This window comes from Uloborus diversus, unplaced genomic scaffold (assembly GCF_026930045.1).
Source record: "Uloborus diversus isolate 005 unplaced genomic scaffold, Udiv.v.3.1 scaffold_18, whole genome shotgun sequence".
Taxonomy (NCBI): Eukaryota; Metazoa; Arthropoda; class Arachnida; order Araneae; family Uloboridae; genus Uloborus; species Uloborus diversus.
The window spans coordinates 903899-1048077 of record NW_026558329.1 but is presented as its reverse complement, the minus strand read 5'-3'; the positions used below and the strand labels follow the sequence as shown (position 1 = coordinate 1048077).

At 34.0% G+C, this 144179-nt stretch overlaps 2 protein-coding genes across 3 annotated transcripts in view; one reads left to right on the top strand and one right to left on the bottom strand.

The window, feature by feature from the left end:
* The window catches only part of LOC129233135 (serine/threonine-protein kinase 26-like), a 62143-nt gene extending 52962 nt beyond the window's left edge, over positions 1 to 9181 (top strand). The window contains exons 8-10 of the mRNA XM_054867197.1: positions 1898 to 2116; positions 7557 to 7711; positions 9166 to 9181. Coding sequence (XP_054723172.1) covers positions 1898 to 2116; positions 7557 to 7711; positions 9166 to 9181 — 390 coding nt within the window. The remainder of the gene's footprint in view (positions 1 to 1897; positions 2117 to 7556; positions 7712 to 9165) is intronic.
* A 17041-nt stretch (positions 9182 to 26222) lies between these two features.
* Positions 26223 to 112119, bottom strand: LOC129233123 (ATP-citrate synthase-like). Of its 2 annotated transcripts, none has more exons than XM_054867184.1 (18): positions 111991 to 112119; positions 100223 to 100400; positions 82057 to 82179; positions 80115 to 80177; positions 79185 to 79283; positions 74247 to 74338; positions 68651 to 68730; positions 65796 to 66337; positions 64157 to 64410; positions 59366 to 59639; positions 58319 to 58490; positions 49635 to 49842; positions 48279 to 48651; positions 45207 to 45554; positions 42063 to 42206; positions 38614 to 38727; positions 27768 to 27927; positions 26223 to 27154 (listed from the first exon to the last, which is right to left on the bottom strand). In XM_054867184.1, exons 2-18 carry the CDS (start codon positions 100373 to 100375, stop codon positions 27051 to 27053), a joined length of 3303 nt encoding a protein of 1100 aa, XP_054723159.1. In that variant the 5' UTR covers positions 100376 to 100400; positions 111991 to 112119; the 3' UTR covers positions 26223 to 27050. The 2 variants fall into 2 exon arrangements, with proteins under 2 accessions (XP_054723159.1, XP_054723158.1); XM_054867183.1 differs by lacking the exon at positions 111991 to 112119 and adding an exon at positions 111769 to 111924.
* Between the last annotated feature and the right edge of the window lie 32060 nt (positions 112120 to 144179).

The following is a 144179-nucleotide window of genomic DNA, read 5'->3' as shown; positions in this document are numbered from 1 at the left end:
ATCCAACCCCCATTTGTCGGAAAATCTCCGGCTTATCCGGATCAAATGTGAACAGGTTTAAAAAAATAGGCTTGGTTGCCCCCCCCCCCCCCCCAGGTTGTTTAATGATTTTACCTTGAGATTTTCCAAAGCTATTCGGAGAAGTTAATGCTTTCAACCAAATCGACAACGCCAACTAAACAACATCACAAATTGCCTTTTCGATTACTGTTGCCAGCCTTTGCTTTATTTTCCCGTCTTTTAAGAGTTTGTACGTTTTTGTATGGCAACAGTGGATATGTTTTGTTAGAACAGCTAAGTTTTGATTTGAAATGTTTTAAGCAGTGTTTTATAAGAAATATTAAAAAATAAAAGTATATGAATGGACAAAGTGGTGTACGCTTAATGTCGTATCTAACAATTACAGCATTTTTGATTGTGACCTATATTTTCATTTTCCCAACAGTTATTTTTTAATTATTTTTTTAAAATTCCGGATTTTTCAAACAAGGCGTGGTCTTGATGACGTCATAAATGACGCATTTTTGCGCATCTTTCTACCACGTTCCACATTATGATAATCAACAAGCGAATCAAATACTGCGCTCTACGCTTGCCATCAAACCTTATCGTTGCCAATGCACGTGAGTAAAGATGCGAATTAAATATTTTGCTCTGTGAATGGCAACACTAATAATGCATTTCATCGTTTATGATGTCATCGGCAAGATTTGTAAAAAATGAAAGCGCAAAATTAAGTAAGTAAAGTAATTTTTTAAAAGTATTAAACTTAAATAAATTATTTAAAAAAATGGTCAGATTCTATGTTTTTAAGCATGCTTTTTCAGAAAAAAATACTTTTAAAATTTTGGAAACGACCCTATTCACCACTATCTCCATTTTACGTCGCGCGAAACAAATCCTTTTACGGTATGCAAACACGCGCGTATTTTATTTATTCTTAATTTTTAATCATTGGCAAAATTAGGTTTCATTTGGTAAATTGATATTTCCCCCCCCCCCTCCCAAAAATATTTTCGAGACGCCCCTTTTTGCACCACTTACTATTATTCAGAAATTAATACGCAATGGAATTCTGCGTAACCGAGAACGAACCTCAAAGGTTCGTTCTAACGGAGTTCCTTGAACGAACTCCTCTAACGGAATTCTAACGTTCGTTCGTTGTGACGGAAAATTCGTTGTAAGCAACGTAATGGAAATCAAATCGAGACGGAAACATTTATTTCGTTATAACGGATATTTCGTTGTATCGACGTTCGCTGTAACGGAATTCCTTGAACGAACTCCTCTAACGGAATTCTAACGTTCGTTCGTTGTGACGGAAAATTCGTTGTAAGCAACGTAATGGAAATCAAATCGAGACGCAAACATTTATTTCGTTATAACGGATATTTCGTTGTATCGACGTTCGCTGTAACGGAATTCCTTGAACGAACTCCTCTAACGGAATTCTAACGTTCGTTCTTTGTGACGGAAAATTCGTTGTAACCAACGTAAGGGAAATGAAATCGAGACGGAAACATTTATTTCGTTATAACGGATATTTCGTTGTATCGACGTTCGCAGTAACGGAATTCCTTGAACGAACTCCTCTAACGGAATTCTAACGTTCGTTCGTTGTGACGGAAAATTCGTTGTAACCAACGTAAGGGAAATGAAATCGAGACGGAAACATTTATTTCGTTATAACGGATATTTCGTTGTATCGACGTTCGCAGTAACGGAATTCCTTGAACGAACTCCTCTAACGGAATTCTAACGTTCGTTCGTTGTGACGCAAAATTCGTTGCAACCAACGTGAGGGAAATGAAATCGAGACGGAAACATTTATTTCGTTATAACGGATATTTCGTTGTATCGACGTTCGCTGTAACGGAATTCCTCTCTATGTGTGTAGCCCCGTCCCGGCAGCGTGCCCGTCTCCCTGTCGAACCGCGTCCCGTGGCACAACGGCAGCCCCGACGACCAGCACTGGATCATCCTCTCGAACAGCGACTTCGTGGAGCCCGACAACCGCCTGCTGCGGCAGAACTACGACGGCCCGCCGTCCCCGGACGGCCCGCCGCCGCCGCGGGCCTCCGGATCCTTCGCCCTCATCTCCAGGCTCATCAACGAGGTGAGGCCATGTTAGATACTGATTTTGTACGTGATTGTTATTCTTGTGTATTTATGTGCTGTAATCTTGCTGCATTTGGTAATTAGTTTTCGCACAAAATTGACTATTAAAGCACAATGGATCAGGGTAGCGCTTCGTACTTCCACGCCTCGGATCCGGGTTCGATTCTCGTGACTGCGGGTTCAATCAATTATAGAGTTTTTCGCAGACGATTCACTCTTCATCCCTTCAGTGCACTCCTCGGGAACTCCATAGAGCCCTCTGCCACGAATACTGAAATGGGCATCGTCGACCCTTGGCCTAATGGCTGATGCGCCACCGAGTTTAGTGAGTTTAATCTTGATGCACGTATGCTGACTTTCACCCTTTGGCATTGTGTCTACAGGATTGGCGAGAATTTAAAGAGATATAGTCCAACCACGGATTGTATGGAATTTTCAAACGTCCAGATAAGACGAATCTATCTGAATGAGGGGGAAAAGTAAAATATTTGAAGCCGGTATTCCGCGCATTTGAATGAGACTCTGCTTCTGCAAAAGCTTTGCATCGCTAAACATAGATTTGTCCATTTCCGGCTGTAAAACGGATGTTTGTCTTTCCATACAATCCGTGGTCAGACAGTATCACCCAGTTGGCATCATTTTTGGGGACTCATTGGCGAGAAATCGTTTATTGTGATTACATCTCGGATCAAAAATATAAAGTATAATATTTCAAACAGATAAATTGAACCTAATAGATAGTGTAACGGATTCGGTGCGACTTCAATTTTCTTGAAATGAAAACACAGTTCTTGATAAAAACACAGGAAATTTATTTACACTATGTACAGGAAAGATCGTCAACAACTGCTAAATTATTCATCAGCAATTAAGCAATTATCACAAAACACCGTAAACTCAACGTTTACACACGTATTTACTTCCAAATACGAAAACAACACAGCGAAATGCCTCGCAATAAACAGAGCAAAAACGCTCTCAGTTCGAAATCTCAATCGAAACTCACTTTTTATCCAGTGTAACGGTTTATATACACACCGAAAAGAAATCTCTCAAATATTCCACACGCTTCTGGAAAATAGTAGACCGTTATCAAATTTTATCAATGAACAAAAAGGAAATAGGGGGATCGTATACTTTAGAAATATGAAAAGGGGTTGTATATTCATTACGGGAAACTATTTACAGGTTACGTTCCTACAATAATTACTATTTACAGAATTTGTAACATTAGCTTCCGCAAAGGTGCCCCCCCCCCCCATACCACGAAGACTTTCCCCAAAAAGAGGAAAATGCCGCTTAAACACCCCCCCCCCCCTAAAAATTTCAATGGCGCAGTCTTCTACATGCCCCCCCCCCCCCGCAGGTCGGCACCCCTGGCTCCAGTAACTTCTAGAATGTACTGGACACTTGTAGATGAATCTTTTGACGGCATACAAATAGTAACAATAACAATAAGTAACAATAGTAACTGTGGGTAAGTTGACACTCGGCTGTGAGTGAGAAAGCTTGTTTTTAGCTGTGCTGCTCCGAAGCAGGGGTGGCAAAAACCCGGGGTTTTTTTTTTTAAAAAGCTCATGGACCCAGGGTTTTTTTGGGGTTTTTTTTTAAATAAAACCCCAAAAAACCCAACTAAAGTTGGGTTTTGAAAAATCTATTGTTCGTTTTTAATTACTATTTTTTTTTTTTTTTTTTTTTTTTTTTTTGTATTTTGTTTTATTGTATTTCATTTTGTTATGCAAAACTACTGTAGAACCTCAAGTAGTTTAAATCCCTTTTTACTGAATTCCAGCTTCATCCAGACATTTCTTTGATTTTTATGTTGCCCGTTGTTCTATTTCTGTGTACAGAGGAAGAAATATTAAACTTTTTCGTAAGATAATGAAAATACTGTACCTGTTCTGTTTTCTGTCGACCGTTTGTAAAATCTGTTTATTTCTAAAAAATATACCTTGTGTTTATTCGAGATTTGTGACGTGTTGGTTAGCAGAAAATAATTCACATGAAAGCCTTTTAGCTAGAGTAGTTTCCTCTGTACAATCTACAAATATTCAGAAAATCACACATGACAGGACTTGGTCAAGATGATTTGATTTATTTATTGACCAGTTAAAGAAAAAAGTTAAATACATTTATTTAAAATCTTTGAAGTATTTTTTTTATGCCGTTAAGAGTTAAGAAATACTATTAAAGTTCAAAATTCATTTTTTATGTCCATTGTCTGTGGTGAAGAACAAATAAAAAATAAGTTTAAATTGTGAAAGTATTTTAATTAATTAATTTTTTTTAAAACTTCTCAGAAAATTTTAAAAAAACCCAAAAGTGGGCTAAATAATGGGTTTTTTCAAAAAAAACCCATTGGGTCCAACCCATTTGGGTCCAATTCGGCCAACCCTGCTCCGAAGCGCTGTGACAGTGTTGCCAGATTGGGGGGAAATTTCCCCATTTTGGGGAAATCTGGGGCTCTCTGGGGAAATTTTGGGGAAATGAGTTTTGAGGGGAATTCTCTGGGGAAAAAATTTTTCCTTGGGGAAAACCTGGGGGGAAAAAAAGCCTCCGGGGGAAAAAAAATTTCCGTGTTTAGATTCGCGTCAAGAAGTAGTAGTTACATTGTACAGGGGTAATTGTGTTCCGGTATTTTACCGAACTTCCGGTATTTTCGGACGTATTTCCGGTATTTTTATGTCCGAAAATAACAGAATTATGTTGTTTTTTCTTTGTTATGCTTTTATCTCCCTACCTCCGCAATTTTTTTTATTATATAATTCTCATTAAACATACTTGCAAGAGTCTTAAGATGGACACCTATATAACTTAAGATGGACAAATGTCAAGATAATTTGTATATAACACCAGCTCAAAAGTAACTTTGTAACCCATTAAAAATTTAATCAAAAATCCGCGGAATAGGGTGGCACGACCACCGCGGATAAGCGAAATCCGCGGATAATCCGAACAATAGGTAAAAAACAATACTACTGTATGCAACAGCTAAAAATATGAATAAAACTCAAACATACATTTAAGTTATTGCTAAAAACATTGCTAAATTGCATCTACTAACATTGAATGTAAAATAATATACGCATTTAAGGCTAAAAACAAACAGTAACACAAAAGTTTAAAAATTATTTAATGACCGTTAAAAAAATTAATGAAACAAATTGTGAAAAGACCCGCGGATTAGCCGAGCCGCGGATAATCCGACCGCTGATAATCGGGAGTTTACTGTATATACAAAAATCATAGTTTAAATATACATACAGAAGCAGAGTAGTAAATGCAAGTAGAAAAAAAACATATTTGGCTATTTCTTATCTCTCGGTCAGGCGCTTGTATTTATGACTAGTGGCACCCCCACGGCTTTGTCTGTAGTAGAAAATTAAAAGGTCTTTTGGATCCCCTGTATATTTACAAATAATGCATGATGAATTTCTCGCCAATTGGCTTGCCCACGTTACGATTCTACGTTATGGTAGCTTGGTAATTTACTCGTCCATCTTATGATAATTTTGCTCGGGAAATTCTTAAAATTGGAATAGAAAAAGAACAAAATCGAATTTTCGAAACATCGCTTCGTGGTGCACACCCCCATGCTACGAACTAACTTTGTGCCAAATTTCATGAAAATCGGCCGAACGGTCTAGGCGTCACATAGATCCTGACAGACAGAGATATATCCCAGACAGAGAGACTTTCAGCTTTATTATTAGTGAAGATAAAGAAAGATAAAGATAAAGAAGACAGAAAAAAAAAGCGAAAATGGGAAGAAAAAAAAAGTTGGGGAATTTTATAAGAAAATTTGGTTGTTTAGGGGAAATTTTTTTTTTTTTTTCAAGAGACAAAAATGTTAGAGGAAGTCGATTCATTTTATGAAAATACTAGTGATACCCGCACGGCTTTGCCCGTAATAGTAAAATCAAAAGATCTTTTGGTTCGCCTGTATATTTACAAATAATGTATGGTGAATTTTCTCGCCAGTTGGCTTGTACCCATGTTACGGTTCCACGTTGTGATAATACCGTAATTTACTCGTCCATCTTATGATATTTTTTTTTCTTAAAATTGGAATAGAAAAAGAACCACATGGAATTTTCGAAACATCGCTTCGAGGTGCACACCCCCATGCTACATACTAACTTTGTGCCAAATTTCATGAAAATCGGCCGGACGGTTTAGGCGCTATGCGCGTCACAGATATCCTACAGACATCCAGACATCCTCCGGACAGAGAGACTTTCAGCTTTATTATTAGTAATAAAGATTAGTGGAAAAATAATTTTTGAATTTGGGGAATTTTGATAGAAAATACGGCTTTTTGGGGAAAAGTTGGAAGGGAATTAGGGAAATCTGGATTTGACCATCTGGCAACACTGCGCTGTGATTTTGTTATCGTATTCGTGTTTACGGTGTTGTGTGTGACTCGCTTGTGTGATTAGGAGCTGTTATCGACTTTATTTTTTCTAAAACATGTATGAACCTCAGCGTCCAACTCTCGATAATTCGAAGTCCCAAGGTATTGGTGGAAATTGGCTGTGATTTCACAAGAACCGAGTCTTTATTTGAAGAATCCCTGGAGTAAATAAGATGGACTCGAAACAATACTTGAACCACGGCAATCGAATTGAAACATTTTCAGTGTTGACGGCGCATCTGGAATGATGTGGCGAATTTTTAAATCCAATTGCATCTGCCTCTGTAAAATTCGCCCGTTTTTGATTGCTGTGAGATTCTACTGATCGGACGTCACTCAATTTGTGTTAGTCATTATTTTTAACCCTACTTATGTTTTGTAATTTTTTTTTTTTTTTTTTGCTCTCGCCCACTTGTAAATATTAATCCTGCAATCTGAATATTGGTTTGAGCCACTCTTAAAAACTGGAATTGATTTGTACTAGAGCTTTTGGGCCGTGGTAGCCCGATCGGTAGAGTGTCGGATTCGGGGCCGGAGGGTCCTGGGTTCGAACCTCGATGGTCGAAGACCCACCTTCGTCATTAAAGGGGACTGGGCGACGTTAAATAGGCTCGTGGTCTCCATGTCCTCCAAGTGAAACGATACCTCTGGGGGTAGCCATTAGCTCCTGGACTAGTTCTAAATGCTCATTAACTGTTCGATCCGGTGATGGTGCTGCCATCTATCGGTATATAAAATAATGGAGGCAAGGCACTTAGTATGCAGTCCTCGACATAAATACAGTTGTAGTCAGTTGTGACTCTGAATAGGAATAGGTACTAGAGCTTTTTCATTTTTTCTAAAACATTTACAAACCCCACCGTGCTGCACTCTCAATAACTCGAGAAACCCTCGCGTTATGGGAGAATGTATAGGGACCTTCTTTTATAATGAGTGACACCATGTTTAGCTTTGACATATCTTTACAGCTAATTTTCATTACTATTTGTAGCCTTCGCGCTGACATCGAAATGTATCGTTTCAGCTGCAGCAGGGGGATGAGGTGCGGGAGGCGTTCGCCTTGGCCGAGGCCTCGAGTCCCGGGTTCTCCGACTCCTTCGTCAAGGAGGTGCTGAGGAGGCTCGTGCCTAGCCTCAACGGACAGAGGCGCATGCACACCATCATGGACAGGCTCAGGGGGTAAAGTCTCTCTTTCCTTTATAATCTCGAATAGTTATATTTTGTTAGTTGGGAGATCCACTTGTTTTTGTGTTTATTAACTTCACTTACTGGGTTTCTGCACGTTTTGTGATTGATATCGAAAGAATCCTTCAGAAATGCCATAAAGTTTATCCCAGTTGTTTGCTGGATAATGACATATAGATCATTCTATGTCGGATCATACAGGATTTTCCCAAAATGGCACCCACCGTTTCGGATTTAATTCAAATTTTTCTGTGCTCGTAGACTTTAGTAAGGTATAAATGAGAGTTCTGAGACAGCAGGCGCAGTGTGCAGTTAGAGGGCGTGTCCCCTGTGCCTGCCACACCCCTACCTCTCAACCCTACTCTGCTGGCGGGGGGAGAGGGACACGCCCACTCACTCACCGCAACTCTTGTCGTCACAGACCTCTCATTTATACGCTACTATCCAGGGCCGGATTTAGGGGAGAGCGGGCGGGGCCCCCATAACAAAGGGGCCCCCACAATAAAATTTTTACAAAATATCCTAAGTTTCACGGGTCAGCAAATCAAATTTTACGTTTTTTCTCCCAGACATTTTTTTTTTTTTTGTATTTCTAAAAAGAATGCTTGCACAAAAATAATATTATCGATATATCAGAAAGGGTGGGGGGCCTCCACACTTCCAAATCCGGCCCTGCTACTATCATTTTGATGTTGATCATGATACTATAAATTGAGTTTGGTCGACAAGTAATGAGCTATGACAAGTTAGTTGACTTACTTGCCGCTATTTTTGAATGATATATAGAAGATACGCAAGTAAAATAAAAAAATTTCTAATAAAGGGGTTTTTTTTTTTTTTCAGAATTAAGGTCCTTTTTTTAGAACAGCTCCCTTTTTTCAGAATTAAGGTCCTTTTTTCAGAAATAAGGTCCCTTTTTTTAGAATGTAATTCCTTTTTTCAGAATTAAGGTCCTTTTTTAAAACAGCTTCCTTTTTTCAGAAATAAGGTCCTTTTTTCAGAAATAAGGTCCCTTTTTCAGAAATATGGTCTCTTTTTCAGAAATAAGGTCCCTTTTTTCAGAAATAAGGTCTTTTTTTTTCAGAATTAAGGTCCCTTTTTTAGAACAGCTCCCTTTTTTCAGAAATAAGGTCCTTTTTTCAGAATTAAGGTCCCTTTTTTTAGAATGTAAGTCCTTTTTTCAGAAATAAAGTCCCTTTTTTTAGAATGTAAGTCTTTTTTTTCAGAATTTAGGTCCCTTTCTTAAAACAGCTCCTTTTTTTTCAGAAATAAGGGCCCTTTTTTTAGAATGTAAGTCCCTTTTTTTTTCAGAATTAAGGGCCTTTTTTGGAATATATGTCCTTTTTTTCCAGAATTAAGGTCCCTTTTCACCCTAGAGACAAACTAAAAATCTGTTTGGCTTACTGATATGTATTTTTTTTTCTTAAAGTCATCGCTTTATTTTGCAGGACCACTTTGACATGAACATTCAAGTGCCAACGCTACTTAACCCACATATCTGCCTTGTCCCCAGAGGAGGTTGAAGACCATTATTTGTTATGGATGTTGTTTTATTTCAGATTTTATTTACCCGACACGCGTGGCCGTTGTATGTTTTCACTGAGATATTTATACATTTCTTGTTGCTCTCTTGTACAGATCTCATATTTTTTAAGTTCCCTTTTATGCGCCGTGGTAGAATATGGCTTTTATATTTTTGCGAATTTAGCAGAAGCCTTCCAGATTTTAATCCGATCTTCCGCCCTTCCTATTTTGCAGAAGTTTTCCGCATTTGAATCCTATTCCGCATTCTAGTTCTATCTTCTGCCCTTCCGCATTTTAACCCATCTTTCGCCATTGTTATTTTGCAGAAGCTTTCTACATTTTTAATCCTATCTTCCGCAAGGTATAAAAATCTCTAGGCAGTTTTTTTTTTTTTTAATTTTTTTTATGTTTTAACATTTTTTTTTTCTTTTTTTTTTTTTTTTTTTTTTTAGAAAGGAAGGTGGGCAGCAACGCACACGGTTTGTTGCTTCACTTGCATTTGAAGCATATTGTTATTGTTAAACTGGAAAAAATGTCAATTTATGCCAAATTTACTAAAAATTGGATAATTTTAAGTGAATGTTTTGACTTAGTCGTGAGAAAAATCCATGACAGTTTGCAAAAGTTGAATTTTAAGTGCTTAGCAATCATACACTTAGTTCCTTATTGCACGATATTGCTTGATAATTTGTTTCCCGTTAGGTACGTCATTTAGTTTGAATATTTGTTTACTTTTTTTTGGCAAAAAATCGAATAATGCTGGCAAAAGCTATCCTTGTCTTATAGTTGTTCAATGTCGCCAACATTACAATTGTTAGCTTATAATATTAATAAATCGCCAATGTTAAAAAATGCGCCAATTGGCGTAGCTATAACGGAAACGTACCTGATAATATTGCATCTTTTCTGTGCGTTCAAAACAGTTCTGAAGAAAGGTTCAATCAACGTTGTCTCAGAACCTGAATGTGTGCAAACAAGTACCAAAACAAACGGTTTGGTGTATGACTCAGAATTTTTTTTTCTAGGAAGTCTTATCGGCGAAAAAGTCCCTTTTTTTTGGGGGGGGGGGGAACTCGGGGAAATAATAAGGAATTTAGAAGGCGTCGAAATTCAAAGGAAACAGCAGACCTCCACATTACCCAGTTACCTCTATCGACACAGTTGAAAACCTTTTTTTTTAGTTCGCCTAACAAAAAAAAAAAAAAAAAAAAATCCCATGACGTCGCAACTGTAATCAAATATACAGGTTGTCCGAAAAGTCCTTGACACATTTAAAAGATTCATAGAAAATCAACAAATTGTCGTATGAAATTGCGGTTTGCACCATAATACTTCACAGGTTCAAGAGTTTTTATGACATCGAAAAAAAAAAAGAAAAAAATTGAAAAGGGAAAAAAAGAAGAAGAAAAAAAGACATTTCGCAGCCAGGGTATCTATGCTTGTGATTCTTCGTTTAGTAATTTTCATTCCTTTTTGCGTTTTCCCCATGTCAACAAAAACGATTTAAAAGTTATTTTTAAATCGTTTTTGTGGAAAAAATTTTCATGGGAAAACGCAAAAAAGGAATGAAAATTACTGAACGAAGAATTACAAGCATAGATTACCCTGGCTGCGAAATGTCTTTTTTCTTCTTCTTCTTTTCCCCTTTCAATTTTTTCTTTTTTTCAGTGTCATAAAAACTCTTGAACCTGTGAAGTATTATGTAACCGCAAATTCATACGACAATTTGTTGGTTTACTATGAATTTTTTTAAATGTGTCAAGGACTTTTCGGACACCCTGTGTATCAAATTATTTTGAACAGTAATTTTTTTTTTAAATCATAGCAATTTGAAATCAGAACTTAAATGATAATCACCCCTGTACTTTAATGAAATACTAATTAGCATCAGCGAATGGTCGAGTTAATTTATACCAAAGATGTATTTATGTGCATGTATATATGAATCTCATTTAATGTAGTCATACTGAAACTTGTATATTTAACGTTGTATAATTTTATATTACTGAAACTTGTATATTTAAGTGACACTGTGACTGTGTTTGTGACATACTAGTCATCGATGACCAAATAAGCCCATGTTTTCACCGATACAAAATGGCACTTATTCATAACGATTATTTTTAGGCATTATATGATCAAATTATTTTACAAATAATTTTGATGAAAGAAAACTTTGCCTAAGGAATTTCAAAATTATAATTTTTTCTCTGCACGGGAAAATTGAATATTTAATTCAATAAGATAAATAAATACCTTTGTGCTGAACAGTAAAGTAAAACAAAACAACGTTAGAAGAAGCACAAATTTGTAAATTACAGCAGACACGTGTTTCGGCGTTACAGGGAACGCCTTTTTCAATGCAAAAAATAATGAGCTTATGGATGAAAAGACATCCGACAAAAGCCAAGAGCAGATAAGCATGCAGCTTAAAAGATAAAAACAGCGGATTAGCCAAACACCAATGACAAAGTTATAAACCGATCAGGAACCAATAGGAATGCAAGCAAAGGCCAAGAGCTTTCTCTTAGGTACGAACCCAGAAAGAAAGAATTCAATTGGACAAAGATTAAGCCGAAGCTTAAACAAAAAGAAAATGTACAAATTTGTGCTTCTTCTAACGTTATTTTGTCTTACTTTATTTAATTCAATGTCAACATCGGGTAATTTTTAAATAAAATATATATTAATCATTAGTAACTGATATTAATGACATATAAGTCACGTGTCCTAGTTATAACGTGATGGATTTAAAGGGGATATATTTCGATAATTGGGAATTTGGCGATCTTTCTTCATTGGCGTCAATTTTTGGCTCCAGCGCAAGAGGTATTTTTCTTTGCAAATAAAAACTAAGAGATCGTAAACAACTATTCACATAGGATTACTATAAATCAGCAGGGTTACCAAAATTAAATTATTTACGCCAAAAATGAGAAGACTGCTCCAGATTGCCAGTTATCGATTTAAAACCCCTTCTGTATTAAATTTTTATGACGAAATTTTTATTTTATTCCTTGCTTTCAACGGGTATATGCAAAAAGAAATTATGGAATAGACTATATAATATAGTGGTTGTATAAAGAAAGCTGTTTATAATGTGTGTTGTTGGTTGTTTACATAGTTTATATTTGCTGTTGTATGCTTTTTGTTTATTTTGCACAATGTTTGTTGACTGCTTATTTTTTACAAGTTTACCTGTATAGTATATGCGGTTCTTTCTCTTTCGTTTCATAAATTTCAAATTAATTTCATCACTTTTAACTTCTACAAAACGATGAAAAAAAAAGTTTTTTTTTTTTTTTTAAATTTGAAATTGACTAAATGCAAATAATAAGAGCAATGCAAATAATAATGACTAATAATAAGAGTAGACCGAGCTTTCCCAGACTTGCTGATGAAAAAATGGGTTCATGAATACATCATGTGACTGGTGGGAGGCTTGGCGAAAACTTTGGCAGCATGGTTGCTAGATGGGAACATTATCTATAGTTTGGCACTCGACATGTATTTTAAGATGTAATGTGTTTTCATTATAATTTTTTTCCAGGTGCAGAGATTTAACTGTTTTTCTTTTAGTTATGCATTATTTTGACATCAGTAATTAGATTTTTAATCACAGTTTTCAGTCACTTTTATTTCATGTGGAACTGCTACGTCAGCGTTGACGTGAACGTCATGGCGTAAGCGTTTCGCGTTAAGCAAAAATGTACTCATCGGTATTTTAAATTGAAATTGTAGGTAAAAATCTTACCGTTTGCCGATTCTTTTTGGGCGCTTGCATCTTTAATTGCTTTAGAGAGTTATTGAAATTGACTAAAGAAAATGCACAGTACTATCTAAACGAAAAACTCACTCTATTAACAAAATATTTACAACTTAGAATAACAAATTTACAAATCGGACTCCATAAAAGATCATTCTTCCGTGTTCCATCAATTCTGTTTATTTTATTTCACGCGGGCGTTGATCGACGCCCGCTGTCGCTAGGATATCCACCAGTCACATGGTTTGGTTTATGAGCAGCAAAAGGGTTGCCATAGCTCGGTCTACTCTTATTATTAGTCTATGACTAAATACAATTCTTTACTAATGCATGAAAGATAGTTAATGCATGTTTAAAACAGTTTATTTGGCAAAGCCAAAACTTAAATTTCTGCTCACCAGAAAAGCCAACTCTGTTTCTTCCTAATGTCATATTTTTCTTCGTACCAGAGACTATTTCATCCTTTCCCTTCTAAATTCCATATTTCTGTTAAGGGTCACAGTAATTTTCAAACTTTTTTTTTAATTTAAGTAAATTTTATATTTCTTTGAAACCATAACATGCATACCTATTTCATAATCATTAATTTAATTTCAAAATTTAAAAATATTTTTTTTTCAAAATTCAAAAAATTGAGGAAAATTTCAATTTTTTAAAGTCCTTAAGGTTTTTTTATTTATTTTTGCACTAATTTAAAAAAGTTTTTTGCTGAACGATCACTATAATCATCTCTAAAAATCTGCGCATTCATTTGCTTATGAGTTTATTAGAAAAGTTTCTGTGATTAATTATGTAAAAAATCCAAGTTTTTTTTTTTAAATTGTTTTTTTAAAGGTTTAACGTGCTCTAAACATTTGAGTCATTTATAAAATGCTTATCCAATGCACCGTTTTGTCAAATAGGTTATCCCAATTGCAAAAAGTATTACTTTAAAGCTGTATCTTGAATAGAAAAAAAATCCTCAGGGATTCTAATGACATGAAAACACAAAAAAACCATCATCGAGAAAAAGCAATTTAAAGTGTTTCTTTTGCATAAGAACACATAGGGAGCATAGCCTAAAACCACTCCTAACTTTTTAAATATTTGAACTAAAGCAATGAAGCTTATACCCTGTGTTCAGAATGGTTTTTAGTTTTGAAAGAAGCAAAAAAAATTTTTTTTGATCGTTTCATCATTTTTGAGGTACTCTAACCCCTTAAAAATCAGAGACCCTATTGTGAGTACACAGTCAAAAATAATAAGGATCTATTCGCGAACTCTGATCGCAAAAACTGTTAGAAGCCGTGCACCCTAGTTCTATGTGGCTTTTCGTAGCAATCGCTTATGTGATATTTAAATCTATATATAGAGTGTTGTATAGTTGTATATTTAAAGTATTATATAGAATGTCCCCTTTGTTTTTCCCCTCGAGATGTTTATATTTCAATGAGCTTATATCTCTATTTTTCAAGATCGGCAGATTTATTTTTGTTATTCTGAGTGATGCTGTCGGTGACGTCAACCCCGCATATTCGAGAAATGGCGAACGAAACTCAGATTTAGGATTAAAAAATGAAGCATTATCCCTTTCATAATAAGTGAAGGTAAATACACTAAGCTCTTACTATTAGTGTGCTTATTGTGTGGTTAGTGGCGTTTTCGTGGAGTTAGAAAATCCAATCATCCCGATTTTGTGAATTAAAGGGAAGAAAATCTGAAGCTGCCATTTGGTGAAATTTCTTTTTTTAACTGTCATAAGATGAAATTTTTTTGCTTGCAATGAGAATTTTTTCTTTTAATTCCTGTCTTCCTATTCCCTTTTTTTGTAGTGCTATCAGAATTTTTTGTCTCTGCCAATAAAAAAAAAATCAAACTACAGTCAAATCTCGATTACTCGAAGCTTATAACTCGAATATTCCTTTATCTCGAAGTGTTCATCGGGTCCCAAGTTTTTGTGACTGTAGTGGAAATTTGCCATAGCTCGAACGTTTTAGCCGGTCCCATGTGACTTCGAGTTACCGAGAGTTGACTTTATATACATATAGATATGTACTATATACTTTCCAAACGAATATGAAACGATAAAGCACAATGGTTCTTGCCAGGAAACCACACGAATGGTGTAATAATGAAAGAAATAGATATCAATCTATATATATTATATATACACTTACCAAACGAAAATGAAACGATAAAGCACAATGGTTCTTGCCGGGCCTGATTACCGCACAGGCCTACTAGGCCTGGGGCCCCCTCTTCCTAAGGGGCCCCAAAGAATTATGCATAGCATTACAACCATTCAAAAAATACAAACATTTTTTAAATAATGGCCTTCGGGGGGGCTTCCAAATTATTGTGGGCCTTAGGCCTCACTTTGTTAATCGGGCCTTGCTTACCAGAGAACCACACAAAAGGTGTAATCATGAAGAAATTTGAAATAGATAAAGATTTAGTAAACTATTGAACATGGATATTTTCGGACATGAAAATACCGGAAATACGTCCGAAAATACCGGAAATTCGGTAAAATACCGGAACACAATCACCCCTGAACATGGATTGTATGATTGCACTACCGCCGTGGACACAATCGTATTATTTCTAGGGCCCTATATCCCCATTCGAGTGACGGAGCACAAAAATAAAGTACATTCATATTTTCTTACAACTCAACACTCCTATCGGCTTCGAAAGGAAGTCTCGTTCCAAAAATGTTCCAAGCATCAGTATTATTCCATTTTCGAAAAAATGCTTCCAATGTTCGTTCTTGTTAGACTACGAGATGTTCGAATTGATTATTCTTATGAATGTGATGTATGATGTTGTAAAATAAAGTTTCTTTTATCAGAGAATCTGCTTGTGTTTTCAGTGCTCACTACCACTTAGGAACAAACCACATATCAACCCCCCCCCCCCCACATTATATCGTTCGTTTGGAGAAGAGTGCTTCAATACGGAACTTTTCTTTTTTTTTTCGCTTAAAGGCCTTCAAATGACGTTACTGTCTGACCATCGATTACATGGAAAGGTTAATATCCGGTTTATAGGCGGAAATGGACGTATCTATTAGTTTATAGGGGTGTTAGTTGATTTGCTACAGATGTGCACTTTTGCCTCTCTATTATTTAGCCTTAGTTTCGTAAAAATGAAAATTTGCTCACAATAACATTTTTTTAATCTAAAGTATATTCGATGTATATTCTCACGGCAAAAATGAATTGATTTATTTATTCACAATAAAGTTTTTGAGCTTACCATTTTGCTTTTACGTTCCTGAACGAAATGAAAATATTTTCTTTTCTTTTTGTTGTTTCCATGGTAACTGTTTTTATTTTTCTCTTATTTTATTTTAGAGAATGCAATAAATGAATAAGGCACTAGTGACATTACAAAACGCGTGCATCGAAATCCCATCGTTATTTTCCCTTCTCCCCTGCTATATTCATCCACATGGAATCGTCTTTACTTGGCAGATTGCCAGATTACATACAATCCGTGGTCAAACAATATCTTCTACGGAAAATACTGAGTTTTTGTTTGAATATCAACCACTAGAGGGCATATTAAACTTACCTTTCTTAATGCAGATTGCCTGAAGAGTTCAACTTCAATTGCTTCTCCTGTAAAACTTCATTTCTTCTTATTGTGGAACTCTTTTTCTGAATGAGCGATACACAGTTTGCATAAGAAAAGTTAAAATAAAATCTAATTTAAGTGGATTTCCTTTATTTTTCTTTAATAATACCTCGAGCTGTTCATCAAATTTTAAAGAATTTTGTGAATAGAAAACAACAGGGTTTTGGAGAATCACCAGGCCCGGATCTACATACCCGAAGACCCCCCCGCAGTGTGGGGGGCAGAGCCTGATTACTGACTAGGCCACCTAGCCCGTGGCCTACGGAGCCCAATATTTAGGGGCCCCAAAATGGCTGAAATTACTTTCGTCTATGACTAAAATTGTTTCAGCCAATGGCTAAAGAAATCAAGTTTGAATGTAGGGGACCCAAAAAATTATCTGGCCTAGGGCCTCTTAATATCTTAATCGGGCCCTGGTGGGGTACGTCTTTAAGGGGGCCAACGGCTCTAGAAATGAAAAAAAATATCATTAAGTCTTATTAACCTTGCAAATATACACTGCTGGCCTCTGGGAAAGGGCCCTACAGATATTGTTGCTGGAGGTGGGGGGGAATGTATAGATCTGGGCCCGAGAATCACACAAAGAATCCAGGCCTGATTACCAAATAGGCCAACTAGGACATGGCCTAGGGCCCCCCAAATGGCTATTTTTTTTTTTTTTTCAAAAACCAATTGCTAAAACGTTTTGCCAATGGCTAAATTGCAATGGTTGACTACAGAGGGGCCCTGAAAAAGCATATGGTCTAGGGCCCCTCGATACCTTTATCGGGCCCTCCAAAGATCAAAAGTTTATCTCATCTAACTTTTAAATGCTATAATAGCACAAAATAGAGCTGAGCTGAGAATGGTTTCCAGATTGCGATAGAGATTAATATTTGAAAGAGATTTTTTTTTTGAATAGACTTAATATTTTATTGAATGCTTAGTGTAAAAAGCATTTACGCCTACATCTTTTAAACTAGCTATAAATTCGGCATTTCTCAAATCTTGATGCCGTGGGGGCCCGTGCCCATAGTTTAATTTGGTTGGTGTTCATGGTCGGGTGCATTTTTTTTAAAGGATAAAAAAAATACAAATGGACAGAAAGAAGTTATGGGGATAACTCAAAATGGAAGTGACATTTTTTAAAAAAAAAGGTAGGGGGGGGAGGACCAGATTTTTAAAAAAAATAAGACATTTAGGGACTTGAAACTAAGAAAAGGGGACTTTTAAGGGAGAATTGGGAGCCCAGGAGTGCATGTGTGTAAAACTGAACAATGCACAAAATCAAGAACAGAAGCTTCGCGAAATGTACACCATTTATTGCTCCATCAAAATGTATGGTACAGGGCACAGTCATGATATGTATGGGTAGCTCTACACACAGAGCTTGCCGGAAATCTCGAGGGGCAGTGCTCCACCAAGGAATGCTCAGTTTGAGGGATTTCTTGAATTAAGTCTCCATATGACCCCCGAATACGGAAATTAAAATGACTGCTGCTTTTCTGTAATTTAAAAAAAAAATTAAGATTTTTTTTTTTAAGTTTTTTTTTTTAAATACCAGTTAAAATTAACATTCCCTGCAGCAGGTAAAGATTTAGAAAGTCGGGAGAAAAATTGGGGACCTTGAACCTCAATTCCAGGAATTCCCTTTAAAAAAAGAAATGAAACAAACATGTTTCAAAAATGACCGGACTCACGATTTTCATACTCATGCATGAAAAGGTTTTGCTCTTGACATGGGCGCCCATATAGGAGGGCAAAGGGGGCTCAACCCCCCCCCCCCCTTTTAAATTAGAACTTCCTTGCTTTTAGTCCTTTTTTCCTTTGCAAAAATGTAAAAACATTTCTTCTCCAGCCATTAATGAATAAGTTATTAAAAATATCAAATATTAACAACTCCAATCTGTCCTGAAATCGGTTTCTATGGGGAAAATATCCTGCTAAACCACGAGCGAAACATCAGAGCCCCCCCCCCCCCTAAAAATTTTGCATATGGGCGCCCTTGGCTCTTGCCGTCGCAATCGTTTTTCTGTAGGGATTTTTTCTGAAATTCTAATTGCTGAATAATCCCCATTTTAAGGTAGTTCGTTGTTCTCCTGAAAATTCAGGAGACATTTACTCATAGACGCCTATATGGAGGGGCAAATACATATTTATAAATGAAAACTTCCTTGCTTTTGGTACTTTTTTCTTTGCAAAAATGTAAAAACATTTCTTCTCCAGTCATCAATGAATAAGTTATTAAAAATGTCAAATTTTAAGAACTCTAAACTGTACTTGAAGCGGTTTCCATGGGGAAAATATTTGAGCCCCCTCCCCTTAAAATTGGCGCCCATGCATTTATTTCTTTAGAGAGTTTGGGGAGAATGCATCGGAATTCGGAAGTCTCCCGAATCAAAAAGGATTGTTAGCGGCTACACAAATGAAGATGAACTATCAGATGACTAGTGGCGCCATCTCTTGGTAGTAAAGCCAATTAATTTTTGATCTGTTTCAGTGACCATACCTTTTTCACTATACCATCTTACAAGGATGTACGTTTGAAACATTTCCTACGTTTAGATGAATCAACGTTTGATATCATATACTAGCAAGCAGGACTCGATGTTATATGCCACAATTTTGGGGCTATTAAGCAAAAATAACAAAAACAAATCCCCAAAGCGATCAAATCACACACATCCAGGGCCTGATTACCGCACAGGCCAGCTAGGCCTGGGCCCCCACATTCCTTAGGGGCCTCAAATTTTTTAAAAACTTATGTATAGCATCCAAAAACCATGTATTTTTGTGAAAATAATAAAAATTCCTCTTTTAAATAAATGTTAAACATTATTTTGCTTTGACTTAAAGTGATAGGAAAGAGAGGGGGGGGGGGGCCTCCAAAGCATTGTGGGCCTTGGGCCTCACTTTTAGTTAGTTGGGCCCTGCACACATCCTTCGATACCGAGCAACACTGGTAAAGTACGGCCCCACGAGTTCTCCGTTAAATGCATCGACATATTCTAACTAATAACTACACATCCATTAAGAAAGTTCAAATAAGTTGCCGCAAGCATCGACGAAAATCTATCGAGTCCACATAGCGTGGGTGACCTATGAACCAAAATACCTTTCGAGCCGTCAAAACTTTTCGAAATCTTCATCCACCAATGCATTTGTAGAAACTGTGAAGAGATCGTAGTGGTAGGAGTCTCTGAACTTGTCTCAATTGAAGCATTTATTTCAAAAACCAATCAAACGACACTCTAAAATTTCGAAAAAGCATTTTTACCTTGGTATAAAATTTTTTCTAAACTAAAAGGAATACTTACATATTTTGATATATTTCTTGCAATAAACAATGTTGTAATCATCATCGAATAATTCAACATGGTAATTAGAGACGTACCGAATAGCACTTTGGCCAAGTACCAAGTACAAATACTTTTTCTAAATTTTAGAGGCCTTTCACTACTCGGCCGAGTACTGAGTTCAAATTATGTTTTAAGAAGAATTAAATAGTATAGAATATATATATATATATATATATATATATATATATATATATATATAATAGAACTATTCTAATAAGTTCAAAATTCACACACCTGATGAATTTCGAACTTATTAGAATAGTAGTATGGACCTCCATGTCAATATAATAGTTTTTAAAACAAAATTCCAGCTGAAATTTAACTACGCATTACGTAAACGATTTTGTTTGTGTCAAAAATTTTATAAAAAGGTAATTTTCAAAATTAAAAATAAACAAATAAATAATAAGTACGATTAATCAAGTTGGAATTAAAACAAATTATATCAATCTGTTTTAGTTCTAGTCAGGGGTGTGCATAGAAATTTTGGGGCCCATCGCAAATGACTTTTCCGGGGCCCCCCTCCATATTGTTTACCTCTATATTTCATGCCTAGTTAAAAAAAATATTGGGATGCCTACAGGCTTAGGCCAACAGGTGTACCTTTCTCAACCCCCCTCCTCCCCTGTTCAGGCCTCTGGTTCTAGTCCGACAAACATAATATAAAAATTTCATATTTTTTTTAATAAATAAGTTTTAATAAATAAGTTTTTATTAAAACTTCCATTTTTTATAAAAACTCCTTTTTTAATAAATAAGTTTTATTAACTTTGCGGACATTGAAAAGATTTACTCCATTGACGCATAACAAACTTCATTACTCTCAAAATTTAAATTTGACTTGTAAATTTAAATTGTAAATGATTGCAGTATATTATAGGGTTGCAATCCTTTACATTAATTCTAAAATCTGCCTTAACAATATTCCATTTTTCACAACTACTCGGTATTGGCCGAGTGTCTGATCAAAATTTGGCCGAGTACTGAGTAGTTATCGAGTACTCGGTACGTCTCTAATGGTAATATTAATGTTTTCCTAAAATTACAGGGGTGATTGTGAGTTCATCAAAAAATACCTGAAAGTTTTAAAGCGAGCACGGGGGGGGGGTAATCTTTGGCCCCTATTACTTAAGTGCACCTATGCCATAGTATTAAATAGTTCTGAGTCAAAATAGTGTGTGTACATTTGATTAAATTTTTAATCGGTTACAAAGTTACTTTTGAGCTGGTGTTATACAAATTATCTTGACATTTCTTTGTCCATCTTAAGGGATAGGTGTCCATCTTAAGGCTCTTGCAGGTATATTTGATGAGTATTATATAATTTTTTAAAAATTGCGGAGGTAGGGAGATAAAAGCATAACAAAAAAAAAAACACAATTCCGATATTTTCGGACATGAAAATACCGGAAATACGTCCGAAAATACCGGAAATATCGGTAAAATACCGGAACACAATCAACCCTGACATTAGTAACTTTGTCGCTTGGCTAGTTTTTGAAATAAACGATTCGATTCATCGTTGTACGAATTCGTTACAACATTCCATTATGGGGTGTTTCTAAAATAATGGTGGGGTATACTTTTGAGAGTAAGAATGGATAGGCAGCTTGCGGGGGGGGGTGGCACTGCCAGGGCCTGATTAAGATATCAAGGGGCCCTAGGCCAAATACTTTTTTGGGGCCCCCTGTATTCAAACTTTATAACTTTATCCATTGGCTGAAACAATTTTAACCATTGACTAAAGTTAATTTCAGCCATTTAGGGGCCCCTAAATATCGGGAGCCTTAGGCCTGGGCCTAGTTGGCCTATTCAGTAATCAGGCCCTGAGCACTGCCCCGACTTTCCAGAGTTAAAAATTCATAATTGATTGAACAATGATTTTTTACGATTTATTTTACAAAAGTAAAATTTAAAAACTCCAAATGAATGAACTTTTCCCATTTTATTTCATAAGAATGGAATTGTAAAATGGAAGGGGAAAGTCTATGGTATATTCCACATTTTTAGAAGTTATCACATCATTAATATAACAAGAAGTTCCATCTAGAGCTAGACGAGCCTACTTTCCCGTATACCCATACTACTTTCTAGTACCTGATCAATATTCTCGCCGAGATCTTTCAAACAAAAAAAGTTTGTTCGAATCGGACTATTCATTCAAAAGTTATTGGGGGGGGGGGACAGCCAGACAGACATTTTCCCCCATCTCAATACCCTACTTTCCAATTTTTAATATTTATTTCATTATTTTATTTATTTTTTGAATTTTTTTTGTTTTTCGCGATATTTTTAAGATGCATTAAGCCTTTTTTTCATGCTTTCTTCTTTTTCTGACTTTTACTGGGAAAGTAGGCTAAAAACCAGTTATATAGCCCAATTTTACAGAAAAAAAAAAGTTTCAAGGGCCACGCCCCCTAACCTCTACATTTCTTTTGACCCCCCTCCCCCACCTCTTTTTTTTTTTAATGCACCAGCTGCAAAAACGATAAAAAACTAAATTGTTTTTACACACTTAAATCATTCAATCGAGCTATTGCACTTCTTTGACAAAAATCTGCAACAATTGTTTACGATCGACTGTTTTACAGCTCGAGGTTATTATTTTGAAGGAATTTTAATAGTTTGGGAGTCATCAGAGATTAAGGTAGCAATATCGCACGATGATCGACTAAATATTAATTTAAAACCAAAATCACAAAACCACCAACTAAATCTAAAATGTTTTTAGCAAACAAAGGTTTTGCTACAGTATAATAGCTGAAATAACACAGTATTACTAATAAAAATACAAACAACTAACTTCTTCAACCATATCTTTAAAAAAATTAAAATTAAAAAAAAAAAAAGCTACTAACACCTTTTGCAGCAACTAATATGATAAACTCACAACAAACTTCATTTATGGGTCTGCCTTTTGTACTATACTTATTTTTCTTAGACCAAAATTAGGGATTTTTGTGTCATTTTAGGGATTTCAAGGAGTTAAGTCTGAAAATAGACAAGGGGGTGTGCACACATGTTGTCACACTTTGAGGGGGATATGTGACATTGAAGTGTGACATGCTTTTGTTTTTTGAACATTTTTTATGAAATAAAGTATCACATGTGACAAAGGGATTTAAAAAGTTGGAAAAAGTGACAATTTTTGTGAACAGCCTCAAAGTCTTCCACCAAAAGCAAAAGACTCAACAAATACATAAACACTGTCAAATGTGATTGATTAAAAAAAAATTGAAGTTATTTTTTTTTAATTAAAACTGCAAAAAATGCTTTTAATTTTCATCTCTAAAGATTAAAATTAAAAGCATTCTTAAGAAAAAAAAAATCATTTTTTTTAAATCGCCAAATTTATTATTATTAGGAACTGCTTTTTTTTTTTTTTTTGTTAATTTTTGTTGCTTGATAAATGATTTTAAACAGCTTAATAGCTTTTTATGGGGTTATTTTTAAACTAAAATTTAAGTTAATATTTTTTTTAATTAAAACCGCAAAAAATGCTTTAAATTTTCATCTCTAAAGATTAAAATTAAAAGCATTCTTAAGAAAAAAAAATTTTATCACCAGATTTATTATTAAGAACTTTTTTTTTTTTTTTTGCTTAATTTTTATTACTTGATAAATGATTTTAAACAGCTTAATAGCTTTTTATGAGGCTATTTTAAAACTAAAATTTTAATGGAAATAAAACAACATTTAATTCACCTCGTAATGAAATTTTAAACGGTCATTGAATGTATCATTGAAATATGGCACTTGCCTGTCAAAAAGTAGGTTTACATTTTTTATAATATTCTTGATAGCAATCTATAAACATCGGCTTCTCTGGTTTTCTATTTTCCTTATTTCCTTAAACAGTAGACAGTATAAAACATGCTGAATAAAAAGACAAAGTTATTTTTTCACAAGCATGGGTTTTTGTGCGAAATTCATGTGTTTTTATTTTTAATTCAAAAAAAAAAAAAACACATCGAAGCAGACTTTCAAATCCGTAGATTAAAATTCACGGAATTCCGCAAATTAGCAGAAAAATCACTTTTATGCATACTTCTAGTGTTGCCAAAATTCACTGCAGAATATTGGTTAACTACAGGGGTGCGCACAGGAGGGGGGGGATTATGGCGCAAATTTTGTGGAGTGGGGATTTTTTTTAATTTTCTTATTTAATTTTTTTAATTTATTTATTTTCATTTTTTTAAATTTATTTACTGATTTATATTTAATTTAAACTACTTAGTTTATTTTATCCTGTTTATATTTTATTTCATTAAAAAAATAATTTGTGCGTGTGTGCATGTCATTGGTATAGCATAGAACGTTTCTAATAATAAATAATAATAATTAAAGGAAGTAAATAATAAAAAAAGGCTTAATAAATAAAATAAAAAGGGGAAAGAGGCTTAAGAAAAAAATTTGGGGGGGGGGGGGATTTGCACCATTGAACTTGGGGGGGGGGATGAGCACCCCTGGCCAACTATCACACACGAGATACTTTTAAGCTACAGATGAAACAAAATCCTTTGAGATTTTCTTCATCCATCAACCAAAAAAAAAAATATATTGTCATTGGTGAAATTTCTCCAGAAATGAGCAGCATGGTAAAATATGTCATATCATTTAATCAGAAAATTATGCACAATACAAAAACCTACAAAAATACCAACAAAAGTAAACAAAAAAAAATGCATAACACTGGAATGTAAGCATCGAACAGTCGACTGTTTTGCGACAAGACACATGTCGTAGACTCGATTCATCGTGGTACAAATTCATCAACAGAATGACGTACAATTTCGTACAAAAAACCGTAGACTCCTTGCCACGCATCAATTCATCCTGGTACACTGCCAATAGCATCAAGGGAATACACCAAAAATATAGATGCCGAGAGTTGATTTTTCGCCATACAAATATAAAGATTTTTCACCTATAATTTACAATTTTGCTTCGATTAGATCAAAGCTAAGTAGATCTGGCTGGTAATCTGGGACTCTTGAGCCATCTGCCAAACTCTGCAGATGGATTGTAATTTTAGCTGCGTTAACCTATTGAGTTAAGTTTAGTCCTGTTGGATTGTAAGTTACTTGTTAGTCTTATTGGATTGTAAGTTTAGTCTTGTTAACCTATGGAGTCAAGTTTGTTGGATTGTAAGTTTGTTGTTACTCCTATTGGATTGTACATTTAGTCCTTTTGAGTTATGTTTCAGTCCTGTTAACCATTTGAGTTATGTTTCAGTCCTGTTAACCTATTGAGTTAAGTTTAGTCCTGTTGGATCGTAAGTTTCTTGTTAGTCCTATTGGATTGTAAGTTTAGTCTTGTTAACCTATGGAGTCAAGTTTTGTCCTGTTGGATTATAAGTTTGTTATTACTCCTACTGGATTGTTCATTTAGTCCTGTTAACCTATTGAGTTTTGTTTTAGTCCTGTTACCCTATTAAGTTTTGTTTTAGTCCTGTTAATCCATCGAGTTTTGTTTTAGTCCTGTTAATCTATTGAGTTTTGTTTTAGTCCTATTAACCTATTGAGTTTTGTTTTAGTTTTGTTAACCTAATGAGTAGGTTTTGTTTAGTCCTGTTGGATTGTGAGTTTGCTGTTAGTCCTATTGGATTGTAGTCCTTATTGAAGTCCTTTAACCTTTTGAGTTTTGTTTTACTCCTGTTAGCCTTTTGAGTTTTGTTTTAGTCCTGTTAACCTATCGAGCTTTGCTTTAATCCTGTTAACCTATTGAGTTTTGCTTTAGTCCTGTTAATCTATTGAGTTTTGTTTTAGATTTGTAAACCTACTGAGTAGGTTTTGTTTAGTCCTGTTGGATTGTGAGTTTGTTGTTAGTCCTACTGGATTGTAAATTAATTCCTGTTAATCTATTCAGTTTTGTTTTAGTCCTGTTAACCTATCGAGTTTTGTTTTAGTCCTGTTAACCTATCGAGTTTTGTTTTAGTCCTGCTAACCTATCTAGTTTTGTTTTAGTCCTGTTAACCTATCAAGTTTTGTTTTAGTCCTGTTAACCTATCGAGTTTTGTTTTAGTCCTGTTAACCTATCGAGTTTTGTTTTAGTCCTGTTAACCTATCGAGTTTTGTTTTAGTCCTGTTAACCTATCGAGTTTTGTTTTAGTCCTGCTAACCTATCTAGTTTTGTTTTAGTCCTGTTAACCTATCAAGTTTTGTTTTAGTCCTGTTAACCTATCGAGTTTTGTTTTAGTCCTGTTAACCTATCGAGTTTTGTTTTAGTCCTGTTAACCTATCGAGTTTTGTTTTAGTCCTGTTAACCTATCGAGTTTTGCTTTAGTCCTGTTAACCTATTGAGTTTTGCTTTAGTCCTGTTAACCTATTGAATTTTGTTAACCTATTGAGTAGGTTTTGTTTAGTTGTGGTTCCCAGAAATCACAGGTGATTTTGACGTTAGTATATTGTTACGATACAGCATCTTGTTAGTGGGTTAGTACGTATTTTGACAAATTTAAATGAACAAACCAGAGCTACAATGCAAAAAAGCAACAGTGGAAATTTTAAGAATAATACATGGATTCAAAATACATTCTGATGATTTGCTGGCAGTCATCCTATTCGATCACATCAACACATTAACAAAGACAAACTGTTTAAGTGGGTCCCCAAAACTACGTGGGCCCTTTAGAAAATAAAAAATAAATGAAAGAATAGCAAAAGAACCATTTATAAATATGAAATGAATATTTAAAAAAAAAACCACCTTTAATCAATCCATTGAAAACATTAACAAAAATAGATCATCGATAAAAGAAACAAAAAACCGGTTTTAGTGGATGTTTTCAACGGCTAATATCTCTCTCTCGAAAAATAGCGGATGAAATACAAACAGCGTTTACAACCTTTGCAAAATACACTATGTACACTCTAACAGTGGGGGGTACGAGGACCACAGCGTACCACCCTTCGTTCGTTAAATAAATAAGTATTAATCGCATCGGGAAATAAATATTTCAATTTGTCCATCAGAAACACAGAAAATGGCCCCCGAGCGTGAGAAGCAACGAAAATCTCGCTCTCCCCCTGACCAGAGGAGAGTCTCTTCGGTAGGGGGGCGGTGGTTTCGCTTCGAAACCACTTCCTCAGGCCTCTTCATCCAGCAGTGCCTCTGGGAGTATGTAGGAGATATCGTCCCAGGGATGACGATAGAGCCCTTGCTTCAGTCGACGTTGGTCCAAGTAGTGGCCTGTGGGGATATGTATTTAGATAAGTATAGCGCAGATGATGTACAACAAAAAGTCATGAAAATAAGCATGCATATAAAGTAGCGTATCTGCTAAGAGGTGGGGAAAGGTGGGGAAAAGTGAGACTGACCGATAAAAGTGATATAAAAGGATATAAAAGTGATATAAAAGGAAAAAACTGTCTGTACGTTGTTAACACAAAATTTTATTTTTGCCACTTTGGCAAAGCCTTTTACCAACATCTTTTAATGCTTTTACTTTTATATAAAAGGAAAAAAACTGTCTAAGTTGTTAACACAAAATTTATTTTTGCCACTTTGGCAAAGCCTTTTACCAACATCTTTTAATGCTTTTACTTTTATATAAAAGGGAAAAAACTGTCCGTAAGTTGTTAACACAAAATCTATTTTTGCCACTTTGGCAAAACCTTTTACCAACATCTTTTAATGCTTTTACTTTTATATGAAAGGAAAAAAACTGTCTGTAAGTTAACACAAAATCTATTTTTGCCGGGCGGTAAAAACCGTGGTGTTTTTTTCCGTGGTTTTTTCCGCCCCCGGCAAAAACTTGCCGACCGTGGGGTAAGGTGGGGTAAAGAGAGAAGAGGCGACTGACCGATGAATCCCACGGTCCTCCCCAGCACGAAGAGTCCATTGAGAGCCCCGATCTCGATGTATTCTTGAGCCTCTTCGGGCGTGAAAAGGCCCGAGCATCTCAAGAGGTCCACCACACAAGCACCAATCAGGCCGTCCACGTTCAGGATCAGGTTCGGCTTCTACAGAGACAGATCGTTACAAACAAGTGACGAGGAGAAAGAAAAAAAATTTCTAAAATACAATAAACGTATTTTATTCATTCATTTTTATTTGCTACTAGCCGCCTGCGGCGACCAGCTGGTCCGCCTTTTTACGCCATTCGCCTTTTTGCGCCAGAGTTGCCGCCTTCGGCGGCTGCTTAGACAATTTAGCGACGGTATTAATCAATGTTTGTCTCTTTTTTCTCAATATTATCATTCGCCTTTTCACACCGATGTTGCCGCCTTCGGCGGCTGCTTAAACAAATTTCGTGGCGGTATCGATCAATCTATATCTATGTATATCATTAGTAGTTTGAATAAAATATTTTCTAGATCTAGCTCCAGTTCCGTCGTTTGGAATATTTTTAAAGGAGGGGGTACGACGTACTCTTCATGCAAATTTTGTCGAAAAATAACAAAAAGCACTTCCACTTTTATGTGAAAGCATTGTTTTTTCAAAGTCATGGTGTGTGTGGGGAGGGGGGCACTGACACCCCGTTGAAATTCCTTAAATGACGGACATGCCTCTTTCTTGCTGTCCATCTGCTATATCGAACTCTATATTTGTCTATCTATCAATCTATACGATCTGCGCATATCTACCTCCTGACAGTACAATCTTTTTTTATTTATATAAGTATTAATTCGAAAACAAAAACATTTTTTGTCCACTCAACCTCTATCTATCTCTGTAGCTACCTAACCTAACCGCCAATTCGTAACAGAAACGAAGATCATGCAAGAAATCGCGGACTTTATTTATTTAATCAAAATAGCCCTCAAAAATAAAAGCTCTTTGTTCCCCGTAGTGTTCAAAAAGTAGCGCTTGCAAAAAAAAAAAGAAAGGTGAAGAGAAGGTAAACGATTTCAGTTGGATCACGTGATGAGGTAAACTCGGAACTCAGCCGGCAAGCGAACAGCGCGCGTTGTGTTCTGCCATTAAAAAAACTGTAAAAAAAAAACTATTGCGTATTTTTCAAAGCTTTTTTCTTCTGAAGAGGGCGGAATGTTTTTACTATTACCAACTAAAATTTTAGAATTGAGGGTTCAATATTTGTCGCAGGATGGGTTTCGAAAAAAACTAAACCCAGAAAAAAATGTAAAATAAAGGTTTTTTCAAAAATCAATAAAAAATACAAAAATTGCTCTATCTTCAAAATTTTTTCAATCATCATATTTAAAACTAAATTTCCTACATTATAGTACAAAAAATATTTGTGCGGTGCGATTGGTTCGGGGTCTGTGAGGTAAAAAGTACTAAAAAGTGCAAAAAAACGCATAAAACATTAAATAACTTTTTTTCTAATAAAAATATCAAAAATCGAAGCCCGAGGTGCACTTTTTCAGCAAAAACTGCACCTGTATACCAAATTTCATCTTTCTAGGCCTTACCGTTTTCCTGGGATGCGCGCCACAAACACACACACACACACACACACAAACATCTTATTTTATTATATGTATAGATTATACTTATAACTTTAAGCAAAAGTATAATTTTTACATAATGGTTTTTATAGTTTATTTAATTATAAACAATTTTTTTTTACAATTCATTTTTATTTAATATTACTCAATATTTTAAATAAAAGTATGATTTTTTTTTTCAATGGATTTACAGTTTATTTAATTATAAATTAATTTTCCTTCATTTCATAATCCATTTTTATTTAATATTACTGAAAATTTTAAATAAAAGTATAAATTTATCGAATGGTTTTTAATTTATTTAATTATAAACCATTTTTCTTTATTTTACAATTCATTTTTATTTAATATTACTTATAATTTTAAATAAAAGTATAAATTTTATTTTGTTTTTATAATTTATTTAATTATAAATTAATTATTCTTTATTTTACAATTCATTTTTATTTAATGTTACTGAATATTTTAAACAAAAGTACAATTTTTATTCAATGGGTTTTATAGTATAATTATAAATTCACTTTTCTTTTATTTACAATTCATTTTTATTTAATGTTACTGAAAATTTTAAATAAAAGTATAATTTTTATTTGATTGTTTTAATAACTTATTTAATTATAAATTTTCTTTATTTTATAAATAATTTTATCTAATTGTTTTTATAATTTATTTCATAATAAATTTTCTTTATTTTATCAATAATTTTATTTAATGGTTTTTATAGTTTATTTAATTAAACAAATTTTTTTTACAATTTATTTTTATTTAATATTACTGAATATTTTAAATAAAAGTATGATTTTTATTCAATGGTTTTTATAATTTATTTAATTATAAACCATTTTTCTTTAGTTTACAATTCATTTTTTATTTAATATTACTCATAATTTTAAATAAAAGTATAATTTTCATTTAATTGTTTTTATATAGTTCATTTAATTATAAATTTTCTTTATTTTACAATTTATTTTTAGTTAATATTACTGAATATTTTAAATGAAAGTATATTTTTTATTTTATAGTTTTCATAATTTATTTAATTATAAATTTTTCTTGATTTCAAAATTCATTTTTATTTAATATTACTGATTTAATATTACTTTTTATTCAATATTACTAATTATACATTTTTATTAATATTATAATTTATTTAATTATAAATTTTCTTCATTTTATAAATAATTTTATTTAATTGTTGTATAATTTATTTAATTATATATTTTCTTCATTTTATAAATAATTTTATTTAATATTACTGAGTATTTTAAATAAAAGTATAATTTTTATTTTATAGTTTTCATAATTTATTTAAATATAAATTAATTTTCCTTTATTTCATAATCCATTTTTATTTAATATTACTGAAAATTTTAAATAAAAGCATAATTTTTATCTAATGGTTTTTATAATTTATTTAACCATTTTTCTTTATTCTACAATTCATTTTTTATTTAATATTACTGAATATTTTAAACAAAAGTATAATTTTCCATTTAATTGTTTTTATATAGTTTATTTAATTATAAATTTTCTTTATTTTACAATTCATTTGTAGTCAATGTTACTGAATATTTTAAATAAAAGTATAATTTTTATTTTGTTTTTATAATTTATTTAATTTATAAATTAATTTTTCTTTTATTTACAATTCATTTTTATTTAATGTTACTGAATATTTTAAATAAAAGTATGATTTTTATTTAATATTTTTTGTAACACTTAATTATAAATTTTCTTTATTTTATAAATAATTTTATCTAATTGTTTTTATAATTTATTTCATAATAAATTTTCTATATTTTATCAATAATTTTATTTAATGGTTTTTATAGTTTATTTAATTAAACAATTTTTCTTTTTTTACAATTCATTTTTATTTAATATTACTGAATATTTTAAATAAAAGTATGATTTTTATTTAATTGTTTTTATAACTTACTTAATTATAAATTTTCTTTATTTTATAAATAATTTTATTTAATGGTTTTTATAGTTTATTTAATTAAACAATTTTTCTTTTTTTACAATTCATTTTTATTTAATATTACTTAATATTTTAAAGAAAAGTATAATTTTTATTCAATTGTTTTTATATAGTTTATTTAATTATAAATTAATTTATCTTTATTTTATATTTCATTTAATGTTACTGAATATTTTAAATAAAAGTATGATTTTTATTTAATATTTTTTGTAACTTACTTAATTATAAATTTTCTTTATTTTATAAATAATTTTATCTAATTGTTTTTATAATTTATTTCATAATAAATTTTCTATAATTTATCAATAATTTTATTTAATGGTTTTTATAGTTTATTTAATTAAACAATTGATCTTTTTTTACAATTCATTTTTATTTAATATTACTGAATATTTTAAATAAAAGTATGATTTTTATTTAATTGTTTTTATAACTTACTTAATTATAAATTTTCTTTATTTTATAAATAATTTTATTTAATGGTTTTTATAGTTTATTTAATTAAACAATTTTTCTTTTTTTACAATTCATTTTTATTTAATATTACTTAATATTTTAAAGAAAAGTATAATTTTTATTCAATTGTTTTTATATAGTTTATTTAATTATAAATTAATTTATCTTTATTTTATATTTCATTTAATGTTACTGAATATTTTAAATAAAAGTATAATTTTTATTCAATGGTTTTTATAGTTTATTTAATTATAAATTAATTTTTCTTTTATTTACAATTCATTTTCATTTAATGTTACTGAATATTTTAAATAAAAGTATAATTTTTATTCAAAGGTTTTATAGTTTATTTAATTATAAATTAATTTTTCTTTATTTTAAAATTCATTTTTATTTAATATTACTGAAAATTTTAAATAAAAGTATAATTTTTATCGAATGGTTTTTATAATTTATTTAATTATGAACAATTTTTCTTTATTTTACAATTCATTCTTATTTAATATTACTGAATATTTTAAATAAAAGCATAATTTTTATTGAATGATTTTTGTAGTTTATTTAATTATACATTTTCTTCATTTTATAAATAATTTTATTTAATATTACTGAATATTTTAAATAAAAGTATAATTTTTATTTTGTTTTCATAATTTATTTAATTATAGATTAATTTTCCTTTATTCCATAATCCATTTTTATTTAATATTACTGAAAATTTTAAATACAAGTATGATTTTTATCCAGTGGTTATTATAATTTATTTAATTATAAACCATTTTTCTTTCTTTTACAATTCATTTTTTATTTAATATTACTCATAATTTTAAACACAAGTACAATTTTCATTTAATTGTTTTTATATAGTTCATTTAATTATAAATTTTCTTTATTTTACAATTCATTTTTAGTCAATGTTACTGAATATTTTAAATAAAAGTATAATTTTTATTTTATAGTTTTCATAATTTATTTAATTATAAATTTTTCTTGATTTCAAAATTCATTTTTATTTAATATTACTGATTTAATATTACTTTTTATTTAATATTACTAATTATACATTTTTATTAATATTATAATTTATTTAATTATATAATTTATTTAATTATAAATTTTCTTCATTTTATAAATAATTTTATTTAATATTACTGAAAATTTTAAATAAAAGTATAATTTTTGTTGAATGGTTTTTATAGTTTATATAATTATAAATTAATTGTTCAATAATTATAAATTAATCATATAATTATAAATTATATAGTTCATATAATTATAAATTAATTGGCCATCCACGTTCAGCATCAGGTTGGGCTTCTACACACAGAGAGAGACATTATTAGAAACAAGTTACGAGGAGAAAGAAAAAAAATCTAAAATAATAAAATTATTTTTTTTCATAAATTCATTTTTATTTGCTATTATACTTATTTTTTATAGTTTATTTAATTATAAACAATTTTTCTATTTTTACAATTTATTTTTATTTAATATTACTGAATATTTTAAACAAAAGTATAATTTTTATTCGATGGTTTTTATAGTTTAATTAATTATAAATTAATTTTTCTTTTATTTACAATTCATTTTTATTTAATGTTACTGAATATTTTAAATAAAAGTATAATTTTTATTTAATGGTTATTATAATTCATTTAATTATAAACCATTTTTCTTTATTTTACAATTCATTTTTTATTTAATATTACTTATAATTTTAAAAAAAAGTATAATTTAGGTAAAACACACAACAGAAATGTGATTTAATACATACTTGCCAACCTTCGAAGAAAAACAGGAGATTCTACTAGAGGTATATATAGGTGATTCACCAGCAAAATATTTCACAACATAATTATGAAACTTTTAAATAACAAATACTAAATTTAAAATAAAATGGGGGATTTTTCGCAGGTCTAAGCAAATTGGTAGCAGTAAGAAAAATTTAAAAAATACTGCGAAGGAAATACCAAACATTGAGTGAATTTGCTTAAAGCTTCATACAGTCCATAGTATCTACCAAAAAAATCGCTACAATAATTTAAGTACTAATATCCAAAAAAAAAAAAGCCATATTTTATGAAAATAAAATATAAAATAAGTAGATATAGGGTAGCACGTGTTGAAACAATTTCAAACTTTGAAAATAATCGAAATATTTTCAAGATGCAAAAAGATGGAAATTTGCTGCCATTTTCAGCAAAGCACGTGTTTTGTTGAGCATGCAGTGTGGAAAGCTTCCAAAAAATTAATTTTTACTCAATGAATTATGAATTAGAAAAATTCTTATTCCCTGACATTAGCAGACTAGAAAGGGGCGCCATCTATTGAGAAGGAAGTGAAATTTTTTGACGATTGACTGAACAAATAGCAAACACAGGAGAAAATCATAGAAAACAGAAAATCGGGAGATGGAAACAGAAAACGGGAGTCTCCCGTTAAAAACAGCAGAGTTGGCAAGTATGCAGGACATAAAAGGACACGAAAATTATTTTGCCCTACATGCGTGGGGGCATGTAAAAATTCCGATCGGGCATGAATCTTTTACCTTTACCTGCCTGGCTGGGAGGAGTGTAATTATTATAATTTTTTAATTAAGTATTAGTAATTTTAATGACTTATTCAGGGTTCCCATTTTTCAGCAGATTAAAAAAAGGGCCTTTATACAGTGAAACCTGTGTAAAACAATACTGTTTATAACAATAAACCTGACTAGAATGATACTTTCTTTGGTCCCAGAAAAATGTCAGCATAAATAACCAAACAGTCTACAGCACAACCTCGATATCTCGAATCTCTCGGGACGGAATTTTTTTTCGAGATATCGAGTTATCAAGGTTTTTAAAAAATTACACTAGTGACACTCACATTTACACACACGTACGCTATATGCATTTAAATATGTACTATGGGACCACTTCGAATTATGATCAATAAAGTAGTCTTCAATATTTCACTAGATTTGAAATTTTCTGACTGTCGAAAGTGCACAGGATGAGATTTTGAAATGACCAACAATTTCACAGCTTGGTTTTTTCACCTAAAAACTTTAAAATTCTAATTTTATCTTCAACCAGTAACCTCCCATTCAAAAAGTTCTCAGCAGCCATTTTGTAGGAGTTAAAAAAGCTGAATGATGAAAATGAGGAATCCATTTTCCGTTTTCGCTCGAAAACTGACAGACGAAAAATCAAACCCCTTACCTCAAAACATGTTTGAGAGAAATGCACAAAGATGCTAAACTCTGGGGAAAACATGGCAACCCCTTTATACCAACACTCCCCTATTATCTTGCCCCAATCCCCTATTCACAAAATTTCCAAGAAAAGGGATGAAAACGTTAAGCAATTGTCCCTGGAACTGGTTTTACCACAAAAATTGCCAAAGCAAAATGACAATTGAAACTTCCTTCTCTGCAAAAATTTCGATATATCAAGGGTTTCGGAAAATAAATTTCGAGATGACTATGGAAAATACATAGGGTTTTTTTATAGAAAATGCTGGGGAAAATTTTTGTTTCGAGACATCAAGGGTTTCGAGATAAGGAGGTTCGAGATATCAAGGATCGACTGTATAACGATAACGTGTCTGTAACAAATTTTTTTTTTGGTCCCAACAGTATCGTTGCAAACAGTTTTACTGTATGGCCTTTTTAAGGCACATTTTTAACTACAAAGGACCACTTCATGCAAGTGTCACAACAAGAAACTTTACAAAGTGGAAAGAGTTTCGCTTATAAACACATACATAGAAACATACAGGTAAACAGTCGAACCTCGCTATAAGGTCACTCTTTGAAACTTTATGAAAGTCACCCGTGTCCTTATAACCAAATCATATATATATTTAACAATGACACACTTGTCAACCTTCGAAGAAAAAGAAACAGGAGATTCTACTAAAGGTATATAGGTGATTCACCATTGACATATCTTCACAACAGAATTATTAAATTACGCTTTTAAATAACATCAATACTAAATTCACAGTGAAATGGGGTTTTTTCGCAAATGTAAGCTAATTGGTAGTAGCAAGAAAAATATACTGCAAAGGAATAAACCAAATAAGGTGAGAATTTGCTTAAAGTTTCGTACATTCCCTCGTCGCTACCAAAAAAGTAGCTATTAAAATTTAATTACTAAACTCTGGAAAATCCGGAGAAAAAAAATCAATATATAATGAAAATAAAATATAAAATAAGTAGTTGTAGGGTAGCACATGCTAAAACAACTTCAAACTTTGAAAATAATTGAAATATTTTCAAGATGCAAAAGGATTGAAATCTGCTGCCATTTTCGGCAAAGCACGTGCTCTGTTGAACATGAAATGTGGAATGCTTCCGAAAAATTATTTTTTACCAAATGAGTTATTAATAGGAAAAATTCTTATTCTCTGATATTGGTAGACTAGGTAAGTGCGCCATCTATTGAGAAGAAAGGGAAACTATTTGATGATTGACTGAAAAAACTGCAAAAACGGGAGAAAATCGTAAAAAACGGGAAATCGGGAGATGGAAGCAAAAAACGGGAGTCTCCCGTTAAAAACAGTAGAGTTGGCAAGTATGCAATGAGCATGTACAGGGTGTCCAGCAAAGGACTCCTTGGTTTCAAAATTAAATATCTCGGAAACAAAGGACGATATTGGAACAAAATAAACGATATGTTTACTGTGAAACCCATAAAAATCATGTACAGGAACTTGGAAATTAGTTCTAAAAAGTGCCAACAGGTGGCGCTGCACAATGTGATTGCAATAAAAGTCACCATAAATAGTGCTGCGAAGAGGTTACTGTTTGACAGCGGATTGTATGTAATTTGGCAATCTGCCAAGTAAAGACGATTCCATCCGAATGAATCTAGCAGGGGAGATGGGAAAATAACGATAGGATTTCGATGCACGCGTTTTATAATGTCACTGGTGCCTCATTCATTTATTGCATTCTCAGAAATAAAATAAGGGGGAACAAAAATAGTTACCATGGAAACAACAAATAGAAAATGAAATGTTTTCATCTCGTTCAGAAACGTAAAAGCAAAATGGTAAGCTCAAAACTTTGTTGTGAATAGATAAAACAATTAACTTTTGCCGTAAGAATATGGATCGAATGTACTTTAGATTTAAAAAAATGTTGCTGAGAGCCAATTTTCATTTTTACAAAACTAAGGCTCAATAATAGAGAGGCACACATAGACTAATTATAAGAGTAGACCGAGCTATGGCAACCCTTTTGCTGCTCATAAACCAAACCATGTGACTGGTGGATATCCTAGCAACAGCGTCCGCGAGAAATAAAATAAATAGAATTGATGGAACACGGAAGAATGATTTCTTATGGAGTCCGATTCCTAAATTTGTTATTCTAAGTTGTAAATATTTTGTTAATAGAGTGAGTTTTTCGTTTAGATAGTATTGTGCGTTTTCTTCATTCAATTTCAATAACTCTCTAAGCAAATAAAGATGCAAGCGCCCAAAAGGAATCGGCAAACGGTAAGATTTTTACCTACAATTTCAATTTAAGATTCCGATTAGTACATTTTTGCGTTAACGCAAAACGTTTACGCCATTACTTTTACGCCAACACTGACATAGCAGTTCCAAATGAAATAAAAGTTACCGAAAACTGATCAAAAACTATTACTAATGTCAAAATAATGCATAACTAAAAGAAAAACAGTTCAATCTCTGCACCTGGAAGTTTTTTTAAATGAAAACACATTGTCTTAAAATACATGTCGAGTGCCAAACTATGGATAATGCTGCCATCTAGCAACCATGCTGCCAAAGTCTTCGCCAAGCCCTTCCACTAGTCACATGATACATCTATGAACCAATTTTCTTTATCAGCAAGAATGAGAAAGCTCGGTCTACTCTTATTATTAGTCTATGGAGGCACATGTGAAACAAACCAATTAACACCCCTATAAACTAATAGATACGTCCATTTCCGCCCATAAACCGGATATTAGCCTTTCCATGCAATAGATGGTCAGACAGTAGTTGTTTCAGCAGTAGTTTTTGTCTCTCAGGTATGCTTACATATACACTACAAATTATAATCCAACCTCTTCGCAGCACTATTTATGGCGACTTTTATTGCAATTACAGCGTGCAGCGCCACCTGTTGGCACTTCATAAAACTAATTTCCAAGATGATTTTTATGGGTTTCATACCGTTTATTTTATTCCAATATCGTCCTTTGTTTCCGAGATATTTAATTTTGAAACCAGGGAGTCCTTTGCCGGACACCCTGTATATAAATAGCAAAATTATTTGTTAAATTTACTAAGTTCCGTATTATCAGTCTGTTGGGTTGTAGCTTTTCAGCAAATATCTTAGCCGTCTTCAAAAGGTCAAAGGGTTTGTCAAATCCTAAAAAATAGGGCCTTTGATCCATTTTTAGGGCTTTTGACAACTAAATATGGCTTTTCGAGGGGCCCCTAGAAACACTTGAAAATAGGGCCTTTATAGGGGCTTTTGAGGGCCTGTGGAAAACCTATTGTGTTATTTATTTAAACTTTTTTTTTTATGTTTTACGTTGAAATAATTTTTGATTCAGATATAAAGCCGTTGAATTAGTTTTTTGTCGGATTAATGCTATACTGGAAATTCAAATATTTTTATTAAGTTATACAATAAAAAACTGAACACATAAAAATTTTATTCAGGCAAGTACTTTTTAGGCAAACTTGTCCGGTAGGGCAATGTAACATTTTTAATATTATTCTAGCCTTGGGACATAATATTAAATGTTATATTGGTTCTAAAAATATGATTCATGGCGTTAGAAGTGGCGTACCTTGGATGTGGTGATTTTCTCCACTTGCAGGGCATAGTCCAGAACTGGCGTTGCGGGAAAGTGTTCCTTGGCGTATTCTTTCAGGATCTGGACCCTCTGGTCCGGGTTGTTGATCTGGAGAAAAAAAATACACCAATCAGAGGCAAGACATGCTCAAAACAAGATCATTGAAGATATATGCTTAAAAAAAAATCAAAACTGTCGTCAAGTTTCGAAAAGTCTTCTTGTTCATCTACCATTACCTAGGCATGGCCCCACTTAATTCTAATCGTGTCCATCTTCGATATTTTTTCCTGATATGGTGAACTTTGCTCACAAGGTGTGAACTGACCAGCCTGCAATTCTGGTGGAGATTGCTATACCGTCCATCTACCTGTGAGGAGTCGCTATGGAACATCGACAGGACTTTTGATACCTGTATGGACTTATTGTAAGATCTTTTTTAATTTTTCTTCGGAGGACCAAATTATTGTATTGTAATCATTTTTTATATATGTTAAATAAATGTTTTTCAGTGTAAAGAATGATTCATGTTTTATTTTCTTCGGGCAGACCCTCTCCCTCAAATTTTCAGTTGGAAATGAGTTGCCTAATTTTCAGCTTAGCTGTAGGCTATTAACCTCAAATTACATCCAACAAATAGGCAGTGAGAATCGCTGAAACTCATGGCAACAAAGAGGGCGCTATTGGGAACACGTTTCCATTACATTGAAGCAGATATTTTCGCTTACGCTTTGGTCGTAAAATAATTAACGCTTTGGTTTAGCTCTTTAAATATACAGTAAAACCTCGTTAACTCAAGGGACCAAACATTTTTGACCACTTATGCGGAGTGACCACTTATGTGGAGTGGGAAATTAAGGAAAGCCTTACAAATATTCATGAATAGCAGTAGAATTCTGCGAGAAAAACAATAACTTATGTAATCAATGTCTATAAATTAATGGAAATTTTAAAAAGAGGGAAAATACTAATGATAGTTACTTTGTTTTGTTTTCTCTTACTTGTACATTACTTAATAACAACTTATTTTAATGTAGTCCCTGTACATTAATAAAATCCTTCAACGTCGACTGATGAAGTTGTTGCTTAGGGTAAAGAACTATATCTTCTAACATACATCAAGCTTTACATTCTGTGTTGTAGTTCCTTGTAAACGGATGTTATATACTGACCAACTTTCTCCAGGTATTAGATTTTGTCTGTCTTTCTGGAAGGAGTTAGATTCATATTCTCGGCACTTGGCAGAGTCACGGCAAGAAGTATGCTTTGAATGAATATAACCGAGGATCGAGATTTCAAGGGAAAATGACTATCAAACAGCCTTTTAACTAAGTCCGACACTATTTTCTGAGATCCGATAAGGAAAAGGAATTTTAGAAAACAATTTTTGAGTGACTAGTTAAGCGGGTAGAATTAAATTTGGTGACCAGTAAAGGAGGGTCATTGTACATTACTGTGAATGAGACCTTGTCGGGACCAGAGAAAAACGACGACTTAAGCAGAGTGACCGCTTAACCGGTCGACTACTTATTGAGGTTTCACTGTATACAGCTAGGTGACACAACAACTTAAGAACAAAGAATCAATAATTTTATTCATCGACACTACAATCTTTTTTTTTTGTAGTCGCCACGTAAACAAAATTGTGTTGCCAATCCTACATAAGAATGTATCATCCCTGTACGGAGAGTAAAAATGGAGAGGAAACGTAGAGAACGCTACAACATTGCCGTCGATTGGTGGATTCGGAGAAGGCGTTCAGCGCCTCTTGTGGTCAAAATATCCGACGTCCAATCAAAAATGACCCAACTTTGAAGCATTGACATTGGTTTGTGGATGCATGAGCTGCATCGGTTTAACACAGAAAAGTCATAAATTGTCAGAGAATGTTAAGCGTCAGCGCCATCTAGTGGGGCCATGTTCAAATGGATAAGTGGCAAAGACTTGACCTCGCATCAAATCCCTACGACGAGAACTCAAAACGTGTTCAAAGATGATGACCGAGACTATTTAAAGTTAAGATATAAAGAAATAAAGTTTCGAAAACGAGCAATAAACACCATCGACATATCTTCACAACAGAATTATTATATTATGCTTTTAAATAATATGAATACTAAATTTAAAGTGAAATGGGGATTTTTGACAGATGTAAGCAAATTGGTAGCAGCAAGAAAAATATACTGCAAAGGAAAAATCTAATAATAAGTAGTGAACTTGCTTAAAGTTTCATACATTCCCCAGTCTCTACCAGAAAAGTATAGCTACAAAAATTTAATTACTAAAATCCGAAAAAAAAAATCAATATATAATGAAAATAATATATATAATAAGTAGGTATAGGGTAGCACATTTTAAAACAACTTCGAACTTTCAAAATAATTGAAATAATTTCAAGATGCAAAAGGATTGAAATCTGCTGCCATTTTTAGCAAAGCACATGCTTTGTTGAACATGCAATGTGGAAAGCTTCCGAAAAATTTATTTTTACTAAATGAGTTATTAATTGGACAAATTCTTATTCTCTGACATTGGTATACTAGAACGGGACGCCATCTAGTGAGAAGAAAATGAAACTTTTTGATGATTGACTGAAAAAACGGGAGAAAATGGTAAAAAAAAGGGAAATCGGGAGATGGAAGCAAGAAGCGGGAGTCTCCCGTTAAAAACAGTAGAGTTGGCGATTATGCATAACTGAAGCTCAAAAATTTAATGCTTTAAGAATACTGCAAGCTAAAATTTCAGCTTTCATAAGCTGAAAAAAAGAATTCTGCAGTTTGAAGGGTTTTCAATTCAAAACTCCGGAGCATCTTTTAAAGAATAACTTTTCTGCTTTGTTATAATTATGATGTCTAATATAACATGCAAAAAGCAAAAATGTGCATTATTTGATAATTCATATAATAAACTTGTAATTATGGGACACACATGTCTTGCTGGTAGTTAAAGAGTTAAAAATGTTATGAGTCATTTTATGCACGCTAAGTGATCTAAAAGCAAAACTTTAAAGTGCTTTTTCTCAGTATAATTTTTCATTTTTTGATAAGAAATATACTTTCAAAAATGACCTTGAATCTTTTCACAAAAGAATGATTAAATACCGCAGGGAAAAGAAAGAAAAATGATAAGTCTCTATTAAGTGTAAATTAAATTTTTTTTTAAATCTTGCAAAAATTTTTTTTAAATAAAACATTGGGACGATTTAAACAAAAATGAAATCAGCGGAAAAAGTCATTTATGTAGTGAGGCCTCTAAGATCATTAAAGAGAACAAAATAACACCTTGCAGCAGTTTTTGTTTTTTAAAGAAAAAAAAACAGACTTTTCAAATTGGTGTCCTTTTCTGTGACCAACATACCGGAAAGTGTAAAAATCATTCGCTTCTTTTTAATTTTCAAGCAATTAACTCAAAATCTTTTCATGTTAACAGAAATGAGTAAAACTCACGGACTTGACCCTGTGTCCGATGCCCATGATGAGCTGCCCTTTGCGGCGCATGGAATTGACGAATTCCATGGGCAGCATCCCAGAGTCGTAGGCCTCGGAGAACATCCTAGCTGCTGCATCCAGGGCACCTCCAAACCTGTCCCCCTGGAATGAAAATAAGATGGTAACTATCGTATCTTTCAGTTTGAATTCCGTGCATAATCGGCATTGCAATTATTTAACCCAAACAGTAAATAAATAAATGAATACTAAAAAAATATGCTTGTATTTATGCTCAATGTGCTTTGTTTTCTGAAATGTTGAAAAAATAAAAGGAAATATTTTTAATCGAAAGCGGATGCTAAAAGATTGTTGCACGAAGAAAAAAAAGTCCAGTATTACACCTCACACTTTAGCGTTAAAGAAACGCACAAGACAAAACTTAAAATGTATATTTTTTAAGATTACACATTTTTAAAAATTCAAAAATATAAACATACATAACATATTTATAATAAACTTATAACAAAAAATATGCTTGTATTTATGCTCAATATGCTTTGTTTTCTGAAATGTTGAAAAAATAAAGGGAAATATTTCAAATCGAAAGCGGATGCTAAAAGATTGTTGCACAAAGACAAAAATGCCAGTATTACACGTCACACTTTAGCGTTAAAGAAACGCACAAGACAAAAATTAAAACGTATAGTTTTTAAGATTACACATTTCAAAAATTCAAAAATACGTAACACATTTATAATAAACTTATAACAAAAAATATACAAAACATACAAATACTATGTAATCCATACTATTTTTTTTTATGACGGAAATATACAACTAACTTTTAAACCTATTGGAAGAATTAGCCAGAAGCTTTCTTTGTTCAAAAAACCAAAAATGATCCAAACTATTCCAATCATCATTCAACCGTTAATTTTGAAAACAGTTCAATGAATTTTTACGACAAAAATAGACCCGTTACCTCCCCCCCCCATAAATTGTGAGATAGTAAACAGAAATTTGTTTCTCTTTTATTTAAGAGATATGCATTTATACAAATGTGTGCTTCATATATATATTTACACCAGGGATAAGAGTGGTCAGATCGCAAAAAAGAGGAAATCCAAAAAAATTTCATAAAAGGGATGATATCCAAAAAGAATTTCCTGAAAGCCATGATATTCAAAAACTCAACAAAAAATGGCTAATTTACCAGTTTTAAAGGTAATACATATTTAATTAAGTATGAGTAATAATTTTGTACAATTTGCTGCATTGTACCATTTCTTTGCAAGAGTGTTGATTCCTAAATAAATCTAAATTTTGAAAAAGAGGCAACAATTTCTAACCCGAGTCCTTGAACAAAGGGTTGCAGGAGCCAGAGTTCAATCTTGGCTGCATCACACAATCATATTTTTTAGAGAAAAATACATTTTTTTTCCATTAAAAACATTTTAGTTTATAGTGTTAAACGAGTGAGAACATAAATTTTAAAATTAGATCTGTTTGTAAAGTAAAAATTTACAGCAGAGAAAAAAAAAATCTAAAATTTCTTTATGTGGTAGAACATACTTTTCATAGAAAGAATTGAAAATAAATATGTATATAAATGATTGGTTATCTTTTTCCTTGCAATGGAACCCAAAATTTGTTTTTGAAAGCTTCCTAATACAGTTTTGGAACAAAAAAAAAAAAACTTGCAGCTGCCTCATTTAATCATGAAATTTCAAAACTTTTAACAGTTTGTAAAGCCTAAACCATTTGAGATTAACCAGAGCAACTTTAGCACTTCTTCTAAAATAAATTAAAGAAATAAAAATATTATTGAAATGATGAATAAAATAAGCAGATATAAGGTAGCACATAATAAAAAAACACCCAACATTAAAAATAATTGAAATACTTTCAGGATGCAAAAAGATTGAAATCTCAAATCACGTATTTGACATCGTTGGCATGATTTCAAAACGTACGTTTTTGGCAAAAGCCGGAAAAATCATCCCTGCACTTAGCGTTAAAGAAACGCATAAAAATAAGACAAAAATTAAAATGTATATTTTCTTAGAAAACAAATTTTAAACATTTAAAAATATAAACACACACAACATATATATGTGTTACATGTTGTGTGTGTTTATATTTTATAAATAATAATACATTATATTATAAACTAATAATAAAAGTATATTATATTATAAACATACAAATAGTATGCAGTCCTTTTTTTTTTGTGTGTGTGTGTGTTCTAACAGAAATATACAACTAACTTTTAAACCTATTGGTATAATTAGCAAGCAACTTTCTTTGTTCAAATCGCCGAAAAACGATCCAAATTATTCCAATCATTCCTCAACAGTAATTGAAAACAGTTCAATGAATTTTTCTGACAAAAATTGGCTCCCCCCCCCCATCCCGCATAAATCGTGAGATAACAAACAGAAAATTGTGTCTCTTATTTAAGAGATTTGCATTTATATAAACTTATATAAATGTGTGTTTCATATATCTACAAACACATTTTAAATGAAAATATTAAAATTTTTGCAAAAATATTTCCAATATACTAATTCTGTCCTGTGTATATACAACAGTTTTAGTGAGAAAAGCAGGAAATGATACTTCGATGTACAGGAAAATTAGATTACCTTACAGCTAGCATTACCAACTTTAATGTTTTCATGTGATATACGGGACATAAATAGTTTTTTACCAGTGCTTTTTTTTAACAAAAAAAAAGCACTGGAATGTAACTTTCTGAACACATTTTGTACCACAAATATTAAAATTTTCAACCGAGCAAAAATAAACAACCTCCAAAAAAAAAAAACAAAATAAATGGTAATTCAAAAATCATTTTTTTGCCAAGTTTGTCGCCAACTTGGCTATGCATCCTCAAGTTGGCAAGAAAGATTTGGTGATTCATCATCTTATTGGAACATTGACAAGATTTGCTAATCATAACACCACTTGCGTCTACATCAAAACAAACACCAATTTCCCCAAAAAATGTGTGAAAGACCCATTTTGGAGCATTTAAAAGGGAAGTGCGCAACTAGACCCTACTCTGAGTCTACGTACCAAATTTCAACCCACTACGCCAAACCTACTCCCGGTGGAAAAAAAACTTAGCGACTACAATGTGCAAAGAGAGGAGCGACTCACGATGGTGAGGAGCCCCGAGACCAGGGAGGAGACCAGGTCCTTGCCGGCGCGGGCGCAGACGATGGTGTTGTGGGCCCCCGAGACGGCGGGCCCGTGGTCGGCGGTGACCACCAGGACGCGCTCCAGGAAGTGGGCGGCGTAGGGCGGCAGGCGGCGCTGGAACCAGAGCAGGCCGAGGACGCCCCCGATGCCCAGGTCCTCGCGGATGACGGAGGAGATGGGGGTCCCGGCGTAGAGGGGCTCCTGCCCCCGCTCGTCGCAGATGGAGGTCAGGAAGGAGGCCGGCTTGCGGATCAGGCCCAGCTCCCGCGCCCAGCTGTAGTCCATGGGCACGGCCGGAGGGGGAACCTGCGCGGGGGAGAGAACGATACTATAGACGGGAGTGAAAGTTGATATAAAGGTGTGTCCCAAACATAGTATTTAAGAAAAGTAAAAGGGCACTTGACACTAGCACAATACAGCACTTGATACTTAAAAAATTAAGTACCTGGACGACCGAGAGTCGCTCGGCTTTAAAAGAATCAATTTTTGTTAACAACCTGTGTTTTTTTAAGGCTTAATACTTTTCTAAATATACTTGAAAAGCTTCACGTTAACAAAATATTAAGCACTCGACCTTCTTATAACACTTAAGTATCAAACAAAGAAGATTTTGAATGTAATTAAATCAACATTTTGTTTTAAACTATCTGTTACATTTGTTTAGGCTATAAAATTTTCTTGTCGGTAATTAAATTTTCTTGACCTTAGTTTTGCTATGGTGAAATCGGTTTTTAACCGAATACTTAATTTCATACTATGATGCGTTTCACGATTTTATCCCAATCGAGATTTTCTTTTTGAATAAGTACTTTTAGTTTTTACGCCAGAAAATGCTACATACAGCATGATATCCATCCAAACTGATGATCCACAAACCATTCCAACAAATGATAACTGTCTTAACAAAACATAAACAATCTCAAGACATACGCTTCTTCGAAATAAAATTTAGATGCGTGATTTTAAAAAAAACATAAAACTATTTGATGTGTAAAAAAGAATATAAGTAAATAAAATAAGAAGGTCAAGCAATAGTTTCACTTAAAAAAGAAAAAAGCCTTACATCGACTTACATAATGCTTTTGAATTTGTTTTTAGTCAAGTGTGATGGAAATGAGCCAAAGTGGCTAATATCAGTCAAGCCTGGCAACCCTAAGCAAGTATAAAATTTTAAAGTGAGAAGAGACAAATTTTCATCGTTATAGTAGCAAATCGTCTGCCTGATGCGTCAACTCAGTTTACTTCAAGGCTTAACTAAATTTGACTTTATATTAAAAAACTGTTTCTTGTAAAAAAAATCGCGTTTTTACAGAAAAACACTGATGTAGATGAACTTAGAATGCTAAATTCCAATTAAATTCAAAATTTCACCGAAATCGTTAAAGCTGTTTCCGAGATAAGAAATATATACATACCCACAAGAATTGCTCGTTCAAAGATATAAGATAATAAATAAATAATAAAAGAAATAAATTTCCCACAAAATGTGTTCAAAAGTGAGAATACTAACACACACAATGAAGAATTTAGATGATATTTTAAAAAATAAAATAAGATATTTCACTTAATTTTAGAACAATTTATTTCTTACCATTAGGTAATAAGTAGTAGTTGTCTCTGAAATATGATTTTTTTTTATAAATTGCACTTTTAAAAATACCTCTATTACCCACTCTAACTCACGAGCCAGGGCCCATGGTCCAAGAACTGCTGTTGTAGTGTACTCAATTATGAAAATTTTAAGTTCATAATGAAAAACACTAAGAAGTCTAATCATTAAACATCTGAAAATCACTATATTGTAGTCAACAAAATAATGAGACATAACAAACTAAAACAAGAAGTATAAAACTAAGAAGTCTAAAGACCAAGATATCTTAAGGCAGAAAAAATCAATAGACTGTAGTCAACTAAGTCTTTAGATCTCTAAATCTAGAAATTGAAGGTTACGATGGCCAATCGGTAGCCGTTTAAAGGTCACTAGACTTACACAATAGGATATACTCAACTAAATCAATTGACATCTAAAACAAAGACACCCAGTGAAAAGACATCTAAACTTTAGACTTAAGTCAATAGGGTATAAGTCAACGAAGTCACTATAGTAGGGGGAAACATGAATTGCCAGCATTGTGAAGGTAATGCAGATCCTGATCATGCTATTAAAACCTGGCAGGTTATGTTTTGCTTCAACCATTGACGGCCCAAATCAAGATCACTACAGTTGGAGCAAACCTAACCTGGCAGCTTTGTAATATCATGAGGTGAAATTCTGCAGCCTTCACAATGCTGCCAGGTTCATTTGCCCTGACTATAGCCGTCTTAAGCGAAGGTATCTAAAACATTGATATCCAGTGACTAAACTAAGCCACTATACTGCTGTCACCAGCCATGTAAAACTAAGCCACCTAGTCAGTAGGAATCTAAAAAATTCACAAGACTTACTTAATATATTCAACTAAGTCACCAGATGTCTAAAACTAAGCCATCTAGTCAGTAGGCTTCTAAAACTGAGCCATCTAGTCAGTAGACATCTAAAAGCCACTTACACAGACTACATAGACTATTGGCAATTAAGTCACTAGATGAGCCCTGGCTTAGGGCGGTAACTTACTACAAAATATAGTCAACTAAGTTACCTGATGTCTAAAACTAACCCATCTAGTCAGTAGACATCTAAAAGCCACTAGACTTACATAGACTATTGGCAACTAAGTCACTAGATGTCCATAACTATGTTGTCCAGTCTGGAGGCATCTAAAAGTCACTGAGTAGATTATAGTCTTCTAAGTTACCTGATGTCTAAAACTAACACATCTAGTCAATAGACATCTAAACTGAGTCATCTAGTCAATAGACATCTAAAAGCCACTAGACATACATAATACACTATAAGCAGCCAAGTCAATGGCTGTCTAAAACTAAGTTGTAAAGTCTGTAGGCATCTAAAATCCAGACATACTAAATAGACTAAAGTCAAATAAGCCACCAGACATCTAAAACTAGGCCGTCTAGCCAGCAGCCACTCACCTCCGGCTGGGGCACGACCTCACCCCGCTCCACCAGGTCCTCGAAGACGCCCCGCATGGTCTTGCCCAGGTTGTCGAAGGTGTCGGGGACGTAGGCGCCGGCCCCGGCCAGGGCGGCGTTCTTGGCCCGGGCCGTCTCCCGCTCGCTCTGGGCGCAGGCGCCGGCGTGCCCGAACTGCACCTCGGTGGAGAGCATGCCGGCGCAGGTGCCGATGCACCAGGCCACCAGGGGCTTGGTGATGCGGCCGTCCCGCAGGGCGGCGCACACGTCGTACTCCTCCGTGCCTCCCACCTCGCCCAGGAGCACCATCATCTTGACGTCCGGCTCCGACTGGTAGCGCAGCAGGTGGTCCAGGAACGTGGTGCCGGGGTACCTGCCGGAGTTTTAATAACATGGATGGGCGATCATGATCGGTGGTTGGTAAATATTTTTTTTTGAAATACCCAAAAAAAATGGATTTTTTGTTAAAAATATATTAAAGGTAAATGGATCATAAATTTTAATCTATATATGAAACAATTAGTAAAATTAATTAATACATATAGTGCATGCATAGTTTATTATATTTATTTAAAATAATTTTTAAAAATTGAATCTAAGAAACTTTATTTGCAATGTGATAGTTAGACCAACATGAGCAATACTTTTAATGATTTTTGAAATATCACAACTGTCGCCGAATTTAGTTTTGGTTCACTGCATTTCCTACCACGGGGCAAACTTCAATATTAGCAATATAAAAATGACATGTATTAATCCTATTAATGTTATTCATTTATTACTAAAAATAACGAAAAAGTAATTTTCCATATTTTTTGCTACGTTAACATTAATTTAATATTCCTTTTTATTTCATGCTCATAAAATTATTAATTACGTAACAATTTTAAGATTAAGCACAATTAAAATAAAAAGTAGGTCCAAAAAAATAAAATGCCCCATTGCTGTGCACTGATGATCACTAGATGTCTACAGATCACTAGCCTTGATCTGATCAATAGACTATACTAGTCAACCAAGTTACCAAAGGTCCAAAACAGTGTCTGGGTCACTTTTAACGTCTAAAACTCAGTAAACTTGGTCATTAGACTTTAACAGTCAACTAAGTCACCAGACATCTAAAACAGAGAGACCGGTCACTATTTTTCTAAAACTCTCCAGACAAGGTCAATAGATTTCGATAGTCGACTAAGTCACTAAATGTCAAAAGCTAGATTTATATTACGTATATTATGTACATGATTATTTGGTTCAAAACAGAAGTTTTAAAAACATGTATAAATAAAGTCTCGTATAACACGATTTCAGTATTGCACAGCACAAATCAACCGTGTTATACGATGGACACCTGCGTACCTGTCTCCCCCGATGGCCACCCCCTCGTATACTCCGTCCGTGTTGCGGGACACGATGTTGTTGAGCTCGTTGGACATGCCGCCCGAGCGGCTGACGTACGCCACGCTCCCCGGGCGGTGCAGCCGGGAAGCCAGGATGTTGTCCATCATGCCGCCCGTATTGCCGATCTTGAAGCAGCCCGGCTTGATGCCGCCCACCGTGGCCGGACCTGGAACGGAGAAATAACAGACTCTTACGCTCACTCTTGTCTCTATGGAAACTGAATTTGCGCTCATCACCGACCACCGTCGGCGATTCTCCGGCTCACCAATTTCTGTCTGCCGGTTTGGTCCACCTATTCACTAGCCTGCAGCCGACTAAATTGCTAGATGTCTAAAACTAAGCCATCTAGTCACTAGACATCTAAATGACCAAGTTCAGAGATATTTAGACGTCTAGTGACGGGATGGCCTAGTTTTAGACATCTAGCAACTCAGTCAACTCTCGTCTAGTAACCGGCCCGACCGAACTGGCAACCAAAACTGGTGAGCTGACGAAATACCGACGGCAACTCATGGTCTGTCACTGGATGTAAAAACTAAGCCATCTAGTCACTAGACAACGAAAAGTCACTAGACAAAGCCATCTAGTGACTGGATAACAAAAAGTCACTAAACTTAACCATCTAGTCACTAGACTGCATTCAACTAACTACCAAACGACACAACCTTGAGGGTCATGGATTTGGACAAAATCCTAGATATAGGTCAATTCCCACTAGGTATGAGCAAAGGTAAAGCAGTTTGACTGCATAGGCCCTAGTTCAGCTAAAACGGGGGTCCACAGATCATAATTTGGACCCAGAATTGCAAAAGAATTTTTTTAGAATTGCTATTTTTATCCTTTTTTCTGCTCTTGTACTGCAGTAAGAGCCATTTGCATGCACTTACCTTTGAATAAATCAGGGCTCCCAACACATTTTAGCTCCAGAAAAGGGTAAAAGAGGACCATTTTTTATCAAAAAGGGGACCAAAGAGGACCAGTTAGAATTAAAAAGAGGACCTTGGGAGGACCACTCATAATTAAACAAAGGGAAGAACCTAAAGGCAAATTAGTTGCCAGCTGCTAAATTCGTGAAGATAATTTGTTAATTAACTATAATAATGAGAGATACAATTCTTTTATCACCTGTGAAACTGATCTTTTTATCCATTGAATAATATTATTTACACAAATATTTGGATTGGGGGGGGGGGGGGCACTTAGTTCAGCACTTAAGGCAGCCTCTTTAGAACTAAATAGGCATAATGATACATTTTGACTTGAACCCGGGACGCTGGTAGTCTCACTGAAGGATAGATGAAGCTGTGCTTCATTTTTTTTTTTTTTTGCTTAAAATTACTTTTGTGTTTTTCCGTCTTGTAATGCTTCTTAACAGCGTTAGCATACACCAAACAAAAAAAAACGTTATTCTCTTGTTGTTTTCCCTAGTCTCTAATTTTGTTCCCATCTAACTATTTGAAGAGAAATTTGCAGTTCCTCATGACTCACACTGAAACCAAAAAAATATTGTTTTGATTTTAAACAAAGCTACAACTGAGTTTATAGTAAAATTTTTTATACTTGAGTTTTAAATTTTATCTCTTATCACAGGGTTCATACCATTTAGGAAGAAAAAAATTTAAGCACTTTTCAAGAGTAAAAAAATATTTTTCAAGGTACTACCCTAAATTCGTACTATAAATATTACATGCAGATTTCATTTAATGCTAACACATAAATAACAGAAAGTAATATAAAAAGTATAAGAAAACAAACTGCTTTTTCTACAACAGACACTTTGATAAAAGATTTACTGTATTGAAAGTTTTCCTAAAAATGTCTGAAATGCTTAATCACAAAGAGAAGCATATCACATGAGGTTTAGTTTTGCAATTTTCATATTGAAAGTATATTTTCAAGAATCATAAAACATATATTTAAAAAAAAAAAAAACATCCATGATTGCAAGGCTATGAGTGCTTTGAACTTTTATGGGGGGGGGGAACCAATTCCCCTCTTTAGCAGGCATCATGACAATGAAATGATGTACGTAAATTCAACTTTATAAAATTTTATAATTCAATTTCGTTTTAAATACAAACACTAAGTTAAAATGTTATGCACTCAATTGTTTACATTTAATATCCCCCCCCCCTCATAAAATCAGCAATAACCGAGAATAAGCTAATGATAATTAATATTAAGTTTGCAAAACTAAAAATTTGAACTTAAAAAAAATTATTAATTTTTTAGTTATTTAAATAAAAAATTAAAACGAGTTAATCTAATGTAACATGTCAAAGCAACTTCAAATTGCCAAAAAATATAAAAATATTTATTAGATGCAAAACGGTTGAAAGCTCAAATAAGCAAATTTTCACAAACCAAGTTCAATTTTGGCATATCTCACATAAAATAAACTTATTTATTTTGTACTAAATTAAACATAAAACATGCTAATCTGAGGTAGCATTTGGGAAAATAACATTCGATTGGGCAAAATATTTTAATATTTTCATGATGCAAAAAGATTGAAATTTCGAAAACTAAAACTTATTTTCCGCGAAGTCCGAGTAAGTTCAATGTTGCCATGGTTTCAAAATAATTACTTCGTTAATTATTGAAATTAAACGAAAAATAAGCTAATCTAAAGTAGTATATGTCAAAATAACTTTCTACTGTCGAAAACATCAAAATATTTACAAGATGCAAAAGGATTGAAATTTCAAACGCGAGAAGCAGTTTTCCGCGAAGTCTGATTAAGTTCAATGTTGCAATGGTTTCCAAAATAATTACTTCGTTAATTATTGAAATTAAACGAAAAATAAGCTAATCTAAAGCAGTATATGTCAAAATAACTTCCTGCTGTAAAAAACATCAAAATATTTACAAGATGCAAAAGGATTGAAATTTAAAACGCGAGAAGCAGTTTTCCGCGAAGTCCGAGCAACGTTTAATGTTATCATGGTTTCCAAACTAATTCCTTCGTTAATTATTGAAATTAAAAGAAAAATAAGCTAATCTAAAGTAGTATATGTCAAAATAACTTCCTACTGTCGAAAACATCAAAAGATTTACAAGATGCAAAAGGATTGAATTTTCAAACGCGAGAAGCAGTTTTCCGCGAAGTCCGAGTAAGTTCAATGATGTCATGGTTTCCAAACTAATTCCTTCGTTCATTATTGAAATTAATCGAAAAATAAGCTAATCTAAGGTAGCACGTGTCAAAATAACTTCCGATTGTAAAAAACATCAAAATATACAAGATGCAAAAGGATTGAAACCTCAAACACGAAAGCAATTTTTCGCGATACTGTATATCGAACCTATGTTCAGAAAATCGCACTCATGAAATATTTTTAAAGGAATTACAAGCAATCAAAAGTATGCTTTAGATTGCTTGTAATGATTTTTGAAAGAATTCAAGCAATACAATTTTCATACTTTTTTAAGGCGTTTAAGCACTTGGAAAATAAACTCTTTTTTTTTTCAGGAACTTTTCAAGGTTTTTCAAGGGCGTAAAATTTACGAACATATGCGCCTGTAAAAAAATGGCGCATGCGCGACGAAATTACTTCCGAATTCATTTGCAAAAGGGGTGGTTCATAGCAGCGTTATACAGTCAACGCGCGACAACTCTAAGACCCAAGGGACCGGCTAAAACTTTCCGAGGTATGGGAAGTTTCCACAACAGTCTCAAGAGCTTGGGATCCAATGAAAACTTTGAGATAAAGGAATATTCGAGTTATCAAGATCCGAAAGTTCATTCGTTATTGGAAAGGCGAGGCTGAAATTCCGAGAAATATCGGTACACCCTGCTCCGCGATTCGACGTCATAACTCCTCCCCCAAACCTCTTTTTTATGGATTTCCATGCTGCAGCGGTTGAAGGTATCTTTTAACGTAATGGAAAATTTTTAAAATCTGGTTTTGAAGTAAAAACTATATAAAAGCGGACTAATCGGACCAAAATGTTAAAAAGCGGTCTAAAGCGGACTTAACCCTAAAAAACGGACTTTGGCGGGAAAAGCGGACCATTTGGGAGCCCTGTAAATTAGGTTGAATTTTTAACGTGGATTTTTAATAAGTGGTTCTCAAATTTGAATTGGACACGACTTTTCATTTCAACAACTTAAATATCAAAATAACAATTACAGGGTATTTATTGTTTGCAAATGAAATTAATTATTTTTGTTTCACATTAATTCTCTGCTAGTAAAATGTATTTATCGTTTGCTAATGAAAGCTTTTACTTTAACTGGATATATCGTCTGCTATCAAAGATATTCCACAATCATGAGCAAAAAATGGGAGAGGAGAAAAACTATAATTTATTGCACATGGCACATGAAAACAAAAACACAAGATCTTTTCGACTTTTCAGCCAACTTAAATAACTCCTATAAATACATAGGTGTTCTCCCTTCCACTCATCGTACTGACAAAAGATGCCAAATGTGTTGAGACATCAAACATAGTTTTAAAGTCTGAAGTTCCAGTTGAAATGCCATTGCATTTCTGGGGCAAAACTAGCAACTTTGAACCCTCGTTGCAGCCAAACTAGGGCCTATTCAGTCAGGACAACACTGTGCAGCAGAAAAGTCCCACGACTAGTCAACCATGCCACAAATCAAGGTAGCATTCAGCACGTCTTCCAGTCCATACAGGGGGGCAACATGACGATGACTCACCCATGATAGTGACTAGTTCGGTCCACCTGGTTACTAGACGAGAGTTGACTAAACTATATGTTTAAAACGAAGCCACCCAGTCACTGGAGGTCTAAAATACAAAGTCTGGTGATATTTATACTCTTTGTGACTGGGGCTTAGTTTTAGACATCTAGGCGTTTAGTCAACTCTCGTCTAGTAACCTGCCAGACCGAACCAGCAATCGATACTGGTGAGCCGGAGAATTGACGATGGCGGTTCGCTGTCTGTCATTATTGGATGTTAAAAACTAAACCATTTAGTTACTACACCGTCTCCAGCTGCTCTTGTAGGCCGAGTGGATTCTCACTCACTCATACTCAAGAAGAACCAAATTCGTCACCGACTTTGAGCCGCTGTCGGCAATTCTCCAGCTCACCGATATTGGTCTGCCGGTTCAGTCCACCTCGTCACTGGCCTATAGTTGACTGAATTGCTAGATGCCAAACTATGCCATCCAGTCACTAGATTTCTAAATGACTTAAGTCCAGTTATATTTAGACATCTAGTGACTAGATGTGGCTTAGTTTTAGACTCCTAGCAATTCAGTCAACTCTTGTCTAGTACCAGCTGAACCGGCAACTGAAACGGGCGAGCCAGATAATTACTGACGGCGGCTCGTAGTCCGCCACTGGATGTGAAAACTAAGCCATCTAGTCACTAGATAACAAAAAGTCACTGGACAAAGCCATCTAGTGACTGAATAACAAAAAGTCACTGGACTAAGCCATGTAGTCACTAGACTGCAGTCAACTAAGATGATTAGGACGAAGCCGTCACACGACTACAGTCGACCGTACCACCAATCAGGGTAGCGTTCGGCACGTCTTGTGATCCCGACGGTGCGGGGGCCACCGTGAGGGCGACTCACCTATGATGGTGACTCCCTTCTGTGCGGCCATCTTGTTCATCTTGCGGGTCATGTTCTCGGGTATCCCCTCGGCGATGATGGCGATCACCCGGATCTGGGGACACTGCATCATCTCCAGGTTGCTCTTGTAGGCGAAAGACAAAATACATTCTTACATTCACTCTTATCTCTATGGACACCGAATTTGCACTCTTCACCGACCATGAGCCATTGGCAATTCCACGTCTCGCCAGTTTCGGTTGCCGGTTTGATCCGGCCGGTTACTAGACGAGAGTTGAATAAATTGCTAGATGTCTAAAACTAAGCCATCTAGTCACTAGACGTCCAGATGAAGTCCAGTGATGTTCAGATGTCTGGTGACTGGATGGCTTAGTTTCAGACACCAAGTAATTCAGTCAACTCTTGTCTAGTAACCGGCCGGACCGAACCGTCAACCGAAACTGGCGAGAGTCGGAGAATTATTGAAGGTGGCTCATGGTTCGTCACTGGATGTTAATCTAAGCCATCTAGTCACTAGATAACAAAAAGTCACTGTACTAAGCCATCAAGTGACTAGATAACAAAAAGTCACTGGACTAAGCCATCAAGTGACTAGATAACAAAAAGTCACTGGACTAAGCCATCTAGTGACTAGATAACAAAAATTCACTGGACTAAGCCATCTAATCACTCAATTGCAGAAAACTAAGATGCCTAGGACAAAGCTGTGTAGTACAAAAGTCACATGACTACGGTAAACCGTGCCACAATTCATGGTATCGTTCGGCACGTCCTCCAGCCTCTTCAGTTCGGGGGGGGGGGGCAGAAACAAGACTCTCCTATGATGGTGACTCCCTTGTGTGCAGCCATCTTGTTCATATTCTCGGGTATCCCCTCCGGGATGATAATGATAACCCGGATCTGGAGGTACTGCATTGTCTCCAGCGTGCTCTTATAGGCCGAGCCGATGCTCACTCCCTCATCCTCGGGAGGACCTGAATTTGTCAGCGATCGTGAGCCGCCAACGGCAATTCTCCAGCTCACCGATTTTACTCTGCCGGTTTGGTCCACTTAGTCACTGGACTATGGTTGACTGAATTACTAGATGTCTGAAACTAAGCCATCCAGTCACTAGATGTCTAAATGAGTAAGCCCAACGATATTCAGAGGTCTAGTGACCGGATACCTTAGTTTTAGACACCTAGCAATTCAGTCAACTCTTGTCTAGTATCAGCTAGACTGGCAACTGAAACTGGTGAACCAGATAATTACCGACGGCGGCTCGTAGTCTGCCACTGGATGTGAAAAATAAGCCACCTAGTCACTAGATAACAAAAAGTCACTGGACAAAGTGACTGAATAACAAAAAGTGACTAGACTAAGCCATCTAGTCACTAGACTGCAGTCAACTAATAAGATGGTTAGGACGAAGCTGTCACATGACTACAATCGACCGTGCCACCAATCAGGGTAGGTCTGGGGATACTGCATCATTTCCAGGGTGCTCTTGTAGGCGAAAGACAATACATTCTTACATTCACTCTTATCTCACCGAATTTGCACTCTTCACTGACCATGAGCCACCATTGGCAATTCCACGTCTCACCAGTTTTGGTTGCCGGTTCGATCCGGCCTGTTACTAGACAAGAGTTGACTAAATTGCTAGATGTCTAAAACTAAGCCATCCAGTCACTAGACGTCCAGATGAAGTCCAGTGATGATCAGATGTATACTGAATGGATGGCTTAGTTTCAGACACCTAGCAATGCAGTCAACTCTTGTCTAGTAACCGGCCGGACCGAACCATCAACTGAAACTCGCGACAGTCGGAGAATTACTGAAGGTGGCTCATGGTTCGTCACTGGATGTTAAAAACTAAACCACACTAGATAACAAAAAGTCACTGTACTAAGCAATCAAGTGACTAGATAACAAAAAGTCACTGGACTAAGCCATCAAGTGACTAGATAACAAAAAGTCACTGGACTAAGCCATCTAGTGACTAGATAACAAAAAACCACTGGACTAAGCCATCTAGTGAATAGATAACAAAAAGTCACTGGACTAAGCCATCTAGTGAATAGATAACAAAAAGTAACTGGACTAAGCCATCAAGTGACTAGATAACAAAAAGTCACTGGACTAAGCCATCTAGTGACTAGATAACAAAAAACCACTGGACTAAGCCATCTAGTGAATAGATAACAAAAAGTCACTGGACTAAGCCATCTAGTGAATAGATAACAAAAAGTAACTGGACTAAGCCATCTAATCACTCAATTGCAGAAAACTAAGATGACTAGGACAAAGCTGTGTAGTACAAAAGTCACATGACTACGGTAAACCGTGCCACAATTCATGGTATCGTTCGGCACGTCCTCCGGCCTCTTCAGTTCGGGGGGGGGGGGGGGGCAGAAACAAGACTCTCCTATGATGGTGACTCCCTTGTGTGCAGCCATCTTGTTCATATTCTCGGGTATCCCCTCCGGGATGATAATGATAACCCGGATCTGGAGGTACTGCATTGTCTCCAGCGTGCTCTTATAGGCCGAGCCGATGCTCACTCCCTCATCCTCGGGAGGACCTGAATTTGTCAGCGATCGTGAGCCGCCAACGGCAATTCTCCAGCTCACCGATTTTACTCTGCCGGTTTGGTCCACTTAGTCACTGGACTATGGTTGACTGAATTACTAGATGTCTGAAACTAAGCCATCCAGTCACTAGATGTCTAAATGAGTAAGCCCAACGATATTCAGAGGTCTAGTGACCGGATACCTTAGTTTTAGACACCTAGCAATTCAGTCAACTCTCCTCTAGTAACCGGCCAGACCGAACCGCAACCAAAACTGGCGAGCTGGAGAATTAGCGACGGGAGCTTGTGGTCCGTCACTGGTTGTAAAAACTAAGCCATCTAGTGACTAGATGACAAAAAGTAACTGGACTAAGCCATCTAGTCACTCAACTGCAGTCAACTAAGATGATTAGGACAAAGCTGTGCAACACTAAAGTCACACGACTACGGTCGACCGTGCCACGAATCACGGTAGCATTTGGCACGTCTTCCGGTCCCTACAGTTTGAAAGAGACTCAGTGAGGGCGACTCACCTATGATGGTGACTCCCTTCTGTGCGGCCATCTTGTTCATCTTGCGCGTCATGTTCTCGGGTATCCCCTCGGCGATGATGGCGATCACCCGGATCTGGGGGTACTGCATCGTCTCCAGGGTGCTCTCGTAGGCCGAGCGGAGGGAGGCGAAGCTGATCATCACGTCTGCGTCCTGGAAGGAGCGGATTTTCAGGAAAAGGGAGTCTAGTATCTCCTCTTAGATAACTGAACTTCATACTATTAACATTTTACTGTTTTTTTTATTAATAATATTGCTAATATAGCTGTTATTAATGCTGTTAATATTATTAATACTATTATTAATGTTACAATTAAATGTTTTCCAATCTTAGTATTAATATTATAAGCATTTCTATTGCCAATATTTATCATTAATCACTACTATTAATATTATGAAGATAATATTAATATATTATCCCCCCCCCACTACAGTGGCTGCCCCTTATAGGAATGATGTGTGTGCTAAACAGTTTTGATTCCATAAAGAGGCTGAATTCAACAAAGCGGCTGATGTTCTGTTTTTGACAATTTGATTCATTAAAGCAGCTGGTTCAATTAAGCAGTGATTTAATTAAACGCCGTCCACTGTATTATTATATCATTGCTAAAATTATTGATATTATATTATTGCTATTATCAGTTTTATTAATGTTACTAGTATTCCAATTATTAACATTATTAACACATATATTAATCTATATGTTTATGAAATTATCAATAACATTTTTCCTGTTATTAACATTTTCACAATTAATTTTATTCTGCTATTGCTACTATTAATATCACTAAAGTTCCAATTCTTAACATTATTAATTATTATTAATACAAATAACTATTATTAATATTTTAAAAATTTATTTTATTCCATTATTGCTTTTATTAAAATTATTGTTATTGGTATTACTGACGCCCCAGTTAATACCATAATCAACATTAAGAACCATTAATATTACTAATATCAACACCACAAATAACGTTAAATTACTTGACATTCCATCTCCTATTTCTCAATGAGTGGACACGTACCTTGTGCCTGCGCATGGCGTCGGCCATGTTCTTGTAGACGGGGATGAGGATCTCCTTGTGCCCCCAGTAGAACTTCTGCTTGTGGTCCCCGGTGAAGGGGTACACCATGGCGGCCACCGAGCACTGGTCGCGGGAGCACACGTAGTCAAAGTCCAGCATGCCCTGGACAGCCCGGTTCTGCATGCCCCACACGATGGCACGCGTGCCCCGGTGGAAGAGGGGGCGCCTCGCCCCGCCCTCGGGGTCGAAGGAGGCGGAGTCCACGCTCGAGCTCCTGCGGGGGAGAAGAATCGAGTGAGCGATTTAAGACATGAGTGGTGGTCACTAAAGATCGGCCACTATGCTTAGTCAACTAGATATCCAACATTGAAGTCAACAACCTTGAACATTGGAGAAAATTTAACTTAGTCACTAGACATAAAACCAAGATTAGTCACTGGACATCTAAAACTATGACATCTTAGAGCCATTGGACTCAATTCATAGACTGTAGTCAACTAGGTCACTAGATGTCCCAAACTAAGATGTCTAGTCACTATGCTTAGTCATATGATTATAAGTCAATAGACATTCAAAACTTTGACATGTAGTCGATAGAGATCCAAAAGTCACCTAACTTGAACAGTGGAGAAAATTTAAATTAGTCACTAGACATCTAAAACCATGATGTCTAGTGACTTAGACATCTAAAACTATGACATCTTACAGCCATCGGACTCAATTCATAGACTGTAGTCAACTAAGTCACTAGATGTTCCAAACTAAGTTGTCTAGTCACTAAACTAAGAGTCCACGCTCGAGCTCATGATCGGAAAAAGCCACGGATCATGAAAAGGAACAAGTAATTAAAAACACAAGAGGTAGTGACTAAAGATGGGTCACTACTTGTCAATGAAGTCACTAGATATCAAAACCTAGGCCAGTCAATTGAAATTGAAAAGTCACCAAACTTGAGCAATGGAGAAAATTTTACTTAGTCACTAGACATCTAAAACCACGACATGTAGTAGATAAAAATCCGAAAGTCACCAAACTTGAACAGCGGAGAATATTTAACTTAGTCACTACACACCTAAAACCAAGACATCTAGTCACTAGACATCTAAAACCACGAAATCTTAGAGCCACTGGACTCGATTCATGGACTATAGTCAACTAAGTCACAAGATGTATCAAACTTCTGCTTATGGTCCCCGGTGAAATGGTGGACCATGGCGGCCACCGAGCACTGGTCACGGGAGCACACGTAGTCAAAGTACAGCATGCCCTGGACGGCACAGTTCTGCATGCCCCACACGATGGCCCGCGTGCCCCGTGGAAGAGGGGACGCCTCGCCCCGCCCTCAGGGGTCGAAGGAGGCGGAGTCCTCGCTCGAGCTCCTGGTGGGGAGAAGACATGAGTGGTGGTCACTGAAGACTGGTCACTATGCTTAGTCATATGATTATAAGTCAATAAACATTCAAAACTGACATGTAGTCGATAGAGATCCAAAAGTCACCAAAGTTAAACAGTGGAGAAAATTTAAGTTAGTCACTGGACATCTAAAACCATGATATCTAGTGACTAGACATCTAAAACTATGACATCTTACAGCTATTGGACTCAATTCATAGACTGTATTCAATTAAGTCACTAGATGTCTCAAACTAAGATGTCTAGTCACTAAACTAAGAGTCCATGCTCGAGTTCATGATCGGAAGAAGCCGTGAGTCACGAACAAAACCAACCAATTAAAAACATAACAGTAGTCACTAAAGATTGTTTACTATGCTTAGTCATATGATTAGAAGTCAGTTAAGTCAATAGACATTCAAAACTGACATGTGATCGATAAAGATCCAAAAGTCACCTAACTTGAACAATGTAGAAAATTTAACTTAGTCACTAGACATATAAAACCAAGACATCTAGTCACTAGACATCTAAAGCCATGACATCTTAGAGCCACTGGACTATTCATAGGCTATGATCAACTAGTCACTAGACATTCCAAACTAAGATGTCTAGTCACTAAACTAAATCACTAAACAACAGTCAACTAAGTCATTAGACGTCTAAAACTATACTCTCAAGACAGTACAAAAAGTACAAAATATGATAATTATAACCAACCAATTTAAAGAAAAAACGTACTGGCGGTAGTCAATAACAATGGTCACTATGCAGATCACAAAAAAGTAACAACTATCTTGCCAATTTAAAGAAATAACATACTGGACGTGGTCAATAAGAATGGTCACTGTGCTTAGTGTAAAGATAAGTCAATGAAGTCAATAGATATCCAAAACTATGACACATAGTCTATGGAAATCCAAAAGTCACCTAATGTGTACAATGGAAAAAATTTAACTCAGTCACTAGACATCTAAAACCGAGACATAGTCACTAGACGTCTTAGAGCCACTGGACTCGATTCATAGACTAGATGTCTCAAACTAAGATGTCTAGTTACTAAACTAAATCTCTCGACTGCAGTCAACTATATCACTGGGAGTCCAAAACTAAACTCTCAAGTCAGCAGACATATATAAGTCAACACTTAGTCAGTAGGTCACTTAGTCACAATGTCTAAAACTTAGTCTATTGGCCTTAAGTTTTAGACATTGAGTAAGTTAACTATAATCAATGTCCAAAACTTATATGACATGCAGTTGAAAGAGATCCAAAAGTCACCTAACGTGAACAATGGAAAAAATTTAACTTAAGTCACTAGGTATCTAAAACAGAGACATCTAGTCAGTAGATGTCTTGGAGCCACTGTACTCAATTCGTAGACTGGATGTCTCAAAAAACTAAGATGCCTGGTCACTAAACTAAATCGCTCGACTGCAGTCAACTAAGTCACTGGGCGTCCAAAACTAAACTCGCAAATCACTAGACATATGGATGCCTCAATTGCCAAATGAACTCCACTTTTCTTATTTAAAAAAAACCTCATTTCTGCTTCAACATTGCTTTATGCATTGGTTCTGTCCATTTCTGTCGATGTTATGGCAAAAATTTTAACACGAGGGCCCATTTACACCTATGGATAACACCATCTTCTTCATAACTACTTTCTCTACTTTTTTGTATTATGGAGTTAATCGACTTAACAAGTGAGGCATCCATATATACTGCCGTGTGCAGGTAAAGGGCAGTAACTGCAAATTTCTCATTTTTCATTTTTTTGCATTTTTGTCATCTATTGTACATTATCTTTATTGTACAAGCTCACTTATTTCGTTTCCGCTGAAAAAAAGGCGCGAAAAAGACGTCTACTTCCAGCATTTCCCTATCGTTAGTATGGAATCCAAAACGAGTTTTCAAATATCTCGAAAACTCATTTCTGCAGATACTGCCGTTTACCTGCACACGGCAGTATAAGTCACAACACTTAGTCAATCATACTCAATGTCACAAACTTAAGACTAATAGACTTTCATCTTGGGGTCGAAGGAGGCAGAGCTCCTGTTCAAGCTCAAGATCGGCAAACCACGTTATTAACCAATTTAAGACACGAAGATTAACAAAGATGATCAATTAAAAATGTTCCAGAGTATTAAATCACGAAAACTTATTTAAAATGTATTGATGAATAGTTTTTAAAAGTAGTTCAGTCACTAACCCTCGAATAGCCAATAGTGAACTAGCTCAATAGACATCTAAAACTAAAATGTCTAGTCACTACAGACTCATTGCTAAGCTTAATCAAGAGCCTAAACCAAGTCACTAGATGTCTAAAACTAAAGAGGTCTGGTCACTAGACACTCATTTTCACTAAATACAGTTTAAGGCCGGTTGTAACTATTTTTTTCATACATAAACATTTTTTTTTCCCTGCCCTAAGTGAAAGACACTACGTCCTACCAAATAAACTTGTGAAGTTTTTTTCCCCTGTTAAATCTATGTCTATAGACAAACCTAATCCTGGTAGTGTTGTAATACTGTGACCAGGATCTGCATAGGCTTCACAATGCTGCCAGGTTATGGTTTGTCTCAACTATGGATGACAAAGTAGAGCAGCTAACTAAATGCAGCTACTAATTAGCGCAGCCAGATATACTTTCTGGAGAGGTTTTTTTTTATGAAAAGTACCTCCTTTAAAAGGTTTCTTGATCAAAAATACCTTTACAAGAGGGTTTTTTGATCAAAAATACCTTATAAGGGTTATTTTTGACCAAAAATACCTTATAAGGGTTATTTTTGATCAAAAATAGCTCTTCTGAAGCGTTATTTTTGATGAAAAATACCTCCTTTAAAAGGTTTCTTGATGAAAAATACCTCCTGGTGGGGGTTTTTGATCAAAAATACCTTTACAAGAGGGTTTTTGATCAAAAATACCTTATAAGGGTTATTTTTGACCAAAAATACCTTATAAGAGTTATTTTTGATCAAAAACATCTCTTCTGAAGGGTTATTTTTGATGAAAAATACCTCCTGGTGGGGGTTTTTAATCAAAAATACCTTTACAAGAGGGTTTATTGATCAAAAAACCTTATAAGGGTTATTTTTGATCAAAAATACCTTCCTTCTGAAGGGTTATTTTTGATCAAAACAACCCTTCATATGCATAAACTACAGTATTAGAATTTGCATTTACGTAAAAACCAGTGGCTCTGGGGGGTGTTTCACCCCCAATCCCCCCCCCCCTTGTTGCGCCACTGAGTAGAACAATACTTTTTCATAATATTTCTAACAATTTAATGACCTCAACGGGTTAATGAGCAACAGTACCTCAAGAACAAAACAAGCAAGTTCAAGATTAACCAATGGTGCAATAATATTTCACCAAACAGAAAGCGGACTCACCTGGAGCGGTCTGCGAAGGAGGACAGGCCGTTGCCGGAGTCGGTGCGCGGCAGTTTGCTGGGCGGCGCGGACTGCACCATGCCGCCCGGGAGCAGGAAGTTGGCGGTGGTGGGGGGCGCCGGCTCGGGGGCCTCGGGCAGCCGCTCCTTGCCCATGGCCATGGCCACGATGGCCGTCATGTGCGTCTCCGGACCGAACACGTGGATGGGCACGCCCAGGGTGCCGCCCACCTCCCTCATGACGCGCAGGCCCTCCTGGGGGGAGAGAGAACGAGGACAATGGATGACATAAAGATGAATAGCAATAATAATACTGCCGTGGGCAGGTAAAGGACAGTAACTGCAGAAATGAGTTTGAGATATTTGAAGAAACTTGTTTGGATTCTATACTAACAACAGGGAAATGTTGGAATATGACTTTCTCACATCTTTTTTTTTCTGCAGAAACTGAATTTGCAATCTTGTACAATAAAGCTAATGTACAAACGCTGACAAAAATGCAATAAAATGAAAAATTTGCTGTTACTGCCCTTTACCTGTCCACGGTTGCTATGGAATCTGAAAATGTCTGGTCAAAACTAGTTCATCGAGCAAAATGGGGAAATAAAAACTTGATGTGCATGCTTCCCTCATTCTAATGAGACTGCTTTCATTTAGAGGCTAACTCACATCTTCAAAATCTGGAATCCCCGAAAACAAATAGATGCTTTCACTTCCACCTGCAAATGTATATTAGCCTTTCCATCTCAATGGCAGTCAGACAGTAAGTCACTAGATATATAAAATGTAAGACATCTAGTCACTACAGCCTAGTCTATGACTTAGCCAAGTATAATGAACAAACTAGTCACAAAAGTTACTAGACGTCTTAATCTCAAAACATCTAATACTAAGATGTCCAAGAACGAAGAAGTCGAGTCACTAGAATCTAAAAGTGACCTTATTTAGACTGTGGACTATAGGCTACAAAATCGCTAAACTTCTAAGACTAGATATGTAAAAATAAAACAAAGATGTCAAGTTTCTAGATATGAGTCGATAGCCTTACTCGAAAGACAACAATTAACTAAGTCACTAGATGCCAAAGCGGAAAAAAACCCACAAATAAATAAAAATAAGGGGAAGTAAAGAATGTTGAATTAATAGCATGGGGATTGAATATATATTTTTAACATTTTATCCAAAAAAAAAAGACTTCTCTTAGCCACTTAGACCTTAAAAAATAAAAAATGGAAAAGTTAAAACAATAAATGATGACTCATCTAATGCTTTCTAAATTAAATTAGCATAAAATTCAAGATGCATGGTAAAAAACATTAAATAATTTTTGATTCAATGATTGATACTTTAATGCTTACTTAAACAAAACAAAAAATTGAAAAAAAAAAAATTTTTTTAATTATTTGTTATTATATTTTTATTAATTTATTTATTCATAGTAGTTTATACATTTGGGCATTGATTTTTTTCAACATCAATTTGTTTTTAAAGTAAAATTCTCCATACTTTCCAGCATTTTAAGAAAATTTTCCAAATTAGCTAGTTTTCCCTGCCTTTTTAATTTATAAATTCCGTGTATTTAAAGTTTTTTCAGTTTTAATAATGGTGACCCTGTATTAACATCAGACTGAATTGATCACCTGGTAGTTGGGGCCGGCCCTGCGCACGAAGATGGACACCCGGTGGTCGACCAGCTTGGTCCGGTACTCCACCAGCGCCTTGACGATGCCCTTGAAGGTGGCGGCCACGTTGGTGAAGTTGGCAATGCCGCCGCCCACCAGCAGGATCTTGCCCTCCGGGGCGGGGGCGTCCGCCGTCATCAGCGACAGCAGGGTGCGCGCGTACTCGTACGTCTGCATCTCCGTGGGCGCCCCCGAGTACTCCCCGTAGTTGGCCAGCTCCGAGGCGCCGCCCAGCTCGCACACCGTGTCCGAGTAGATGACGGAGGCGCCGCCCCCGGCCACCATGGTCCAGATGCGGCCGTGCCGGTTCAGGATGGTGAGCTTGAGGGAGGCGCCGCTCCGGGCGTCGAGGTCCGCGACGTACGCCTCCTCGGGGAAGGCGTCGCGCCCGAAGGCCGGGGGGAAGGGGATCTCCCCCCACTTGGACTTGCAGAGGAAGTCGGCCGTGGCGTCCAGCTTGGCCGCCAGGTCCAGGACGTGGATCCGCCCGTCCACCAGCACTGGAAAGAGAAATAAGCGGAGACTGGATTCGTCTGTGAATAAAGTCTGATGGCGAATACGGTTGTAACAATATTTGTCAAATAACGTTCCCCGATTTAACGACTTTTAAACCGGATAAATCCTTGAAACCCTAAAAGACGTGTAAGTATTCTTTTTTTAATTTTTGCAAGATTTAAACTGTACTTAAATGGTTTTTTATTTTTCATTTGAGTGGCAAATTTTCAATATTTGTTATTGGATTTTCATACAACTTACTATTTCCTGAACACTAGACAATACAAAGCCGACTATGCAAAATCAATGCTTTTTTCCCTCAGTTACGTTTTTTCATCGACGTGTTTTGTTCAGAAAATAAATTATATTTCTTCTATTTTGCTCAATGGAAGTAAAATCCAGCAAAATAAAAAATTTAAGATTAGCCGATCGGCGACTGCAAACTCTTGATACAGTAAAACCTGTCTACAACAATACTGTTGGGACTTAAAAAAATATCGTAATAGACACGTCATCGTTACAGAAAATTTGATTATTAATGCTGACATTTTGCTGCGGCCAAAAAAAATTTTGTTATAGACAGGTTATCGTTATAGACAGTATCTTTATACACAGGTTTCACTGTAATAGGAGAAATTTTTAAAATCCCCTGACTTTTTCCAGAAATTTAAATTTTGCTGAGAATTCCCTGATTTCCAGGTTGTGTTACCACCTTAATGAATAAACGGAGACTAGATTCATCAGTGAATTTTTACTAAAACATGCATTTCATAAACATGCATTTCATACACTCATTCATATTGATTTCTGACTTTGTTCTAAAACGTATGTATGCTTTCATGAAAAATTTATATTAATTCATCAAAAATCAACAAGTGTTAAAAGAACTCATGACCATCCGTGGAGAGGAAACAGAGACTGGATTCATCTATGAATAAAGTAATTTATAGCAGATGTTTTGCTCTTTAAAATTGATTTCCGATTTTATTTCAAAGTCGAAAGCTTCAAAAGGCAATGTTAAACCAGCACCACTGGATTGGAAAAGGGAGACAACTGCAGTAGTGGATTCATCTATAAATTGCACAATCTATTAGCACCGGGGTGTGTCATTTATGTACTTATTTTTATTTTCAGCTTTTATCTTTTAATTGTTATATATTTAAAAAATAACAATACATTATGGATCACAATTATGAAATACTAGTTTGACAAATAATGATTTGAACAGGTTGCGGGTATGACGAGACAATCACACAGGTAACATTAACAAATCCTGTTACAAGAAAATTATTCAGAAAGTAGATACCACATGTTATGATTTGTAATGACTCCTTACATTTGAATAGCTATCATAATTAAAAGCAAAATTTTAAAAATTTTAAATTGGCCAAAATAATATGGCTTTTAATTTAAACAGTTTGGTTTTTTAAAATAATTTGGCTGGAAAGAAACAAAAGGAGATACCATGAGATACATGGTCGCATCAGATAATCCCGTAGCTTTTTCACAGACTGTGAATTTATGAAATGTCCTTGTTTAAAAAAAAATGAAATTGTTAATTATAGGGATTAATTTCAAGATTTTTCATACAAACAAATTTTACTGCTTTATACTAAGTACAATTTTTTTTTTTTTTTTTGGTAATTTGAGATTTATTTTGAAAATAAGTAAATAATTTTTCCAACCATTATCGCCCCAAACTTGGGGAACAAATTTCTTTCACAGTTTTTAGTTAAAATCTTATTTTTTGTTTATTCTTAAAATTATAACTACTGATTAACAAAATTCAATGTTAAGAGGTCTTAGTTAATTTGGTAAAGATTTTAATATTAAATAGGATTTATCTTCAAACACACCATAAAAACAGCATTGGAATAGAATGCTAAAAAATTGTTTAGCTTTTTCATAGACAAAATAACTTCTCCTTAGAATCGTTTTATGTTAGAATTTCACAAAATATCAAGCGTAACTCAAAAACTTTCTTGCACATTAAAAAAAAAAATCTAATCAATTTTTTTTTTACAAATCTTACTTTTATTAGCATTAAAATTCGGGATACAAGATAAAGGTTATAATTTTTGGACATTTATGTTAGTGACTAAAATGCAAAACCAGAAAAAATTCATGAAATTGAATCATTTTCAGAACCCCCCCCCCCCCCCCCCCCCCCCCCCCCGTTCTGCACATAACTACTTGCAAAGCATATAAACATGGAAATAATTTCAACAGAATATTAGAAGCACAAAACTGTTCTAAAATACGATTTGTAACTAAAAACCATACATTTCACAAAATAACCAAGGCGAAATATAACTTACCCAAAGGATTGATCTCCAAGTAGGTGAAGTGGAGCGATACATACAAGTCGTACAAAGCGACGATGAAGTCTGTCACTAACCTGGGGTAAAAGACAAAACTTTAATGTTTTTTTTTTCTTTTTTCAATAATAATCACGCCCAGAGTATTAAAAATATTGCGGACTAGTTCTTACAGGACAAAACTCTTTGGGCAGCGATGTTACTCTGAATTTTTCTATCAACTCAGAGAAATAATTTGTCGGGAGACTAAAATTTTTACTCAATCTAGAAAACAAAACATTGTTCTTCCACTTGCCACAACTTACCGATGCAAATACAGGTTTTTAATCCATGCAGTCACCAAAACTAAACACCCAAGTTGCCCAGATGATGATAGTGATATTAGACTCCAGTTACCAAAAACTCTACTGAAAAAGGGCTGCAACCAGAAAATAATTTCGGGGAGTGTTTGAAAACTTTCATGCAGAGCTTTGCGTTATTTGTGCTAATGTTCGAGTCGTTTTCTTATCGATCATGAAAACGTTTTATGCAATTAATATACATATGAAAGACATTCGACTTTTGGAACAATATTTTTTGGACATTTTTAAATATAAAGAAACATTTAAATGTCAAACTGAACTTTTCCGGAGTTGAACCCCAAGACCCCCCCCCCCCTTGTATACAGCCCCATACTAAAAAATTTTTAAAATTTTGCCTGTTAAAATAACCTCACTCCTCCTATTAATCAATGTTCCATTTAGAATTCTAATTGTCTTGTTACCTATTTTTCACTGTTCAATTTGATTTTCGAACTCCAGAATTTGAAAATAAAATTAAGCATTGTGAAATCCTACTTTTAAAAAAAATAGTGCTCTCCCCTCTAACCATTGTTATTTAAAGTAAGTAAGCTCAATTAACTACAAACTACAAGTATCTATACACTCAAACCACAGAGGTTCGTTTGGAGCATTGGGGAACAAAGAGGTCTGCGGTCTTAAAGTTTGGGAACAGGGATGCCCCCCCCCCAAAAAAAAACTTTTCTCAACCCTCTTTCTCTGTTTTATTTTGTATCTTTAGCTTTCTTTTTTCATTTGATTTATTTATAAAAAAAAAATTTTAATTTATTTTTATTTTTTTAAATTTATGTTTAATTTTAATTATTTTTTTAATTATTATTAGTTTTTTATTAGAGAGTTCTGTACTACAGCAATAATAACACATGCACAGCAACTAATAAATAAATGAAATAAAATATGAACAGAATAAAAATAAATCAAATGAATTTAAATAAATTTTAAAAAAATTAAAATTCCCTTTCCCTTAAAATTTTGATGGCAAAACTTGCGCCATAATCCCCCCCCCACCCCGTGGCACCCCTATTTGAGAAGACATGCTTTAGGTCACAGTTCATATTGCTAACCTTCGGTCTCCTCACTTTTATGTGGCGCAATTTTCCAGACTTGAAAGCTCATATTCTAATACCGTATTTTCATTTATAAGTGCCGCAGATAGTCTCCCCCCCCCCCCAATAAAAAAAATCCAAATTTTAAAAAAACATTGAAAATGCTGTCAACAGATGGCACCACATCGTACTGCTACCGGCAGGTAGCACAACGTAACTATTAACATGGAAAAAGTACGTCAGTCAGGTCAAAGTACGTCAGTGTTTCAATATTTTTTTCTCACATAAAACATAGTTTTTCGATTTTTTTCCAACGTTTTTTGATGTTCTATTTTGCTTCTGAATTCTATATAAATGCTTTTAATAATCATCCATTGATTTTATACGTCGAAATAAGCAGTAAAAATGACTTTTTAAATCAAGTCGGCGAAAAAATTTACTCCGACATAATCCCATATGTTTCGAGAACATTATCCGTTACTGTTCAATATTCGTACGTCGACCTATGTCGTTCCGACGTCTATCAATATTTTTGTGCTACTTGGGCCAGAGAGTTTGACATTGGCGATGCATTGAGGAGGAAGGCTCTGGATAACAAACACGTCTCCTTCCAAGGTAAGAAAATTATATTTACAGTAAATTATATACAGTAGTGTCTTGAAAATTCAAGGAAATTGGGACTCGTGCCACCTTGGATAACTGAAAACTCGGATTATCGGAAAAATTCTTTGGACTACATAAGGACATGCACTGTTCACTTCGTACGCTATGAAAAGGAAATACAGGGTGGCGACAGGAACGTCGAAAAAAAGTTCCCTGACTTTTCCCTGATTAAGTTCACTGAATTTCCCTGATTTACATCACCGTGGATAATGGTTTTCTTCCTTTACCCTACCTGAAAACCATTGCATATTAAATAAAATGCAATGTTTAAAACATTTTAAGCTGTTAATTAAAAAAATATATTTTGAAAAAAAAGCTTCTTTTATTTTAGTAAAAATAGTAGGTATATTAAATTATCTTCAGAGAAACATTATAAGAAATCTAAAACAAATACTTCACTTCCAGTAACCTGTTAGCATAAGAATTCTAAGAAATTATTAAAACCACTCTTGAAGACATATTTAATCACGATAAAACGAAAAAAAAAGACATTTGGAAATAATTTTGAAATGAATTTTCAAGCAGCATAATTTCATAGTATATAATTTGGTTATAAAATAAAATAATTTTAAAGTCGGAAAAAAAAACCCTTCATATAATCTACAGCGAATGGCAAAAACAAAGTTGGTTTTCATTTAACATTCAATTTTAGTAATTAAATCGAAAACGCTAAGTAAAATACCTTTTAAGCAATTAAGTCGGCAAGTATTAATTTAAATTGGATTTTCTAAAAGGGATGTTTGTTCATTCCTTGAGGCAAAACAATGTTTTAATTTCAAATTATTTTTTGTATCAACCAACTTCTTACTTTCTCCAAGGCATCTCTTAATCCATCTCTAACAGTCAATGAATATTTCTTGCGACTGTTATTGACATAAACCTTTCAATATCATGTAATTACCTAATTGTATGTTGTTAAGAAAGTTATATTCAAATCAAAATAGTTTGATTTTCAGATTAAAGTGTAAATGTCCCTAAAATTATCAACCAACCACCTCGAATTAAGCGAAACCTCGGACTTTTAGGACTCCGATTTGAGACTCTACTGTATAGTTATGAAAATTAAAAATATTTCTTTCATTTGCATTTCATTCCAGCTTTTTTTTTTACAAAAAATTGTGCTTTTAAGTTGTTTAAAATTGGGAGCAGAGCATATATTAAAAAAAAATGTCCTTGAGAATATATTTTGATGTGGCGTTTACACCCGAAAATACGATAATAGTAATGAGCGCACGAAAATTAGAAGTGACATTCAAAAAAAAAAGAGTGGTGATGCAAATTGTTCACCATTTTAACCTTGTGAAGGACCCGGCCCATAAATAAGATACGTAAACTCTCCCCCATAAAAAAAATTCTGGAATGCCCTGCTATACAAGTGTAGTGCCCTACCTTATACATTGCATTATTGCATTTTTTTCGACAACCAAATGGAAAAAAAATAGAGAAACCTGAAAAATGCAATAATAAAAAATAATGATAACAATTATGTCTAAGCAGAGAGTAAATACCTGAATAAAATCATAATCAATATCAGCTTGAAGTTAAGTAAATAAAACGTTAACATTAATTTCTATCCGTTAAAAGTCGTGAAAGCAAAACATTGTTTCGTTTTAATTAGTTCTCAAAATATGTAATGAAACTCACAACTAATTTAAAAGAAGTATTTACGTAATTAATTCTACTACATTCTCATTCCGTTAATTATTCAAAGGAATAGAAAAATTCCAACTCTTAATAAATAAATACATCGCACAGAGCAATATTGATAGCAGACGAATTCAGCAAGTTGGTAATGAAAAATAAAATGAATTTTCCATCAAAATACTGCGCTAACTTCCTGTGGGAGAGCAGTACATCGTCCACTATATTAGCCCCTTAGTACAACCAACAGCGCCCTCTAGAAAAAGTGAACAATCGTTGCCACTTTGAAATAGGAAAGATTTATCTCCTCCCTTCTACCTTCCTGGTGCCAACAGATGGGGACATTGCGAAAAAAATGAAAAAGACTGACTGCAGAATGTATGTCTGATTTGTCTGTTAAACTCACTCATATTGTTTTTTAGTTGTATTTCAAAAAATTACGTCTAAAACAGAGAGGGTTTAAGGGGGTGGGAAACTTACTCATCAGGTATAGTACAGAGAGTTTGACATTGGTGAGTGGATAAGCAATGAATGTCTCCTCCCAAGGAAAGAAAAAATAATTTCAGTAAAGTATATATAATTTTGTTAATTAAAAATATTTCTTTCATTTGCATTTCATTCCTGCTTTCTTTACTAGTGTTTTTAAGTTGTTTAATGTTGGTGTGGAGCTTATGGCGGGTGCAGTGCATACATTAAAAAAAATTTCCTTGAGATTATATTTTTTTTCTGATTTCTATATAAAAGCTTTTCATGATTCATCGATTGAATATTCACGTCGAAATAAGCAGAAAAATAACTTTTTAAATCAAGCTGGCGAAAAAATTTACTTTCAAATAATTCTATATGTTTCACAAACATTATTCGTTATTGTTCGATATTCGAACATCAACCTATGTCGTTTCTACGTCGATTGAAAATTTTGTGCTACTTGGGCCAGAGAGTTTGACATTGGTGAGTGGATAAGCAGTAAATGTCTCCTCCCAAGGAAAGAAAAAATAATTTCAGTAAAGTATATATAATTTTGTTAATTAAAAATATTTCTTTCATTTGCATTTCATTCCTGCTTTCTTTACTAGTGTTTTTAAGTTGTTTAATGTTGGTGTGGAGCTTATGGCGGGTGCAGTGCATACATTAAAAAAAAATTTCCTTGAGATTATATTTTTCTTCTGATTTCTATATAAAAGCTTTTCATGATTCATCGATTGAATATTCACGTCGAAATAAGCAGAAAAATAACTTTTTAAATCGAGCTGGCGAAAAAATTTACTTTCAAATAATTCTATATGTTTCACAAACATCATTCGTTATTGTTCGATATTCGAACGTCGACCTATGTCGTTTCTACGTCGATTGAAAATTTTGTGCTACTTGGGCCAGAGAGTTTGACATTGGTGAGTGGATAAGCAGTAAATGTCTCCTCCCGAGGAAAGAAAAAATAATTTCAGTAAAGTATATATAATTTTGTTAATTAAAAATATTTCTTTCATTTGCATTTCATTCCTGCTTTCTTTACTACTGTGTTTTTAAGTTTTTTTATGTTGGTGTGGAGCTTATGGCGGGTGCTGTGCATACATTAAAAAAATATTTACTTGAGAATATATTTTGCTGCGATGCTTACACCCCAAAATACGGTAATAGTAATGACGAAAATTAGAAGTTTGATCCTCCCTTCCTGTATGACGTACATTTAAAAAAAGAGGGGTTGTTTAGATCATTCACCATTTTAACCTATCTATGGCCCAGCTTTGGTGTCAACAGATGGGAACACTGCCAAAGAAATGAAAAAGATTGCGACTGTAGAATGTATGTCTAGTTTATTCGTTAAACCCACTCATATTGTTTTTTTTTGTCATATTTCAAAAAAATGATATTCAAAACACAAAGGGTTTAAGAGGGTGGGCAACTCACTCTTTGCTATCTGGCGACAGATTCTTCAGCAGGATTTCTACGATGGCTTCCCTGGAGGGCTTCTCGTCTATCGGCACATCCAGCTTCAGGGCCTGAAATCGGGGAAAATTGGGGTTTAACATGAACACCGTCAGGGATAGAAAATATCGGATATTTTGATATGTATCCGATATTTTCAATCTGCACAAATTGAAGTCTTCAAAATAATAAATGCAACCTCAAATCACTCTTTATTTTATGGTATTATAATTACAATACGTAGCCTTAAAATTATTCATATCTAATATTTCATTTTACATTTCTATCAACTTTAATGGAGCTAATGTAGCATCAGCTGTTTTGCTCATTTTTCTTCTGTTAGCTATTTTTACACAGTTGTATGATTCAGACATAAAAAACATGAATCAGTCAATGCACAGTCGAGAGATTTTATTTTTTTTTTCCGACCAGAGTTTAATATTTAATCAGGCACTTTTAATATGAATGAAAATTATTACATACTATTACTTTTATGAATATAAAATAAAAAGGAACATATGTTATATTACTCTGTTACATAAATGATGCATTCAGACATTATAAAAACTTAGTAAATAACTTTTTTGTTACTTTTAACAAATGAACAAATCACTATGATTACTATAATTTTTTTTATTGAAGATACCATTGTTAAAAAAAAATGTCAAAAATATCAAAAAATCATGATATTTTCAAAATAAATATCAGATATATATTGTGATATATGTCATGATATATATCGGCGAAAACTGATTACAGTTCATGTGTATTAATTCGTAGTGCAAGTGAATGTGGAGGAAGGTGAAATAGTTATTTTTTTTAGTGGTTAGTTTTTTTTTTGAAAAGCACACCGAGAAATAGCAAGATATTTTAGAATAAAATTTGCAATGAAATATTTTTTGTTTTTGGCACTAAATAAGTGGAAATTCTTTTTTTTTTATTTAAATTAATACATGAGAAAAATGAATGAATAGATTGAATAAGTGAGATAATAAGAAAAGGAAGGTAAATAATATAGTTAATGAATGAGTATGCAAGTGATTTAATAAACAAATGAGTAAGAAAAAAAAGTGGAAATTTTTTTTTTTTTTTTTTGGCTTAGGTTAAAAATACTTTAAGAAAGGAATGAATATGTAAACAAAAAGAACAAATATTTAAACTAATACATGAGAAAATGAATGAATAGGTTGAATAAGTGAACTAATAAGAAAAGGAAAGTAAATAATCTAGTTAATGAATGAGTATGTAAGTGATTTAATAAACAAATGAGCAGTCTTGCATAATATAGATGAACCCGCAAACGGCATTTGCAGAAAAGTTTTGGCTCTGCAGAATTTTTTTCAAACTGCTAACATTAATTTAAATAAAAATATATAATAAAAAGTTTGTTTTTTAAAGGGAATTTTAAAAAAAAAATCTCAGTTTATTTCTGTTAAAATCTTTCACCAAAAGCTTTTTAAAGCACATGTGTGAAAAAAATAATGGTTTTGGCAGTTTTCTTCAGTTGGTAAAAAATAAGCAAATATATATTATTGTTAAAAAAATAATAATTAACTGATTTAAAGCACTTTTTTTTTTTTGGCTTCTTTCATATTTGAATATAAATTTAATTCTTTATTCAAGGATGAGTTAGGCAAAATAATTATTTGCAGAAAATTTTCCAGAAAGGATTTGTGTTCGCAGAAAGCTTTTCATTTTATCTAAGTCTGCAAATGAGTAAAAAAAAAGTAGAAATTTTCATTTTTTTTTCTTTAATTTGTTTTATGATGGGAAACGGATAAATATGTTTTAATATTTCAAAAAGTTCCATCCCAAATAAAGTGTTTTTAATATAAAAACTATTTCTAAGATCTTGGTTCACACCGAAAAGCACGAAATAAAATAACTAATGCCTTGATGAAAACTTTAAAAAGTAACAATTTTATTATCTTCATATTCAGGTTAATTCTTAAGCAGCCAATATAGATTAAATTAGGAATTGAAAGAAGGAATATAGACGATAAATTAAAAGCTACTCGAACATAAATTGCATAGTGTACACCACCATTTCTTCTTTAAAAGGTCACAGTAACTTTCAAACATTTTTTTTAATTTAAGTTAATTTTATACTTCCTTGAAACCATAACATGCATACTTATTTTGCAATCAATAATTTACTTTCAAAATTTAAAAATATTGCCTATTTTTTTAAAAAATTCAAAAAACTGAGGAAAATTTCAATTTTTTAAAATTCCTAAGGTTTTTTTTTTTTTTTTTTTTTTGCACTCATTTTAAAAAAAAAAGTTTTTTGCTAAACGATCACTATAATCATCTCTAAAAATCTGTGCATGCATTTGCTTATGAGTTTATTAGAAAATTTTCTGTGATTCATTATGTAAAAAATCAAAGTTTTTTTTTTTAATTTGGTTTTTAAAGGTTTAAGCATTCTCTAAACATTCGAGTCATTTATAAAATGCTTATCCAATGCACAGTTTTGTCAAATATGTTATCCCAATTGCAAAAAGTATTACTTTGAAGCTGTATCTTTAATAGAAAAAAATCCTCAGGGATTCTAATGACATGAAAACACAAAAAAAACCATCGAGAAAAAACAATTTAAAGTTCTTCTTCTGCATAAGAACACATAGGGAGCATGACCTAAAACCACTCATAACTTTTTAAATATTTGAACTAAAGTAATGAAACTTTTCCCCCTGTGTTCAGAATAGTTTTTAGTTTCGAAATAAGCAATAAAACATTTTTTGATCTTTTCGTCATTTTTGAGGTATTCCTTAAAATCTATTTACGTACAAAATTATTCAACGAAACACCGACATTAAAATAATTTAATGGCTCGTCAATTTTTAATAAGGCGATGGAAATTGCTATTTCCATACTCATATATGCGGGCACTCCTTTTTCGTGTAATTGGCTCGTTCATTAATTGGGATCATGCCCAACAAAAAAAAAGTCAGACATATATTTTTTAAATCAAAATTGATTGGCCCCCCCCGGAGATGTGTAGGCAATTAAACCCTTGTTTTATTCATCTAGTTCATTCGTAAATGTTGTTATTTCTATTTCTGAATGCCGAAGATATCGTGAAATTTCAAACTTTATGGTGTACATGAAATATACAACTTTAATAACACAAAATTGTAGGAAAGAGAAAAAGAAAAATCGATTTAATGTGGTCGAACCTCGTTAAAGTGGAATTTGCAAGACCACAATAATTGTTTCTTGTTGATCTGATTTCAACTCATCCAATCAATTATGGAGTGATCGTTAACTTGCTGGGGAGAACAAATATTTCATGTTAAAGGGTGGTTTAAGTCACATGATTTTGCGTTAGAGAGGTTCCACTATGAAAAACAACGTTAAAAAAAGCACAAATTTGCCAATTACAGCAGACACGTGTTTGACGTCACATTGCTAGATTATGGTTATGATTACACAAAAATGTAATCAATTACATTTACAAAAATGTAATCGATTACACGAATCGATTACTACGTAATTGACGATTACTATAAGCCTGATACACGCATATCGTTGCCTCAGAGCAACAGCAAGATACCTTAGTGTTATTTATGAGATTAGAATACTTGCCAACCTTTAAAGAAGAAAAAATAGGAGATTCCACTAGCGAAATATTTCACAACAAAATTATTAAATTATGCTTTTTAATAACATGAATACTAAATTTAAACTGAAATGGAGATTTTTTGCAGATGTAAGCTTATTGGTTGCAACAAGAAAAATAAAAAATACTGCGAAGGAAAAACCAAATAATGAGTGAATTTGCTTAAAGTTTCGTACATTCCACATAGTCTCTACCAAAAAAAAAAAAGTCGCTACAAAAATTTAATATCCAAAAAAAAAATCAATATTTTAATGAAAATAAAATATGAAATAAGTAGGTATAGGGTAGCATGTGCTAAAACAACTTCGAACTTTCAAAATAACTGAAACATTTTTAAGATGCAAAGGGATTGAAATCTGCTGCCATTTTCGGCAAAGCACATGCTTCGTTGAACGTGCAATGTGGAAAGCTTCTAAAAAATTATTTTTTACAAAATGAGTTATTAATTGGAAAAATTCTTATTCCCTGACATTGGTGGGTGACTAGAAAAAAGCGCCACCTATTGAGAAGAAAGTGAAACATTTTGATGATTGATTGAAAAACTGCAAAAACGGGAGAAAATGGTAAAAAACGGGAAATCGGGAGATGGGAGCAAAAAAAACGGAAGTATTCTGTTAAAAACAGTCGAGTTGGCAAGTATGTGGTTTGCTTCTGAAAATTTCAGTCTTGCAGTTTATATAAATTGCACTACAGTAGAAGACCATTAAAACGCACAACTTGGGACCAGAGCTTTTGCGTTATACAGGTTTTTGCGTTATATAGGTCATTTCACAAATTTTGAAACTATATTTACAATATATCTATATATTAGCACTTCAGAATGAGTTTTATCTGCGATGAGTATTAAAGCACCGATATTACAGTTAGCCATTCACAAATAAGTATGTTTCACAATCAAAATCCTGCACTTCTGCTAGCTTCATGGTTTGCATAACGGCTGCATTTTCAAGAGCCATCTGGAATTTTCTGTTTGCTATGAGTACTCATTTTCAATTTGAAAGCTTTGAAATCAGATGGAAAGATGAGAAACTTTCAAAATTTCATTTGCCTAACAATATTTTTGTTTGCGAAGTAAAACAGATGGGTTTTTTAAGCTTCCAAAACCTATTGTTTGCTTCTGAAAAGTTGTGCGTTTTATAGAGAATTGTGTTATACAGGTCGGCGTTATAACGGTCTTCTGCTGTATATAGAAGCCGTGACAAGAGCTTTTTAAGTCATCAAGGTTTTGAGTTATAAACTGATTTCGAAGCTAAATTGTATCGTCTGGAAGAGAAATATCGTGAAGAGTAGTTAGTTACCTTGGAGTCGACGTCCCCTATGTCTATGCCCCCCTCGTGGTGGAATAGGATGGTGTCTGCATGCCTGTGAGAGTGGATGCAGAGGTAGACCTCGTTTTCCTGAAAAAAGAGAGAAATCAATATATGTACCTAACTGGATTGCACAGCAAATAAAAATCATAATACAGGGGTATCCCTTGTATAACATGGTTTATTCATTCCGTGTAGTATCAAAACCGTGTTATACAAGACTTAAAAAAAAAAAAAAATTTACTTACTTTTAATACTAATTATGTATGTGCAGGAGAAAAATCAGGTTAAGATGTATCGTGTTATATTGAAACCGTGATCCGTGTTTTATCGAAACTGTGTTATAGGAGACTTAGAAATAATGTAAATCAAGGGATGTGTACTATGTTGTGTTGAAACCAAGTTTCATAAAAACAAAGTAAAAACTTGTTAGAGTTATTATCAACCATTAACAGCATGCATTAAACCAAAATGAAATTCCATCTTTTATAAATATAACATTCGAGTTATATCAAAACCATGAAGTATTTAATTCAAGTCATATGCCATGTAATTTCGAAACCTGTTATAATAATCGCAAATTTGGTACCGAGTCATATCGAAACTGTGTTATACGAGGGACGCCTTTTTCCTGGTACAATATAGTATTTGCTCATTAAACATTTAAATTCCTGGAAAATAGGATTAAAATTAAATAGGATCTCTCTATTGCTAACTAAAATTTGAATAGAAAGTCGAATTAATTTCTCTGCGTAAAATGGTACATTAACTCATTTTGAAAAATCACCGATTTTCTGTCGGGCATCCTTCAAAATATGCATTTGGGTTTCTGACGTTCAACTGCGATACTTAAAATGCTTAAATTTTACGCCAAATACAAGAAATGTGTGGTAGTATGCAAATACTGGAAGATTAACTCACCTGTTCGTGTGGCAGGAAAGGTTCCACGATGAAATGGTGCAATCGGCCCGTAGTACGTTCCACCTGGAAAAGATTGTGTTTGCACGTGAGAATACAGAAATAGATTCCATGAATTGGGTATGAAATGAAAACAGGGAAAAATAAACTCAATGGACGACGAACAAACACAAAATAATAAGAATGATGAAAGAAGAGATACACAGAACAGCAATATAATATACTACTTTTTCTTTTTGGTACTTTTCCCTTAGAGGTATGTCAATTTGAGACACTATTAATTTTTGCCGATTTCAATTCAGGGTTGGCAAAAACCCGGGTTTTTTTTAAAAAAAGCCCATGGACCCAGGGTTTTTTTGAATAAAATAAAACCCAAAAAAACGCAACTAAAGCTGGGTTTTTAAAAAGAAATGTGGGTTTTTTTGTCTTTTTTTAGGGAAAATGTGGGGTACTTGTAGCATATTGTTGCGTAGGTATATGGACAAAGCACAAAAATTGTCTTCTGGTAAAAAAAAGCTGGAAAACTAGTTAAAATTCAGTGTTTTCTGAAGAAAAGTATAAAAGACGACAAAACCCAAGAATGGTGAAGTTCCAGATTTTTTTAGTTTCCATGATTACCAACAGTTAAGACAAAGTTACTGCTCGAATGATGAAATCTATTATTCGTTTTTAATTAATATTTTTTTTTTTTTTTTTGCATTTTACTTTATTGTATTTCGTTTTGTTATGCAAAACTACTCTAGAACCTCAAGTAGTTTAAATCCCCTTTTTACTGAATTCCACCTCAATCAAGACATGTCTTTGAATTTTATGTTGCCTGTTTTTCTATTTCTGTGTACAGAGTAATATTAAACTTTTTTGTAAGATAATGAAAATACTGTACATCCTATTCGGTTTTTTGTCCGACCGTTTGTAAAACCTGTTCATTTCTAAAAAAATATACCTTGTTTATTCGAGATTTGTGACGTGTTTGTTTGCAGAAAATAATTCACATGAAAGCCTTTCGGCTAGATTAGTTTCCTCTGTACAATCTACAAATAGTGAGAAAATCAGACGTGACAGGACTTGGTCAAGACAATTTGAGTTATTTATTGACTAGTTAAAGAAAAAAGTTAAATGCACTTACTTAAAATCTTTGAAGTATTTTTAACTGCCATTAAGAGTTAAGAAATACTATTATAGTTCAAAATTCAGTTTTTATGTTCATTGTTTGTGGTGAAGAACAAATAAAAAAGAAGTTTAAATTGTGAAAGTATTTAAATTAATTTTTTTAAAAACTTCTCAGAAAATTTAAAAAAACCCAAAAGTGTGCTAAATAATGGGTTTTTTTAAATGGGTTTTTTCGAAAAAACCCATTGGATCCAACCCAATTGGGTCCAATTCGGCCAACCCTGTTTCAATTCATTCATCACTATTTCGAACTAAAAATTTCGTAGTTGGCGACATTTGACAACTACAATTTTTAAATTCAAGGGTTGCCATATACTTGTAAATGTATCATCACTAAACACTTCAGAAATGTTTCTATCATCACCAGGCCACCAAACCGAGAGACGTACCTTTAACAAAAAAAAAAAAAGGTACCTTCTTTTTCTCCTACAAAATGAATTAAAAAGTTATTAGTACATTTTAAGAGGCTAGTAAGGATTTTAAAAAATGTACACTACACTATTACTAAGACATACCACATCAAACAAGGGAGCAAAATATGTCCCTTGAACTAAGAAATTTCAGCAACAAAAAAAGACGGAATGCCGCAGCGAAATACTTTATCTTGTTCAATCCATTTGTACGTGTGTGACATTTTTACGCCTATATTTGCACTTTATTTATGGATATTTTGAGCTTTCTCCTTTCATCGGGATGTATTCAAACACAAAAAACAGTCATGTGGGTCCAGAGGTGAGGAAGAGTGGAGGAAGTGGGGGAAAAGTGGATCCGTTACCTGAACGTTCTTGTTCATGCGCTCATCGATCCAAGCCCGAACTCCAGACAGATCAGCGTTGATCTTGATCAGCCCCAACTTCCCACGCCTCTTGATCAGCTGATCCGGCTTCACCACCAGTTTCTGCAGAAAGGAACCAAATTAGAACAAGTGGAGTAAGATGAAATTTATAAAAAAAAAATTTCAAACTTTGCAATCAGGGTTCGTTGATTTAAATCAAATGTTTTTAAGAAAAATCACTTGATTTAAAATGATTGATTTTTTTTAAAGAAAATCACCCATTCAATCCAGAAAAAAAAAAAAAAAACGAAAAACATTTCAATCTAGATTCTTAAAATCAGTTGATTTTATTAATCTTTTATAAATTAATTTTATAAATCTTAAAAAATTTATTGAATAGTTGGAGAACTTATCTTAATTTTGAAAGCAAGCTGAATGGAATCATCTATTGTATGAAATATATTATGCTTATAAATGAAAAGTAATTAGTACCTACAACTTTTTGAAGATATAAAAAAAATTTGATTTAAATTTTAAAAAATCCAACTTTTAAGACTTAAAAAAACACACACACACACACACTTAAACATACAAGATCAAGGAAAATAATGAGTCAGTTTCAAAATTTGATTTGCAAAATGTTGCATTTTGAGGTTTATCAAAACTTTTTTTATACATAATAAAATGATAAAGTTTTTGTAATCAAATATTTTAGGTAAGATGCACAGAAGCAATACTTATAGATATAGCAAATAGAGTATGAACCCTGTGAATAAGTTTCCAGGTTGAGTACTTTTGATTTGATGAAAGTTGTCAAACTGTTCTTTCATCCCACCAGGAAAGCTTTTGGTCTGACCCCCCGGTGTTCTTTTTACCATAGTAGTCTTTTAATTAAAAAAATTGTCGAGTGCAGTCTTTGATCTTCTTATTTTTTATCAATACAGTAGAAGACCATTATAACGCACACCTCGGGACCAGAGCTTTTGCGTTATTCAGGTTTTGGCATTATATAGGTCATCTCACAAATTTTGAAACTAATATTCAGAATATATCTAAGTATTAGCACTTCAGAATGAGTTTTATCTGCAATGAGTATTAAAGCACCACTATTACAATGAGTTATTCACAAATAAAAATGTTTCACCATCAAAATCCTGCACTTCTGCTAGCTTCATGGTTTGCATAACAGATGCCTTTTCAAGAGCCATCTGGCATTTTCTGTTTACTGTGAGTACTCATTTTCATTTAAAAGCTTTGAATTAAGATGAAAAGATGAAAAAACTTTCAACATTTAATTTTCCTAACCATTTTTATGTTTGCAAAGCAAAACAGAGGGATTTTTTCAACTTCAAAACCTATTGTTTACTTCTGAAAATTATTGCGGTTTATAGAGAATTGCGTTATACAGGTCGGCGTTATAACGGTCTTCTACTGTATTATATTTCAACAGGATGTGTTTGTCGCCATATAATTGTGATATTGCATTGTGAAAAAATGTTTTATTGACTTGTGCTTTTTTTTTTTTCTGTTCATCGACAGTGTACGACAAATCGTTAGAGGATGCAATCAAGAGTGAGACGTCAGGGCATTTTGAAAGATTGCTGATTTCTTCTGTCACTGTAAGTTTCAATAATTGAATCATTCAGTTCCGAGGGGGGGAGGGAATCCATTGTTTTTTGTTGGCATTCGACTCAACAATAGCTTGAAGCCTGATCATATGAATACAGGCGTACCTCGTACAACACGGTACTTGTACAACACCATTTCGATGTGACGTAGTACCAAATTTGTGATTATTTTAACACATATATATTTTATGGTTTATTGATGCATCATTAATATAACAAAGTAATATAACTTCTTTTTATTTTATATTCACAAAATCATTAGCAATGTAAAATTTTTAATTCATTTTAAAAGTGCCTATTTAAATATTAAACGTTGGTCAGAAAAAAAAATGTCTAATGACTATATACCAACTAATGTATATTTTTTTATTTCTGAATCGTATAGCTGTGTAAGAGTAGGTAACAAGAAAAGTGAGTAAAACAGCTAAAATGTTGAACTAACTCCATTAATGAAATATTAGATATAAATAATGAAAGAAACCTTATTTTAAGTCTACATATTGTAATAATAATTTAAGAAATAAAGAGTGATTTTAGGATGCATTTACTAAGACTAGTTTGTGCTGATTAAAATATCCGATATTTTCATCTGTTACTGGATATCATCAGAATGTTCGTTGTCTGTTACTGGTGGTTCGGATCTTTCTTCGAAATGGAGCAAATAAAAATGGAATGAACTCATTCAGAGGATGGGAGAAAAATAGTTTTAATAGTCTAAATGCGTTTAAAGGATCAGAAAATGGCGTTAACCCGAGAGCCATGTCTTACTCGTACCATTACACTACCTTTCAAAAAAAAAAAAAAAAAATATTTGCCTTCTTTGAACTGTGAAAATAAAAAATACAATTTTCTTGAAAAATGCCATTTAATCTTGTTGTAATAATTGGCATTCATTTATTATTTAGGGAGCCAGAAGTGAAGCTCCTGCTGACGTCGCAAAAGCAAAGCATGATGCACAGGTAACTGTTTCAAGTTTTGATTGTATTTACCTGCTTTCTCAGAAGAGTATTTACTTACCGTAAAATCCCGAAAGTACCCCCCATAATTTATCGCTTGAAAATTCATTATGTACTGAATGTAATAAGGTTACAGTAAAAGATGCAAAATCTTAATGTTCTTGTTTCAGAATAGAAGCAAAAATCTCGATCACGGCCGCAAATTCGTTACGAAGATCGTAAAGTTCGACAACTGAGCTTTACAGAGTTCGTGAACGCAAACATAGACAAATCTCTTACTCGATTTAGTAAAATTTACATTTCTGATTATCCTAAACTCGTTCAATTACATTATTTCTCCTTTTAAAAAGGTTATTTTTAAGTTTTGTGCTACTTTTTAAGCAACACATTAATATTATAAATTTCTTTTGTAATACATATGAACAAAAAAAAAAGAAAAAAAAGTGCCCTTGCATCAAAAGGAGTCTATACATTTTAAAAGGAATAAACCGTTTAGACATTTTTTTTTTCTTTTTTGTTTAAATCAGTGTGTTTTCTTTCTTTTCTTTTTTTTATTTTAGAAAAGCAAAACTGCACATGGAGGGGGAAACCAAACCTTTGTAAATGCTTTCCAAGTAAAGCAGAAAATATTATCCTTCTTTTTTTTAGTGGGGCAAATGAAGATGATCGGAAACTTTTCAGGTGAGGGGGGGGGGTATATTCAGGATTTTAAAGTGATTTCACTTTCTACAAAAAAGGGGGGGAGGGCTATAATCGATAGGGGGTTACTTTCGGGATTTTACAGTATTTCAATTTTAGAACATCAAGCTATTATCATAACCAAGGTTTTCTCTGTGAATATTTCTAAATAGTAAAAGTGGAATTAAACCACATTATTGTCTTTTCCCAACGTTACTCTTTTCGTTTTAAAGAAGATTCAATTCCTGTTAACTTGCCTTTAAAATATTTCATTTTCAGCTGTCAGGAAAAAAATTACCTAACAAAAACTCAGTAACATACGCTCCATCCAAATCTGAGTTCTTCAGTCTAAGGGGGAAAACTTGTAAAGTTGATTTGATGAAACTTAGTTTATCTGAATGAGTTATTATTTTATTTCATAATTCTTTGCATACCTACCAAATCTACTGTGTTTCACGATGCTTTCCGCATTTTTAGGTTGGCTTCCGATTTCACTCTGAAGTATAATTTTTTTTTCCACTTTTAAACTTCACGATTTTTTTTTTTCTTTTATCTTTTTTGAATAACTGCTACAAACTCTCTAGAAATGGAGCATGGCAGAAAATGAAAAAAAGTTTCCCCAAACTGGGAGATTTTTTGTTAAATAATTTTTTATTGTATCTGTAGGGTTGCCATTGGCGACTAAAAAGGCGACTTTTGCGACTATTTCTTACCTTAGGCGACTATGGCGACTTTTTTGGCAAAAAACAGACCAAAAACGACTATTTTTAAAAAAAACGGCGACTTTTTTGCAATAAAAAGCGACTATTTTTTCATATTTTATGAAATTTATTGAAAAAAGAATTTGGAAGAACGATTTTGAGCCAACCAGTTGCATTCTAACACACTATGGAGATTGCATCATACAGTTTTCAGCCAATACCGTTTTGGCCGCGGCGAACGCGTCGATCTACTGAGGTAGAATTCAAATGCAAAAGGGGGGGGGTAGAAAGTCTGAGCTAAAAGAATCTTCTTTTGAACTTTCCCTTTATTCACTGTTATTTTGTTCCAGTTAAACTATTTTTAGATTGTTTTCTGTTAGTCCAAGGATTGCAGTTGTTTCTTATTTGTGTGTTTACCAAGGATCAAGGATTGTAAAGTGTTAAAAGATATTATTTACTTTACATTATAACAGGGATAGATCGCCGGTTTTTGTCTTGGTTTTTAAAGACTTTTTTCCCGATTTTTCTCGGAAATTTTAAAATTTTCAAATCAATCAAATTTTTAAGTTAAACTATCATTTTTTTTCTTTTTTAAGGATAAAATTACTTTAATATGCCTCCCACCATCCTACCCGAAAAAAAAATCGTAAGTTCTGCGAAACCAAAACTAAAAACATGATGCACATTGTGATTTTTTTTTTCCCCCTAAAGCTCAATTTTCGTTTTCTGTAATAAAAATTGCATTATTAATAATGATCTCCAGTGCTTTGACTTAAGTTATCCTAATTTGTACGGCAAAAAACTAAAGCCGTTCTTGTTTGTTAACATTCTAGTGTCGAACACGTGCTTCGCCGAAAATTGCATGCCGTGATCGAAATTTAAATCTTTTAGCATCCGGTTCGAGTTTAAACTATTTTAAAAGGTCTTAGATATTTTAAATTTTGCAATCTTAGGGCAATTTATTTTGGTTTTTATTTCAATAATTTCTTAATTTTTTTTAAATCTTTGCTCTTAAGTTGTTATTAATTACGTATTTTCGTAAAAATACGAAAATTAAAACTAGCAAACTTCCTTACTTTAAAATTTATGTCCAAAATAAATATTTTCAAAGCTACTTGAACTTAATTTTCCTGTTTTTTGAAGTTCACATAGAAATGAAAATATAGAGAACAAACACTCAAGCGTCGAACACGTGCTTCGCCGAAAATTGCATGCCGTGTTCGAAATTTAAATCTTTTAGCATCCGGTTAGTGTTTCAACTATTTTAAAAGGTCTTAGATATTTTAAATTATGCAATCTTAGGGCAATTTATTTTGGTTTTTATTTCAATAATTTCTTAATTTTTTTAAAACTTTGTTCTTAAGTTGTTATTAGTTACGTATTTTCGTACAAAAACGAAATTTTAAGCTAGCAAACTTGTTTATCTTCAAATTTATTCCCAAAATAAATATTTTCAAAGCTACTCTAATTTAATTTTCTTGTTTTTTCCAAGTTCACATAGAAATGAACGTAACTAAAAATTGAACTCTAGGAGAAATTCATATGAAAATGAAAATTTGACTCCGTTTAGCTGGAAACTGCTTCAAGTGATCACTAATAGCATTAAAATATAAAATGTAAAAAAAATGAAATGAAAATTGATTTAACAATTAACAACAGTCATAAATTTACTTGAATGTTCATGTATTGGTTTGCAATAATTAAGTTTAGCTTATTAGGTAATTTAAAATGTGTTTTCACATGTAGAAGTCTGATAACATCACGTCAGCATCTGCTAAAACAAAAAAACCTGTCACTACAGGAACATAAACTGGGTCCTTGCCCTAAAAGTTAGGCTAAGAAGTAGAACTGGCCCTGCCATTATTTAAGAATTTTTTAAGATGTTTTGCTTGACGTTGTCATGGTGCCATGTTCACATGTGCCCCCCCTCCCCTATACTATAGTTTGTTGTTTGCTTATTTCAAAAGCCATTTTACCTATTACATTAATTACTTTCCCTATATAGCTATTGCTTAATTATTACATTTAAATAGTAGGATGAAAAAGCTGTCTCATTTTAGTTCACAGTTCTTAATTTTAAAAAAAGACTAGACTTTGAAGTACACAAATCAACGATCAGCATTGAAAAAAAAAAAAAAACATAAATTAAGTTTTGATTTTTTTCTTTTTTTTGCATTTACTATAAATAGCTATGTTTTAAGATTTTCTGTTGTGTGATTTTGTTACACTAAGTATTTTTTGAATTTGTAAATAGTTAAAAGATATTGGAAAAAGCAACTAAATGGGTGAAAAAAGCAACTTAATCATGGTGCTGAGGAGACTATTTAGGCGACTTTTTTTACAATTTAGGCTACTAAAGCAACTATTTTGAAGCAAAATTTGGATGGCAACCCTATATCTGAAAGTACTAACTGTAGTGTCAATAATTATTAATATTTTCATTGTATGGACTATGCAGGCAGATCAAAATATACTTCTAGAATTATTCCATTCAATAAAAAAGTTATTTTTACTTCCCTTTTTCATACTTATGCAAGTATTTTTGGATACAGTATTTTTGCGCGCAGTATTTTTGAATGCAGTATTTTTGCATCTGTTATTGGAATTAGATTTTTTTTTCTTTTCTTTTTTCAATTATTATTAAGCTTTGATAAAAAGGCTTGTGAGTAAATTTTTTTTTAGTTTCATTACAGCTTTTAGTGTTTAAACAAACTACTATAATCATTTTTTGTGTGTGAATGTTCCAATGCCATGAAATTAATTGCTGAACAGATTAAATTAATTTAAATAGCTTATCTCAAAGTATTTTTCAGTGTGAGTATTCCTTTTTTTCTCTCGTGTTTTTTGATATAAATATCTGCTGCAGTTCAAATTAAGATCTACAGTTGGTATTTCTTTCAAAAATGACAGGAATGGCTTTGAAACAGGGTTCGTGATTTTTTTGATTTTTTTTTTTTAAGAAATCAAATAAGTCAGATTTTTCTTATTTTTTTGAAATTTAAATCAGATTTTTATATTTTAAATCGTCAAAAATTTATAGATATTAATTAATTTACAGTTATAAACCGTAATATGTTTCATACATTAGATGAATTGATTCAGCTTTTAAAATTGAGGTAAGTTCTCTAACTGTTCAATATATTTTTAAGATTTATACATAAATATGTTGTAATGCTTAGGTAAGCTCTGATTTTGTTTTATGGTTTGCTTGAAGATAAAATTTCTGTCATGTACGTTTTTAGTGTAAAATAATATGTTAAACAAACATTTTTCTTAGCTATATTAGTCATGGTTTATAAGAAAAACTGCAAATTTTTTTATTTTGTTATAAACTGTAATTTTGGATTAAAAGCAATATAGAGTGAAAATCTGTTATACACACATAGAAAGAGGGATCTATGTAGTATGCGTAATGCATGTATAGCACATATGATGCAGTGTAGTGTAATTTAGAGCAATACACATTTTAAAAATGCAAATTTAATTTCTAAAAACAAAAGCAACTGATTTTAATTAATGATTTTATTTAAAAAAATAGCTTAATTTAAATTTGCATTTTTAAAAAAAAATCACTTGAATTAAATTATGATTTTAATAATGCTTTGAAATAAAAAAAAAATTGTCAATTTTCATAGGCTTTATATGATGCTGGGGTGGGTCAGTGGGGCACAGACGAATCGGTATTCAACTCGATTCTCGTGGCCGAAAGTTTTCACCAGCTGGCTTATACTTTTTACGAGTACCAGAAGTTGGCGGGACATACTGTTGCCGAAGCTGTAGAGAAGGAAATGTCTGGTGACTTGCAGAAGGGCTTCTTAGCAATAGGTATGACTTTGTTTTTTTTTTAAACATTGGGAGTTACAGTAGAAGACTTTATAACGCCGACCTGCATAACCCAATTCTCTATAAACCGCACAACTTTTCAAAAGTAAAGAATAGATTTTGAAGTTGAAAAATCCCTCTGTTTTGCTTTGCAAACATAAAAATGGTTAGGAAAATTAAATGTTGAAAGTTTTTTCATCTTTTCATCTTAATTCAAAGCTTTTAAATGAAAATGAGTACTCACAGTAAACAGAAAATGCCAGATGGCTCTTGAAAATGCAGCTGTTATGCAAACCATGAAGCTAGCAGAAGTGTAGGATAAATTCACTTTCTTATGCTTGTGAAACATATTTACTTGTGAATGACATATTGTAATGTTGGTGCCTTAATACTCATTGCAAATAAAACTCATTCTGAAGTGCTAATATATAGATATATATTCTGAATATTAGTTTCAAAATTTGTGAAATGATCTATATAACGCAAAAACCTGTATAACGCAAAAGCTCTTTTCCCAAGGTGTGCGTTATAACGGTCTTCTACTGTATTTCAACTATTCTTTGAAAAAAAAAGCCTGATTTTTTTTCAGTCTATGGTATTGTCAAGGATGATTGTGTTCTGGTACTTTACCGAATTTCCGGTATTTTCATGTCTGAAAATACCGGAATTATGTTTGTTTTTTTCGTTATGCTTTTATCTTACTACTTCTTTTTTTTTTTTTTTTGAATTATATAATACTCATCAAATATGCCTGAAAGAGTTTTAAGATGGACACCTATCCCTTAAGATGAACAAATGTCAAGACAATTTGTATAACACCAGCTCAAAAGTAACTTTGTAATCCATTAAAAATTTAATATTAAGTGTACACACAATATTTTGACTCTGAACTATTTAAAACAATGGCAAAGGTGTATTTAAGTAATAGCGGCCAAAGATTACCCCCCCCCCTTCTCGCTTTGAAACTTTCGGGTATCTTTTGATGAACTCACAATCACCCCTGTATTGTACAAAATCAATACAGTAATCCCCTAACATTGCAGGTTAAGTTTTAATTATTTGGAAATATAAAAATGCAGCAAATTTTAGCATCGAGCCTTTTTTAATTTCAGGCGTTTCATTTTTATAGGTGCAGACTTTTTTCCTTTCCTTTTACAAAAAAGAAAGTATTGTATTCGCAAAAAAAAATTTCACTCAAATCGGCCTTAACTTCCATTTTGCTCCCCCCCCCCCTAAAAAAAAGAATGTTGAGTTTTTTTTTGACCCGACCACATGTGGATAAGTGCCTAAGAACGTATAGACATGCGAAATAACCATTTTGACGATTCCCGAGTTAATTGCAACGAGTTTCTCGTCACGTATGTATGTGCAGATGTGTGTCACATAACTCAACAACAGTATGTCCTAGAAAGTAGAAATTTGGTACCTAGACTCCTAGTGGGGTGTAGTTGTGCACCTCCCCTTTTGGTTGTGTAAAAGGGGAAATTGACTTTCTATGAATCTGATCCCAGTAGATGGCAGCACCATGCAGCGTATGCTTGCTGAGATGAGATAACCAATGACGTGGTTTTTCCTCGTTGCTATGGCTTTCTGCTGACCTATGAGATTTCAAGAATTTTTCCCGCTTTCTTCCAGTCTGCTCTCGACGAAGAGTATCAAATTTCCTTTCAGCGTCTCTTGCTGTTGCAAAAATGTTCTTCTGGCGTGTACTAAGAAAATGTGCTTGGTGTGCGTGGAAAGGGAGGCACAAGGTTTTTTAATCTTCTAACAAATAATCAAAGAGTCATGCGCTTTTCGCCTAGAATAATCAAGAGATGATATAAAAAATAATGTAAGCAAGCTCGTTTTAAGGATGCAGCGAGATGGATGTTCGTCAAGTGGAGAAGGTAAAAATGACTGAACTGTGCCGAATCGCCAAATGCTGATACCTTAGTATAAGCAGCAATTATGGAAGGTATCGAGTACAGCAATAGTGATCTCCCACTAGTTAACAGACGAGAACTTGTTCGCGAGTTCATATATTCCACATTGTGAACGTTCGGACATTCTGTGAGCTCATCCTATGATTCCCCCATATGTTATTCAAGTCTTTATTCAGGAATGTGTACCCGCAATACAGTCGACGCTCGATATAAAGACCATCTCCGTCCCTGAAAAAAAGGTCTTTATAATGAGTGGTCGTTATCAGAGGTATAATTAAAAATTATATATACAGTCATCATGCATGCCCCGTTGTTCCAAAAACAAAATGGTACTTTTTCAAACATTCCAGTTAAATGCCCAAATATTATTTTTATCATAGAAATTGTTAGAAAAATCGTGCAAAATACTATGACAGAATGTTTAAAAAATTTTAAAGTAGAAAACATAGGGAGGAAAATGTTCCACACTTACAAATCTGCTACTATTACTGCTACCACTACATGTTCTGAAGATAAAACCAGAAGCAGATTTTTGCAAAACATTATTTTCTGTTTCAGATATAGGTGATGAATTGTGTTTTTTTCTTGCTTTTCAAAGAAACATTTAAAAGTCCCTCGAGAACCCCAAATCTTAAAAACCCCTAGATTCAAACACCAAACTACCAACACATCTGTCAACTCCCTTTTCTTAGGAATCTGGAAATTTCTCGATTTTTCCTCTCATTATTTTCTCTGTGGTGAATAGTAATTCCCCCCTCCCCTAACAAAGTTGGATTTAACATTGAAAACTTCAGGCAGATGTCCGTAAACAATAATCAAGTTTATTCCAAGCTACAATTGGAAAGAACAGCAGAAATAGCGTCCCCTGAAATCGGTCGTTGTATTGGATAGACGATACAGAACGGTCGTTATAAGGAAGGCAAATTATCGTAGAGTTCATAGGAACAAAGTCGGGACTTTTACCACTGGTCGTTATAATGGGACGGTCATTATAATGTGTGGTCGTTATAATGAGCGTCGACTGTATAATTAAAAGGAATTTTCATCAATTAGTAAATGAAAAATAAACCAGTTCGGTAAGTCAATATTTGCCTATATTTTTCTTTGTATCTTGCATGCCTCTTCACGGCCATTAGGCATACACCATCGATTCTCACGATTCAACGCGGTCTGGCATTTCCGATATGCCAGTATGGTATTTCTCACAACGCATATACAGTAAACTCCCGATTATCCGCGGAATTGGGTGGCACAAGTGCCGCGGATAATAAAAACCGCGGATAACTGCAAAAAGACTAAAATGGGGGACAAATCAGGTAAAAATTGTCCTATCTCAAATTCTTAACTGTATTGATGCATAATAACACTTTCTGCAAACAGTGAAAATATATATAGAGTACAGTACAAATGTTTTGTATTTTTGCACAACCGAACTTAACATCAATAACAAACAAGTGTATGTACGATGAAGAACGCACAATAATAATAATAATAATATAATTAATAATAAAATTAAATCAAATCAATCAATCAAGCAAAAACAACTGAGTGTAAATTTACAATTTTTCAAAAAAAAAAAAGCCACTGGTATTCGCTTTTTACTGCGAAAATACATGTTCGTGATTGTTGATTGATTTGCGGATAATCGGGAGTCTACTGTATCATATCGATAATACGGTATATTATGCATGATAATAAATTCCAATATTTTCAACCATTAATTCGATAATTTAACATATCCTACCATTTAACAGGTTGCATTCGAGTGTTTCTGAAGGGGTCTTTTGCCCCTTTGTTGGGGGAAGTCATTGTTAATTTCGATGTAAACTCAAGTGGTGTTATGATTTGTCGGACACTTGGCGATTTATTAACAGTGTTTTGGTCGCCAAGTTGGCGACAAATTTGACAATTTTTTTAAAAATTAAATCTGTTTCAATTTGTCCACTGTTGGTGATATCTAGAGAGTAAACTATTGAATCACATTAAAATTGCCAAATGAAAACAGAAAAACGTATGTTGGGCGGGGGGGGGGGGGGGGGGGCTTATCCGTGGCAATTTGTAAACCGTCAAACGTGTCAGTACGAATACATTCCGATCAGCGAGCGCAGTATAGTCCTTCCATAGGGAACGAAGCATGGCAGTGGAATTGCAAAGTTCGAAAAAAGACATATTTTTAATAGGAGTTGCGTAAAACACCAAATTACGGGCTTGAAACTTCCCTATAGCATACAAGTTCTGTCTGTTTTGTTTTATGACATTCGAGAAGTAAATTTAACCATCAGTGAAAGTGCAAATCTCGCTATTCGGGAATGCATCATCTTTTGGGAAAAGGCACACATTCACACCAAATCGTTGCCAAATTGAATGAATAAACTTAAAAACCTGTATCAAATTTGGAAAGACTTACAAAAAGTGCAAAGAAACTGCAAGAAGTATTCAGGCAGCGCCAACAAGAATTTGAGAGTAATTTAAACAATTTGTTCAATATTGCACACACTTGTGCACTTCGGTTAATCAAAATAGAGAGCCCGACCGACGTGGTCACTTTAGGTGTAGCGGATAAAAAACTGGCCGACAAAGAGGAAAGGGCTCGACTTAGATCTGTCAAAGAAGATAACAGGCTCATTAAATACGATTCCGCCTCAACATCCTCGGAGTTGTATGAACCTGTGCAAGAAGATTCCTCTTCGAGCTCTAGTGAAAATATTAATTCAGAAGATTTCCCTGAAACATATAAAGCAGTACCTGGAACAAGTTTATCAGAACCTGGAACAAGTATATTAGAACCTGGAACAAGTATTATCAGAACCTGGAACAAGTAAATATGTAATTGAGGAGCGATTTTATTACTCCAAAGTCAGTTACTTCATTGGACAGATGTCCAAGTATACGAGATTATGTGTTGATTCTTGAAGCTACTATTGACGTACTTAGGTGTAACATTACTGAATTTCCCATAGGTAAATCTTCAATTCAAAGAATTCGAACCGAAAAGCGGAAGGAGCACGAGGAAAGAATAAAAACTGGTTTTCAGTACGAAGCACCATATGTAGTGAATTTACCTTGGGATATGAAACTGTTGTCTACTTTGGGTGCTCAAAAATCAAAAGATCCCTTATCTATAGTTATTTAATATGAATGTGACGAACAACTCGTTGTTGAGTCTAAACTGGATAATTCTACAGGAAAAGAACAAACACAGGCTGTTTGAAAGGCAGTTTTAGATTGGAATATAGAAGACAAAGTTAAAACTCCCTGTTGTGATACTACAGCTTCCAAAACAGGTCCTTTAAGTGGTTCTTGCGCTATTTTTGAGCGAAAAATTGATAGAGAAATGCTTTCCTTTGCTTGCTGCTCCCATATATATGAACTGATCTATCCCACTGAAATACAGTACTATGGAGGAACTGCGGAGTTGTTCCAAAATGTACCCTAACTTGGAAAATTTACTTGACTTTTACCTTGCTGAACTTACTAATATTACGGTCAGGGATGACTATCAAGAGTTGATAGAGCTTCCTATCATATTTTTAGGTGGAGATGCAGAAAATTAATTTAAAATAAGACCACCGGGAGCCATGCACCAAGCTCGATGGATGGCTCGAGTGATTTACTCCCTAAAATTATTACTGTTTAGTTCATAACTAAAATTAGACACGAAGGAAAATGAAGCATTGTTTGATGTCTGCTTGTTTTTAGTGACAATATACGTGAAACCATGACTTCAATGCATTTTGGCAGTCAAAGCACACAAAAAAGATTTGTGCTTTTTGAAAAAAGTACGAAAAAGTGGACCCAATCATCTCTGAAGCTGCTCTACAAAAATTCATCCAGCTTTTATGGTATTGTCAATAATATTTCATTCCTTGATGTGAAAAAGACTGTCTCAATGCTTACAGCAATAAACGATGCAGCTGAAAGAGCGGTAAAAATGATGCAGGACTTTCATGGTTTGCTAACAGCTGATGAGGAACAAAAACAATTTGTGTTACGTTGCGTTCAACAGCACCGGAAGCTCTATCCTGACTGCAAAAAGCAAACATTGAAATAAAAATATGTACAGTAATGTTTCTTGTAGTCTAGTAGTACAGTAATGTATGTTCTTGTAGTAGATATTGTTGTAAATATCTGCTTTAAATAAATTGATGTTTCGTGTAGTAAGGAATTATACAGTTAGCAATCTTTCCACTATAGTCGCCGTACAGGATTTCAGGTCCAACTTTGACCTCAAGTCGGCACGGGTTCCCATTATTTTATTGCAATAAAACTTTTTTCTCATATTTCTGAGGTGAAATGGAAAAAAATTTGGAGGGTATGCGTATTCGATTTCACAAATTTTTTTTTCGCCATTATATCTTGGGACACCCTAATATATATATATTTACTCTTTAAATAAAGTGCATTGATAAAGCAAAGTTTGACAAATTAAGGAACTTTCCCTCTAGAATATTTTTATGCAAGTTATTAAGCATTCATTGCTAGTGTAGGATTATTAACACCGATTGAATTTATTGCATGAATCGGAGGACAAAAAATCTTACCTTGGGAGGAACACATGTGTACTTCAATAATTGAAAAAAAAAATGAAATTAAATATCCACTAACATTTATAAAAATTTGAAAAATCAGAGTATCAGAAGTTTTGTTGTCTCATATTACATGCCATACACTACATTTTCACTGCTTATCCTGTATTTTTTTTCTATTTAATTGGAAATGAAAATGTGTTATGGACGTAAAATGCACTGCTTTTCGTTACGTCCGAAACAAAAAATGTTACAACGAAGCAAATTGGAAATGTGTTTTGATATTGACATAAAAAAGAACAGTGTATTTTATAATAAAATTTTTATTCAAATATTATTTTTTTTTTATTTTTAGCAGTAGCCTTCAAAAAATAAATAAAGTGGAAATTTCACTTTCTTTTTCAAGGGAAGGCAAAGTGCAAAATAAAATACTTGCAATGTTTTCTGTTTAATTTTTAAAAATATTTTTGATCAAATGAATAAGTGAACAAAAGAATGAATGAATAAACAAATATATAATGAAGGAATAAACAAAATAAAATAAATTATGAGAGAGAGACAAAAAAGATTGCTAAAAGGACAAAAACTTATTTCTTTTAGTTTTGATTTTTTTTTTTTTTTTTTGGTAAATAATGACAACTTTTGCATTAAGCATTTTAGATAAATAGTTCATTTTGTTTACTCATTGATTCATTTATTAAATCACTTATGTATGCTTTCATTACTTAACTCATTTTCATTCTTTTATAAATTCACCTATTTAATAATCCATTCTGCTATTTTCTAATTCATTCCCTATTTTATTCAATCTTTTTTGTCTCTCTCTCATAATTTATTTTATTTTGTTTATTCCTTCATTATATATTTGTTTATTCATTCATTCTTTTGTTCACTTATGCATTTGCATACTTGCCAACCTTTGAAGAAAAAAAAAAAAACCAGGAGATTACACTAGAGGTATATAGGTAATTCACTAGCAACATATCTTCACAACAGAATGATTAAATTATGCTTTTTAATAACATAAATACTAAATTTAAAGTGAAATGGGGATTTTTCGCAGATGTAAGCTAATCGGTAGCAGCAAGAAAAATATACTGAAAAGGAAAAACAAAATAATGAGTGAATTTGCTTAAAGTTTCGTACATCCTCCAGTCTCTACCAGAAAAGTAGCTACAAAAATTTAATTACTAAAATCCGAAAAAAAAAGGAGGAAATCAATATATAATGAAAATAAAATGTAAAATAAGTAGGTATAAGGTAGCTCATGTTAAAATAACTTCAAACTTCCAAAATAATTGAAATATTTTCAAGATGCAATAGGATTGAAATCTGCTGCCATTTTCGTCAAAGCACGTGCTTCATTGAACATGCAATGTGGAAAGCTTCCAAAAAACTATTTCTTACTAAATGAGTTATTACTCTGAAAAATTCTTATTCACTGACATTGGTAGAATAGAAAAGGGCGCCATCTACTGAGAAGAAAGTGAAACTTTTTGATGATTGACTGAAAAAACTGCAAAAACGGGAGATAATCGTAAAAAACGGAAAATCGGGAGATGGAAGCAAAAAACGGGAGTCTCCCTTTAAAAACAGTAGAGTTGGCAAGTATGCATTTGATCAAAAATATTTTTAATAATTAAACAGAAAACATTGCTGTAGAAAATATTTTATTTTGCACTTTGCCTTTGCTTGAAAAAGAAAGTGAAACTTTTTTTTTTTTTTTTTTTTGAGGGCTACTGCTAAAAATAAAAAATATTTGAATAAAAATTTTATTATAAAATACACTGTTCTTTTTTTATGTCAATATCAAAACACATTTCCAATTTGCTTCTTCTGATAAAGGTAAGTTATAACTTTGTCCCACATTCCCCCCCCCCCCCACCACCACTTCAAACACCATGAAATGAATGTTTTACTCAAATTTAAAGAAAAGGTATTATTTGCATCTTATTGTTTCATCCAGTAAAGAACAATCATTTGGTATAACAACACAGAGGTCCCAATGTCAGCCAATGTGTTGACCTTTGACTAATACACTAATAGTAGATTTTATTTCACAAACCAGGAGAGAGGCAGTGCCTTTTTATATAATACGAGCAATAGTAAACAAAAAACAGTAGCATTTTACGTTGAAAATATTTTAAGACTCGGCCATTTTAATTAAGTTTTATTTCACTTAGCATTTCTCCACTTCATGAAATATGAAAACTCACACTCAAAATCACAGAATTTTAATAAAGTTTTAATGAAAATAATCATTTTATTTATTTCCCTTCTAAACAAAAAATTTATAACAATTGAAGATGGGAGGGAAAATATTATAAAATCCAATTCCAAACACAGATGCAAAAATATAGCATTTTTCATCAGAAGTATAAAAACTGCAACTAAAAAAAGAACATTTTAACAAATAAAATAATTTTAGAAATGTATTTTAATCTGTCTTTGGTGAACTTTAACATTTAGGAACACATTCAACAAAAAAAGGCATTCGATGAGCACATCCGGGCAAATATTGATAGACGTTGGTAAACGATATTTAACCGCGTTCTCATTTTACTAATGTAATGTAAAATCGTCTGTATTCAAATAAGAATGATTTCTCTTTTTTTTCGTTCAGCTTCTCAGGTGTTAAGTCCAGTAGGCGTTGGGGACAAGGGCGCCCATATGGGGGGGGAGGGCAAGTGGAGGCTCAAGCCCCCCCCCCCCCCCCCCCCCCGCTCTGAAATTAGAACTTCCCTGCTTTTAGTACTTTTTTCTTTGCAAAAATGTAAAAACATTCCTCCTCCAGCCATTAATGAATAAGTTATTAAAATTGTCAAATTTTAATAACTCTAATCTTTACTGAAATCTGTGTCTATGGGGAAAATATCCTGCTAACCATGGGGAAAATATCTGCGCCCCCCCCCCCTTAAAATTTTGCATATGGGCACACTTGGTTGGGGAGTTATTGAACACCTCATCCGCTTATGGCCAGGGTTTATACTTATCAGTTTAGTTGCTCGTTTATTTATCTTTAGTTTACGATGGACCGATGAATTTTTGTTAAGCTTTTAAACAAGTTTACAACGTTCATTTCTTCACATTGACATTAATTCTATATCTTCTATATACTTGCCAACCTTTGAAGGAAAAAAAAAACAGGAGATTTTACTAGAGGTATATAGGTGATTCACCATCGACATATCCTCGCTACAGAATTATTAAATTATGCTTTTAAATAACATTAATACTAAATGTAAAGTGAAATGGGGATCTTTTGCAGATGTAAGCAAATTGGTAGCAGCAAGAAAAAATACTGCAAAGGAAAAACTAAATAATAAGGAGTGAATTTGCTTCAAGTTTTGTACATTCTCCAGTTTCTACCAGAAAAGTAGCTGCAAAGATTTAATTACTAAAATCCGGGAAAAAAAAAGGAAATCAATATATAATGGAAATACATTATAAAATAAGTAGGTATAGGGTAGCACATGTTAAAATAACATCAAACATTAAAAATAATTGAAATAATTTCAAGATGCGAAAGGATTGAAATCTGCTGCCATTTTCGGCAAAGCACGTGCTCCGTTGAACATGCAATGTGGAAAGCTTCTAAAAATTAATTTTTACTAAATGAGATTTTAATTGGAAAAATTCTTATCCCCTGACATCGGTAGAATAGAAAAGGGCGCCATCTATTGAGAATAAAGTGAAACTTTTTGGTGATTGACTGAAAAAAACTGCAAAAACGGGAGAAAATCGTAAAAAACGGGAAATTGGGAGACGGAAGTAAAAAAACGGGAGTCTCCCGTTAAAAACAGTACAGTTGGCAAGTATGCTTCTACTGCGTGGTATCATCTCTGCTCGTATAAGTACGAAATATTGTCGACTGACTTACGGAACTTAACCTTTTGGCTTTTCATTTAAATGTAAAGTTACCAACTATCTCACCTCTTGCAAGAGCCATTGGTTTTCCTCGACCACTCTCTGCCAGTCGGTTTGCTCTTCAACCACCACGAACCGACTCTTGGGGACTTGGGGCAGGGACAGGTGGCGGTTAAGCAAGTCTTTGCCAGTGGCCTCGTAGATGGCCTTAGCGGACATCTTGTTTCTTCAGATGGCTTCAAATCTGAAACGAAGGGAAGCATCAGTCTCGGAAATCAACAATCCTCAGTCACATTTAGAGACCACAAGGGGTGCCTGCAGGGGGAGAATTATGGTGCAAGTTGTACCATCATTTTGGGGGGTTAATATATTTATTTGTTTAAATTTATGAATTAATTTGTTTTTAATTAAGTTATTCATTTTATTTTGTTGATATTTTATTTCATTTATTTATTTAGTTTATGTGTCATTGGCATAGCACAGAGCTTTTCTAATAAAATAATAATGATCATAATAATTAAAAATAATTAAACAAATAAATAAAAACATTTTTAAAAAAAGAAATAAATGAAACATATTTAAAAATAATAATAATAATAATAAAGAGAGGTAGAAAATAAAATTAAAAATGCAAAGAAGGTTGAGAAAATTTGGGAAGGAGGGGGGGGGGGTTAATATATTTGTTTAAATTTATGAATTAATTTGTTTTTAATTAAGTTATTTATTTTATTTTGTTGATATTTTATTTCATTTATTTATTTAGTTCATGTGCCATTGGCATAGCACAGAGCTTTTCTAATAAAATAATAATGATCAAAATAATCAAAAATAATTAAACAAATATAAAAAATATTTTAACAAAACAAAGAAATAAATGAAACATATTAAAAAAATAAATAAAATAATAAAGAGAGCTATAAAATAAAATTAAAAAAGGAAAGAAGGTTGAGAAAATTTGGGAAGGAGGTGGAGATTTGCGCCATTGAACTAGGGGGGATGGGCACCCCTGGAGAAAAACTTGGTATTTGGGAATGGTTGGAAATAAATTGTTGTTAAAATTACTCTTCTAACATTGCTTGTACATTTACGTTATTGGCAGTAGTTCTCAAACTTTTTATAATCATGTCCGGGGTTGGAAAACATGATATTTTGGAAAATATCCAATGTTTTGATATACATCTGATATTTTGATGTATATCCGATATTTTCAATTAGCACAAACTAAAGTCTTCCAAATAGTAAATGCATCGTCGAATCATCTCTTTATTTTCTGGTATTATAATTACAATATGTGTACTTACAATTAGGGCTTCTTTCATCATTTATATCTAATATTTCATTTTAATTTTAATGGACTTATTTAGCATTAGCTGTTTGATCATTTTTCTTCTGTTAGCTACTTTTACACAGTTATATGATTCGGAAATCAATAATATGCATTCGTCGGTGCACAGTAGTTTTTTTCTGAGCAATGTTTAAAATTTAATTAGGCACTTTTAATATGAATTAAAATTGTTACATTACTAATCATTTTATGAATATAAAATACAAGTAAAAAAGAAATATAGTGAAACCTGTGTAAGTTGACCACTTGCGGTGCAGTACTTTGGTGGTCAACTTATAAAGGGGGTGATGTTTTTTTTTTTTTTTTTTTGTCATTTCTTGCACCATGTATTCATTTTTTGACTAATTGACACTTATTCTTTCCGTTCAATTCACTTTCATTGTTTAACATTACTTTGAAACAATAATTTAAAATGTTATTCAAATATTTTTAGAGGTTATTTTCTCAGAATGACCTATAATGTGTCATGTAAATTTAAAATTTCAATAAATTGTTAAAAAAAATAATTGTTTATAAAAAGTTATTTGATATTAATAGTTCCTAAAAATTCAAAGCTAATCAAGAATAACAAATTTTTCGCTTATTTTTTTTTTTCATATACATTTAATACATTTATAACCATGATGATCTACTTTTCAACAAAATAACTCCTTATTGAAATTTGGCGCACTTATTAGACACTAGTTTTGAAAATTCCATATCTGTCAGCTAATTTTCTCTGGATTTCTGCCTTTTCAATTAATTTTAATATTTCATACTTTTTATCAATCTCAAGTTCATTTAACTTTCTTTTTGAAGCCATTTTATGTAAAACTTATAACTCAAAAAGCAACAAGCTGGACTCTCATAGTTCTAAAAGGCAGTTGAAAATGAAAATATCCTATATCTTAATCCCTTGCACCAGAAATACTGCAATGCAAGTAACTTTTACTCTAGCACAATTCCAAATTAAGTTTTAAAAAATAAACCAAGTGGTCAACTTACAAAGGGTTTTTTACAATACTTTAAACCAAACTTGGTGTTCATTAGTGGTCAAGATAGAGAGGTGGTCAAGTTACAGAGGTTTTCCTTCATTATTTAAGATAGGACTAATTCCGTTCCTGACAAAAGCGGTCAACTTATACAGGTGGTCAACTTACAAAGGTGGTCAACTTTACAGGTTTTACTGTATTATATTACTTTGTTAGCTTAATGATGTATTATATTTACATCATAAAAATATAATACATAACTTTTTGGTTATTTTTAATAATAAATAAACAATTTTACTATGATTAACATACTTTTTATATTGAAAATACCGTAGTTGAAAAAAGAAATATCAAAAATATCAAATATTGCGATATTTTCAAAATAAATATTGGATATGTATCATGATATATATTGACATATATATCGGCGAAACCTGATCATGTCACTTTTTTTTCATGAAGAAACTCTCAAGTTCTTCAATTTTCAGAATCCAATTGAAGGTCTCGGGACAAGTACGTGATATGCCGCATAACATAAATTTTTCATAAGGAAAATTTCCATATTTATAAAAAAAAATTTCAAAGATACCCATACATTATATTTTCTGTAATACTTCAAACCAGATATGTTTTTCTCTAAATGGCATGATCCACTCCCATTTTTATTTCAATTTTACTTACGAAAAACAAATATTTTGATCGAAAAGTCGCTCCTTGTGTCGTCACATTTCTGCCTCGAGCTCCTCAATTTCAAAATTTATCTCGAGGATAAAATTTATTTAATGGCTAAAAAAAACTCTGAATTTGCTCATAATGAGCCAGGATTTAACGAGAGCCCTCGAGGAAATTGGAAAAATTTGGTCGGTAGTATGTTAAGACTATGGCACTATATTTTGGACCAGTGGGACGAAAAAAACCATCAAAGTTACATTTCCTACATCAGGATCATGAAAATAAATACTTCTTGAAATAACAATAACTAAACGATTTTAATAATAATGACTCAATCGTAAAATAATATTAATTTTGAAAATAAATGCTTTATTGTAAAGAATGGGGAAAAAATCTTTTTGAACTACTTGTGAATAATAGAGCATTATAAAAAATTATTTCCACTCAATTTGTTGAAGAGGATTTACCCAAAGTCATGTGAAAATAGTGATGTGGATTGGGTAAATACCCAGCGGGTAGGTGAATATTTTTTGGGTATTTACCCAAGGCCTGGATAAATACCCAAAAACTGGGTGTTTAAAAAAAAGCAAAAAGTGAATGAGAAATTTTTTTTTAATCTAAATATGAAATAATTGGTAAAACTGATACATACATATGTATTACACAGTTTATAATATTTTTTATTGAAAGACATAATGAAATTATGAAAGAAACATATCGTGAACCAAAGAATCTTTCTTTTCAATGCCATAATTGGAGAAGATGTTTGCTTTTTCTTTTGTTTTTGTAACCAGTTCAACTTTATACTTTTAGTAGAATGGCTTTTTATGTCTGAAATTTGGCTATCAACATTGATTAGGCATTTCCAACACATTTAATGTGAATATCATATTAGATTGCTGAGTTGTTTCACACAATAATTCTTTAAATATGTGATCAAAATACAATTTTTGGGCAATAATTTATTGTTTTGTATATGGTTGGTTATACAGGGTGTTCGGTTTTAACCTGCAAGACCTTGATTTTTGCAACCATTGGTCCTAGATGCTTTTGCACTTCCAATTGCAAAAATGTTGAAAATCAGATGCGGAGCCAAGATATTGAAAGTTTGAAGCAAAAATAAAAATGAGTCAAAAACTACAAAATTTAACTTTTTATACGACCCTAGGACCCCTAATTTATGTTTAGAGAAATGATCTGCATTTAAAACTTTCTGACACAAAAAATTTTGACATTTGTGTAATCAAATTCCATTTGAAAGTTTTAAGGGACCATGCAGAAGATGAGATTAGAACTTATTGCCCTTTCACAAGAATGACAGGTTGGCGAAGTAAAAAACACAAGGTATTTACATTTTTCATTTCTATTCAAAAATTCATGCAAATGTTATGCCGTGATACGCAAAGCACGCTGCAAAACCTTGAACAATTTGAAAAACCACTCTGCACACATATAATTTTATTAAAACACTCATTAACTGCTATATTTTCCCCTAAAAGATGTTACTGACAGAGAGTGTAAAGTGGTGTAAGTCACAAAACACTGCGTTTCATATCTCGGTGAATATGGGTCGTACTAATGTCAAACTTTTTTTGTTGGAATTGTTTTTCAATGGAGATTATTTCCCTAAATATAAGTCAGAGGACCTGGGGCCTGTGTAAAAAGTTAAAATTTGTATTTTTTTACGCATTTTTATTTTTACTTCAAATTTTCAATATCTTAACTCTGCATCTGATTTTGAACATTTTTGCAATTGGAAGTATACATCTAGGACCAACGGTTGCTAAAATAAAGGTCTTGCAGGTTAAAACAAAACATCCTGTATATATATACATAGTGGAATACATACAGAAGAGTATTTTAGTTGAATATAAATTTTTGAAATAAATACCCAGGTAATTATCCATTTTGGATATTTACCCCTAAAAATAAATACCCAGGTATTTTGCATCACTATGTTAAAACATATTTTTAAGAAATACATTTAAAATTTCTGGAAATGGCACCATTTTGAAGATAAATTCATAAGTTCCTCTATCCATGTCTATTATATTACTTAATTCATTTCACTAAAAATTTACATTTGGATGACATTTAGACAAGTCGCACTAAAATTTGCTCAAGTAATATGAGAATTTTACAATGACAAAGAACCAAATTAGTTGATCTGTTATTTAATAGAATCTAACTAGTAAGATATAGTTGATATATTTTCAACATTCATTTTGAAAATATCATGATATCCGATATTTATTTTTGGAACCTTGCGATGCCAATGTATAACATAAATCATCATCATCATCTTCATTTTTTAACTCATAAATATTATTACTGTATCTACTATATAGTACTAGTATAATACAGCATTTTATTACTACATACTGTGCGTACCAGTACCGTTTTGTTTTATTTTACGTCATTCCCACCCATCGATCATTCATTTTGTGCATCTTTAAGTATTTTATGTTGAATAAAACAGCTTTTTCAATTTTCAAATTCAGTAAAAGTTCAGCTCTATGCAACCAATAACCAAGTTATGATTCAGAAATACACAGTCATAAGACTTTTTTTTTCACAGCAATGTTTAAAATTTAACTAGGCACTTTTAATATGAATTAAAATTGTTACATTACTAATCATTTTAGGAATATAAAATACAAGTAAAAAAGGTATATTATATTACTTTGTTATATTACTGATGTATTATACATCATAAAAATAAAGTACATCACTTTTTGGTTATTTTTTTATAATAAATGAACAATTTAATTACGATTAATGTACTTTTTATATTGAAAATACCATAGTTGAAAAAATAATATTGAAAATATCAACACATGATATTTTCAAAATAAATATCGGATATATATCGTGATAAATATCATGATATATATCGGCGAACCCTGGTGATACCAATGCATTAAGAATTTAGGTTTTGATTTAGGCTTTAAATAATTATGTTGGAGGTACTTTCATTTCTAATTACAATGAGCTCGTTACTTAAATGACATTTTTTAAGGAGTGGGATTTTTATTTTTTTCTAGTAGTAACACATCTGTTCTAATTTGATTCTTTCTAAAAGACAAGTTTCTTAATGAACCAAATAAAGTTAGTGAAGCAATCTTGGGGATTGGCGAGAGGCAGTGAGCAAAACCTAACAGTTGAATACATCAGTGGCGCCAACTCCATGGGGCCTGAGGGGGCCCGAGTCCTCTCAAAAATATTTTTGAGGGGGCAGAGCCCCCCCCCAATAAATCAAGAAAAGTATTAGTTATCTTATGCTTTCTAAACTCATAAATTTATCTTTTATTTTCCTCGTTTGAAGATAGTTTACCTTGTAAAATACATTCAGTAATGAGTTAAAACAAATAATTATTACGGTTGTGTAAGCAGGTTAACTGAAAATGAGTGGTGTGAATAATGATAGTGTAACAGCGCTCACCTAAGTGTTGCTGATCCGGAAAAAATACATGAGAGCTTGATTTGTATATTAAATGGGAGGCGTGATAATTTTGAATACTTTTAGGAATTGTGTTTAAAAGAAAAACTTCACAAAATGATCCTTCCCTTCCTCGGAATTGACGTAATTCCACACCCAGAACACGAAAATTCTCGGGAGGGAATCGTGGTTTATTCGTATCGGCTTTGGGTACTAAATCTTTTTTTTTTCATGAATGGATCTTTTTCCTTTTAGCATCACTGAGAGTGGAAGTTCCTTTTTCATTTTAAATGCGAAAGTTAATGAAATACTAGCTGTGTGCCCGGCGTTGCACGGGCTACCTAAAAAATGTAAGAGCAGTCCAGTTGATGCTTTTGTAGTACACTGACACTAGTTTCTAGACAAATGTGTCAGGGGCTGTAATAAATGCACTGAGAATCCTACTGGTCAGAAAACAAATTGCAGTAAAATTATAAGCTTGTCATTATTTTCCGTTAAAACACAAAATATGATGTCTTAATTGAATATTTATGACTTGAATTTCTCAATGAGGTTGCTTCCTTTAGTCAAAAGTAATTAATTTGCAGATTACGGCAAAATAATCGAAAAGTAAACAACTTAAACACCCTGATTACAGGAAAAGCCTTAAAACAAAAGCCTAATTTTATTTCTTTATATTCGAGAAAAAGAAATGGCAACAGATCTTTCATCTCAATGATTTTCTTCACGCTGTAAATTTTAATAAAAGCGTTCATCCGGAAAGTTGAGTTGAAGCACTGAATAATAATTTGAATGGAGGAAAGCCTTCGAAAAATAGGGATTTGATTTTGAAATCTAAGAGTCATAATTAATAATTTTTAATTGATATCTCTGCTCATTATTATCGGAGGATGATGTTGAATAGCCAAACATGAAGACGGAAAGATGACGAATCCATCGATACCTGGTTCGATGGTCAGTTCACTGTTGTTCGGGAGAAGAAGCTTGGACATAGATAGATAGATAGATAGATACTCAGATTTTATATGTATAAGATAATAACACCTAAGAGCGCCGTTTCATTTAAAGTTTGTGAAGATAAAAGGAGAAAGTTTCTGACAATTAAAGAAAAGCTTGAGCTTCTTGAAAAGCTGAAGCTCAACTAAAAAATGCGTTGAAGGTAGCACGAGAATTAGGTATGAGTGAATCTTCCATACACACAATTACAAGTCAAGAAAAGGAAATCCGTAAAAATTCAGAGTAGTGTCTTGGTAAAATGCAAATATTTATGAAAATGGAAACTGCTCATGTATTGTGTACAAATATCATTGATGGATCGACTGTTCAGTACAACTAAAGATACATTTTGCTTTTCTTACTATATACTGTGCCTACCGTATACTGGTTTATTTTTTCCTTTTTCCCATTGATCATTGATTTTGAACATTTTGAAAAACCAACTGAGTTTTTCAAAAATGACCTAGACATTGAGAGACTGCATTTACGCTTGAATATGTTGGCCAATATCACTAATGAAAAAACAACTGGTCTTAAAAAGCATGCGTAAATTAAATTACCTTTTTATAAAAGTACTGTGTGTGTTCGTATTTATTTTTTCCTTTTTTCAAAGCCAAAAAATATGTGTCAGGCTTGTCGACTTTTCGGGGTTGTAATGTTGATTATATGACTTTAAAATACTTTAAAAAAACTTTAAAACTCACTATTTTTTATCTCAGATTTAGAAAATTTCCTGCAGCATGCCCCCTCCCCCCAATATTTTTTAAGTCTGAGTTTCTGGGAGTGCCCTTCAATGCAAGTCAAGTGCCCTACCTTTTCCATGCCTAGCTACGACACTGCATGACCCCCCCCCCCCCCCATAAAATAGAACAAAAAAATGTCTCTTACTAAGACAAGTGACATGATCTAGTTGAACCAGAAAAATTTGTGTACCAATTTTTGGATTGTTTTACTTTGAAAACGCCATGTCACATACTGTTTGTTTGTTTAAATTATACACACCAGAAAGTATGTAAACTGGCATTTTCAAGGCACAAAAAACGACCTTTATTTGGGGGGGGGGGGTTAACCTCCGTGGGATTACATAATCCCATAAACCCCCAGTGATGACTGGCCCAGCCCCCTCAATAATTTTTCCAAGTCTTTGCCCCTGGAATACATAATGCAATGCTTTTTTATTTAATATTTATAAAACCTTCAACATATGTATATTGCATACACAATCAGTTTTCCATCAGAGCACATGTAAATAATAGTCAACAAAGACATTACCGACACAGTTATGATTTTAAAACACTAAATTATCATATCATTACACAAATGATTCTAAATATCATTCATACATAAACACCACTCAAAACAATTTTTTTAGACGAAATATATCAATAACAAAAGAAACAAGTCTATAATTATAATAACTAGATAGGAAAATAGATTATCGGTGAAAGGAGCAAGTATGTTATTCAAAAAAAATTAAGTTTGTGTCGATTAAAGTCTGAGACATATAAATCAAAGTATAAAATCTCACCACATCTGAATCCACCTCATTGAATCTGTTTTAGTAAATGCATCTAATGGTCAAAAAAGCCATTAGCAACACAAATTAAATGTTTATGTTTCAATAAAATACGTAAATACAGTCGAACCTCCATATATCGAAATTTTCTATCTATCGAAATCCCAGCAAATTTCTATAGTTCATTACATAGAAAAATTGTTTCTATATATCAAAAAATCTCTACATATCGAAAAAAAATTTGAGACATTTGTAGATTTTGATTCAACTTCAGGCTGTTTGTCTCATGAAAAATGAAGGTTAGGGGAGAAAATTACGTTTACTAAAGGTTGCTGCGAAAGTTATAAGGAATCTAGGGTTGAGGGCTGTGTAGATAGTTTCGTTCTGGAGTTCTTAAATTCCCTCGAGTTCATTTCAAATCTTAGTTGTAACCAGTTACACTGTAAAATGGGTTTCAAGTTCTGCCTTTTGTCTGTTGATTATCATTCCCAGTCTTCTTAGCTTCAGTAAAAATCATTCTAGTTAAGTAGATTGATTTTTTAATTTTCTCTCGATTACATTCTCAAAACGAAACAACCCTAATGTTGCTGATCAAGTTGAATTGCCGAAGAATGAAGATGTACGAAGGCACAAAAATGTAATTTTTGTTAATTTCTCAATTATCAACTTTTATTTAATCCGATGCTCATATAAAATTAGAAAATTGGGTTTCATAACACGAAAATTAGCTTTTATTTTAATGTTTTAGGAGATTTTTATGATAAAATAAGATTGTTTCTATGTATCGAAATTTCCATATATTGAATTTTTTTCCTGCAATTTGCTACTTCGATATATAGAGGTTTGACTGTATATTGAATCAGTTTTAGTAACTGTATCTAATAGTCCAAAAAGCCATTAGCAAAACAAATTATATGTTTATGTTTTATAAACAAAAAATCATGCTTTACAAATAATTGTAAACTTCATTCACATTCACATGTAAATACCACTTAAAATATATACAATATAAATTAGTAATGAAGGAAACATTCATTTCTAGCCAGTAATAAATATTTTTGAAAAGAATCAACAGTTTGATGTGAGCAGTTACTTTTTTAAGAATTTGAATATATAATGCAATGTTTTTTATTTAATATTTATAAAACCTTCAACATATGTAAATTGCATACACAAGCAGTTTTATAGCGACAAAGTTATGATTTTAAAACACTAAATTATCACATCATTTCACAAATGATTCTAAATATCATTCATACATAACATGTTATGTATGAATGTATATTAATAACATGTTATGTTGTCACTTAAACAATTTTTAGACGACATTTATTAATAACATGTTATTCAAAAAAATTAATTTTGTGTCTGAATCGACACAAAATTAATTTTTTGTACTACTTATTGTCTCATACTTTGATTAAAGTGTGAGACAATATCAAAATATAAATTCTCACCACACATACATTGAATCAGTTTTAGCAAAAAGCCATTAGCAAAACAAATTAAATGTTTAAACAAAAAAAAACAATCATATACTTCACAAATAATTGTATACATCATTCACATGTAAATACCACTTAAAATATACAAATTTTTATGTGACATAAATTAGTAATGAAGGAAACATTCATTTCTAGCCTGTAATAAATATTTTGGAAAAGAATCAACAGTTAGATATGAGCAGTTACTTTTTCAAGAATTTAGCTTTGTTGATTGGAAATGATATACATATATATATATCAAGATATCAAATATTTTTCAAAATATCATGTTATTTTCAAACCTGACAACAACAAACTCGGCAGATATCGCCGTACATGGCAAAATATACTCACCAAAGAGAACATAGTGATGTAATAAATACGTTGCTAAATCGTAAAAGCTTGAGGAAAACTTCTTTTCAATCAAAATTTCGAGGAAACTTAATATAAAAGCGTCGCAACATCCGCAAATGCAGGAAAACTATTCTTTCGCCTCGGCAAGGAAAAGTAATTTTAAGTTGGAATGACATTGAAGACGAGATACCTGGATTTGTGTCGGAAGTTCTCAAAGCTCACACTCCAATTTGCAATGTTAGACTTTTAATAATCTTTATTTTCAAGCATTTTTACAAAATTTTAGCGTTAAACATGTTGAAATAAATGATTCGTACGCGTATCGTTAATCGTCTGCGATAAGTAAACAATTAACTTTCACTTCGCACTGAGTGAAGTTGAATTTACTTGTCGCAGACGATTGAGTATTAATAATTTATTGCATCAACACATATGAAGGAGATTTTTTTAGCAATATACCATTATTTTCAAGCATTTTACACAATTTTAGCGTTAAACAAGTTGAAATAAAATTATTCATACGTGTACCGCTAATCGTCTGCAATACGTAAACAATTAACTTTCACTTAGCATTAAGTGAAGTTGAATTTACTATTTTACTTGTCGAAGACGATTGAGTTTATGAATAATTTATTGCATTAACGCATATAACGATCATTTTAGCAATATACCATTATTTTGCTTAATGAATATTCATTTATATTAAAAATCATACATTTTTCTGGCGGTTATAAAATTGTGTTGGCTATTTAAAAACGTCAAAAATCAGCCAAGTGATGACAGCTTATTTTTCACATCTCGCAAGCATTTAAATAAAATGCAGAACATTATTTACCGTTTTGTATTTTCGGGAGAACGAATCGGTGAACCTTTACGTCAATAACCGGGGCAGGGGCATTCGAATTCTGCCGAGTTCAAGTGCAGACGACTTTTAGCGCCGTTGTTGAGGTGCGGGCCACTGACGCAATTCCGCATCACCCCACGATCTGACCATTCGTCGGCCCACACCCTCGCGGGAAGGAAAAATCCATGGAAACACAGATTAATATTGACTCACCTTGGCGAAACGTAATTCCAATCTTGACACCTGAGACGGCATGCAAATCGAACGCGCCCGGTTATCTCAAAACATGCCCTCAGGTTTCGAATACACGTGGACAGGAATTCGCTACTGGATGATTCTTCCCGAAGCTTTGACGAGCATCGGAAAGGGAACCGGTCAATCCAGACTCGGTAGGAGCTTGCGTCAGCAAGGGGGGCGGAGCAACGAACAGAAACTTCCGCGCTCCCTGGTGGCAAAAATAATTGAAAATGGAGGAATGAAATTTTGAAACTGTTTCGTTTTTCTTGTTAGAGATCTGAGAATGAAGTTAGCAGTGATTTTCGCACAAGCCTTTGAATTGAAAATGAGTTTATTTCATTTTAGTTTTGGTTTCATTCCCTGATAACGAGTGCCTAAAAAAAATTATCATCGTCAGTGGGGTGGAGCAAAAAGAAACTTTCACGCTTCCAGAAAGCAATTATATTAAATTAAAGTTGGGGCCGTGGTAGCCCGATCGGTAGAGTGTCGGATTCGGGGCCGGAGGGTCCTGGGTTCGAACCTTGATGGTCGAAGACCCCCCCCCCCCCCCCGTCGTCATTAAAGGGGACTGGGCGACGCTAAATAGGCTCGTGGTCTCAATGTCCTCCAAGTGAAACGATACCTCTGGGGGTGCTAGTACCAGGTAACTATTAGCTCCTAAACTAGTTCTAAATTCTCATTAACTGCTCGATCCGGTGATGGTGCTGCCATCTATCGGTATATAAAATAATGGAGGCAAGGCGCTTAGTATGCAGTCCTCGACATAAATACAGTTGTAGTCAGTTGTGACTCGGAATCGGAATAGGAATAGATTTGAGACGTTCGGTTAGGGACCGAAAGATTCTGAAAGCGTCAGGGTGAAATAGTGCAATATCTTCGCTTTTCTACTTGATTTTCTTATCGTTCATGCTGCCATCTAGTGAACAGATGTATGAGTATCAATCAAAGATTAATTATAAAATAAGGTTGCAAAGCCCTTAAAGTTGTCTTCTTTTTTGTTCCGTATTCATTTATTCTTTATAATTAGCCAAAATATAAATATTTGAAGAATTAAAAAGATTACATTTAGCATTTATGATGGAAAAAAATGAAAAATTGACTTTTTTATTTACATACATAATTATTTACTTTAGTGCAATCTTATTAAGAAAAGAGAAGAAGAATGTATTATTTTTGGTTACACTTGGTGTAAATGGGTGAATAAATAAATTTTCAAATTATTAATATATAAGCACGATAAAATTCAAATTGCCTATAATTGTTAGTAATAATAAAATTGTTCAAAGGGACAGGAATAAAGTAGTATTATCAAACGGTTTTTCATTTGGGTTATTCTGAATAAATACATTGTGCATTTGCATGAAATAGACTTAGGATATGGAAGAGCTACGAGTCAGAAAAAGAGTAATTTAAAATTGGACGACAAACATTGGACGTTCTTGGGAATTGGTATTTGTTACATTTGGAGGATGTAAACTTAAGTCTCTGAAAAAAAAATTATGTAACCTCAACTGATGAAAGTACTCAATAAACTTCGGTAAAAAAATACACCGAACTTAGTATTCATTATTAATTAATGCTAGGTGAAAAATAACTATGTACAATAGAATAAAAGTTATTAAACTAATTTTTTGATAATCATATCTTTAAAAAGTGAAAAGGGTGCTGAAAAAATGTCAGTTAATTAAAAGTGAGCAACGAAAATTTTTAATTGGAAAAAAAAATTCGAATTCGTTTACAACAAATTTAATGATGAACATATCAGTTTAAAATATGAGTTTCAGTTTTATATCAAATACAAAAAAATAAAAAAAACTAATTTGAATTCTGAAATTTTTAATTCAAATTATGTTTTTCGCAATCACGAACTGCGACAGGACCTTACTCATTGGGGTTATTGTTTCTAGAAATGGCTCCTGTCCCCCCAAGCCTGCCCCTCCTCCCGGGCGGTTACGTGTGCATCGTTGTGTGTGTGTGTAGACTTGTGTGTATGCACGTAGGGAGTGTGAGTGTATGTGTGTGAAGTCGTGTGTGTGTGTGTTTGTGTGAGTGTGTGTAGGATATGGACGCCTCTGACCAAGAGAAGCGGATAGCTCAGGACCGGAGCAGCCGCGCCTGCAGAGGACGGTGAGCGGTGGTGCTGCAGAGGCTCCTGGTCCAAGCTGAAAAAGGAACCAGACGCCAAGAACGGTCAAGTGAAGAAGTGTGTATCAGTGCTTGGACATGCAAAGCATATATATATATATATATATATATATAGTTCGGTTCGGAATATAACTAAAAATTCAATTTAGTTTTAGAGGCGGCAAATTGCGTGGTTTAAAAAAGTCTTTTGAAAATATTAACATCCGTTTCAGTGATATAAGATGCACTATTTTATTAATGAAAAAGACAACTTAAAGTGTGTACCACAGCTTTGATATGCAAAATCCATATTATTATTTTATATTATGATTATTATTACTCAATTGGGATGACTGGGGTGCGGCACTAGTCAATGTCGCCTAGGGCGGCAGAACTACTACAGCCGGCCCTGCGCTTACTGTGGGGTAAGTGGAAGCCCCATCCGATTTTTTTAAAAATATAATAGTTAAGAATATTTAAAGTAATATTTCAGAAAATAATGAAGAACGTTTGTTTATTAATAATATATAAGATAAAATAAGACAATAAGTATAAAATTTTTTGCTTCAAGACTTATGCATAAGGTTTCAAAAACGAACTATTCTCAAAAGGGGTCCCACTTAACCCATCCAACCCTACTTTACATTTAAAAACAATATATTTCCCACACAATAGATTAAACAGCAACTTTTTAGCTATTTTCGCTTCATGGCAGCTATATTTGAATAATAGGTATAAGTAGACCAGTTTTAACACAAATAATGTATGATTCAAAATAAATTTAGCGTTTAAAATTTCAAAAAAGTTTCATAGAATTTTTATTTTGATTTTTTGGTGCAAGTCTAGAGGCATAGTCCATAATAAATTTTTATCATAAAATGTCTGTACATGTACATTGAGCATAGTAATCTGAAATTTTTCCCCCAGTCTCTTCTGCCCCTTTTTTCAAGCAGTTTTCAAGTATAATTTTCTCTTTTTTTTAAACTGAAAACTGTCACACATGATGATAGAACTTTTACAATGACAATTAGAAATCATCCTTCAGAACAAATTTTGACTATCAACCACTAGGTTTCAAATCTAGCTGCTCTGCCCCCCCCCCCCTTCCCCCAGCTACTACCACCATTCCTTTAACTATATACTTCTAGGAAACAGTGGTACCCTTATTTCCTATTATCATATGTTTCATATTTTTTAGAAGAAAAAATCTTAAAATTTGACAGTTTATGTTTATGAGCTTAGAGTCGACAAAAGTTCTGAAATAGATTTAATTGGGGTGAATAAGGCAATAGCTAAAACTTGATTATAAACCAGCCTGAATTGATGAACCTTTTAGCTTACTCTTAAAATTAGCATTAGTTCTCTAAATATTCAATAAATTCTTAAGATTCAGAAATAGGTTATAACGTTTAGAGAAGTTGCGATTTCGTTTAATGCTTTGCTTAATCAGGGGTGCCCCTCATCCTAAAGGGAAAGAGCACACCCCCCTAAAAGTCACGAAGTGTCCCCCCCCGCCCTTATCAAGAGCTCCCCAAAATTGAGAAAAATACTCCTAAAAACAACCCCCATAAAATTTTCAATGGATCAGTCTGCGGCATGACCCTTCCCCCCCCCCCCCTTTGGTGGGCACCCCTGGCTTAATGATAAGGTTTCCATCATCATGTATATTTTTAGAGTAAAATAATGTGTTAAACAATTACTTTACTTAATAAGTTTACTTAATTACTTTATTTAAAGTCATGGTGTATAAGAAAAAATGCATTTTTTTTTATACATACTTTTTTCCGAATTGTAATTTTGGAATAAAAGCAATATTGCAAGAATAATCTATGTAGTTTAGCCAGGTGAAGTTAAGATTGTATAATGCAGTGCAGTTAAATTTAGAGCAATACATTCTAAAAATTCAAATTTAATTAATAAAAATAAAATCAACTGATTTTAATCAATGATTTTGTTAAAACAATTTCTTGATTCAAATCAACGGGTTTTTTTTTTTTTTTTTAATTACTTATTTTAATTCATGATTTTAATCATAACTTAAATCAAGCTGATTTTAATCAACGAACACTGCTTAACATTAAGTAAGATTGTCAAGCAGTTAATAATAATAAGTATTAACAAAATCGAAAGCGTTGTACGGTTCCAAATTATGAACACACTAGCAAAAATACCCGGCATTGCCTGGATCAGTAATAATTATGAGAAAAAATCGTTACTTGCTTTTTTTTTCTGGTTTAAGTGAAAGAATTTAAAACACATTTTTTTGACATGATTAAAAGTGGAGTTTCTTCCTTACCCATAAAAGTAAAATAGCAATAAGTATAAAGAACAAAATAGTATTGATTTAGAAACGAAAGCACTATATTTAAGCATATACAAATTTCCAAAACATGAAATTATTCTTCTCATGTTTAAAAAGATTAATCTGTTGATACTTTTTTTTTTTTAACCTGGAGTCTAAAACCTTCTCTGTATTGCTATTGACGTTGCTCGTTATCCCCTTATACTTGCTTTAGTTATTTTGGGAAATTTCAATCATTGTGGGCTCTTGGTGCGATTTTACCGAATTTGCGGGAATCGTTTTGGGATATCTTCGATGATGCTCCCTCCTTCTTTCCTTACTTTGTAAAAACGATATATTAATTTTCGTTACAAAGATATTATCGCCAGGTGCTGAGATACTTTTGGTCACCATAAAATGGCGCTAAAGAGTTTCATTCGAAATGTTTCCAAAATAAGTAGCAAAATTTGGCGATTGTTTGAAATTGTGCAAAAAGGAAAAATTAATGGAAGTTTTTGTACTGTTTATGGATTTGCCTAATTTAGTTGCTGGATTATTTAACACAGTGAAATAGTAAAACAGCAATGATAACAATTAGGATTAAAAAATGGTGCTCATATTTTAATATTTTGTTGTCAGTCAAGAACTTTTTTTTAAACGTTTTCTTAAATTAGTCAAGTGCATGCTGGGCAAAGTGACATAGTTCAATTCGTTTACTTATTCAATCATTTTAAGTATTAATTCATTAATTAATTAACAATTGCCTTATTCACCCCAATTGGATTTATTTCAGAACTTTAGTCGACTCTGAGCTGATAATAAGCATACAAAATTGTCAACTTTTAAGAATATATCTTGAAAAAGGTATAAAAATTATAATTCTAGGAAATTTAGTAGCACCAATGTTTCCTAGAAGTATAAATGAATGATTGGTGGTAGTAGCTGGGGAAGGGGGGGGGGGGGGCAGACCAGCTAGAGTTGAAACCTAGTAGTAACGAAATTTGTACACAAGGATTTCTATTTGTCATTGTAAAACTTCTATTATCATGTGTGACATTTTTCTTTTTATAAAAAGAGACAATTCTGTTTGAAAACTGCGTAAAAAAGGGGGAGAGAAGGGACTTAGAAGAAATTCTAGATTGCGATGCACAATGTACAAACATTTTATGATAAAAATTTACTATGAACTATGCCTCTGGACTTGCACTAAAAGATTAATAATGATAATTGATATATACTAATGTTTCAAGACTAAAACAAAAAATCTAAATAAAAAAAATCCGAATTTTTCGATTTAAAAAAATTATAAAAAACACAATTCCTGATGTTAAGTAGTCATTTCTAACCTTTATCATTATCACAAACTATTTGCATATGGAATTTTAACATAGAAAATGTGTTTCACATATGAGAGTCTTTCACAGTAAAATATTTGAGTGCTTTTGTCTGTAGTTGATGTAAAACTGAAACTCATATTTTTAACTGATATGTTCATCATAAAATTTGTTGTAAACGAATTTGAATTTTTTTTCCAATTAAAAATTTTTGTTGCTCACTTTGAATTAACTGACATTTTTTCAGCACCCTTTTCACTTTTTAAAGATATGATTATCAAAAAAAACTAGTTTAATAACTTTTATTCTATTGTACGAAGTTATTTTTCACCTGGCATTAATTCATATGAATGCTAATTGTAAAGAGTAAATGAATAGAAGAAAAAAATTCTATTAATGCTTTTTTTTTCATTTCTAAAATACTTTTTATCGAAGTTAACTGAATACTTTCATCAGTTGAGGTTACATGAACTTTTTTGTTCAGAGGATTAATTTTACATCTTCCAAATGTAACAAATACCATAATTCCCAAGAACGTTCAATGTTTGCAATTTTTTCGTCCAATTTTAAATTACTGTTTTCATGAATCGTAGCTATTACATAAATTAAGTCTATTTCATGTGAATGCGCAGTATACTTATTCAGAATAATGCAAATGAAAAAAAAAACCCCTTTAATAATGCTCTACCTTATTCTTGTCTATTTGAATAATTTTACTATTACTATCAATTGCAGGCGATTTAAATTTTATCATGTTAAAATATTAGGGTCTGGTGGGGGAAAGTGGTCAATGGGGTAAAGTGGTCATACGTCAAATAAATGGCTATAGCTTGGAAATAAATGTTCGAATGAATGTGAAAATTTTATTTTAGAGTAAGGCAGTTAGAAACTACATTTTAAATATAAAAGTTTATAACTGGCAAAATTTTATTCGGTAAAAAAAAATATTTTGTGTGAATATGAAAAGTTTTAAAATCTAAACACCTATTTTAAGATCCTTGGAAAATTTTGTTTGTTTGAATTAGGAACAGTTTGACTGTACAGGAAGCTTCCTACATGTCTCAAGAACTCTTACTCATTAGCAGTTAGCTGAATCTATTTTAGATAATTTTTTAGAACAATTTAAGTAAGATGGGGGGTAAAGTGGTCATAATATTAGGCTTAACGAATATTATTCTTCTAATGTCACTTAACCTTTAGGTATAAGGCAGATACAACTTAAATATAAATTTTACTTAATATGTATTGTTTTTACAGTAAACGGGGGTTAAATTTACGAGTATATGCGTATATATACGCATATATACTCGTGCAGACATTTACATAGACGTATTCACATAAATGCGCCAATAAATACGTATATGGGTATCTGCAAGTATTTTTTATCCATACAGCTATACATTCTACTATACACGTATATGCTCGCTTATACTCGTATATATAAGAACACTTATATACTCAGGTAGACACGTATATACGCGTACGAACTCGAGTAGACACGTACATACAAACATATGATATAAAAGTATACAGGGTGAGTTTACATTCTTGAGCAAATTATTAAAAGGCGTTTAAGGAGAGGATAAGAAGCAAGAATCAATAAGGAACATATGGTCACAAACACAATGCTGACGCGCTACATGCACGCAAAGTGAGAAATTGATGGATGCTAAAAAAATCACAAATTTATATATATATATATATATATATATATATAATATATATATATATATATATATTACATTACACAACATGAAAGTTTTTAAAGCGATTAATGAAATTTGTGGCCTTCAGCTGTAATACATGTGTCGCATTCACAGATCCCTCTCTGTTGCAATAACGAAACTTTTGAAAAACTTTCATCAGTCGCTGCGCCTTTATTGCGATGCGTGTATTAGAGCTACTACAGACTGTAACTTTCAACAACTGCTGTAAATATTTCTTAAAAACTAAAATGTTAGATAAAATCATCTTTGTGCAACAAATTTGTGCCCTGCTTTGCATACATCAGTTTCTGGCTTTGTGTGCATGTAGCGCGTCAGTGATTATAACTTCCTTATGATTCCTTGCTTCTTTTCCTCCCCTCTCACACCCCTTTGATTTTTGCCCATGAGCTGAGATTCACTCTGTAAGCCGACATGTATATAAGCGTATATTCTCGTGTATACATACATGTACTGGTGTATACGCATAAATGTACGTATACATGTCTATACAGGTATATAATCGTGTTTACACGTGTACATGCGTATATACTCGTGCTTCCATATTATATATACATGAGTAGACACGTACAAAGATGCACTGGATGTATCCACGAATTAACTCGTATATTGTATGTATGTACACTTATATATGCGTATATACGTCTACTATACACATATATACTCAAGTATGCACGTATTTTCTCGAGATACAAGTGCATACGCGCATATGATATTCGTTTATAAGCGTATATACTCTTATATACATGTGACACGTACATATACGTGACACATATATACATGTGACACGTATGTACTCATGTAGACACGTATACACTCCTGTAGGTAATCACGTATACATGCTTATATACTCGTATATACACGTATATACTTGAGTAGGCACGTGCATGCATGTATCTAATGTATAGATGTATCTACTCCTATAGGAACGTGTTTACTCGTGTATAACACGACACGTATATATTTGTGTATACAAGCATGTACTCGTAAATATACTTGTAACTATAAAAACAACTGAAATATACAAGTATTAGAGTTCTTTATAACGGTTTTGCATCTATTTTTAACTATGACCACTTTACCCCATGCTATGACCACTTTCCCCCACCCCATGGGGTAAAGTGGTCATAAAAACATAGGGAAAAGAAAGCTTTATAAAACTACTAAAATCAATATTTTTCTTCCTAAAATTCAATGCACCGTGTTCTTTAGTAATGCAATGTAAAATAACAATAAAAAAAGTTATTTTACATTGAAAATTAAGAATTATTAATTATATTTTAAAGAATTTGTTGCATTTATTATCCATTTAAGTTGAAAACCTACGATTTTATGACCACTTTACCCCACCAGACCCTACTGAATTTGAAAATTTATTTATTTACCCATTTATACCAAGAGCAGCCAAAAATAATGCATTCTTCTTCTCTTTCCTTTAGAAGATTGCACTATCTAATGTAAATAATCATGCATGTAAATGAAAAAGTATTTCTTCATTTTTTTCCACCGTAAAAAAATTATTAGCCTTTTTAATTATTCGAATATTTATATTTTTGCTAATTATAAACAATAAATGAATACTAAAAAAAGAAAGAAGGAGAACCTCCATTAATAAGGCTTTGCAACCTTATTTTTATAATAATTATTGATCGATACTCATACATTTATCCACTAGATGGCAGCATGAACGATAAGAAAAATCATACAGAAAAGCGAAGATATTGCACTATTTCACCCTAACGCTTTCAGAATCTTTCGGTCTTTAACCGAACGTAGATTTGAGAATGAAGTTAGCAGTGATTTTTGCACAAGCATTTGAATTGAAAATGACTTTATTCCATTTTAGTTTCGGTTTTATTCTCTGAAAGCGAGTGTCTAAAAAAAATTTATCATCATCAGTAGGGTGGAGCAAAAAGAAAATTCCGCGCTTCTCCAGAAAGCAATTATAGCTTACGTTCGACGAGCATGACCGGTAGCGACCGGTTAGTTAACCACGTGACAGCTAATGATCACGTGCTCCAATCAACCAATCAACTGCTTAGAATGGTAACCGGTTGATCATAGAACGCTTCGGTTGTAACCAGTTACTTACCGGTCGACCGGTGAGTTTCGTCGAACGCAACCATATTAAATTAAAGTTGTGAAATGTAAAGTTAATGTGCAGGAGCATCAAGCATAGCCATAGCAGGAGCCATAGCATTTCAACCAAAATTCTAGTAATTTCTTTTCTTTTGCTCTACCAAAAACCAGGATGGGACAAGATAGCATTTTTTACTTTCTTTCAGTTTTGGTTTCATTTTTACGCGTTTAAATCGATTGCGTGGTTCAAATTTTGTTAACTTCAATTTCACATGAAAAAAATTCATTAGCTTATTATTACACTTACACAATATTTACCCATACTTTATCGTGTTAAGTGAAAATCTTCAAATAATTTTGTCTTGTGTTGCTGTTTCAAATCGGATAGAATATCCGCAACTGGCTCTTCGGCTCCTCGCCATTAGCTCTTTAACACATTACCTAGTTCTCTCGTAACCGTTCTTTCAAGGGCATTACTATCAGCGGATACCATTTTACCATTTGAGAATTTTTGACGTTCACAGTTCACACCAGATGGAGAGACATTCGCTCTTACAATACAAATACAAAAGTGACGACCAGCAACAGGCTCTGGGCCCAGCTAGACTGGTCCTAGTCAATTTACAATCCGAGTGAAGATTAATAAATTTAAACAACTGAATCATCGGTCTCTTCTTTGCTCAAGACTGTACATTTTTAGCCTTCTAGCCTGGAAAAATGATTTATTAGCCTTGTAGCCCGCCTTTGAACCCTTTCCAATACATTAATGTCTTTCTTAAGATAAGGAGACCAAAACTGTAGGTCTTACCAAACTTCTATATAAGGGCAGAAGAACTTCTTTAGATTTGTTTGAAATAGATCTATTGATAAACCCAAGCATCTTATTGGCTTTGTTACTAGCTATGCTACACTGTTGGCTGAACTTTAAATCCTGACTTATTAAGACGTCCAGATCAGTAACTTTTTCTGCCTGACTACTGACTGAACCTTGCAAATAATAACTTGTACACCTATTCCCAAGCCCTAAATGTAGCACTTGACATTTCCCAACATTAACGGCCATACCCCATTTATCAGCCCACTCCGTAATATGATCTAGATCCTCTTGCAGCTGATTTGCTTGATCTTCATTTTCTACACTCCCCATAACTTTGACATAATCAGCAAAACAATTCATGTTTTCAGAAATATTTTTGTAAATATCGTTCATAAAGACAATGAACAAAACAGGCCCTAACACTGATCCTTGAGGAACCCCGCTTAAAACCTCACTCCAATTAGAATAATTTCCCCTTACAACTCTCTGTTTCCTTCCGGTCAGCCAGTTTCTTACTCCAATGATTTGGAGTGATACAAATCACTCCAAACTTTATTTTACCCGTCAGCACTTTTGTCCTCGAGCCACAGGATTCTTTTGGCGTAGTGGCACGAGCGGCATTGAAACGTTGGCATTGATTGGAGGATGCATGAGCTGCATCGGTTTGACACAGAAAAAGTCAAAAGTTTTCAAGGCCTGTAAGCGCATTTGGGGGGGGGGGGGCATGCATGGACGCTGGCAGTTCGAGAAACTGAATTATACAGGGGTGCCCACCTAGAGGGGGGGGTCATGACGTAGACTGCGCCATTGAAATCTTTCAGGGGTGTTTTTAGAGTTAGGTTTCACTTTTTTAGGGAGTTGGTCTAGGGTCTTTGAGATATTTAAGGGGGCCTGCTCTTAAAGGGAGTGGGGCAACCCTGTCGTGATATAAATTCCACATCATTGAATAGCTCTTTTCACTTCATGAGAGAGGCGTTTTTCGTATTCAGAAATATGTTTTAATAAATAAGAGGTGCGTGTTTAGTTTGATATTCCAACATGCAACCTTAATTAACCCAGGAAATATTAATTTGATGTGTCGCGAGGTCCCGTTGGCCGTGAACATGAGAACTTATGAAGAACACTTGAATATAAAATACTTTTATTTACAAGTTAAAAACATAGACGTTGTACATATCCTGCAACCAGCAGGCATGCAAGTGGGAGACAGAATCTAGCAAATAAGCAACTCGCTTATAAATAAATGTTTTCGCTGTTGCCACGCACTCGACGGCTAAACTCTTCAGTATAAAGTAAAATTACATGCAAATTCAACTGAATATGCAAAAATAATAAGTTCTCCACAGATGCAAAAAAAAATCGATGCTGGTATCGGAAAAGTTGGCTCCTTTAGTACTAGAGGTAATTTCTTGTTCGTTCTTTTTTTTTCTTTTTCTTTCTTTTTTTAATTTATTTGTTTTGATTAAATTTTCCTCCTTTTTCGGTTAACCACGTCCTGAAACCACTCGAACAAGCATTCATAAAATAACTTTCGTTTGAAATTTCTTCTACAGATGGCAGCACGTGAAGTTTGAGATTTCGCAAGCCTGTTGAGAAATGAGGAGTGGGAGGTTAAGTAGAACCTCGTTCATCCGGCCCTTTTTTATCCGGTTCTCCGGATCAAAATTTCAGCTCTTGAAAAAAAAATTGATGTTCAAGAGGTGCACTTCTCAATTAATAATATTCCCACGTAATGATAATTTCTATTGTCTAAGGAAACGCCTCATCCATATTTGTAATGCCTTTCACACACACCCACACACAATTATTAAATTTATTTTTTTATTTCACTTTAACACAAACTGCCGAACGGCAACCCCTCATTGTTAAAATGTAAAAGACGAACGAAATCGTGTTCGATATATTTTTTAATTAAAAATTGAGTGACGACTTCTTGAGGTGTAACAACGTTATGTGTGGTGTTAATAAAGTTTTATTGATTTTTATATTATAATGGAACCAAATTTATCCACGAAATTAGGGAGTTGGTTTATATCCTTCCCGACTCCCTCATTCACATTGATCATTTTCATTTGGATCCCGAAAACGTTCTGATAAATTCGTCAAACATTCGCTTTTCGTCAGGGGGGGATTAATGCGCAAGTTGCGGCAGCTAAATTTTTGGAGGAGATTTTAAAATACAATTATTTATTGATTATTTGATGAATTTTTGATTTGAATTTTAATTTTATTTATTCTAATTGTATTTCATTTCATTTATTTGTTTAGTTTGTTTGTCGTGTCCGTATATACGTGTGTGTGTGTGTGTGTCATTGGCGTAGCACAGAACTTTTGACTAAAAATAAATAAAGAAAGAAAGAAAGACATAATAAAAAATATTTTAAAAAAATAAATAAATGTAAAAAAAGAGAGCTAAAAATTTAAAAAAAAAAAAGAGGGTTAAGAAAAATTGTAGGGGGGAATTTGCGCCATTGAACTTGGAGGGGGAGGGGGGAGGGGCACCCCTGCTTTTCATTTTGATTATATGTACAGACAGCTCCCGCATAGATTGTAGAATACAAAGAATAAATGGTGGTAATCTGCAGGCGTGCCAACCCCCTAAATATTGCCAAGACCCGACCCAAGCTAGAGACCCCCCCTTCAAAAAATATCACAAACACCCAACAACCCCCCTAAAAATTTCTATGATGCAGTCTGCGCCATGATCCCCACTAGGTGTGCCCCCCTGGAACAAACACCACCGCAGCTGAACTAAAATGATAAAGCGTTATATTGATCGTGCTTTTTTCTAACGACACACGAGTTTAAACTTTGTTAAAAAATGATGTGAAAAATAGTTTCAATATTTTCTAACGCCTTTTAGAGGTCATATCACCTCAAAACATTTTTTTTTTTTTTTTTTTTTTGAGCAATCACGATTGCTTATTGCTTTCATTTGGCTGTTTTTGGCGACCTATCATTTTATTTTCCCGCCAGCACCCTCCGCAGCATCACCGTCGACCGGCTCCTCACGATGCTGCTCCTCTAGCGAAAACCGTCTCCAGGTTGCCTCCATATGCTACACACACGCGCATACATACACAACTACACACACACACACAAACACATACACCTACACACACGTATACATACAGACACCTACTCATACACATACATACAGAAACCTATACATAAACACACACCACAACATACACACACTTACACATACCCCCCCACACACACATTCATGCACACAACTACCCACACACTTATGCCTGCACACAGACACAAGCACACATGCCTACACACACATGCACATACCCCCTACACACAAACACACATACCCCCTACACACAAACACACATACCCCCCACACACAAACACACACGCCTACATACACACGCTCGTGATTGCGAAAAACATAATTTGAATTCAAGATGTCAAAATTCAAATTAATTTTTTTTTTAATTTAAGTAATTGGGAGCAGTACTAAGAAGAAGGCTTGAACCCCATATATGCTTTTTTTCCCCTTGAGAAAGATTGTCAAAACAAAGGAAAAAACTGCTTTAGTTTTCTTTTGTCTGTCTTTTCCTTATGTCCTTATGTGTCCTTACCTTATCTGTCCTTAAAATTTAAAAATATTTACGACTTGGTTCCAGTTGAGTCATGCGCTTGAACAACTAACTGTAGGATCACAATACAACCATTTTGCATACAAAATTTATGTGTCAGTATGTGGAGAAAAAAACTTGATTCTGAATTCTGCTGGGCCAATTTTGGAAATAAAATTTCCTATTATCATGAGGTTCCCCCCCCCCCCCCAAGTGTAAATGTTTAGATTTTAGAGAAAAAAATCCCCAAACGGGGATTGTTTTCTCTACTCTTTGGTAGGGGAAAAATGTGAAAATACCGTCGGAAAATCTGACAAAGTAAAAATTAAAAAATCATGAATGATACAGATAATAATAATAAAAAAACGAGCCGATGCGTGCATCACATGACTTCCTTCTACTCCAATTTAATGTCATTTTCTCATTATTGGCAGTTTTAATGTGATTCAATAGTTTACTCTCCAAATATCACCAACAGTGGACAAATCGAAACCAGATTTAAAAATAAAAAAAAAATCGCCGAATTGGCGACAAGACTTGGCGACCAAAAGATATGCTATATATCGCCAAGTGTCCGCCAAATTGTAACACTACTTGAGTTTACATCGAAATTAACAATGATTTCCCCCCAAAAAGGGGCAACAGAACCCCTCAGAAACACCTGAACGCAACCAAAAGGAGAGGTGCACAAGTAGACCCCACTAGGATTCTGCGTACCAAATTTCAACTTTCTAGGACATACCGTTCTTGAGTTATGCGACATACACACATACATACGTACATACGGACGTCACGAGAAAATTCGCTGTCATTAACTCGGGAATCGTCAAAATGGATATTTCGGGTGTCTGTAGGTTCCTAGGCACATATCCACGTGTGGTCGTGTCGAAAAAAAGAAACTCAACATTCATTCGGGGTCGAGTAAAATGGAAATGAAGGCCGATTTTTGAGTGAAAATTTTTTTCGCGAATACAATACTTCCTTTTTAGTAAAAGGAAGTAAAAATGTATTTTCGTTCTGTATACGAGTGTCCCAATCGTCGACAATAGTATCCGTCCACGTTGTGTTCGAAACACTTGGGAATAAAATGTAAACGATTTTAGTCGTCTCTCAATTCATCAATAATTTTTGAAAGTAAATATTTGAACTACTACTTCTTTTAATTGCTTGTGAAATTAATTTGTAACGTTTATGCTTTATTAACAGGCCGATTTGGTTCTTCTTTTTGACACCTAAGCAGTTTCAGAAATTTTTCCTGCCAAAACTGTCAGTTCGCTCATAAAGGGGGGGGGGGCTTCTTCACCCCCCGTAAAGTCTGTATCCGCCTGTGCCCTGGACTTCATTTCTCGCAAGAGTAGTATAGGAGCCCTATGCTGCCGTGAGAAGTGGGAAGGAAAAGAGCAGTATCTACGAGTAGGCAGTAATTAGTGATAATTTCACACATTTGGAGCAAAATATTCGGAAATTGGTTTCTGAAAAAGATGCATTAAATAAAGCATAAAGTCATTGATAGCAACGATTATTGATCTGTGATTTTCTTTCTTCTTCCATCATTTCTCGTGTTATTCAAACGAGCTGATGTGTACATCACATGACCTCCTTTTACTCCAATTTAATGTCATTTTCTCATTACTGGCAGTTTTAATATTGTAACGGATCCGGTGCGACTTCCACTTTCTTGAAAGGACGACACAGTTCTTGAGAGAAACACAGGAAATTTATTTACACTATGTACAGGAAAGATCGTCAACAACTGCTATATTATTCATCAGCAATTAAACAAGTATCACTCAACACCGTAAACGCAACGGCTACACACGTATTGACTTCCAAATACGAAAAACAACACAGCGAAATGCCTCGCAATAAACAGAGCAGAAATGCTCTCAGTTCGAATCCTCAATCGAAACTGAACTCTTTATCACGCGGGACGCTTTTATAAACATCGAAGAAGTTTCCACAACATTCTTACTGCTTCCCGAAATGCGTAGACCGTTCTCAAATTTTATCAATGAAAAGAAAAGGAAATAGGGGATCGTATACTTCAGCCGAATGTATAGGGGCTGTATATTCATTACGGGAAACTATTTACAGGTTACGTTACTACAATAATTACTATTTACAGGATTTGTAACAATATGATTCAATAGTTTACTCTCTAAATATCACCAACAGTGGCCAAATTGAAACCAAATTTAAAATTAAAAAAAAAACATCGCCAAATTTGTCGCCAAGTTGGCGACAAAACTTGGCGACCTAAAGACTGGCGATATATTGCCAAGTGTCCGACAAATTATAACACCACTTGTGATTACATTGAAATTAACAATGATTTCCCCCCAAAAAGTAACAAGCCTTAGGAACATCCGAGTGCAACCAAAAGGGAAGGTGCACAACGAGACCCCAGTAGGAGTCGACGTACCAAATTTCAACTTTCTAGGACATACCGTTTTTGAGTTATGCGACATACATACACATATATACACATACACACATACGTCACGAGAAAATTCGTCGTAATTAACTCGGGAGTCGTCAAAATGGATGTTTCCGGTGTCTGTACGTTCCTAGGCTCATATCCACGTGTGGTCGGGTTGAAAAATAAACTCAACATTCATTTGGGGGTGATCAAAATGGAAATGAAGGCCGATTTTTGGGTGAAAGTTTTTTCGCGAATACAATACTTCCTTTTTTGTAAAAGGAAGTAAAATGAATGACATGTTTTGAACTTTTTATACTTGTGTCTCGGGCAGAAAAAGAATAGGCACTACTGATTTGCAATATTCTGCGTTGGAAATGTTCTTCTCACAGAGAAACGTTCGAAATTTTTTTATCGGAATATTTGACGCTGTGCTTACTGCACCATGTAGGGTGCAAAATCATGCACAGTTTGTCATAGTTTAAGCTATCGACAACAAATCGTGCTTTGTGGTGAAACCACAGCTCATGTTCATTCTAATTAGTCGGTGCTAATTAATTCTTTACCTCAAGATTAAGGCGACCGCGTTTTTCAATGTCCCGGTTTTCAAAATGAAAATTGGGGACCACCCCAGAAAGAAGGGAGTCGGAACTAACTTATATTCATCGTCAGCAGCACACAGTTAAAACAGGTTCTTAGAATGGGGTTGTTTCCTTCAGTCAAAAGTACTACTTTTAGTCACTGAAAATGATGGAATGAGTAAAAAATATAAAAATTAATTTGAATTTTGACATCTTGAATTCAAATTATGTTTTTCGCAATCACGAGGGTGTGTATGTAGGGGTATGTGTTTGTATGTGGAGGGTATGTGTGTTTTGTGTAGGGGTATGTGTGTGTGTATGAGGGAGGTATGTGTGTGTGTGTGTATGAGGGGGTATGTGTATGTGTGTAGGCATGTGTATTTGTGTCTGTGTGCAGGCATGAATGTGTGGGTAGTTGTGTGTATGTGTAGGTGTCTGTATGTTTGCGTGTGTGTGTAGTTGTATGTGTGTGTAGGTGTATGTGTGTGATGTGTGTATATGTGCATGTGTGTGTGTGGTTGTGTATGTGTGCGCGTGTGTGTAGGACATGGATGCAACCTGGAGACGGTTTTCGCTAGAGGTGCAGCATCGTGAGGAGCTGGTCGACGGTGATGCTGCGGAGGGTGGCGGGGGGAAAAATCAAAGGACCTCAAAAACAGTCAAATGAAAGCAATAAGCAATCGTGATTGCTCAAAAAAAAAAATATATATATATATATATATATATATTATATATAGACCCAGAAAATGCTTTTATTTTCCCAGTAGTTATTTTATAATTAATTTCTTAAAATGTCCGATTTTGAAAACAAGGCGTGGTCTTGATGACGTCACAAATGATGCAATTTGGCGCATCTTTCTACCGCGATTCCACGTTATGATAATCCAGAAGCGAATTAAATATTGCGCTCTACGCTTGCTATCAACCCTATCGTTGCCAATACACGTGAGTAAAGATGCGAATTAAATATTTTTCTCCGAGAAAATGGCAACACTGAATGGCATTTCGTCATTTGTGATGTCACACGACAGAAACGTAATTACGCTCACCGATTTAAGTAATTTTTTAAAAATATTAAACTTGAACAAATTATCTAAAAAATGGTCAGATCCTATATTTTTAAGCATGCTCTTTCGGAAAAAAAAATACTTGAAAAATTTTGGAAACGACCCCATAAGACTTAATCGTTTATTTTTGAAAACATCACTTACTCAAAATGGCTCCGAGACAATTTGACTCAGAATTGAAAAGCGAGAGTTCTCACTTTTAAAATAATACATCCTCTTCACAAAAACGATTCACCATGTTCTCATTTTTGAAATGCCGCTCTACTCAGAAATAAGCACAGACGATATAAAATTCTGAGAATATGATATCATTATTAAGCTTTGTTATTAGTAAATCAAATGCACTTTCTTTCATTGAAGTTTTAATTCGAAATCCTGTGACCAATTAGAGTGCGAGTTTTCAAATGACTCTGAATCGAATGAAATTTAATTTAAAAAGCTGATTCTTAAAAGCGAATGCTCGACTACTTATAATTGTGCTACAGACTTCATCCGGACAATCCGGAAAAGCAAGGGCCGGACAAACAAGGTTCTACTACAGGGGTGCCCACAGGGGGGGAGGGGGGATTATGGCGCAAGTTGCCCCTCCAAATTTGGGGATGGGGGGCTTTCTTTATGATTTATTTTTAATTTCAGTTATTTATTTTTGTACGTTGCGCTAGAGGAAAAATTTCCACGTACACAAGAAAACCGTAATTTTATGTGTGTAAAAACAAGCCACACAACATCATTGAGTTTTCAGTCAAAAAAACTGCCATTTTTATTTATCGTTCCATGGAACAAGTTAAAAACTGCGCCCTCTATATTAAAGTAGAAGTTAAGGATTAAAGTAGAAGTAATTAAAATAAAAATAGAACCAAACAATTTTATTTTATTTTATTCTGTTTACATTTTATTTCATTTATTAATTTAGTTTGCGTGTGTGTGTGTGTGTGTGTGTGGTATGTCATTGGCGTAACACAGAACTTTTCTAATAAAAAAATAGTAATTAAAAATGAATAAATAAACAAATGAATAAAAAATATTTTTGAAAAATAAATAAAATAAAAAAGAGAGCTAGAAAACATTTAATAAAAAAGGGGGGGAATTTGGGGAAGGGGGATTCGCGCCATTGAACTTGGGGGGGGGGAGGGAATGGGCACCCCTGTTCTACTGTAGTCTTAGCAACCGCAATTTCAGCAACAATTTCACAAATCGTTCCAGATGAAGACGGCTACGCAAGAATTTGGGGGAAAATTCAAACAAAACTAATAAAAGTAAAGTATATATGAATGTTAAAAACTGCTAAAGCCATACAATTATGTATGCATTGTCCAATCAGACATCGATAATCGCAAATTAGCTCGAAAAACGAAAACACATGTTTCCACAAAGCGTTACAATGGCTGATTTGGTTCTAATTTATTCGTCTGCTTGCGAGTAATTAATTCGTTATGCGCTACGAAGTTTCGGGTCATGTGTTATGAGTTCAATCAGTGCGCCAAACCCGAACTTAGCATATATTTTACACATGTATTTGAATCTCATAAAATTTGGAATTTGACACTTTTTAATTAGATACTAGCTGTGTCATAAAATTAATATTTAATTTTTTTGAGCAATCACGATTGCTTATTGTTCTCATTTGACTGTTTTTGGCGTGCTATCATTTTATTTTCCCACCGCCACCCTCCGCACCATCACCCTCGACTAGGCTCCTCACGATGCTGCTCCTCTAGCGAAAGCCGTCTCCTGGCTGCATCCATGTCCTACACACACGCGCATACATACACAACTACACGCACACGCACACACATACACACACAAACACATACACACATGCATACATACAAACACACAAAAACATACACACACACAAACACATACACACACACATACACACAACTACCCACACGTTCATGCCTGCACACAGACACAAACACTTATGCCTACACACACATACACATACCCCGCCCCCACGCACACACATTCATACACACAACTACCCACATACTTATGCCAGCATACAGACACAAACACACATGCCTACACACACATACACATACCCCTACACACAAACACACATACCCCAGACACAAACACACATGCCTACACACAAACACACATACCCCACACACAAACACACACGCAAAATACACACACTCGTGATTGCGAAAAACATAGTTTGAATTCAAGATGTCAAAATTCAAATTAATTTTTCTTTTTATTTATTTATTTATTTATTTATTTATTTTTTATTTTTTTTTTGCTTATTCTATCAATTTCAGTGACTAAAAGTGCTACTTTTGAGTGAAGGAAACAACCCCATTGCGATAGGGCCCTACTTGTTGGGTTTCTTGATTCCACATGTAGCCACTGGAATAGATTTTATTAAAACTCGACCTTCTCTACAGAATCCTCTTCAGACCAAAACAGCATCCAGCCAGACGCAAAAATAATTCGTTCTTTCGATTGGTATTAATATTTCACATATGCAAGTATGTTTTCGCTATCAAAATTGCGAAAAGGCACTTTTTCTCGACGTTTTAAAGTCATATCTTCATTCATTAAAGCCAGTTGTACAAAAAGGAGATCTCGCTGAGAACACTCGTCGATCAAGTTTAGGAAGTTTAGATAATTTTGTTTTACCACACAGTTATGCCTATTTTTTTCATTCTATTCATCGACAGCTATCTATTTATGTGTATGCGTCTGTAGATCAATATCTATCGATTTATATTTGCCTATCCCTCTATGTCTATCTATTTACATCTGCCTATCCCTCTATGTCTATCTATTTACATCTGCTTATCTCTCTATGTCTACCGATTTACATCTGCCTATTCCTCTATGTCTATCGATTTACATCTGCTTATCTCTCTATGTCTATCTATTTACATCTGCTTATCTCTCTATGTCTACCGATTTACATCTGCCTATTCCTCTATGTCTATCTATTTACATCTGCTTATCTCTCTATTTCTATCTATTTATATTTGACTATGTCTCTATGTATACCTAATTATATCTAGCCTGTCCAAATATTTACATCTTTCCATGACTATCTATTTATACCTATCCGGCTATCGATCTATTTATATCTATCTGTCTTTCTATCTATCTATCTATCTATTTGTATCTGTCTATATATATACTTACATCTGTCTATCTGTCTGTCTATCTATCTACCTATTTGTGTCTGTCTATCTATCTATCTATCTATTTGCATCTGTCTACATATCTACTTACATCTGTCTATCTCTCTATTTAAATCTATCTTGTCTGTCTATTTACTATCTACCTATTTGCTTCTGTCTATCTATCTATCTATTTGTATCTGTCTATATATCTACTTACATCTGTCAATCTCTCTATGCCCCTCTATTTATATCTATCTGTCTGTCTATCTATCTACCTATTTGCGTCTGTCTATCTATCTATTTGCATCTGTCTATTTCTCTATGTGTCTCGATTTATATCTTTCTGTCTGTTTATCTACATCTATTTACATCTGTCTATCTTTCTATGTCCATCTATTTATGTCTATCTATCTTCTTGTTTTCTCTGTCTATCAATCTACACCAGCTTGCGTGGGTGCAAAAATGAAAGCAAATCCCTCCCAACGCCACTGCTCTACGCCACTGATCTTCGAGAAAGGAGAAGGATGTCAACTCTTTCTTCGGGACCGGTTGGGACGGAGCACGTGGTCGGAGCGGCGGGAAGTGGGCCACGGGAATGGATCGGGGTCGAGCCTATATAGGGAGGCCCCGACCCGATCGCCCGGTTTTGCCGCTCGGACACGACAGCGCAACGACTCTCTCTCCAAGCAGCCACTGGATATATACCTACTGCAAGAGCGGACGGAGAAATGGGGTTAAGGTAGGCAGTTTCTCTCTTTCTCTCTCTTAACGCGTCGAAACTCTGATTCAACGGACTCTGAAGGGGTTAGCAGGGACAGATATTCAGATCTCGACCAGCTAAAGCCGACCTCCAGAGCCCGACTATGGTTTTTGAAGACACTTGGCACAAAATTTATTTGGTGTCCTCCTCCCCTTTTCTGCTTATTCTATATAGTATTCTATATATATTCTGCTTCTATATAGAAGCAATAAAATATTTTGTTATACTTGCGTTTTTACACAGTCATGATAAATTTCTATAGTAGTATAGCAGACTATATAGAATAAATAGTATTCTATATAGTCTGCTTCTATACAGAAGCAATAAAATATTTTGATACTTGCGATTTTACACAGTCGTGCTAAATTTGGCGGTATGCTGTATTACAATATAGATACATTATAAAACGTAGAAAGAACCACGGACTAGTAAAGGGCAGTAACTGCAAGTTTTCTATATTTCCCTTTTCTTTTTTGCATTTGTTGTATTTATAGATTTATTGTACAAGTTTGCTTATTTGGTTTCCGCTGAAAAAAGGGGCGAAAAAAAACGTCTTAATTTGAAGATTTCTCTATCGTATCCAAAACGCGTCGAAACCCCGATTCAACGGGCTCTGAAGGGGTTAGCAGGGACAGATATGCAGATTTCGGGGCCCTGTGGGGGCCCCAGATGACCATCTAATACCGACCTCCAGAGCCCGACTATGATTTTTGAAGACACTGGGCACAAAATTTATTTGGTGCCTCCCCCCCCCCCCTCCTTCTGCTTATTCTATATACAGTAAAATCCCTCTAATGCGGACACTAACAGGATAATTTGTTTTGTCCGCAATAGAGAGGTGTCCGCATGACAGAGGTTTAATAATGTTATTTGCATTGGAACTGGGGAATTAAAAATTGTCCGCATAAGAGGGGTGTCCGTTAGGAGAGGTTTTACTGTAGTATTCTATACAGTCTGCTTCTATATAGAAGCTAAATTTGGCGGTATGCTATATTACAATATAGATGCATTATAAAAAGTAGAAAGGACCATAGACTGGTAAAGAGCAGTAACTGCTAGTTTTCCCATATTTCTTTTTTTTTTTTTTTTTTTTTGCATTTTTGTCATTTGTTGTATTTCTAGTTTTATTGTACAAATTTGCTTATTTGGTTTCCGCTGAAAAAAAGGGGCGGCTTAGGTGGCAGACGGGGTTTGGCGAGCGAAGCGAGGAAGGACGGAGCCCCCCTCCCCTAGTACTGTTATAAAAACTGCTTGATATCACACTTCTGGTTTCCCCTTCCGTTCCCTTGTCCCAAACTTTCAGTTTCACCCCCCCCCCCCAAGGGTGACATCATTTGTAGAGCACCCCTCACTCAAAGGGTTCATGAGCAGTGAGACTTCTATGACTCTAAAGCAGCGGTGCCCAACATGCGGCCCGCAGGCTAAATGAGGCCCGAGAGGCCGCTCCATGTGACTTATTCGCAGTTAAAATACGAAAATCATTTCATGGGACATTCCTAAACAACCAATTTTCTTCGGTATTAAAAACGATTGTTGTAAATTTGGAGCCTAACAGTCAGAAATTTGTTTCCAAAAGAAAGGTGGAAACTTCGTAAATAACGTATATGCCAAAGAAATGGAAGGGTTGGGAACCTATACAATGTCAGCTTAAATTGTAGAGTAATGTGTAAACAATAAAATATTTTTACTTCCTTTTATAAAAAAGAAAGTATTGTATTCGCGAAAAAATTTTCACCCAAAAATCGGCCTTCATTTCCATTTTTCTCACCCCCGAATGAATGCTGAGTTTTTTTTTCCGACTCGACCACACGTGGATATATGCCCAGGAACGTACAGACACCCGAAATATCCATTTTGACGATCCCCGAGTTAATCACAACGAGTTTTCTCGTGACGTCCGTATGTACGTATGTATGTGCGTATGTGTGTATGTATCTCGCATAACTCAAAAACGGTATGTCCTAGAAAGTTGAAATTTGGTACGAAGACTCCTAGTGGGGTCTCGTTGTGCATGTTCCTTTTTGGTTGCATTCGCATGCTCCAAAGGGGGTCTTTTGCCCCTTTTTGGGGGGAAATCATTGTTAATATCGATGCAAACTCAAGTGGTGTTATAATTTGGCGGACATTTGGCGATATATCGCCAACCTTTTGGAGTCACGCCAAGTTTTGTCGCCAACTTGGCGACAAATTTGGCAATTTTTTATTATTTTTTTAAATCTGGTTTCAATTTGGCCACTGTTGGTGATATTTAGACAGTAAACTATTGAATCCTATTAAAACTGCCAATAATGAGAAAATGACGTTAAACTGGAGTAAAAGGAAGTGATGTGATGCACACATCAGCCCGTTTTTAATGCCGTACCATAAATCAGTTTTTTTTTTGTTTAAAACATCTCGAAAAACTCCATGACATAAAGAAAACTCTATGGAGACACTTCTGTTCTAAGGAATCGATAATATTGATTGTTTTCCCTTATTTGTGTATATCGTCATAAATAAATGTATTTGGGCTCAACAGTCTAACCCGTCATTTCGAATTTTTCCAAGTTAGGTGGGGGAGGGGGGGGGGATAAATGGAGTTTTTTCCCAATGCAAATTTTACCGCAAAGCAACAAAAACCACGCCCACTTTAACATATATTTTTCAAAGACGGGGCACAGTGGGGCGAAAACGGCAAAAACAGCTTATAAATGTTTTTAAACCTCTCTCGCTTGTTTGTTTACACAGGCATGTTATAATGGATTTTTCTCGATTTGTTTGGGTTTTGGGTCCAAAGTCCGCAAGTTCACACAGCTAATTCCTTTTCAGGATCGTTCTACAGACCATTTATGACTAACTAACGTTAATTTCTAAGAGGACATAAAAGAACATTTTTTTGCAGAGTGTTTTGAAAAAAATAACCTTGAATTCCCAAGTTTTCGGTGCTAATCAAAACCGACTTTCGATTTGAGAACTCTAGTACACATTTTTTTTCGGACTATTACTATCGTTGAACTCGAGAAAAATTAAATATACCCGCCTAAATAAGAAAAAAAAAATTAAAGATTGCTTAAAAGCAATTTTTGTAAATTTCCGCATTCATGGATCTTCAACTTTCTAAAGGCTCCCTTCAGCTTTGTAGTGGACGAAGGGCTCTAAAATTCCTGTTCCGATTGCCTAAGAGGCAGGCCTGTGCAAATTTATTAGTCCTTAATTAGTTTAATACAGGAAAAAATTAAAAACCATTTATAAGCGCTTTTTGGCGCTTTCGCCCCATTTTCCTGGGGGGAGGGGAGGGGAGAGCAATGGACCCCTAAATGACGGGCTTATCAACAGTTGACAAGTTTCACCTCTAACTCGAACTCAAAGTAATTTTACGAGATCAAACGTTGGCGGAAGATTTATTACTCTTTTTAATCGTAATATTTCAGTTTAAACCTGATGAACGCTGCAAAGACGTGAGTACATCACATTGGAATGTTACAGCTTTCGTGATGTCTTGCATCCCAGTTGAACGGAATGTTATAGCATTCGCGGCCAAGAACGTGTTAAGAATTAAGCGAATAGGTGGCGACTGTTTCGACTGCGAAATGGAAATTTATTTGTTTTTACGCGAGTTGTTTTTATTGTTTACACACGTATTTAATCTTTATGGTAATCAAAATTCAATTCCATTTTTTCAGGATTTAAAAATAATACTAGCTGCGTCACCCGGCTTTGCACGGTCTATCTCGAAAATAAAAGTTATGTCAAGTGACGTCAACACTCAGGCTTGAACAAATTAAAAAAAAAAAAAAAATCAATGAAATTTTGCGGAAAAGTAACCAAAGAGTAAATATTTTAAATCCCCCGATTACGGGAAAAGCATAGAAAACAAAAGCCAGAATTTTACTTGTTCATATTAGAGAAACAAAAATGGCAACAGACCTTTCGTCTCAATGATTTTCTTCACGCTACACATTTTAATAAAAGCACTAGCTGCGTCGCCCGGCTTTGCACGGTCCACCTCGAAAATAAAAGTTGTGTCAAGTGACGCGAGTTCAACACTCAGGCTTGAACCGAAAAAAAAATTCAGTGAAATGTTGCGGCAGATTGCGGAAAAACCCCCAAAAAGTAAACATTTTAAATTCCCGGATTACAGGAAAAGCCTCAAAACAAAAACAAGAATTTTACCTGTTCATATTCGAGAAAAAAAATGGCAACAGATCTTTTATATCAATGATTTTTTTCACGCTATACATTTTACTAAAAGCGTTGTTACGGAAAGTGGAGATGAAGCACTGAATAATCATTTGAATAGAGGAAAGCCTTCGAAAAATAGGGATTGTAGGTCGAAATCTAAGGGTCATAATGAATATATAGTTTCTAATGGATATCTCCGCTCATTATTATCGGAGGATTATGTTACGTAGCCAAACATGATGATGGGAAGATTAAGAATCCATCAATACCTGGTTCGATGGTCAGTTTACTGTCGTTCGGGAGAAGAAGCTTGGACATATATAGATACGCTCAGTTTGAAATTATGTAACATGACGACCAAAATTTCGCGCACTTAATCTTTACTAATAATAAAGCTGAAAGTCTCTCTGTCTGGATGTCAGGATGTCTGGATGTCTGGATCTCTGTGACGCGCACAGCGCCTAGATCGTTCGGCCGATTTGTTGCGGAAAGTTAAGATGAAGTACTGAATCATTCTTTTAATGGAGGAAAGCCTTCGAAAAATAGGGATTTTATGTCGACATCTAAGGGTTATAATGAATATATAGTTTCTAATGGATATCTCAGCTCATTATTATCGGATGATTATGTTAAATAGCCAAATATAAAGACAGGAAGATTATGAATCCATTGATACCTGGTTCGATCGTCAGTTCACTGTCGTTCGGGAGAAGAAACTTGGACATAGATACATAGATGACTACATAGATAGATACTCTCAGTTTTTAATCATGTAAGATCTTTTTTCTTTCATCAATTCCACGAGTTAGGGGGCATTCATTAATTACGTAAGGATGATTTTGGCAATATTTCACCCTCCCTCCCCTCATGTAGGGGTACGTAAGATTTTTCAAACCCCTGCCCCATGTTATTACGTAAGATTCTATTTCATTTTTCAAAGTAATAAAATGTTGTCAGAAAAGGATCAGTTACAATAAAACTCTCAGGTTGACGCGAATCAAAGATTTTTATTTTTCAAATATATTATATGTTGCGATACTAATTAAAAATAAAACATGCCATACATATTGCGATTATTTTATTATATTTTACACTATTCATTCTTTGTAAAACAAGTAAAAAACAGCTCATTCTAATACGTATTTTACTTTCCAGACATAAATGAAATAGGATCTTTTCTAAACCACTTGACCGGGCGGTTTTTACTATAAAATATCGACTTGGAAATTATTACGCAAAAATAGGTTTAACTCTCCCCCCCCCCCCCAAAGTAAGGGCATGTAGAGATTTTTCTAACCTCCCTCCCCCTCGGGACCCTTACGTGATTAATGAATGGACCCTTAGCTTCAAGAAGATTTAAATTGTCTGTTAAGAAGATTCAAATTAAAATACGAGTTGCGATTAGAACAAAATGAAAATCCCAATTCCCCTTCCATACAAAATATGGAGTTTAACAAAAGAGCTCATTATAGTTAGAACAATATGAAAATCTCGCTCCCACCCAAAGAAAAAAAAAGGGAAGAAAACCCCGAAGTTCGTGATCTGCAGTAATATTTTGCGGCGGACTGAATTGAGGGACTTGCGCTAAAATAGAAATGCTTATATCTGCTGTTCTAATTATTTTAGAAAATTGGAACAAGCTTTATTTGATGCAGAAAAAAAATTATTTTTCGAACGACATCGGATGTTAAGGGATGTGAGAAATCTTTCATCATTTTAACAGACAGTTTGCGTGAAACTTTAGCTTAAAAAACTAATACGAAATTCAAAAAAAAAAGTTCAAACTGCAAGGGCTTGAAATCATTTTGTATAAAATTTCAAATGCTTACACCTATTAATAACAATGAATGAATTTTTAAAACAAAATCCAAAGAGGTATACATTAAAATTTTGAGTCATAAAATCGCTCTTCTCCACACGTTGACGGGACTATTTTTTTCTTCTTTTGTTTAAGCCTGATTGTTGAACATGCGTTGAACACTCAACATATCTTTTACTTTCGAGGTAGAGCGTGCAACGCCGCTGGTATTATATGAAACTAGCGGTACCCGCACGGCTTTGCCCGTAGTAGAAAATGAAAAGGTCACTTGACTTGTATATTTACGAATAATGGATGATGAAATTCTCGCCAATTTGCTATGTTCATTTGCTCGTCCACGTTATGGCAGTTTGCTCGGCAAAGGGTTCTTAAAATTGGAATAGAGAAAGAACAAAAATAGAATTTTTTAAACATCGCTTCGAAGTGCTCATCACCGAGCTAAGAACTTATTTTGTGCGAATTTCATGAAAATCGGCCGAACGGTCTAGGCGCTATGCGCGCAACAGACATCCAGACATTGAGCTTCATCTTTACTAAGAATAAAGCTGTTTATCTAGATCTCTATCAGGCTGTCTCGATGTTTGTGACGCGCATAGTTCCTAGACCTTTCGACCGATTTTCATGAAATTTGAAACAAAATTATTTTGTAGCATGGAGGTGTGCACCCCGAAGCGATTTTTCGAAAATTCGGTTTTTTTTTCTGATCCTATTTCAAGAACATTCTACCGAGCAAATTATCAATACATGGTTGAGCAAATTATCATAACGTAGACGAGTAAATTACCATAAAATGGACGAGCAAATTACCATAAAATGGATGAGCAATTACCGTCACATGGGCGAGCAATTGAACATAGCAAATTGGCGAGAAATTCACCATCCATTATTTATAAATATATAGGCATACCAAATGAAATATTAATGTTCTACTACGGACAAAGCCGTGCGGGTGCCACTACTATCATCTGAAATCAAAGCTTCTGAATGTTTTTATCGTTTTTGAACATTTAAAAACAGTCATTTCTAGGAGGAAAAACAGCGTTGGCGTCAGTGCCTGGAAAGAAACGTTAAGTAAGATCTGGGAGACGTAGAAATTGTAAAAATGTTTCGAAAGCGTAGCGCCCCGTGGAATGTCCGAACCATTCGTTTCGAACAAAAGGAAGTGGGACAGAGTCTGGGCGAGAACGGGGTTAGGAGAAAGGGTCGACCCTCGGTTACGACTCTGACGACATTTGTGCACTTTCCCGCTACGAGCGAAAATCAACTCTCACTGCGCATTCACTTATCTTCCGACGCGGCTCCAAGCTCTGTTTATTGCCTAGTAATAACTAGTGATGTTCCGGATATCCGTATCCGTATCCGCAGATATCCGAGGGAAAATAAAGATCTGTATCCGTATCCGCAGATATTCGAGGGAAAATAAAGATCTGTATCCGTATCCGTAGATATCCGAGGGAAAATAAAGATCTGTATCCGTATCCACAAATATCCGAGGGAAAATAAAGATCTGTATCCGTATCCGTTACTTTTTTGACGGATCTTAAACGGATCATTTCACTTCTAAAAATTTTGAAATATTTGAATAAAAGACTCTTAAACCCCGTTTAAATTAGGTTTTATTCCCTACTAGTGGCACCCGCACGGCTTCGCCCGTAATAGAAAAATTAAAGGTCTTTTGGTTCGCCTGTATATTTACAAATAACGTATGGTGAATTTTCTCGCCAGTTGGCTTGTACCACGTTACGGTTCCACGCTATGATCATTTCGTATCTCGCCCATTGGCTTGTGCCCATGTTACGGTTCCACGTTGTGATAATTTCGTAATTTATGATAGTTTTTTTTCTTAAAATTGTGGAATAAAAAAAGAACCACATGGAATTTTCGAAACATCGCTTCGAGGTGCACATCCCCATGCTACAAACTAACTTTGTGCCACATTTCATGAAAATCGGCCGAACGGTCTAGGCGCTATGCGCGTCACAGAGATCCAGACATCCAGATATCCAGACAGAGAGACTTTCAGCTTTATTATTAGTAAAGATTTAAATGATAAGATATCATTTCAGAAGCCAATTTGTACCCCCCTCCCCTCCCCGTTTCAAAAAGGAAGGGGAAATGAGTTTTAAAAGAGTGTATCAGTGTGTCTTTTTGTGGCATATCGTAGCTCCTAAACAGATGAACCGATTTTGATAGTTCATTTTTCGTTCAAAAATGACAAATATTTTCCGACACAGCTCCGAACTCTGTCTGGTAATAACTCCCACGAACAATGGGGTCGTTTCCAGAATTTCAAAAGTCATTTTTTTTTCTGAAAGAGCTGATTGGGACACGGGACCTGACCATTTTTTTAAATAAGTTGACTGAGTTCAATGTTTTTTAACAATTATTTTAATCGGTGCAATTTCATTGTTTACGCTTCTGCCGATGACATCACAAAGGAAGAAATGCCATTCGCTGATGCCATTCACAGAGCACACTATTTAATAATTCGCTTCTCTAGTCACGTGTGTTGGCAACGATAGGGTTGACAGCAAGCGTCGAGCGCAATTTTAATTCGCTTGTTGATGATCATAACGTGGAAACGCGGAAGACAGATGCCCCTTAGTACATCATTTGTGACGTCATAAAGACCACGCCTTATTTTCAAAACTTGACATTTTAAAAAATGAATTAAAAACGAGGCGTAATGAAAATGAAAGTTTTCTTTCCTCGCTCCATGTTTTTTTTTTTTTTTTTTTTTTTTGAGCAATCACGATTGCTTATTGTTCTCATTTGACTGTTTTGGTGTCCTATGATTTTATTTTCCCGCCAGCACCCTCTGTCAGCACCACCGTCGACCGGCTCCTCACGATGCTGCTCCTATAGCGAAAGCCGTCTCCAGGTTGCGTCCATGTCCTACACACACACGCATACACACACACACCTACACATTCATGCCTCCGCACAGACACAAACACATATGCCTACATACACACACGCGCGCGTACACACACAGCACTGCATACACAACACGCACACAAATGCATACATCGCCAAGTGTCCACCAAATTATAACACCACTTGAGTTTACATCGAAATTAAATGATTTCTCCCCAAAAAACCCCTTTCGAAACACCCGAATGCAACCAAAAGGGGAGGTGCACAACTGGACCCCACTAGGAGTCTACGTACCAAATTTCAACTTTCTAGGACATGCCGTTCTCGAGTTATGCGACATACATACACACATACGTATATACATACGTACAACAGACGTCACGAGATAACTCGTTGCAATTAACCGGGGATCGTCAAAATGGATATTTCGGGTGTCTGTACGTTCTTAGGCATCTATCCACGTGTGGTCGGGTCGAAAAAAAAACTCAACATTCATTCGGGAGTGAGCAAAATGCAAATGAAGGTGGTTTTTTGATTCAAATTTTTTTCGTGAATACAATACTTTCTTTTTTGTAAAAGGAAGTAAAAAACAACGAGCTAGACTAATTTTTGTCGTCATGGTAATCTGAAAACACAAGAAACATCAACCACGATCAAATCAGGAGACCAAGCAACTTGTGATTGGTCAAAAGAATCAAGTTAGGCGGGTGATTAATTGCTTCCGTTCAAGGGTTAACTTTCCGATCCATGGTTCCGGTTGAACGATTTAACCTACTCATTTCCTCGAGCGAAATTAATTGAACGGATCGTCGGAATTCGCATTGAATTCCTTAAAATGATTAGTCTGTCTGTACAGAGTTCGTACTCAGTTTCGAAAATAAAATGAAGGAGTTTTGGAGGAGTTCTGAAGGAGTAAAATGAGATTTTAAAGGAGTACTGATGGAGTGTCGTTAAATGATGTCACACTTTTTTTTCACTATATTTGACCATCAGCACCCTTTATCACAAAGTGTCACACTTCACCCCAAACTCCTCCTTTTGTCACGTCATATTTTTTACAAACATATTGTTACAATAACTGCGTGACTCGACAAAGCGGAAATTCGAGTTAAGCGAAGTCGAGATATCGAGAGTCGGCTGGTCCTCGAAGGGTGAGAGTACGTACCCTTGATGTCCCTGTGCACTTTCCGCTCCGAGTGCAGGTAGTCGAGCCCCTTGAGCACGTCCCTGAGCACGATGGCGATGTGCAGCTCCTCGAACTTGACCGCCTTCAGAAGGTCCCAGGCAGAACCGCCGCCCAGGTACTCCATCACGATCCATAGCTTGGGACCCTGTAGGGGGCGACACCTTCCGTCATTCCAAGAGAGAACCATAAACGCCCGTGTCTGATAGGTATCAGGGTTCGTACTCAAT

Excerpts from the sequence above, each read along its gene's own strand:
- LOC129233123 (XM_054867184.1), bottom strand. The coding sequence starts at position 100,375 with ATGTCCGCTAAGGCCATCTACGAGGCCACTGGCAAAGACTTGCTTAAC. Across the intron at positions 68,731-74,246 it reads CTGTCGCCAGATAGCAAAGA|GTTAGTGACAGACTTCATCG; the intron begins GTGAGTTGCCCA and ends CTTTTACCCCAG. Across the intron at positions 45,555-48,278 it reads AGGTCGTGCCCCAGCCGGAG|GTTCCCCCTCCGGCCGTGCC; the intron begins GTGAGTGGCTGC and ends TCCCCCGCGCAG.